The 144179-nt window shown below is 36.4% G+C and overlaps 7 protein-coding genes across 8 annotated transcripts; 2 read left to right on the top strand and 5 right to left on the bottom strand.

The window, feature by feature from the left end:
• Window positions 1-5354: 5354 nt before the first annotated feature.
• On the top strand, window positions 5355-16383 carry LOC134662326 (cytochrome P450 4g15). The gene is made up of 9 exons (XM_063518511.1): window positions 5355-5495; window positions 9688-9914; window positions 10163-10366; window positions 10703-10882; window positions 12489-12685; window positions 12815-13102; window positions 14696-14933; window positions 15522-15707; window positions 16019-16383. The coding sequence occupies exons 2-9, from the start codon at window positions 9704-9706 to the stop codon at window positions 16195-16197; spliced, it is 1683 nt and encodes a 560-aa protein (XP_063374581.1). The 5' UTR covers window positions 5355-5495; window positions 9688-9703; the 3' UTR covers window positions 16198-16383.
• Window positions 16384-16503: 120 nt separating this feature from the next.
• On the bottom strand, window positions 16504-28216 carry LOC134662327 (uncharacterized). The gene is made up of 10 exons (XM_063518512.1): window positions 27982-28216; window positions 27159-27370; window positions 26256-26447; window positions 24563-24630; window positions 21673-21853; window positions 19957-20134; window positions 19127-19322; window positions 18299-18425; window positions 17037-17217; window positions 16504-16698 (listed from the first exon to the last, which is right to left on the bottom strand). Exons 1-10 carry the CDS (start codon window positions 28122-28124, stop codon window positions 16593-16595), a joined length of 1584 nt encoding a protein of 527 aa, XP_063374582.1. The 5' UTR covers window positions 28125-28216; the 3' UTR covers window positions 16504-16592.
• A 30337-nt stretch (window positions 28217-58553) lies between these two features.
• LOC134662634 (odorant receptor 4-like) lies at window positions 58554-69431 on the bottom strand. Its single transcript, XM_063518907.1, has 8 exons — window positions 68817-69431; window positions 67040-67119; window positions 65213-65313; window positions 61985-62081; window positions 60553-60657; window positions 59088-59176; window positions 58717-58783; window positions 58554-58622 (listed from the first exon to the last, which is right to left on the bottom strand). Exons 1-8 carry the CDS (start codon window positions 69427-69429, stop codon window positions 58554-58556), a joined length of 1221 nt encoding a protein of 406 aa, XP_063374977.1. The 5' UTR covers window positions 69430-69431.
• A 29436-nt stretch (window positions 69432-98867) lies between these two features.
• Window positions 98868-137590, bottom strand: LOC134662333 (TWiK family of potassium channels protein 7). 2 transcript variants are annotated; one of them, XM_063518521.1, is made up of 8 exons: window positions 137325-137590; window positions 131649-131866; window positions 121029-121181; window positions 119956-120079; window positions 119495-119653; window positions 118599-118799; window positions 117972-118180; window positions 98868-99065 (listed from the first exon to the last, which is right to left on the bottom strand). In XM_063518521.1, exons 2-8 carry the CDS (start codon window positions 131790-131792, stop codon window positions 98904-98906), a joined length of 1152 nt encoding a protein of 383 aa, XP_063374591.1. In that variant the 5' UTR covers window positions 131793-131866; window positions 137325-137590; the 3' UTR covers window positions 98868-98903. The 2 variants fall into 2 exon arrangements, with proteins under 2 accessions (XP_063374591.1, XP_063374592.1); XM_063518522.1 differs by having other exon boundaries at window positions 137468-137586.
• LOC134662334 (cAMP-dependent protein kinase catalytic subunit gamma-like) lies at window positions 123730-124869 on the bottom strand. Its single transcript, XM_063518524.1, has one exon. The coding sequence runs from the start codon at window positions 124858-124860 to the stop codon at window positions 123781-123783; it is 1080 nt and encodes a 359-aa protein (XP_063374594.1). The 5' UTR covers window positions 124861-124869; the 3' UTR covers window positions 123730-123780.
• On the bottom strand, window positions 127514-128739 carry LOC134662336 (cAMP-dependent protein kinase catalytic subunit 1-like). Its single transcript, XM_063518526.1, has one exon. The coding sequence runs from the start codon at window positions 128619-128621 to the stop codon at window positions 127572-127574; it is 1050 nt and encodes a 349-aa protein (XP_063374596.1). The 5' UTR covers window positions 128622-128739; the 3' UTR covers window positions 127514-127571.
• LOC134662335 (cAMP-dependent protein kinase catalytic subunit beta-like) lies at window positions 129031-130150 on the top strand. The gene has a single exon (XM_063518525.1). It carries the CDS (start codon window positions 129060-129062, stop codon window positions 130137-130139), a length of 1080 nt encoding a protein of 359 aa, XP_063374595.1. The 5' UTR covers window positions 129031-129059; the 3' UTR covers window positions 130140-130150.
• Window positions 137591-144179: the final 6589 nt, after the last annotated feature.

Genomic DNA, 144179 nt, shown 5'->3' with positions numbered 1-144179 from the left:
CAAAGGTTAACTGGAAGAGATCCTTTAAATTGATAAGTTCATTTTTGTGCTAATCATGAGTTTTTTTTCTTGATTTGTTTTCTTTTTTGTACAAGAAAGACGCTAAAGAAGAGACGCTTTCCATATAGATTAACGTACATTGACCAGAGTGTTGCTATCTCTAGTGCAAGCGCATAAGCTCGCACTTTGAATTATTACATCATATACAGAAGAAAATGATAAGACTAGTGGCTTTGTGAGCAGAGTCCAAAATCTTGGAATCAACAAAAAAAAAATACGTATAATTATCGAACGTGCCCACAATTTCTCGTGAATCAGTCGAGGAAATGCGATCTGTAGCAGAAAACAGCCGGAAATATGAAATCATTGCAGGAAATAATATGACGCTTGGTCAATAAATAATAAAATGCAAGGGTTGGCACTCACTCCCCCACCGTGTGGGTAACATTCCGCAAGCTATTGCCACAGCGTACTCTTACCCCGAATGACTCTATTCTATACCTAAGACATGTTAAATATGTACAGTCAAAGAGCTGGCGCAAAATAGAGAATGCTGGAAGATACTCCGCCGACAAGAGAATAACTCTTAAATTTGAAGAAGAAGATGTGCAGTGCCAACCCTTGCATTTTCATTAAAATATCACCATTGATAACGGGGTCTGGTGATTGATGCAGCCTACACAGCAAAAAACATAGTATAACTTTATGCATTATTAGATAAAATTGATTTGATCCTGTATAATTATTTTAATAGTAAATTAATACATTTTCTGTTTTTTTTTTAATTCAAAGTTGCGCAGATATTTATTTTAAATCAGTAAACAATTGTATACGTGACACATAGGTACCTATATTATTTTCGGGCAAAAAGAAAAAAAAAACATGCATTATTATTAAGCGTACGATATTAAGCTACAAAAAATATATGAAGAAACTTTTTGGTCCAACTTGCAGAGCCCGTACCATGAAACCTGACATATACACTATCGAGAACGTAATTTACTTTCTATACATCTCGCTCGCACTAATATGCGAGTACGAGCGAGATGCATTATAGAAAGTAAATTACGTTCTCGATGGCGTTTATGTCAGTGCCAAACTGATGGTACTTAGCCGCATAGGCTGTTTATACACTCGGCACGGAAAAAGAACACTTATTTCAAAATCTATCACTTCAACTTCAAGTATCTATAGGTATCTATACTATACTTACATTGTAATTCAACTTGACAAATAAAAGAAAAAAAAAAGCGGCCAAGTGCGAGTCGGACTCGCCCATGAAGGGTTCCGTATTTAGGGGATTTATGACGTATTAAAAAAAACTACTTACTAGATCTCGTTCAAACCAATTTTCGGTGGAAGTTTACATGGTAATGTACATCATATATTTTTTTTAGTTTTATCATTCTCTTATTTTAGAAGTTACAGGGGGGGGGACACACATTTTACCACTTTGGAAGTGTCTCTCGCGCAAACTATTCAGTTTAGAACAAACTATTCAGTTTAGAAAAAAATGATATTAGAAACCTCAATATCATTTTTGAAGACCTATCCATAGATACCCCACACGTATGGGTTTGATGAAAAAAAAATTTTTGAGTTTCAGTTCGAAGTATGGGGAACCCCAAAAATTTATTGTTTTTTTTCTATTTTTGTGTGAAAATCTTAATGCTGTTCACAGAATACATCTACTTACCAAGTTTCAACAGTATAGTTCTTATAGTTTCGGAGAAAAGTGGCTGTGACATACGGACGGACAGACAGACGGACAGACGGACAGACGGACAGACGGACAGACGGACAGACAGACAGACAGACAGACAGACAGACATGACGAATCTATAAGGGTTCCGTTTTTTGCCATTTGGCTACGGAACCCTAAAAATGCCCAACTGAGTGACGTCATTTTTAGGATAACTTTTAAGTGTTATTTTAAGGCTCAAGATCAACAAACAAACCCCAGACCCGTTTAGTTATTAATAACTGTATATGAATGAGGTCATTTTGTTCTATTTTTAGAATATAACAATTTTCCATGATATTTATTTATACTTAATACTAATTCAGTAAAATAGTACATAATAATATTATGAGATTATTGAACCATAATCTTATTGCCTACTTACCATGCAAAACATAAATCGGCAATAGACTACGTACGTATACATGACTAATTTTCATTTATGGTATCAATCGATCGGGTTTGTTTTTAGGATCAAATGTCTATATGGGACCCATTGCATTAAAGTAACACAAAATTCAGAAATTGTAGTCAAAGGCCAACAGTCGCACTTCACTCGCAAAACGCCCTTAACAAAACGATAAATGAACGTGACGTCAAGGTCTCTGAGAGCCCATCTTGTCGTATGGACAAAACAAGTAAATTGCGTTTTTGTCGGTGAAATATTGCGTTTACGTATATAGTTGCTATACAATATTTTTTGGATAAAATGTAAGGAATCGAATGGTACCCTTACTTTTATCGTTTTTGGAAGGTAAAAAAAAAACTTAAATTTTGAAACTTTCAGGTCTTGTAGTTTTGTAACATTTCCATATTTTATTTTAATATCCACATTATTGTGATAAATTGCTTGTTTGCTATCTATTTTACTAGGTTTTGATATAAAATTCAACATGTGTCATCATCCCTATTCTCTACCTACAGCTATCTAAAGAGGAAGGTGGGGAGGCTTCGAGCTTCGTAGCGTTTTGGTCAGAGACTTGTAAAAAGAAACTACATCATTCTACTTGATCATCTACTTATGTCTGTAATAATTAATAAAAATGAGTAAATACAAATTGGAAAACATACTGATTATTTTTTTTAATAAATCTACATTATAAGAAATCTTTGTGTTATTTATTGACTAATAGGGATCAAAATTAAATCTCAGATAAAAAAATATAATAATTAATTATTGAATCTAGTTTGGAGTAATTTGCACATTATTGCGAGCAATGATGCAAATCTTTCCGATCTCTGGTTATAACGATTTTCCCAAAAAGAGGGAATTGGACGAATGTACCCCACGCGTGGGGTGGCCTCGTACCCATTCGTTTCTTTGCGGGATTCAATATTTTCTCTGCTATGCCACCTTCATTTATGCAGATGCATCATGGCCATGGCTAATGTAAAATAAAAAAAAAACGGGTTGCACTCCGGGAGTGCCGACAGAAGTGAAAACTCAATGACTAGCCCAACATGTCTGCAGCACTATAGCTAGTCAACCAAATCTTGTCAGTAAAAAAAAGGCGCGAAATTCATCTTTTCTATGAGACGATATCCCTTCGCGCCTACATTTTTCAAATTTGCCGCCTTTTTCTACTGTCAAGATCTGGTTGACCAAGTATATGTATAATTTACCCATCCTCCTTTTTATTGAAAAACTTTAGTTCCGAAATTGCTGGCCAGTGAGCTTAAACGTTACGTAACGTTTGTGTAACGTTAATTGTTTAAAATTCGAATAGAAATTGTAAAGTTACCTTGCAGACCTCGCATCTAAATCATGATATGATATGGTCATGATATTTTGAGTTTTATTCACCAGTACTAGAGTTCACTTTTATTAGCGATTTCATCAAGATGTAGCTTTATTGAATTATATTTGAGTGATATAAAGTTAGAATGTAACTGTGAGATCCTCGTATTTCGTATTAATGGCCTCTGGAAATGGTCAGATTATTCTTATCCACTTATCGTGTTAGAACAATGTGTGTTTGTAGTGTGCAAGTGGTGGAAGAATAAAGTAGGGATTGAACAATGAGCAACCGGGCACAACTAAATGGCAGTTGGAACAATGTTGCCAGCATTTAAGAATATTACACGTGATTCGGAATTACGGAGGACATTTTATCTTACCCCTGGTTTCAACTTACCTCAACGCACCTTAGGTACATATTAATATGTGAGTTCTAAGAAACAACCTTAAAGGTATGTAGTATTATAAATATTATAATTCATAGTTGTAGTGAGCATTGTCAGAGACAGTCATACTTCAATGGAATTGCCCAAGTCGTTTGTAAACTACAAAGTATTACAATTAGATGTAGGTATATTTTCGTACATCGATATACCTCAAATGTTTAGGTACAGTCATATTTAGCTCAACAAAAACTAATCTCATCTGCAATCGAAGCAGGATTATGGAATGTAACATAAGAAACACCAAGCGAATCAAATCGTTTGCCTCAAAACAAGACACGGTATTTACTTTCGACTTCGAGATATACTCTAGGATCAACACAGATATTATAAAAACAAACCATTAAAATATAGAACTGTATAGGCCTTTAATTGGTCTACCCATTACCGCAATGGAACTAACCCAAGGTGAATAAAATATCACAATTTGAAGCACGTGGACACAATATGACAATCTTTTTAACTAATTTCAAAAAATAACGAATTTTCATTCATTACGGTCCTAATATTTAATACTTTTATGCAAGTTTCCTGATTTTATGTAGGTAAACTTTTCATTTGGGGTGGAAGTCATGTCGTCAAATCTAATCTGATGATTTGAAGGTGATTTGAAATTGAGGGAATTCTTCAAGTATTTACCATTACTACTTAGATATACTTATAAGTGATTTGGGTAGTGGTTTTATTGGTTTCGAAAAACACCATTTGTGAAGTGGAATCTGCCGGTGAAGTCCAAACCGAAACTTATTAACGACGCATTTTTCAGCGATTCTATTTCTTTATAGATGAAGAGAAGACTTTAATGGACAGGTTTTGCAAACAAAATAATTATAGGCAATGGTGTATTGTGACTTTCGAGATATTTAAATATTTTAAATTCTTAAATAGGTAAGACTAGTTTACTAACACGTGTGAGAACAGTCTGCGTTAGTATTTCGGCGGACGTGCCTTAGGTATAGACATGTATAGACAATCTGTTAGGTTTCAATAAGCAGAAAGTATTAGCCTTTTCTATGTATAAATACATGTAACTATGCCAAATTTACGTCGTTGTTACAAAATAAAATTACTCAAACAAAAACAAAAATAATTTTAACGGTTTAAAAAAAAACAGGCTGTTTATCCAATATACTACACTACTGGAACAGTCAAATCCTTGGTTATACGTAGAGATACTTTTGCTCTACTGGGTTCAGAAAGTTTATCAAATAGAAGAAATCTCCGGAAGACATTTAGCTAACAGCGTTCTATTCGAATAATTAAATTAAATTATTCGTTTTAACGTAACATTGCGTATGTGATGGTATTTGATTGTTGTCATTGTCTAAAACAATATCGAATTACTAATGATTTACGCAAAATCAAACTAAATAATTTACATTTGCGTATTGATTATCTATGTGCGGCCAGAGGGTACGTGATGGTCGGTCGTGACGCCACGGACGTGTATATAGCTCGGTGCGCGGGAGGTTCGTAAATAGTCTCTCTTGAGACATCGAAGGCGTCCTTTGAGGATAACGTGCTTGTGTGATAGTGGCTTCCGAACTAACAAGGGTGTTCACGGAACAATAAGGTAGGAAAGTTTTGTATAATCATTTTAAGTGAACGAGTGAAAGTTTCATCAAAATTTCAGTTACAGAAAATGTTAAGATTATTAAACATGTTTTGTAATATTTAATAAATGTTAAGAAAGTGGTGTAATTAAAAAAAAAGTGTATTTTTTTTATTTATTTTTGAGGTTTGCTAAGCCGTGCGTTCAATAGTATTAAAAAATCAGGAAGATTTAAAAACTCTTTTTCTTAATTAAATTGATCAAAAGTAGAAATCATTCAATGAACGAAGTATTAAACTGCACATTAAATATTATGGCTCGCATATTTTTATTTAAGTGTATACTCCTATTAATTTTGTATAAGTACTTAGTTTTTTTAATGGATTACAATAGAAGTTTTAAATCCCAATTTAAAGAGAAAATGAGTACCGCATTATGAAAGCTTTAATTAGTTTATAATGAAATCCTTCACATGTGGTAACATGAAGACTGTCCTTTCATCAAATAATTAATTAAAAGAACGAAATATTGTAGTTAAGAACTTCAATTAGAACAAATTTTTTGGAACACATGTTAATGATACCATAATTCAAATAAATACTATGGAAGAATCTTACACAAATCAACCCAGTTTCACAGTAACTCAATAAAGTTTAGGTTGTGGGTAATATACGATGATATATATGCTTAAATATATGTATAGAAAACATCCAATACTCAGGGACTAAATATTCATCATAAACACATACATAAGTAAAAAATTAAGTAAGTAATAAAGATTTTATACTTAACACAAAACATGTATTCATAACAATAGGGATGCATTGAACAAAAGGCAAACATATTTCTTACTTAACCGGATAAATGCTCTTACCGGGATCAGAACCAACGACCTACAGATTCGTAGGTCACTATCGACTAGGCAAAGAGGCCGTTAAATCTATAATTCGCGCGCCGTTTATTCTCGCTTTGTTTTAAGGTTAAACGTTACCGATCCCAACAAAGAAATAAACCCCGGCAATTTCGATGACCTGACGAAATTGCAGCTAGTGTGAAAACTCATATTATTTCCAAATCGTGATGTGTTGAACTTTTTGTACTGCTAAATCCAAAATACATATCCACAATTGGGAAAATCATTATGCAGTACCTAGTAAATAATGCTTATCTGAAACTTACCTACACAGATTCTGTCAATTCAAAATAACATATTTCACTTCTTACAAGTTCTACGAAGGTAATTTATGTTTACTGCGAGTACAGCAAAATTACAACTCCCAATTTTATTGTTACGCAACTGTACGCAAAACCTCTAGTTCATACGAAACCATATATGACAGTTATAATATTCAACTCTATTGATATAGCTAATCTAAACAAATAATTTTATATGACGTGCACTATATGTCTCGTATTAATTTCCACCTCCATTAAATGCAGATTGAAATCCATTTTGGGGTTTAGTCATTAAGCACTATCTAACCTTACTTACATTTCCTAGAACACGAAAATTTGAGGAAAACGAATCTTAATACAAGCCAAGTTCCACTTGCATCTCGGCCGAATCAAGGTGATATAACAAGGACCTTGCACACAGACATAAAATAGAAAAATAAATCTTCAGAATGCAAAAACAAATAAGTTTAAATTCCAAATAGGTAATTAAATTATACATCAATATGTTGTTATAGTTCGTTTTTTTAGCATTAGAAAGAACTTGAAAGAAGGTAAGCGATTGTGACATGTCTTTTAATTGAAAAACGCTTTTTAAAAATCAATAAATACCTATTACTTATGAAAGCAGAAGACTATAAAAGATCGTATTAGATTCATAATTGTTACATATTTACCGTAACTTATTTTTAAAATGTGTTTTTCAATTAAAAGACACGTCAAGATTGTTTACCTTATTTCTAATGCTAAAAAAAACGAACTATAGCTGTTATAAACTTTTTTTTGTTTAAGTATTTAGGCATTTCTATTTAAAGTTGTATCTCCAACTTGTATTTAGAATTGGGAATTTTATGTTATTTTTACTTATTGTTAGAATCACAAGTTTTTTTCAACTTTTACAGAGAAATGAATGATCCTAATTTTTTAGTCCATTTGGTTACTTACGTTTTCAATACAAACTTCTATGATCATAACAAAACGGAAAAAAAATCGAGGAAACTTTTTTCTCGAAGTAGGATCGAAAGGGCTCTTGATTCCGAGTGGAAATAATATGTAAATTCCAAAAATATAAAATGCTAGTTGGGGGTAGGTACAACATGAAATAAAAATCTCCATAGTACCTTAATACCCACTACCACGCACATTATGACATTAAATATACAATCTTAAATGTAATACAGGAATAGGATTTAAAAACATCTGCATACGCATAACCTTAGCCGCATTACTAGTTAACCCCGACGACTGAGAAGTGGTTCTTTACTACCTGCCTATACTCGTAATCTTGCACATTTAGCTACGTATAAACATAGTTACAACCCAGAGTCATTTTTGCAATTATGATTTGAAACCTTCTTTTATTCCGTTATATATAGTTCAAAAATCGATTAAATTTTGTCCTTTTCTAGATTTAATTTTGTCCTTTTTTCGATTTAATTTTTTCCTTTTTAGGGTTCCGTAGCCAAATGGCAAAAAACGGAACCCTTATAGATTCGTCATGTCTGTCTGTCTGTCCGTCTGTCCGTCTGTCCGTCTGTCCGTCTGTCTGTCCGTCCGTATGTCACAGCCACTTTTCTCCGAAACTATAAGAACTATACTGTTGAAACTTGGTAAATAGATGTATTCTGTGAACCGCATTAAGATTTTCACACAAAAATAGAAAAAAAACAGTAAATTTTTGGGGTTCCCCATACTTCGAACTGAAACTCAAAAATTTTTTTTTCATCAAACCCATACGTGTGGGGTATCTATGGATAGGTCTTCAAAAATGATATTGAGGTTCCTAATATCATTTTTTTCTAAACTGAATAGTTTGCGCGAGAGACACTTCCAAAGTGGTAAAATGTGTGTCCCCCCCCCCTGTAACTTCTAAAATAAGAGAATGATAAAACTAAAAAATATATATGATGTACATTACCATGTAAACTTCCACCGAAAATTGGTTTGAACGAGATATAGTAAGTAGTTTTTTTTTATACGTCATAAATCGCCTAAATACGGAACCCTTCATGGGCGAGTCCGACTCGCACTTGGCCGCTTTTTCGATTTAAGTTTGTCTTTTTAAAATAACACTTGGACTTAGGAGGATACGGATATGTGGTGAAGAAAATTATATAGATTTTTAGTTTTAGGCACTTTAGCGGTAGGTACAATATTAAGAGGTACCTATAAAACTCCCTTGAGACTTGAACATATTAAAATTGTTTTAAACGGGACACTCACGTATTATTAATGTATGTGAATGAAGTAAGATAGAATAGAAGATTGTATTGGCGACTAAGCCATCGGACAACCCAATCCAATATGTCGTAAAATCGCATATAAAACGTTTAACATTATCAATATTGGTTGTATGACGTACTCCTCGTAATTTTGCAATAATAATAACAAATTTACATACTCGAAACAAGTTCGCATCCATTGACGTCACAAAACCTTACCTAACCTGTTCCAATAACTTTGTATCAAAAAGTTTAAACTTTAAAGCCACTTGAAAGCAAGAATTTTAAGAAACAAGGATTTAATTTATTACGTTTGAACCGGTATAGGAGTTCAAGCACTCATGTGACCATAAGCTTACATCAACAACAAAGAAAACAAACGTATTAGTAAATATGTTTTATCTTTCCTAAAAACACAAATATCAAGTTGACAAGTAGGTACGTATTTAATAACAAACGAATAATATATATTTGAGGACGTTTTTAATAACGGCTTAAGTGTAACTAACCTTAAACCATTTGATAATCCTTTTTAATCATTCGATTCAAACCACAGTTTTCATTGTAGAGATGCATGCGTTCTTGTTTTAAGTACCTATGATAGCAAGTATTTAATCATTAATGGTGGTGTGGTATCGTACACCACGTCCACATTCTTTTAACCAGCAGCGTTCATAATTAATACGTTGGCTGCCACCGCACGTACCTAATCTTCTCTGTGTGGCCATTAGGATCACCGGTGGATCAAAAGCTCACTTAAATTTCTATTGGACGTGGGAGCAATACTGTAGGTGTTAAAGTTTACTCTTTGTTTACAGAGCAAATTCCACCAAAATGAGTTACACAGCAGCGGAAAGCGTTGCCGCGAGCAGCACATGGGCGGCAACCAGCATGTTCTACATGCTCCTCGTGCCTGCGCTCATCCTCTGGTATGCTTACTGGAGAATGTCCAGGAGACACATGTACGAATTAGCCGAGAAAATCAACGGACCCCCTGGCCTACCTCTTCTTGGAAATGCCCTTGAATTCACCGGCGGTTCTGATGGTAAGTAGCGAAAGCGTTAAGCCAACAACAGTTCCATAGCAAAACAATAGTATTGTTGGCTGGAAACTCAAATTATTTTCTTTTTTAACACTATTAAAACCATATCAAATTTAAGGAGACATGAAATACCATGCTGATTGTACCGTATTTCATCCATAGCGTGAAACGTAATTTATTTGAACTACAGCCATACATCGCTATTTAATCTAATAATGAAACTTAACTACATACTCGTTGTATATTCTTAGATATCTTCAAGAACCTCGTCTCGAAGAGCATGGATTACGACAAAGAAGGCATGGTAAAGCTATGGATCGGGCCCAGGCTGCTGGTGTTCCTGTACGACCCCCGGGACGTCGAGCTGATCCTCAGCAGCCACGTGCTCATCGACAAGGCTGACGAATACAGATTCTTCAAGCCCTGGCTTGGAAACGGTCTTCTCATCAGCACTGGTAAACACAACTTTGGGAACAAATCAAATTATTTTTTGTTAAATATTTTGATTTGTGTCTTTTACAGTAGTCACACTACTACCTATATGTATATAAATTATAAACTGAAATAGACTGTCATGTACCTACTGAAGAAAAAGTGACGAAGCTTTTAGGTTCCGCCGTGGCGAGGTGGCCTACGGGTTGTGGCATTATCCGCGACAGCTAAAGACGCTGGTTCGTATCCGGCCTTCACCACTGAGGACTTTGTCACTTTTCTTTAGTTTATAAATTTTATAATATTCAACATAGGTACTTTGAATCTATAGCAGTTATTGAATGAATCTTTTATTTAAGGTCAAAAGTGGCGCTCTCACCGCAAACTGATCGCCCCCACCTTCCACTTGAACGTGCTGAAGAGCTTCATCGACCTGTTCAACGCCAACTCCCGAGCTGTGGTAGAGAAGCTGAAGAAGGAGGCCGCAGACTTCGACTGCCACGACTACATGAGCGAGTGCACCGTCGAAATTCTGCTTGGTAAGTTACTTTGTTAGCCACACACAAAACTCCTTACAAAATAACCCATTCACATTACTTTAGAGTGAGATTAATTAGATCGACATGCAACCTTAATATTCATGAGACATAAATTAGTCTAAAGAAAGGCCAGGCAATCCGTAATAGGTACCGATTAATATTTGTCATTACTCATTACTTTTAAAGAACACATATAGGTAAGCTAACTAACTAATACACAGATGGAAATTTTCAAGTTTAATAATAATAACTTACTTAGTTCTAAAAAAAGTCAGACTATAACGTCTATATCTATTACGAGAATTGTTTACTATAAAGTTCAATCCTGTCTCGATAAGAACTTAAGTTATTAGTGTTATTACCAAATTCACTTAATTGAGTTTGAATAGCATTACGCATTATCATAACAAAGGGTTTAAAATAACGTATCTCATAATACCTATAAAGTGCTAAAGACGTACGTGCCGGTTGTATGTCTGTTTTACAAATTTAATCTCAGTATTTAAATTGTAAATTTGTAGCAACATTAATCATACATGACAAGGAAAAATTTAATTACGGTAGATATAGGTACGGTAGACCTATGTCATACTTGACTTACACGCGAAGTTCGAGATTCAACAATAAAATTAAATCATCAATATTCAAAACTTGCCTACCTACTATTCATCCCCACAATATATTAAAAAATAACGTCATAAAATTCCGTGATTCAAAAAAGTTGCTCTATAAAAATGAAGTGATTTCGATGTTTCGCACGTAGCTAGTGACGCGGTGACAACATAGGCCACCGCCATTGCTAAGCGTGCTTTTGACGCAAATGATCACGTTTGCGAAACCTGCGAACCCAATGTTTATATGATGAGTAATTCGCGAATTCTCATCTATCTCATATATCTAGTACTTAATGTATGTATACTCACCTAACTGATATTTAAAGGTATAAACGCAACAAAGTTGCTTACAGTATAAATTGTACATTGGCAATATTATCTGCAATAATTACCGTGACACGTTTAGCGATGCTGGAGAATCCAGTTTGTGATCAGCTCAGACTGATTTAAATAATTAACTTGTTTATATCCAATGTTGTTACTCGTAGATGAGAATTATATGATTGATAACGTATTTGCTGAATGATTTGCAAAAACACTCGATTAGTTTTCAGAATAATATTAAATGTTAATTTTACTAACTGTATATGCTGAGAACTGGTGAGATAAAACTACCTATGTTAAGTACTTGAATCGCGGTAAATAGAGCATACCGTCCACTACCTTGTTGGTACCTACTACCTACGCAGGTTGTTTACGGCAACAATTACCCAGATTGTACGGAATAACTTCCTTACAATGACACATTCAAGATAGATATAATTGTTTGTATTTATTATTGTATCGGTCTAAGAGGAAATAAGCGTAGAACGTAAACGTAAGCGCCGTGTCAAGTGAGGCGACCCCCCACGGGCTCACGTCGCACCACATAATGGGCAGTTCTCGCCATCGACGGCGTCAACTGTTACTTGTAGCCCCCATTATGACGTTCGTTAAGTAACGTACTGAATCCCTTGAAGGTTAATAGCTCTTTTCACCTTTAATGTTCACAGAAACCGCTATGGGAGTCAGCAAGAGCACACAGGACCAGAGCGGCTTCGAATACGCTATGGCTGTCATGAAGATGTGTGACATCCTACATTTGAGACACACCAAGATCTGGCTGAGACCTGACATGCTTTTCGGCCTCACCCAATACGCCAAGAACCAAACCAAGCTTCTGAGCACCATCCATGGGCTTACCAAAAAGGTATTAATTATTTTTTTAGTAAATACTTGAGTTAAAAATAAATATCGTATACTTGACCTAATAATTAACAGGGGCTAAAGCAATAATTTTATTTGATTTAATATTAATGTTATTTTATACAACCTTTAGGTTATCTCAAGGAAGAAGGAAGAGTTCAAATCTGGCAAGAAGACCACCATCTTGAATGAGTACACTGAGTCCAACTCATCTTCTGCCGAACCTGCCAAGGAGACGTCGGTAGAGGGTCTGTCCTTCGGTCAGGCCGCTGGTCTGAAAGACGACTTGGACGTCGAGGACAATGATGTCGGACAAAAGAAGCGTCTGGCTTTCCTTGACTTGCTCTTGGAGAGCTCGCAAAGCGGAGTCGTTATCTCCGACGAGGAAATCAAGGAGCAAGTCGACACCATCATGTTTGAGGTAAGTTTTAGCCTTTATTTATAAGTAGTAGCTATACGATGGGGAACTTAACCAATTAGAGTCTGGATTAGCCTCTAGCGGCCACCATACAAGGATAAATTGGCAATCGAATTTGAATCAACGGTATTAGAAAATATGGTTGAATTTATTTTGTTTTAAAATCAAACGAAACAAAGTAAAATCAACTGAGTTCCATTTCATTAAGAATTAAATTTCATTGGAGGTAATTTGTACTAGTATCTAGTATTAGGACATTGAACCCCACGAGGTTAAATATTGAAATTTAGACTCCTTTCTTTAATTTATAATTACGCCGGAAAGCAGATTCGCGTTAGTACTAGTATTGAACTCTAATTTAATTTATTTTTCACCTCAGCAGCTCGAACAAGGGTACTTTGCTACTTAAAAACAGTGAGCAAAATCGCATTTTGCTCACTGAGTGAGACAAAATGACATTCAAGTGACCTTAATATTCAAATGTCATTTCAACATGCGGGGTCTAATACAAGTTCGAAATACTTGGATTTTATTATCTCTGTCCCTTTCACGTCGTTAGCAAAAAGAAAGAGACAAAAAAATTTTCAAACGACATTTAACGGTATATATATTGACGGTTTATAATAGACCCCCGAAAACCGTCAGAACGCATCGTTCCAAAACACATACAAGTATGAATTCTTAATATGTAATTAATGAAAATAAAGTTTCAGATTTGATAAAAACTGATAAAAACACTATATTTTACGTAATTTATTGTACGATTAAAATAATGAACTCAAAAAATACACAGTATATCACGTAAAATAAATAATTATACTTTTAAGAATCTCTACAATAGTTTACAAATAGTAAGTATCCGTAATTCGGACCGTATCTTACAATGTTTTTTTTTACAAAAAAAAAGTTGCCGATTCAAATGTCAATCAATTGATGGTCGTTGTTTTCATATATTACCTATTTTACTGAAATTTACTACGTTTGTTTGTTTGTTTTTGTGTTTGATTGCGGTAATTATACTTAATCTTGGAGGATATAATCAAACGGAGACGCCATGTCTGTAATTTTCTGTACAAAACAGTCTGCCGATTTTTGCGGGGGAGGGGAACGTCAAATGTATGCGTAACGTAAAAATAGCCATGTCAGATAAACGTCAGTCCATACATTGTGTATGACCGTTGGCCGCCTATTTTCGACAGAGGGGAAAACCTGTTAATGGCTACTCCGTTTAGTTGTATCCTCCAAGTACTTAATTGTTAGTATATCTTAAGAAACATGACTAAATAGGTAAGTGATGAAGAAGGATTAAATTTTTCGGGTTGTCTAAATGTTCTTACTGCTGAGGTGAAAAGTTTTATGAACTACACGAGATCAAAGTTATTTACATCTCGTGCGCTTTTGAGTCCCTTACTACGCTCAAGATTCTAAATTAGACTAACTATAGAATCTTTCGCTTGCACGGGACTCAAAATAAGCACTCGAAGAAATATCAAACTTTGATCTCTTGTTGTACAAATAACTATTGAATGCAATACCCACTGTGCGGATTCCATTTCCGCCGATATTAAGAAGTAATATAATTTATTTTTATTTTAGGGTCACGACACCACTGCTGCCGGCAGCAGCTTCTTCTTGTCCATGATGGGAGTGCACCAAGACATCCAAGACAAAGTTATCGAGGAGCTCGACCAAATCTTCGGGGACTCCGACCGCCCCGCCACTTTCCAAGACACCCTCGAGATGAAATACCTCGAAAGGTGTCTCATGGAGACCCTCAGGATGTACCCACCAGTACCTATCATCGCTCGACACATCAAGCAAGACATCACTATGCGTAAGTATTTAAATATTAAGTATATATTTAAGTATATAGAAACAGTATAGATTGTCCACAACTCTTGAGTAGCTTTCGTTTCTCTGTACCTAGAAGAATACCGCGTTTTGCTATCAAACCAATGTCTCGCCCTCAGCGCCGAACTGTGTTAGGGTCAAACTCCCCAGTACCACGCTTGAGCAATTTACTCAATAGATATAGTAACAGGTTTGATGTTCACTTTGACTCTCTGACAAAAATTAGAAATTTATTCATTAGTAGTTAGTATATTTAGTTTTAATTCCATATTTAGTTATATACCTACTTAACCAGTCTACATCGTGGTTGCGCTTTGCTCCTTATTCTATAGTAATAAGGTGTTCAAATGTGGCTTTGTTGTTGAATTTGCTTTTTTAATTTTTGCATGTGGTGTTTACCAGTAATTAGTTATACATTCAGCATGTTATTTAAGTTTGTATTGATGTACTTAAGCCTCAATGTAATAACTGTTGGTGAACCTTAAAATAAAATAAAATAAAAATAAAAATATTCGTCAAAAAATACATTTGCATATGATAAGAATGAGTCTAATATTAATTTTACATGCAGCATCCAACGGCAAGAAAATACCCGCTGGCACCACCGTGATCATCACAACATACAAGCTGCACCGCCGTCCCGACGTGTACCCCAACCCCAACAAATTCGACCCTGACAACTTCCTTCCCGAGCGCTCTGCCAACCGCCACTACTACGCGTTCGTACCCTTCTCCGCCGGACCCAGGAGCTGCGTCGGTAAGTGATCACTCTCATTTAAAATACACTGTATACCTACCTAATTACTTACTTACCTACAAATAAAATGTAAATTTATATAAGTACATCTTATAAAACAAAGTCGGCGCCGCGTCTGTACGTTTGTGTGTTTGTTTGTTCGCGATAAACTCAAAAACGATTATAGATTTTCATGCGGTTTCACCTATCAATAGAGTGATTCTTTAGGACGGTTTAGGTGTATAATTTGTAAAGGGTAACCCGTGCGAAGCCGGGGCGGGTCGCTAGTCTTCCACTATGACTATGACATTAACTAATTGTATTGCCAACAGGACGTAAATACGCCATGCTGAAGCTCAAGATCATTCTCTCCACCATCCTGAGAAACTTCCGCGTCCAGTCCGACCTCAAGGAATCTGACTTTAAACTGCAGGCCGACATCATCTTAAAACGCGCAGAAGGTTTTAAAGTGAAGCTGCAGCCCCGCAAGAGGCTCGCGAAGGCTTGCTAACTCACGGGACTTTAACTAAAACGAATTAATACATTTTTGATAGGTACCCTATTAGTAAGTGTTCACATTTTTACGGTTCTTAGAATTAGAACAAAGCTTGTGATACCAGTACTGACTAAATTATTGTTGATTATATTTTTAAGGACGTTGAAAAAATGGTGGTAGCATTCTTCACAGAATAGTAATGATGAAAATTCGGTCCAAGGATGGCTCAGTTACAATTTTGAGCAATTGTGTCCGACTATCTCGTTTGCTCAAACTACTTGGTAATAAAACATTTGTAAATAGCTAATATTATCTTCTTGTGATGGCCCAATAAAAATTGGCATTGAAAAAAGAATTGTATTATTTACCTTATTTACAGCCTGATTTGCCTTAGGCAACCAGTATTTGCTCTATAAAACATTTTCACTTGGCAGTTGCTGATCGCTTTTATTTATCTGTAGAGCGTCCTCTTTAGATTGCATCTCCATTTGTTTCCGTTGAAACTCCAATTTTGTTCTAAATTGATGGTAACGATTAAAATCACATTGTCATGATCTTAAAAATATGTTAACAATACAGAATACAGAACATCCTTATTGAAAATTAAATTGTAGATGGGCCGATTTTTATTGCATTGTCCATTTTTTTTGTAGATTCGTATAAAATTTGGCTGTTTTGAAGATAATAACGATACCAGGATAGTTTTTCATAACGTAACTCAGTGGAAGATTTTTTAGGGCAAATGGTGAAATTGCGTGAATATATTGTACTCTATTATGTAGGTATACACCATAATTATATTATCGAATCTGACAAAAAAACGGGCCGCAATGTCAAACTCGGCCCAGACCTACCTTAACACATCCAGTGGTGTTCGGCGATGCTGTGCGCACGGACAGGGCAAGAAGTTATGGTGTGTTCTCTTCATCCACCAAGCAGCAAGAGACAGCTTCCATTCAATAATCTTCATTTTAGCTATCGTGCACTCCTTGGCTTCCTTTAGCATACCGAAATATGATGCCATCTTCTCTTGACCTTAAAAAGAGTTAGACTTAGAGATAATTACCAGGGATGTTGCGGATGCCGATTTTTTGACATCCGCGGATGCGGATGCGGATGCGGATTTTTAAAGGCTCACATCCGCGGATGCGGATGCGGATGCGGATGCGGATGCGGATGTCAAGATAGTACTATAAAAAACGTCAAATATTACATTTTAGGAATTTTTATTTCAAAAAACCAGCCGAGTGCGAGTCGGACTCGCGTTCCAAGGGTTCCGTACATTAAGTCCGACTCACGCTTGACTGCTCATTTCTAATAGGTTTTTTTTGGTTAATGACTAAATTACCTAGCAGTCAATCACTTACGCCGATGCTAAGACGTTCCTGTACCGACCTGTTCCACATCCGCATCCGCATTAACTCCGCATCGATTATATGCGGATGCGGATGCGGATGCGGATGTTGAAAATAATGCGGAAGTTCCGCGGTTGCGGATGCGGATGCGGATATTCGCAACATCCCTGATAATTACAAGAGAGCATTTTCAAAATACCCTTGCTATTTTAAATCGGACACTGAGCACAGCTACCAAACACCGCGTTGCTACGCCAAAATGGTCTTTGCTATTTACTAGACCATTCCTAACTTTTAATACCCGTTATGTGCATTTATACATTTTGGGATAAATTTATAGCCAGTGGCAAAATATACATTTAAAAAAAAAAAATGGTAATCGATTCCATTTTCTACCCAGGCCCCGTAGACAACATGCCAATCGCTATCGCTCCGTAGCAAAGGAAACGCAACTGTCACTGTCACACTAATATGGAAGAGTGATAGAGAGACACAAAGCGATTCGATAGCGAAGCGATAGCGATTGTCACCATGGCTAGACCGTCAGGATCAATAAAGCTTCTTAGATTTAGCTTCAAGTGCTTGATTAAAAAGTTATGGAAGCTCTTCGAAGATCATTTTGGTGTAGCAGCATGGGATCTGGTAGCTGTTTACAGTGCCCCATTTAAAGAGTCCATCCTGTACACTGACGACGGAGGAAATGTTAGCAATAAAGATTTATTCATATATGTATAAGTAGGTATACAAAATAATGAAAGTACCTGAAGATATCGCCATCATTAATCTTGATTGTTCCGCTTCCTCCTCATAAACCTCTGTTTTGTTTTCAAAAATGATGCCCAACTCACTTCCAATATTACCCATTTCCATCGATGCCTGTGCACCGGGCTACAATAAGGCATTCATTTAAAATAAAGGGGAATAATTTATTTAAGACACACAATTAGGTAAATACACATGGAAAATTAAACAAACTTAAGAATAATTTAAAATTAATAAATAGATAAAATAAATAAATAATTTTAAATAAATAAATATCATAGGACAATTAATCTTAGAATAAACAGTCTAAATAAAAACACAAACTACCTATAGACCAATTATAAAAATAATTAATCGAAGTAGACACAGCAAGCTCAATAAAGAAATATCTGTCACAAATACACAAATACATGTCGTTACCGGATTCGAACCCGGGACCTTCGTAGACTCCGCCTAGGATATGAGGCCGTCAATTTATGATGATGTTTGAAAATGCATTTTTTTAACAAATATGTAAATCAATCTATGCCTACTTTCCAACTTTTCAAGCTGTATCTTTATTGCACTCACGTAAAATGATAAATTTATTAGTCGAATTTAAACTGTTGTGAGACATACTAACATTGAATAATTTTACGGTTTAGACTCACTTGTTTCAAGTCACTCGCGCGACATGTTCCGCGATACACGGCCGTCGTGAACGCTGCTCGCACTGTTAACTAGTGAGAAAGGAGACCTAGGCTCTCCGAAACATGTCGCGCGAGTGACTTAAAACAAGTGAGTCTAAACCGTAAAATTATTCAAATTTATTAGTGTTAAAAACGTACATATTGCCAATTGAATCCCATAAAGCAGGCGAACGCTTCCTTTAAGTGTTGCGTGCCCAGCTCGGGTCGCTCTCGCCTGAGATGCAGCTCGCCGATGAGATGCAACGCGCGGCCGAGCTGCAGCCTGAGGCCATGCTCCATCGCCATACTGCCCATCTCCGTCAACAGCCTGGCTGCCGACTCGTGCTCGCCTAATCTGTTGTAAACATTTAAAAATCTTGTTAAAAATCCTTAGCTAGCAGAGAATAAAGCTATAAACACCAGAGATATGCGAGGATGCGTACTGCCTAGCGAGGGAAGTGTTTGTTATTAAGAACCAATAGAATATTGTCTACTTCCACTACACTAGAGCTGCGTTGAACGAGGGTAGGTAAATGAATTGATTCTATTGAAGAATATGGAATGAATTAATCTAAGTTTACCCGTCAAAGGTAACTTTTTCCTCGCCCAGTCGCTGTCCCGCTTAAGTTCTTAACAAACACAACCCTCGCTACACGTCCTCGCACATCTCAGGTGGAAACGCAGCTTAAGTTGGGATAGGTCGCTTGAGTCGTATTCGTAATTAAAGTGAACAGTAAAGAGTTGCCGCCGTTAACGCAAGCTCCTGATGACACTTCTCGGTACGGAGTGTAACATGTTGAGCGTTTTCGACTTAAATTACGTGAGTGACCCGTTTTTAATACATTTGATTTCATATACAAATTAAAAGTAGGTAAGTATAATATTGTAAAGAGTCTTGAATAAAATGGGCGATTAATACACGGACTTCGGGACCCATCAGTAAGCGGAAATGCATTTTAACTACAATATCCTGAGAATACTTAACATACTTTTGCATAACAGCCGCCATGTGCATCTTACAATCGCATATGCCCTCGATGTTGTTGCTCTCAGTGTGTATCTTGAACGCACGCTCGAACGTCTTCTGGGCGTTGTTCAGGTTGTTGATAGCCAACTGACATATTCCGATTTCGATTATGGCGTCCGCAGTTTTATCCGATTCTTCAGCTGAGTATTTTATTAGCACATAAGGTAAGTACGATACAAGTGCGTGAAGTAGGAAATTCGCAACGAGTTTTACACCGACGCGTGTTGCGAATTATTTATCCGCACGTTTAGCGTAAGTGTAAGGCCTGAGTGGACGCTCGAGTTGGGCGTGCAGCGGGGCGGGGCGTACGGCGTGCATGTTAAACAAATGCAAGCGTATAGGAGCGGCCTTAGTGCACGCTGCTCAAATTACTTGTGAGCCCGACGCCACGCTGCACGCCCCGCCGAACGCTCCGCTTCGAGCGTCCACTCAGGCCTTACACTAAGTATATAACGTTCAACAGTACATATGGCCCTTTAAATTTTCGACAGTCACCGGTACAGTAAAGTAACACCATATGTACTGTAAATACTGCATGTTAACTCGGCTAATCCTAATCAAGCACAATACTATATACTGAAATAGAGTAAACCCGCTTAAATATGAAGGAACCACCACCTGAAAGCACATATTAGCACATAAAGCGTAATAATATGACTTAGTTATGTCACAAATTATTTTCATGAATAAAATAGCTGTCTCAGTAATTAATATTAGTGTGATTATACTAAAAGCAGGTTTAAAGGATTTATAGTACCTATTGAAATTAAATTCGAAGTGTCAATTCGCGCCCGGATATTTTTATTCCTATGTCTGCATGTCAAACCGATGGTTTGTTTCCGTAGGAAAGACAGAGATTATTTTATCAAGAAAAACATTATTATATCCTAACTACTAATCAGTAGCTCTCGCATCGAATGATGATCCCTATAATGACAGTTCATTTTTATATGGAGTAGCTGTCGTGTAAAATGTTTGTAGGCATTTTTTGGAATTGTAACATATTAAGTATGTTTTTAGAAATGTAACATTTAACTAATAAAAATACGGTAAAAACACATTTCTTCGATTATTATTTAAATTAGGTAACCCCAAACAAACGCGACTTGTCATAAGGAGCATCATTCGACGCGAGAGGTCTTATAATCCTTTACCCTGCCTCAACAACAGCTCAACTAAGGAAGCGTACTCAGTATCAATTACGCCTAATTCCACTTTATGACCTAAACTTCAGTTCAGGCGGTCTTAAGTACAATATAGTGTTCCCTTTTCTTATTGAGTTCACAATTCGGTTAGTACTCGTAATGTGAAAAACTCAGTGAAGGAACTATGTAAATCCATTTACAATAAACATTTTTGGCAAAAATTAAATTTTTAGTACAAGCTTTTCTCGCTGACTGTACTTTTCTTACCACAGGCAACTGATACTCATCGAGACAATTCTAAAACCCCAAACACAATTAGGTTGCGTTTTTTCATCATAGAGTTCCTAAATGGCCACCACCTGTTTCCATCATCAGATCAGTTGCATTGTCACTTGACTTACATACTCGTATGTATGCATAGCAGTATAGCTAACTTCCAAGATTTGACCCACACTAACTAACGGCCAGTTAAATAAAAGCTTGTAAAAAGTATGAAATTTTATGGAAATCTATGGACCAACCAATTGACTTACCGTCTACCGCGCGTCTTTCAGCCAAGCGAGATAGCCGTTCTGCCTTGCACGGATCTTGCTTGCGAACTGTTCGTGCTTGGCTGATCAAAACTTTGTACAGTTGCAGTGCTGTTGCTTTGAACAGTGTCACATTCGACTGTTCCTTCTGATCGCCTTCCGCAGGCTCGTAAAGGAGCCATGGCTTGAATTAGACAAAAAATATAAGTAGGTACAATACTACTGACGCGTGACGCACATGAAAATGTTACGCATTTTTTTTGTTCATATGGCTACCTACTTCGAGAACTGGTTCAAAACTTGCTAAGAAGATTGAGCTACACAAACTAACTTATTAAAATGGTCGACACTCCTACAACCAAATTATGCAATGCACGTTTCAAACCATAATAATACGTGTCACGCATTTGTTTTGTGAAACATGATTTTTTTGTTTCATTACTATAGTGTGTGCCGGCAACTTTGTCTGCGTGGAAGATGATGATGATTTATAAAAACTATTCTGTCCTTCCCCAGGTTTCAAACTTACCAAATTTCATCTAAATCAGTTCAGCGGTTTAAGCGTAAAGAGGTAGCAGACGGAGTTACTGTAGTAGAGTATTTATATTATTAGTAGGGATGATTGTGGGGTATGGTTTGTGCAGACCAAATTCAAAGATAAAGTAATGGAGTAGAAATTGTGTGTTTCACCAGACAGATAAATTATAAGACAAGCCTATCTAATGGAACTTCATTAATTGTTTTAGATGTGTAAACTCTTAATAAATTGGTACTTAGACTTTATACATCATACACCGAGTGTGAGTCCGAGGTGCTTAAAAATATCTGGAGACGCACTGTAGAGCCTTGACAATACAGGCTTGTTCAGACATTTGTGAGCGCCTTGGCCACTCCGATATATCTGATAGCGACTGTACGTTAAAACATAACACGTGTACAGTACACATTTTAGGTTTAGAGTGCACTAATTATATTATTATAACATTTATAACGACTGGCACAACCTTACCAAGTTTACCCTATGTCGCGTTTAGATAAGTGTCGCTCATGAATAGTGTAGGAAACATTGGGAAGGACCTTCATTGAATTATAATGAGGTTCCTCGTCCCTTATGGTACGATCGAGATCAAAAACATCTTTACAAGCCAACGTTCCAAAAATATATCTAGGTACACGACCTTATTGTCAGTGTCTCAGAGGCGTGTAAATATAATTATTATATTTTTGGAACGTTTACTTGTAAAGATGTTTGTAAATTCGACTGTACCTACGATGCTTTGACGTTGCGGCTTGACAATTTCGTAAATATTTTGGCATGTATTGTGAACTCTAAAGTACGTATCCTAAGTACCTAGAAGAAAGATTGAGGAAAAGTAAGACGGCTATATCTGGGGGCACGGCAGTGCCCCCGCCAAGTCGAGCAAAACAAAGAGGCACGGCCGTACCATCCTTTTCTCGAAGCGATTCAGGCCATTTTCGACGTTCTGTAATTTTGTGCTGGCTGAAGCTAGAACCCTGAATTTTCAGTGACATATAGGGCTTAACATGCTTTAGATATATTCTCAAAAACATTAAATCTGAACTTGTAGTTTAAGAATTATTGTACGTCAAAGTTCCTTAGTTTCAACACTGACACACTCACTCACGCACTCATTCACTCACCTACGATCATCGTAATTCTAAGGTACTTCTAGCATACCCACAAGCTTCAAATTTTAAACATAGTGGTTTTCAGCTTATCAAGCCACAGAAAACCTAAAAATAGTGCAATATCAGTCACGTTTTAAAGATCTAAGAACTGCATAAATTTTTGTAATCCCATAAAAATATATGCTATTACAAAGTTACTGTTGCAGTTCCTACAAATAGTAGGTAAAATAAAGGTACACTACAATGTACGATGTGAGTATGAATGAATATGTGTTTAGTTATGATATATGTATACATAGTATGGGTATGAGTACCTGAAAAGAAGGACTGCCTACAAAGAGATGAGATCCCATCAAAAACATTACATGTAAAAAGGTGCAAGTCTCGCAACGCTTCTACTACTTACAAAAAAGTTTTGAGATGTAATGTGAAACCAAGTCGGTTATTTTAATCAGTGCTAGGGGGTGTAAAAACCGTTTCAATAAGATATCTCTAATTTGTAATGCATATAATGACTTGGCAATCGCATGTAATGCTTTACTCGTACCGTACTCGTAAATATGTGTAATGCTCAAACTGCAATTAGCGCTAGCGTTATGTTCAATTAGAATTATTTTTAATAGGTGACGATGATCCTTATGTCATTATGCAGCCGTGCGATGGCCAAGTCATTATATGTATTACAAATTAAAGATATCTTATTGAAACGGTTTTTACACCCCCTGGCACTGATTAAAATAACCGACTTGGTTTCACATTACATCTCAAAACTTTTTTGTAAGTAGTAGAAGCGTTGCGAGACTTGCACCTTTTTACATGTAATGTTTTTGATGGGATCCTATGTATCCCAAAATCATCATCTTCCTCGCGTTGTCCCGGCATTTTGCCACGGCTCATAGGAGCCTGGGGTCCGCTTGGCAACTAATCCCAGTAATTGGCGTGGGCACTAGTTTTTACGAAAGCGACTGCCATCTGACCTTCCAACCCAGAGGGTAAACTAGGCCCGTATTGGGATTAGTCCGGTTTCCTCACGATGTTTTCCTTCACCGAAAAGCGACTGGTAAATATCAAATGATATTTCGTACATAAGTTCCGAAAAACTCATTGGTACGAGCCGGGGTTCGAACCCGCGACCTCCGGATTGCAAGTCGCACGCTCTTACCGCTAGGCCACCAGCGCTTGACCCTATGTATCCCAAAATAGTAAAAAAAAATGTTACTTTGAAAAATTGTTAGTAAAATACCTTTCCAATAGCAGAATCCCGAACTTGAGTCAAAATTTGGAAAGGCTCATCTTGATCAACTCCCGGAACTAAAATATAAATAAATAAATATTATAGGACATTATAACACAAATTATAGTTGTAACAATAAAACAATCAAGGTTACTGTTATCAAATAGGCGATTGTAGAAAAGGTGGGAACTCTTAAAAGAATTGTGCCCCCGGTTTGACAGCCGAACTAGATGGCCATGTTTTGTTAACTAATTTATCAAACATCAACTTTTGACAACTGTCGAATTCAACTAATAATATATACATTATACTTTAGGTAGTTTTTAACTAAAATTATTTGAAAAATCGGTCTAGAAAAATGTTATAAATGATTATGTCCAGGGAGATGCTAATCTTTTTATCTACACACATTCGAAAACCGCGAATTACTACCAGCATAAAGATATACTGTTTTGTTACAACAAATTTCGTATCTATGATAATGTTATTATTGCGTAATATCGATCGATATCGATTTAAGAGCCAACAGGAGTGGTCATTTCTCCATACAAACGTACTCGACTGTTTCCACCGTGGGTTTTGAAGCTAGAACAATGATTTTTTCAACACAGATTAATATTGTCAATATCTGTGTCGGACCGTTTTGCTTTTTTTGATATTTTTGTTTTTTAAGGCGCTAGAGCCCTTCAAAAATGGCCAAAATGGCCTAATTGACTATGCCGCAATGAGAGGCGTGCTATTCAAAGCTGACATCAATTAGTCAAAAAAGCAAAACGGTCCGACACAGATAATGTCATTAACATTTAGATTTCCAAATTTGGTTACGATTGGTTAAGTTTTGGAGGAGGAAACAGTCGAGTACGAAACCTCGATTTTTGATATTTTTACGCAGGATTTTTCGCCTTGTCCTTATCGCACTAGTTTTAGGAGCCACTTCCGTTAGCGAGACGGGTATATTTACCTAAAATATTTAAATCTTAGCTCCTGTTGGCTCTTAATAATGACATTCGATTTTCGTACATCTCTGAAAAAAGGATTTGATTTGATGATGAAGGAAACAAAGGATCCTTTTATGAAACTTACTTCGTTCGTTTCATAAACCCACGCTCGTGTTTAAATGCCGTTCATTGTGTACAAACTTATTTAGCAGTCATATAAACTACTATTATGTTAAATGTTAATAAAAGACATGACTTGACGTTCAGTTAATTATACAGTCATTTACAATTAATGGTGGTGTATAGTGATATTATTTCTTTATTAGTAGTAAGTAAATTTCTCAATTTACATGTTGTGGTGTGGTTTATAATAGGTATAATATTATTTGTGTTAATTTTAGACGAGATAGGATCTTTTTAATAAAATCGATATTTTTTCTGTTCATACATTTACAATTGAGTAATACATATGTGTAACTGGTCCAAAACTAATTCATAGTATATATAGACTAAAGCAATACCTATAGTGGCTTGACTACCCGCCCGGCTTCGCACCGGTTAACAAATTATACATAAACCATTCTCTTGAATCACTCTATTTTAAAAACCGCTTCAAAATCCATTGCGTAGTTTTAAAGATCTAAGCATATATAAGGACAGACAGACAGCGGGAAGCGACTTTGTTTTATACTATGTAGTGATAATTCGAATTTTTCACATATCGGATACCTACCTACACCTTACCTTAAAAAAGTCAAACTTACACTTGTCAAGCAAAAATTTCGCGTAATGGTACTTGCAACATCCTTTTTGCCGCCCGCCGTCCACCAAATACTGGCTGGCCACAGCAATAGATGCCATGTAGAATTTCTCAGCCAACCAAAGTATTCCCTTTCCCTTTTCAGCGTAGCACAATGCTAGCCCCAATAAATACAGGGCTTCACTTTTGGTGTTACCTTGAATAAATAATAATCGGGTTGTTGTTAACAGTTATGACGTTGAAACGGTATTTTCCCTTGCCATACGAGCATAACATGACTACTTAATGACAGAGCTCAACCTGAGTTGTAGACTTGTTTACCTATTAATGAATGATGTAGAATTCCGCGAACACTAATGTTATTCAAATGTAAAAGGGTTCGTAAAACGATAATAAATATGAATAGACATGAGGACTTGAGGAACTAATTTCTTCCTTTTGTTATTTACTTGCTAAGTACCAATTAAAGAAACATAAAATTGAAAAATCCAACAACTAAGATACCCAAGCACCTAATACAAATAAATACACTCCTTTTTTGGGCAGTCGAGTAAAAATCTAAAAATACATGAATGCCTTTCAAAATAAAGACAGTTGGAAGCCGTTTGGTCACTGTGTAAAAGGACCATTAAAGTCGTCAAGAACTTTTATCATTTCACTAAACGAGCTAAAATATGGTACATATACAGTTATATTTGTATGTATAATATATTAACAATCAATAATGAGCTTTGGTGGCCGAGTGCGTTAACCTAGGTAAGTACGAATATTGCTCATTGTAGAGCAGATGGCAACCACAGTGCAGTGGGGTTTATAAACTCTCGTAATAACATTACGGAAAAGGGAAGCAAAAATGGGATAGGTATACATATCTACATTACAATTATAATGAAGAAATAGTATCCACCTCTATCTCGTTCTTTTTCAGCTTTCTGCAGCTCGCCACAAATATGCTCCAGATAATCGGGCTTCTTTGTAAGATCGACTATAATCCCGATTTCATCTTCCATGACTAATTGCATGTTGTCGTACAGAAGGTCCTGTATGTAATCGGAAGCCTCGCGATATCCCGCCTCTCTTAGCTCCAATATCAGGCATTCGTGTAGCGGTAACTTACGCCTGTAATATTCATTTTATTTAGGCAAATGGAAAAACTTAAGTGTAACAGCAAAACTAAAAGTCAAAGATAGGCCGCAATTATTTTTATAGAATTATGTTAATATTTCTGCCCAATATGATTACTAAACAACAGTGCGTTAGGTATTAATACTGTCTTAAGACACGTATACCAACAACAAACAATTAAATAAATCTACATTAAGTCAAAGAGGGTATTTTAATATGGGTACAGTCAGCTGCGATATTATAGGAAAGGAAAACGCGCTTAATGTATCTCCCACAAATCCCACAATCCAATAATTTGACAAATAGGAGTAGGCATAAGATATACTTTTCGCTTGTTGTCTTGTCTGATATAATTGCTGGCTGTAGGAATTATGAAATCAAACATTTTATAACCAACTAGCTTCTGCCCGCAACTTCGTCTGCGTGAAAAGATGATGATAATTGATAAAAACTTATCTTTTGTTCTTCCTCGCATCTCAAACTATCTCCATATCAAATTTCATCTTACTCGTTTCAGAAAATTAAGTGCGAAGAGATAACAGAGACAGGGTTGCTTTCGCATTTTTTATATGGATACGCAAGACACTAATTTATTGCCTACTTACCTCCTTACTGCCTTCGAGTCCAGCGCATCCATGGCATAAATCAACTTGTTTCTCATATTTTCTACACTATTTTTAGTCATACATGCCATCAGTTTCGGCAGCTCGCGCTTTTTAGGAAATTGGCTACTCGGATTAGCTGCCATTGTTCTTGCACCACACCGCTTTTAACTATTTCAAATAAACAATACCATATAAAAGTAAAATATTATATTCCATCCATTTGTTACGTAACTGACAATTTTGGCATTTGATTTTTTTTTGCCCGTTCGTCACTGCGGGCATAGAGACTAGAATAGTTAAAAGCCTAATAGCCAAATTTATAGATGGTCAGTGGTCAAGCAGATCTTGTTAGTAGAAAAAGGCGGCAAATTTGAAAAATGTAGGCACGAAGGGATATCGTCCCATAGAAAATTTGAATTTCGCGCCTTTTTTTTACTGACAAGATTTGCTTGACCAGCTTTATATAACCTTATTTTTACGCCATGCCGAAATGCGATTACATTATTTGTAGGCGCTTATTAACAATGTCTATTGAATGCCCAGAAAACCCTTCATAAAGAAAGTTGTGACAAAAAACCGTAGACATCTTATTACTCTTATATGGACCTTGTTAAATTTTATTAGCTCAGGAAATGTTTCAGCGAAATGATATCCCAAGGGGCTTAGTTTTGCGGGTAACAAAGCCGTAACGTTATTATGCGGGAGTGCTCGTATAAAGCAAACCAAACTTTTTGACCTAACAAGAACGCGACAAAACTCCGTGAGTTGTTGAGATGTCCTTGGGGTTTTCGCTTTTCGGCCATCGAGGGTGCTTTCTTTAACATAATAAAGAAATGCCAACACGAAATTAACCGATTCTAAGGGAAATTTGGCCAAGTTGCGGAATCAGGAATGTATTGTTAGTTGTATTAGACGGGCGTGTCGGGTAATTCGTATTCTGGCTGTCGCCGGCGTTCGGTAGTTAGTCGAGACAATATCCAAATTGTTGAGCGTAATTGCAGCGATCTCTTGGTAGTCTCTCGGGGCCCGGATGAAGGACCAATCTACATTTAAAGGCGTCAAGATAAATTAGACTGCCACAACAAGAATCAGCAAATTCAGTCATTCAGTCTTCCGTAATGAGAATAAAATATTATTTACATTAAATAGGTACCTACCACAACTTTTAGATACACAACAAAAATATATTATGTACCTACTTACTAAATGCTAATGCAGTTGAGTAAATACTTAAGTTTGTTTCTTAAACCAGACTAATTAGGTATACTGAAAAGCATACATATTATTCTTTATTTTTTATTTCATTAATAAAATAATATAATAAATTTATTGACAAGATATGTAACAAGATAAAACGAACAGCGTGCAGCGATATGTACATTTACATAATACGCTTAACCTTTCTTTCTTTCTTGGTATTTCTTTAATAAATTTTATGTAGATAAGCAAATTATACGAAGTGAAGCTAAAGTAAAGCGTGTCAGTCAAATAAATAACTTTTGTTGTGTACCTAGAAGTTGTGGAAGGTACCTAATTTTAAACCTAACATATTATACTTGTACCTGTTTTTCTTGGAAAAAATACATATGTATCCTAATATACAGTAGTAAGTACTTAGTTTAGGCTTAGATACTAACCCTTAAGGAAAATTAATGCCGGGTTAAAAGTTTTACAACAACGCTATTGGGGAAATATGTTAAAGGTAAAATGTTGGCCCAACTTCTGTAATAAAACCAAATGACACTCATTTGTCACAGATAAATCAATTTACTCAGTCACAGTAAATTTTACTGCGCTGTAAATTTATCTTTAGTTTATCAGCAATGCTGATTTCCTAAATAAATATAATTATGTACTACTTACTTAATTACTTACTATAAGCAAACATCTACTAACGAGACCACAATATGAATAAATATAGGACAAAGTGATTTTTCCATTTATCCATTATGTATACATTGTAGACGGAAGGTTTCCAAAATTACGAGTAAGAAATTTCCCACATGAAAAACATTTTGGGATCGACTCACATTTTTGTATGAGTAACGGAATTGTTTATTTCTTAATAGAAACTTAATAGGATTCTAAATAATGGTACACGAAAGACACTTTATATCCATTTATTCTTAATAAAAGAACACACGCTGGTGGCGTAAGTACTGTAATGGACACACCGTGACCAATTTCATGTACTTATTGTATTAAATAGAACAGGACCTAAATAATAAAGCGTTACACATATCTACATTTAATTTGAAATAAGCTACCGATTTAAACCCCAGCAAAATTTAATGGTATCGGAGAAATCATCGAAATTTTCAATGTATGGAACCTTGAAAACCAGCAGAACAGTTTGCAGTCAAATCTGGTTTCCTAATACATAATTATGTAATGGATTCTGGTTCTGCTGACCATTAAAGGAATATTTGAATTACATTCATACATATTCAAAAATTAATTAATAAAGTTGCAAAAGATAGGTTAGCATGGCACAATCCACTGAAGCCACGTATCTATCTATCTATCTAATACCTTTAAACGAGCAATTCTTGCTTATGTATTTATTTATATGTTTATTTATATATATATATTTCGGGGATCTCGGAAACGGCTCTAACGATTTCGATGAAATTTACTGGGGGGTTTCGGGGGGCGAAAAATCGATCTAGCTAGGTCTTATCTCTGAATAAACGCCCATTATTGAGTTTTTATATGTTTTCCGAGCAAAGCTCGGTCTCCCAGATATTCACTATAATAATAAACAATAAAAAAAAATATGAACCTGGTTTAAGTAAATTGTTATTACAATGTTTCGCAATGAGTGCCATACATTTTCTGAGTAAGTTTTTTACCACCACTGTTTTTAAATAAATGTACAAAATCGAGAATCTTCGAAACTATTAACTTTCGCTGGACATAATCAAATCCGCAATCCGTACTGAATGCGACATGTCTGTCCTTGTTCCCTCCAAACTACGAAAAGGCTGAATAGATAGTAATTATTGGTAACTTAGGTTACTTAGGTCACTTTCATTCCCAATTACTTAACTAAAACACTGCGCTAGTCGCAACCCCAAAAAAAACGACAACTATAATAATATATATTATGCCTGTGTGTTGCCAACTTAATCCTTACTGGGGCGAGCCTGGCAAGGCGCCAACCCCACCCGTCGTAGCCGCTGCGACGCGATCAATTCTCAAATCCCTGAGTTTCAAGTTCAACCGCCTTCAAGATCTTTCGATAAATACACGACAAATGATGTGGATATCAATCTACGAATGTAAATGCGGCTTTGAAGAGGAATTTTTCGAATGAAACCTCTCATTGTAGAAAATAGTTTTAATCGATTAACGTTAAGTTCCGTGTTGCGTGCTACCTACCTAATAACTACATATGGTAGGTAAGTCAGTAATGTGACATTCATAATTAGCTTGAATAAATGTTTCCATTCCTTAATTTGTTGACTAATTAGTGCGTGCCGTCTTGTGGAATCCGGAATCACATATTTTTTCGATAATTTACCAATAGGTACCTATATAAAAATAGACTTATTGCAAACTTATGTAACTCCCCCCGCCTCCTCCAAATCATCATCTCGTCATCGTGTGTACGCGGATGTCGTCGCCGGTCCGAAAGTCGCATCGAACCGGGTTAGTGTACCTGTAAAGGGTACTGAAGAGCGAGCGGCTCCCAAGGAGAAGCTCCCTGTTGCCAGTGTGGATGAGGAGGATTTCACACTGGTATCAAGAAAGAAGAAGGCGCGCACGGCGCCTCGTAAGACTCAGTGTGGTACCGCTGAACCGGCTAATTCTGGCTTGCGGATTGCTACACCGAGTAAAGCGCTGTACGTATCGCACTTGCATTACACCGCCACGGCTGCTGAAGTGGTGGAGTATGTACACCAGAAGACCGGTTACACGCTGAGGGTGTTCCAGTTTCGATCGCGCCACAACGTGCACTTCAACTCTTTTGTGGTGCGCGTGCCGCGACCGCTGCAGGGGACCATCGAGTGCGCCGACTTCTGGCCGAAGGGTGTCGTATTTTGGAAGTTCCGGGGCAAACTGCCGAATCCCACACAGGAGCAGCCGATGCAACGGAGCCACGCCGTTTTATCGACTAAATAACTAGTGTTTAGTTTTAAGTTTATAAAATACATATGTATGTTAGTCTGTAAGGTATTTGTAATATGGGCCTTGTTGCCTGAATTAAATTTCTAATTAAATAAATAAATAAATAAAATAGCAAGTTTTCGCCGATTAAATACCCGGATTTACGCTATATACCTATTCGGATAAAAAAAATCTCAAATACTTAATAAAGACAGATATATTCTTTTATATAATTGTTATATTTTGTATTGATTCAAGTTACCTTGATAATAAAAAAAATGCAGCATACTATTTCTTGTTGGGCACTTTGTCTTCTTGGCCGGGCTCCACGGACGCAGACTGCCCACCGTTGGGCGTCTGCCCAGCACGCATATCTCGCCTGGACACCACCGGCTTGGCAAGGATCTTGGAGCTGTAGCGAACGATGTCACTAGAAGCGTCTCCGTCGGTCGGCTCGTTTGGTTCTTCGTCCCCTTCTTTTTTCTTCTTTGCGTTCTTAATAGCCGTTAACATTTCTGAATGAGAAGTACTTAGTGATAGGCAAACGGAACAATGTGACTACGAGTAATTATTCTGGTTTGTCTAAAGCGACGCGCTTGTCAAGCGAGGAAAAATACAAGCCTGGCCAGTAGTTAGCCATCCCTTACTTACTTCGCTTTAGTGCAACATGTCTTTTTTATCTATAGGTATGTCTCTGATGTTGCCCGTCATCTCTAAATTCATTTATCCTTTATTTTCGTATCGTCTCGCACACAGTCCATCCACCTTTTTCGTTTTCCTTTTTCATTCCTTATACAATCCCGTCTCATTAAGCCTTGAGTATGCCTCCTAACATTCTCATATCCGTCACATGCAATCTCGTTTCATCCGTCACCCTTAGGGCACAACACTCTGACCCATAGATGACGACAGGTTTTAGAATGGTTTTATAGATTTTACCCTTCAATCTAAGGGTCATCTGGGCATCGCAAATAGTGCCCGTGACCTGTCCCCATGTTATCCGGCCTTTTACAAGATATTTTTAACGGGACCGAAGGAACAAATTGAGTATTTTTTCAAACTTTATTTTACTTATACGAGTTATACGAACCAGACGAACCTGTTTGTGGCAAACTTACCTCGTCGAAAGTTTGCCGAGAGAGGCATTTTATTATTATGCTGATGTTTTTACCACGAAGCGATTTAATTGCATCTTTTCTATTTTGCACAATAAAGGCGGTTTTGACGTTAATACATGGTTTGAAGGTTGAAGTCAAAGAAAGTCATCAATAACTTTTTTCTATAGTGGTGTTGGTCATAGACAAAAACTATCTATCTTTAGGTACCTATGCCACGTATGCGGAGGTTGAATATATTCGCTTAATTCGCTTGACATAAAGGTAATTGAATACATTTTAACCAAGGCCCCAACGTTCTCATTTCTCAGTACAAAATTTATCCGTCAAACCGTAGCCATTTTGGTGGTGGGCAAGCTTTGTATGTGTGCGTTAAATTGTGTATGTGTGAGTTTATTGCACGTTTTTAGGGATGTGGACTTCGATTTTAATCATGTTATATATCGATATTCTCTACACAGCGGAACGAAATAGGGATTAATTGAAGCTTCGATATCTTCACTAAAAATAAACACCCTGGAAATGCTAATGGATAATTAATACATATTTTATAAAATAATAATAAACTTAATTATTGCGAAAAACCATAGATGGTAGCATCCTATAGAAGTGGTCTACGCGTGCCTCCGTGAGGGACAAAACATACGCAATGCGACGCTATGATTGGTCGAATTTATTTGTTATGGTGGGAAACAAACAAATTCGACCAATCATCCATGCTATAGGTGAACTAGGATCTATTGAGGGTGCGCCATGTTGCGGAATTTCACTGGAACTAATTTTTTCATACTACACTGAATTGTCACCCTATACATGAGAATAACAGCGCCCTCTTGACAATTATCATATATTACTGGTCAGGCTATAATTTACGGTGGGGAATAAAAAAAAATGTGAGACTGTGACAAGGACAAACAATAATAGCGCTTTCGCTGCTACTCCTATACTGAATGATACACAAGTCTATCCCGTTCTGTCAGTTATCCCCACCACTCATGCCCAATCCAGTTTAATACTAGATTCATGGCGAAAAACATATTTTATTTGCTTTTAATGTAACTTTTATAGATGTGGCGTTCCATGCATCCTTTAGTTTAGACAATAATTCAAATAATTATAACGGGGTCATAATTAAGAATAACTTAAAAAAACTTCTAAATTAATGTTTACAAGGATAAATTCTATATCTGGTTTAACTTATCGCTCGTTTTGGATTTACACGCTGTATGTGTATATAGAGTTATTTTATTATGGTTATCTGTTCATTTTAGGTAGTTTAAATCCTTTCAAGTAAAATTTAAATTGTAAAAAGGCCGTATAGTTTATCGATATCACTTTATCGTCGTGGCCACATGCCTCTGGTTCCTCATTGTTAAACGTACATAACATTTGTCTGTGTGTGTGAGGCTACGGTGACAGATGGCTTAGACTCTATCTTTAAAAATATTATATCTATGATTTTAACACCTACCTATATTTTGACGCCAAAGCAAAGAGTAGTATAATATATGGTCTCGTCTTGGCGGGGCACGGTCGTGCCCCCAGATACGCCAGTCTGTCGGATGGACCGATTTCGATGCGAGTTTTTTTTACGTGAAAGCAAGTTTTCTCAGCTACGAATATGTATGACAAAAATCGATCCAGCAGTTTGAAGACTATCAGCTCTTTTCCGAAATTATTTAAAGCATTTTTGTCATAAAATGGATTGTACGTTTGGCATAATGCGTAGGCGTTTTTTTTAATGTTTCATTATTAAAAGGTGCAATCTAATTTGCGCAAAATACCTAACACATGTTCACGCACCAGTGCGATTCCTGCGAAATTAATTTGTGCTTAGATCGTAAAGGCATGCTAAGTATCCGCTTATTTATTCGTAAAGAAGGATTTAAACTATGTCAAAATATGAAATTAATTAAAATTGGGTAAAATAATTTAATCAAAAAATCGAGTATAATATTCGTTTAGGCTGTAAAAGGGCTTACACACAAGATAGTTTTTAAGTTTTTTACTAAATATTTGGAGATTTTCAGCTGTCTTTATGTCATCATCTAGTTCGTTAAAAATATTTAATGATACTCGACAAATACTATTTTTAAAATGTGTATAATTTGACGTCGGTAGTGCTAGTTGCATTCTGCGCCTTAATGGGTACCTAATTCATTTCTTGACATGTGAGTTTAAATGAGTCAATATTTTTATACACATAAATACAAATGTGATATATGTACAGGGCTATTACTGTGAGGATTCTATACTCTACAAAAAGGTCTCTATGCGTTTCTGGAAAGTAACCAACGATAAGTCTTAAACTTTTTTTCTGTAGTAATAAAATTTCATTTATCTGTGTGCTATTTCCCCAAACTTCTATGCCGTATCTAACTATGCTTTCAAAGTAGGCGTGATATACTGATTTTAACGCTTGTGAATCGGTAAGTTTTGACAGGGATTTTATTGAAAAGCATGTACTTGCAAGTTTTTTACGCAAAATGTCTATATGGTGATGCCATCTTAAATAGAGGTCTAATTCAATTCCAAGGAATCGTACACTATCAGATTTGGTAATTGGCAGATCAATAATAATCAGGCGTATGTACTGCTCGTCTGAAAGTGATGTAGTTACTTTTGTTTAAGTTTAATTGCAAGCCATTAGCCTCGGCGTGAAGTTAACCGATCGCATCAGAAACGCAATACTACGCTCCAAAACCCAAATAGCTGACGTGGCTGAAACAGCCGCCAAGCTGAAGAGGGACTGGGCAGGACACGTTTGCCGTATGCCAGATGACTTGTGGGCTAAATCAACCACCAATTGGGCCCCACAAAATCGAACTCGAGGTCGCGGCAAACCTCGACGGCGTTGGCGGGATGACCTCGACGCCTTTGAAGGAACTGGTGGGAGATGAGTCAAGACCGGGATATGTGAAAAGGGAGGAGGGAGGCCTTTGCCCAGCAGTGGGACACTCTAGGCTCATATAAAAATAATAAATCTATCTATCTATCTATCTATCTATCTAATACCTTTAAACGAGCAATTCTTGTTTATTTATTTATTTATATGTATATATATTTCGGCGATCTCGGAAACGGCTCTAACGATTTCGATGAAATTTGGTATATGGTGGTTTTCGGGGGCAAAAAATCGATCTTATCTCTGGGAAAACGCTCATTTTTGAGTTTTCATATGTTTACCGAGCAAAGCTCTGTCTCCCAGATATTAAATAAATAAGTCAAATGATATAGTCGAAGAAATGAAAACTTACATATTGGCAGAATTTTAGCTATAGCGCCGGCGGTATACCGACGTCATGTTTTTTGTATGGAATAAAAAAAATACTAGGTAGTAAACGAAAGGGCTTTCTGAGCCGATTCTAAAATATATGACAATAATAAAATAAAATAAAAAACTAACTGTAAGTTACCAACAGTGGAAGAGCGGTATTCTCTTAATACAAGTATTTACAATACTTAAAAAAAGGTACCAGCCCAATTATGAAAAATTGTATGCTAGAGTTAAACCAAAGAAAGTCTGCAGCGCAATAATTTGACAGCGAATTAAAAAACTACATATGGCAATGTTTTTTAGCAGTCAGTAAACGTCATGCACTATGGTATGTATTTGTCAAAATCGTTTAAATATTCGTTGTGTTTTGTGATGAACGGAATAAACATGGTGAAACCTTACAAAGCCGGCGTGCGGGAGTTACTTTTCCGCATGACGAATAATTTTACACTTGTAAAAAGTCAGCACGAGGCGATTCAAGCTGAAAAACGACAATGTTTACAAAATTTGGAGTTGATGACGGGTAAGTGGAATGAAACATCTTAATACTTCACCATATGTACCTACTTAGATAATATAATATTGGTTTAGACTAAGGTTTTACAGCAAATTGAACACAACTAATAGAATACTTATGAACTCACGGCATGGGTACCTACTAGTTAAAGCTAAGATTTATTTTTTGAATATATTTTTATTGTTTTAATGGTTTATTTCGTTTTTCCGAAAACTTTAGTTCGCAAATTGCAATTCTCTGTCAATCTAATTACGCCTTAATGGGAGTAAAAGAGAAAGATGCCCGCATATTGAGAACTTCGGTGTTCGCAGGAGGCCTTCTGTACCTATTTACCGCCGTCGCGGATATTACAAAAGCTTATTAATTTTGATGAAGCCAAATGTCACATTCTCCCAATATTATTTATCAATATTAGTATATGTCTACATATTAATAGTGACATCTATTGTTGGAATGAAATTTATTTTACCATAAAAATTAAGCTGTGCATACAGCTAAATTTTTTCATAGACGGTAAATATGGTAGAAATTTCACAAGTATCAAGACTATTTAATCCATTTTCTGTGGTGTTGTCGCATACTGATTTTTAAAAACTACTTTTAATCTAGCGCTGCAGACATTCTTTGGTCTTACTCTACCAAATAAATAATTTTAATTTTTTAATTTTTTTAATGACATCAAAACTTATTTTTAAGGCGTATCATACGTTGTTATTTTACTTTAAAAAAGTGTTTTTACTTTTTGCTTCCAAATTTCATTCAAAATCTTAATTATTTAACTGATAATTATTGACATACTTACGTAAATAGCTGTTACATATACGAACAGACGGACGGACAGACGGCCATTTTTCCTATGGAACCCTAAATTTATTATAAAATGCTTAAATTACATTTAATATCGAATCAGGAATTAACTACGTTTATTCATTTTTTAAATTGTACAACGGGACTTAATCGCGTATCTAAGTTTTAAGATTTACCTCCGACGTTTCGAGGACGGCGTTGTCCTCGTGGTCTCGTAGTATTTAATAATGTGTAAAAATCGTGAAAGTTTAAATCAGTGTTTATTACTTTGCTTACACAAATAATAACTCCAACGCTACGATTTACATACTTAACATGTATTCTTGGTGCATTACCAGTATTAGCTACGAGTGGCGTGCGACGCAAGGCACGTGGCATGTGCATGTGGCAGGCCATCAGCGTCACCATTAATCTCCGTGCATGCTACACACCACTACTAAGTTCATTCAACGCAACCAGATATTGCAACTATGTACCTTTTTGCACCCTTGCTGTATTCAATTATTCATGAATTGCTTGCTCAATTTTTTTTATATGTACTTTAATGTGTTTTCCTATGTATGTATTTAACAAAAGTTGAAGACAAGACAAAACTATGGAATCATACGCACTCTTAAAGAATGTTTACTTATTAAAAACTTTGTCAGTAAAAATTGTGATTAAAATATTTGATACCTACTAACATTGTTCTTGATTCGTGGTTATTTACTTATAATATATGATATAAGGACGTATGGTTTTATGAGTAATCTACTACACTAGGAAGGAAAATTAGAAACATAAAATCCCGGAGAAAGTTTATTTCAGAATATAAGGAAAACCGGAAGAGATGAGTGTTTTGCTAAGGCACGGACATTATAATATAATTTACGCAACATAGCGTTAGTTCAATAAGTACAAGCGAAATGAACGGTAACTAAATAAATAACATGATTCAAATATTGGCTCTTCTACAAGATGGCGCTGGACCAGCGAGATGGCCATGCGATGGTTGAGAGCACGCACTATGGAATGGGCCACGTGTAGATGCGTACGCACCATCGCTGGCCCACTACCTTTGATGTGCGGACGAAAAACTTACGCCGTGGCCACCCCATCGCCATCCCGCGGCGCGACACCACTGCGCTCTCCACACGCTGGCAGTGCTTAGTGGGTCAGTGTAATGGATATCATTATCAATTGTGCTGAGAGTCTACGTTCTAATTGGCCTGATAGTCCAGTGACTTGCACCCCGACTGAACAAAATTAATGGTTCCGTGGCACGAGATCTCTGTCGCAAGCATGTAGCATAAATAGCATCGTTTTTGCTTTACTTGTAAACATGGTAGGTAATGGAAATTGCTCAAATTCTCTAAATCTTTGCTTTTATACTTAATTAATATACTCGTATATCAATACCTACCTACCTACTTTACTTATATAACGCAATATACAGTAGTAAGTATTGGAAGGCCCCGCTCCGAGTCGTTCCTCGTGCAAAGGCTGTCCCTGGTGATCCAGCGTGGCAATGCTGCGAGCATCATGGGCACCTTTGCGCCGGGAACGACTTGAAGCGTTGTCTTTTTTTTTAATTTATAATTTTAATTTGTAATTTTAGATATAAATATTAAATTTGTTTCGTTACAATAGTTACAATTCATCAAAATAAATGGTGATAATTTATTTTTAGTATTGTAAAGCTTTGTTTTATTTTCCCCTGAACATTGTTTACAGTTTCATTTACTTACGTTGCTAACACTTATTTATCTTGGACACTTACTGTGTGACATGCAATTCCCCTCTTTCTTATTTTGTGCGATTTATGAACGCTTAGCAAGGTCGTTTCGTGCCAAAAAACAGTTCGGTCATAAAAGGGTGAAAGGGCTCCATAAATTAGATTGGATACGCTTAATTTCTTCGCGTGATTACTACTAATGAATCTGTTGTACACGCATCGTGCACGCGTCGTAGGTATTATGTGCGTTGCAGAGCCTAATTTTAGTGCCCATTTTCCATTTGGCACCCTCAAAAGGGGCATACTGCTTATAAGTAAAATGTTATGTAGGCATTTGTTGTATGTCTGGTTCATTGTTTTTAGGTACCTATCTAGGGAATTGGTTAGATACTTACCGAATTTTCAGTAATCTAGTGTTCCAACTAGTAATGTGCTTCTGGAATATTCCCCAATCAAAAACCGTTGAAATTCTGGTTTAGTTGTAGTATTTCCTTGCATGAGGAATATCGTCGGACACGTTCACTTTCTACTTTCACTAAGTAAGTGTGTTCATCACAGACATTTGTTCCTGATTTACGGATGTTTTCGATGTATTTACTATTTATCTATCTAAGAGTCAGACCAAGCTGAAATGGGAGCGATTTTGATAGCATAGACTGTGCAAGTGTTAAATAAACTTTATAATTTCATAGAAGTTTGACGTTTAAAATAACACTATGCACAGCCTGTGCTATCAAAATCGTTGCCAACTTAGCTTGGTCTGACTGTAAATTCTTAGTAATAATGACTCCACGGCCGATTCGGCCACGGCGACTGCTTCAACTCCGTTGCTGTCTCTGGTGTGCTCGCAAGTGCTTCTTAGTACACACAATACAAGCCTCATTGCGATCACTGTGGGACTAGGTATGAAATAGTTATTTGTTTTACAAGGGGGCAAAGTTGTTGTTTAACCGCTCGTGCTAATATTGATACCCGAGCAAGCGAAAGATTCCAAAATTGGATCGGATCGGAAAATGGAATCTTGAGCGTTGCGAGGGTTTCAAAGCACGAGGGTTAAACAAAATTTGCCCCCGAGTGAAACACAAAATTTTTCACCACACCAACCCGAAGCAAATATTAAATGTAAAATATCAAACAAAATCAAACCAAATCAAATCCAAATGAATGTTATTAAATATTTATCACCCAAAATCATCATTTAAAAGTCAATTCTACCAGCAATCATAAGAAAACAACTCAAAATTTGCATTTGATTACTTTGCCTCACATGTGAATAAAATGCAACTTTGCTATAAGTTTTTGAAGTGCAAAGTAAGCCTTTCCGAGCTGGCGTGGTGAAAATATATTTATTATTAAGTTTGTTGTTCCCCTTACTATTAGTACATAGTAGGTATTGTTATAGATGGTCAAGCAAATCTTGTCAGTAGAAAAAGGAGCGAAATTCAAATTTTCTATGAGACGATATCCCTTCGTGCCTACATTTTTCAAATTTGCCGCAGTTTTCTACTGACAAGATATAGTTGACCAAGTGTATATCTATCTGGGGGCACGGTACGGTAGTGCCCCCGCCAAGTCGAGCAAAACAAAGAGGCACGGCCGTACCATCCTTTTCTCGAAGCGATTCAGGCCATTTTCGACGTCCTGTAATTTTGTGCTGTCTGAAGCTAGAACCCTGAATTTTCAGTAATATATATGGTTTAACATGCGTAAGATATATTCTCAAAAACATTCAATTTGAACTTGTAGTTTAAGAATTATTGTACGTCAAAGTTCCTTATTTTCGACACTGACACACTCACTCACTCACTCACTCACCTACGATCATCACAATTCTAAGGTACTTCTAGTATACCCACAAGCTTCAAATTTTAAACATAAGTAGTTTTCAGCTTATCCAGCCATAGAAAACCTAAAAATATTGCAATATCAGTCACGTTTTAAAGATCTAAGAACTGCATAAGTAATTTTGTAATCCCATATAAATATATGCTATTACAAAGTTACTGTTGCAGTTCCTACAAATAGTAGGTAAAGGTACACTACTATGTACGATGTGAGTATGAATGAAGATGTGTTTAGTTATGATATGTGTATTATACATAGTATGGGTATGAGTACCCGAAAAGAAGGACTGCCTACAAAAAGAGATGAGATCCCATCAAAAACATTACCGTAAAACGGGGTGAGTAGGTTTCGCGGGGAGAGGTGGGTTATGAATGGGGAGAGAAGGTTTGAGAGGGAGGTGAGAAGGGATATTAAGTCTACTGCTACAAAAATAATGTATTCCAATTTAAAATGGAGCTATAGTAATACGCATAATAAAAAAAAATCGATCCAACAATCTTCCAAAATCACCTTTGTATGAAAACCCCTCTCACCCCAAATACGAGGCACTATACGGGGTGAGGTGGGTTTTCCTCTTTATCGTCAAAGTTATGAAATGGAACTACCCAAAATAAAATAAAAACTAAAATACAAACGTCCGGAACACTTATTATATACACCATTCAGTTTTCTTATGTAAAAATAAAATGTTATCGAGGTTTGAATTTCAGTTTTGACCCTACTCACCCCATTTTACGGTACATGTAAAAAGGTGCAAGTCTCGCAACGCTTCTACTACAAAAAAGTTTTGAGATGTAATGTGAAACCAAGTCGGTTATTTTAATCAGTGCCAGGGGGTGTTAAAACTGTATCAAATATATATCTTTAATTTGTAATACATATAATGACTTGGCAATCGCACATAATGCTTTACACGTACCGTACTCGTAAATATGTGTAATTCTCAAACTGCAATTAGCGCTAGCGTTATGTTCAATTAGAAATATTTTTAACACGCTTCTATTAGGTCGACCTGTATGTAACTAAATTGTAATGGAATGTTGCAAGTTAAATTTGATCCACTTCCCGGTTTCCGATTGAGCTGAAATTTTGCATACACATGTAAGTCGGGTGACAATGCAATATTATGGTACCATCGAGCTGATCTGATGATGGAGACAGGAGGTGGCCATAGGAACTCGACCTGTATGTAACTAAATTGTAATGGAATCTGGCAAGTTAAATTTGATCCACTTCCCGGTTTCCGATTGAGCTGAAATTTTGCATACACATGTAAGTCGGGTGACAATGCAATATAACAGGAGACAGGAGGTGGCCATATGAAGTCTGTGATGAAACAACGCAACCTAATTGTGTTAGGGGTTTTTAGAATTGTCTCGATGAGTATTAGTTGTCTGTCGTAAGAAAAGTACAGTCAGCGATAAAAGCGTGTAACAAAAATGAAATTTTTGCCAAAAACTTATTAATAGCTGACGGTGATCCTTATGTCATTATGCAGCCGTGCGATGGCCAAGTCATTATACGTATTACAAATTAAAGATATATATTTGATACAGTTTTAACACCCCCTGGCACTGATTAAAATAACCGACTTGGTTTCACATTACATCTCAAAACTTTTTTTGTAGTAGAAGCGTTGCGAGACTTGCACCTTTTTACATGTAATGTTTTTGATAGGATATATTTTGCTCGGTTTAAATTAACACCCGCTGACACTACTTTGGCAGAGGGCCAACAAAATCGATGTGATTTAGGGGAACGGCCTTGAGTCCCTGGAAGCCAAAACAAACCTGATCCGTCAATACTTAATCACAATACAAACAATAACATGTATCAAGTCTTTATTAAATAACTCAATCTAATATACTACGAGTAACTACCGAACCTGCTCAAAAGAAACGGTTGAGAAATGCGACCTGCATAGGAGATCATGCGGACAAAATTATGTTGTATTATGAATTATATGAAGGCATTTTCTCCCAAACTAAAACGTCTACCTACCTTCGCTAACGCTCAGTAAATTACGGGGATAACTTAAAATGACTATAACTTTCAAAGGTACGAAAATTAAGAGCCAACAGGAGTGGTCATTTCTCCATACAAACGTACTCGACTGTTTCCTCCGTGGGTTTTGAAGCTAGAGCAATGATTTTTTCAACACAGATTAATATTGTCAATATCTGTGTCGGACCGTTTTGCTTTTTTTGATATTTTTGTTTTTTAAGGCGCTAGAGCCCTTCAAAAATGGCCAAATTGACTATGCCGCAATGAGAGGCGTGCGTATTCAAAACTGACATCAATTAGTCAAAAAAGCAAAACGGTCCGACACAGATAATCTCATAATCATTTAGATTTCCAAATTTGGTTACGATTGGTTAAGTTTTGGAGGAGGAAACAGTCGAGTACGAAACCTCGATTTTTGATATTTTTACGCAGGATTTTTCGCCTTGTCCTTATCGCACTAGTTTTAGGAGCCGCTTCCGTTAGCGAGACGGGTATATTTACCTAAAATATTTAAATCTTAGCTCCTGTTGGCTCTTAATCATTCACTAAACTGGGAAAGGCTCCTAAATAAAGCAGTCCATTCTCTGCTATCTCATCGATAGGCCAATAAAAATGTCGCACAGTCATAGGCCGAGGACATTAAGAACATTATGATAATGTCGAAGGCTTTGTTCGGATAATGTTATCGCTTTGGTGACTTTGGTACGAGGAATATATTTGATATATACCTAAATCAACGACATAGAGGAGTAAAAATGCTCTTATCTCGGAACCGGTAAAGTTATTACTATTTTGATATTATTTTATTACGGCAATAGATAGACGAGAATAAATAAAAGATAGACAGGCGGGCCGGGCCGTATTGTAAGTTTGCCACTGACGATGATATATATATATAAAAATGTAGGTATGCAGTATATAGGTACAGTAGGCAATTGTACGCTATTCTGCATTAACACCTACCCATGCGCGGATATTAATATTGTTGTATTATCATTCATAGATGTAAGAGAAATAAGAGATAAGTGATATACAATACAAACATACCGATAATTCCAGGGTAAATCTGTATCTTTATAAGATATCTAAACTGTGATCTAGCCAGACAAAAGCACTTTCTAGAACTTTTAACAAAATAAGTACAAAGCAGGGATGTTGCGGATGCGGATGCGGATATTTAAAGGCGGATGTCAAGATTAGGTGCTTAGAAAACGTCAAATATTACATTTTTAGTATTCTTTTATTAAAAAAACGAAACGTTTAGTATTTGAGCAAGAATATAGGTGCGTTATATCTAATAAACAGTAATAACTTCGCCGACTTTTCTGGATCTAGATGATTTCGTTATAGGTAATGACGAAATTACCTAGCACTTACGCCGCCGCTACGACGTTCCTGTACCGAATTGTTCGACATCCGCATCCGCATAAGCTCCGCATCGATTTTATGCGGATGCGGATGCAGATGCGGATGTTGAAAATAATGCGGAAGTTCCGCGGTTGCGGATGCGGATGCGGATGTTCGCAACATCCCTGGTACAAAGTAAGGCGAGACTTGACTCTAGTTCATATAATAAGTTGGCAAGAGCTGCTTTAGGTATAGTAAGGTACCTTCTAAATTAACGCCGAAACTTTTAAAAGCAGCGGAATGAGTTTTTGCAACTTTATATTATATTATTCAGAAGGTTCACCTCCGTACCATCGTTCACACTGTTATTATCAAAGGTAGACCGTATCTACCAGTAGTCAAATGAGAGTATTTATGTTAATAATACTGAATCGAAATCAAAGGCAAGGAAAGGAATTAGGGTTCCGTACCAAAAAGGTACAAAAGGAACCCTTATGGTGCGACTCTCTCCGTCTGACCGTCTGTATGTCATCTCGAGAACTACTTAAGCCATCGATTTGAAATTTGAAATAGTTATGAAGAACGCTAACCCGAAAGTGTGGCTATTCATAAATTACGTCATTTCAAATTGGGGGGGGGGGGGGGGGAATCTGGACATCGGATGATGGTAGCATGACGTAGGATGAAACGGGGTCAAAAATCGTCAAAATAGTTGACGTAATTTATGAACAGCCCCAGTGTAGTTTTTGTACTTAATTAATTTTTCATTACAAAACTATTTCTATTTATTTCGTTATGAAAAAGAATTGACTTGTGAAGGAAAATGTGATTCAATGGCATAAGGTAAACGTACTAGTGCTCGTCATGCTAATGCCCAATAGATGGCACCTCTATCATTGACTTAAGTTTCAAGATGACCTGTATGGGCGTCGAGCACCAGTACGTTTATACCCATAAGGCCAGCGCCATAAGGTTATGGCGCTCTTACACCAATTGAGCATATTTTTAGGTAGCTACTCATTATTTGCTATGGCTCCTTACATCTCATTGGTAGCTTGGTGCGAGCCGGGATTTGAACCCGCAATCTTCGGATTGAAAGGCGCACGCCTCGTGCATGCTCTTACCGCTAGGTTGATTAGGTGTTGATGAAAGAATTATAGTTAGATGTTGTCAAAAAAACTTCTCAATCTTGCTCAAAAAAATCATAAAATAAAAAATTCATTACCAAGACAATTTAATTATTTTTATCTAACAAACCTCAAATGAGAAACTACCAATATAATTGAAATGTTGAAAAATCTTATTGAAATGTTTTATTCATAATACAACAGACATTGCCGACGATTTGCATTTCAAATAGGAATTTCCTTTATTAACCTACTAAATGAATTATTCGTTTTCCATTCCTACTGATTGCCTTAGAATCCAACTTTTTATAACATTAACTTCTTGAGTGCATGTTATTACATTCATACAAACTTAATATACAATACATACCTAGAAACGACAAAACATAATTAAATAACTAACCTACAAAACTTAAAAACGAAATCTAAAAATAAATAAAACTAATCTTAAAATAAATTATTACAAACTATTCCCCTGCGGAATGGTGCCGTAGATGCTGGCAGCATTTCCTCATTGTATACTTATTCTTTGTGCGAGGAAGCTGCCAGATCTACGGTCACCAGTAGCGTCTGCTATCCTTTTGGATAGATCTTTAAATAGCGTAGACGCGTTCGGATCCCACGGGCCAAGGGTCTCGACACCAAAAGGTACGAAATCGTATTCGGGGCCGAGACCCCTATATTTGGTCTTTTTTAATTTTTCGGCCGCTTCTGCCGCCGTGCCGGCTTTTGCAGTAGTGCCGTGGAGATGAGACGGGGCTAGGGTGTCCACACAGGTGGCGTCCCACATCAGCATCCGTCCCATCTTCCACGGAATTAGTGACATTCCGTCCGGTCTCTTACCATCGTCTCTTACAATACCAGGAGGCTCGAGAAGAGCCGGTACGTTGACGCTGTTAAGAGACCGGCGGAGAATATCATTAAGCGCGGCGTGTCTAGAGAAGCGGCCGGCGCTCCTTTGACTGGAGAGCCCGTGGTGGCGCAGTGTTACATTACATTCATTGTCTTATTTAAAATTTATTTATAATATCCTAAATCCTAAGGCCAGAAGCGCGCACTAAGATTTTAATTTCGCGCTGTAAATTGTACCTAAAACATATTTTTTCAGGAATTAATTCGCAGCAAGCTGGAAATTGTCTTAAATACCCATCATTTGGTTCTAAATTAATATAATCCAAGTTTGCTCCATTTCAGGATTTGTAGATTTTTTTTTGCTCTTTTTTCAGTCTTTTGCTTGTAGTTTGAAGACGGTACGCTCTAATAAAAAAAAAATTAACATCTGAGGACCCGAAAGATACCATAATATGAATAATTCGTAGTCAAAGATTGTAAAAAATGATCGCCACTTTGAATTTTTTTTTTGTATACACAATCGTGTTAAAATCCGATTTTTTTTTCACCAGTGATTGATCCACAACAACCTTGCTGGTAGTGACATTATAAATTGATGGTGGGTTCCTTCTAACATCGAGTGATTTTGTCAATCCAAGGTAAAATGTATCTCCCAAGGCTCCCAAAATAATTATATTTACACCTCCTGGGATAGCGCAAACTCAGATTATATACCTACGCATTTAGGATCAAATGAAGGTATAAAAATAATCTCCAGCTTGCTGGGAATTAATTCCTCAAAACGCTTTTATTTTAGATCCAATTTGACTGGACTAACATGTAAGTATTTTACTTTCGTCATATGTATTAATCATTGATATAGTATAAAGAACTGGATACCCAATCAGCCGCCAAAAATGGCCCCACAAAAGTGATGTCAAAACAGATCATGCATTACTTTTTCGTTTAGTCTTGTTTGAAACGCTCAAATGTGAAGTTGTCAACAATTACGAAATGTGCCGTTAAAATATGTAAAAATAACAATGATAAAACAAGGAAAAGGATGGAATGTATTTCTTTCGGTTAGTTCTTTGGATAGCATTACATAATTTATGTAATCTGGTGGTAATTTTATGGATTTGAATAAATTAATTTGTTAGTACCAAAGAAGGGATGTTAAGGAACAAAAATCTAATGAGTCGATGTGAGGTCAATATTTTTTTATATTTTTATATGGAATTCATAAGAAATAATATTATGTTTAAATTCAAGATTTCCAAGAAAACCTATGCGACGTGCAAAGTGGACTGCTATTTAATTATAGCAAGAGATAGGGGTGATGCAGTTTTAAACAAGGCAAAACGGCACTTGTGTGTTCGGCCCATTTCCCTGTTTCCGACATATACACCACCAATAAGGGCTTATATCGACTAACTGTAAATGCTAAACCTGTCGGAACACAGTGACAACCACAGGATTTTTTTTATAAAGTATAGGTAGACTTTATAAAAAAAATCCAATCAGTATCTAAATGTCCCCGTGCACCCGCGCTATGAGTAAATGTAGATCTTAAATACACAGTTATTTAATAAGTAGAATTTATTTCAAGGAAATTAGTATTTAAAGACGTATACTTACGAATTAAAAATTAGATTTGTTTGAATTTGAACCACGAATTAATTTTATTTGAGCTCCCGATTAAATTAAATTTGTTTTATTTATTACTTCAATTGGTTTTCCTGTACAGTAATACATATTAAAGTGTACCAAAGTGACTCCATTCGTTCATTATTCTCGTTTGACGTTGTTTGACGTACATACGTTACGTAGTGCCATCGGACTAAATTTTTTAACAGTGTTGGTACTTATGTTTGCAAATTTGACACTTAATGCTTACGACATTAAGCTCTTTTCTGTACGAAACATTTATCTTGACTCAAATTTTACGTAAGCGTTTTTATCATCAATGCAAATGGTGCGAAACGTCATTGGGATCCACATTTCTTGACGTTTTTGTTCTGCTTTGTGTGTCTATTTCTTTTATATTAAGTCAGTGGTATTAATAGCTCGAGTCTCAATTATTTGGTTAGAAATGAGTGCCTGTCGTCCTTTTATTCTCAAAGGCACATTATTGGTAAAATGTATGCACTTTGCTGGGACCAGAGGTTACTTAGGTCCTGTGAAAAAGGTCAAATAAATAAAATTCATTTATTTCAAGCTATTTGGCAAATGAATGTCTCATTTACACTGTTTTCTTGAAATAATTAAGTAGCTACCTACTCGTAAAAGTGATCGTTTCAGTATCCAAATGAATGTAGATATTAAACGTAGAATTGCACTGAGATAACAGCTGTTACATAATCTAAATAAACAATGAAACTATATGATAGATAATATATAGAATATATACGCACATATTTAGTTACAAATATACGGCTTCCTAGCAGAGCCTAGCTAGTCGGTGCTGCCTACGAAGCAGGAGGACCTGAGTTCGAATCCTGACAAGGACATTTATTTGAGTGTTTATCATGTATTTATATATAACTGTATCGTCGTCTAGTACCCACGACACAATTTTTATTAAACTTACTGTGGAACTAGGTCGATCTGTGTAAAATCATCCTATAATATTTATTTCTACAAGCTGCATAGCATATACAGTGTTAACAAAATGAGATGTCTGAAATTAAATGTGTATCTGTATTTATTTACCAGCTGATTAAATATAAGCACACATATAAATTATACGAATCTCATTTCCCCTGGTTCCGCTTCGCTCCGCGTCCGAAAACAAATACGGGTAATAATAAACAGTCATATTTTACGTCAGCTTATAATATTACATCTCCTTGACACGTTTTCTATAAATGCCTGTGACTATTGGATAGTAACGATAGTCAACGGCGGATATCAGATTCGGATATAAGTATTCTGTTCAGTATCATCTGTTAATGTAAACAGCGATGCTTGAAATGTAATGTAAACATTAGAATTTACGTAGGTATCTTAGAAATTTGTAATAGAAGCTATATTGATGCTACATTGCAACCTACAAATGTAGAACAGTACCGATACAATCGATGTGCTTGTTTATACAATATAAATATAACGTCTAGGTGCAGCCTGTGTAGCGACTATTGAACCCTTCAGCCGATGTGGGAGCTGCGTTTCCTTCCACCAGGGATGTGCGAGGATATTTTGCGAGGGATGTGTTTGTTATGAGTTCATTCTTCACTGACCTGTCCACGCTCAGCGCAGGGCTAATGGACGATTATTCTATCTATTGGTTCTTCGTTTGATAGGTCTGGGGTTCTTAACAAACACATCCCTCGCTACGCATTCTTAGTTAGGTATAATTTGTCTGATAACGTACCTAATAATTTATATTTTTACTGCAGCTTGTAACGTACCTACTCTGTTACGCTTTTAGTCCCTCCATAATGCACTTCCCCCTCGTTCAGAATGCATTGCTGCCACCTCCACGTAAATGCTACTCCATTCCTCCGAGGCTGACAAATTTTGATTCTCAGTATACAAGAGGTATTATTTACTCGTCACGTATAAACCACAGACTTGTCATTTTCGCGCTCGCGCTTGACAGACAACTGAAGTGTGCGAAAGGGAAGCCATCACGTATATGAACATACCATGAGTGCGAAAGAGTCAGACTACCAATGAGAAAACGTGACCACTTTTGACTTTGACGACGGCCGCGAACGGCCAAGAGCGTATCACAGTAATTTTCAAATTGAAAAATATACACGGATTAGGACGAAAAGTATTAAATAAAGTAATTCAGTGAAGATTGTGTCTTGTAGTGTGCCGGATTTCAGTGTTACAGTGCCAAATAATCCAAGCAAACACTAATTTCAGAGGATTTATGATATTCCTAGCGAAATTTTCATAACGATATTTTGTCAAATTAACAGCGTAAAAAGTGTAAGAAGCCGGTTTATAAAGTTCATTATAAGTTTTTCTTCCTTTGTGTGCTAATATTTTATCATATTAGTCTATAATTTAAAATATTTTGTGTAAAAACATAACCTGTTACTTTACGATAGGGCTTGACAAAATGTTCATATGACAGTATCGATAACGATATTAATAGCTATGTAATTATTTCTTCACAAGACATCATTAAGATATTAGCTTTTATAACCGACTTCAAATAATAACGATTGTTATACCTTTTTGAAGGTGCTCATGTTTAGCGGTAAATTTAAACTTCACTTTCCAACACAGTAAGAGTTACATTAAGATAAGTCTGCAACGATTTTGATAGTACACGCAGTGCAAGTGTTATTTATACGTCATAATGTCGTAGAATTTTAACGTTTAAAATAACACATTTGAAAAAGTAGTCGATAAAGCAATCAAACATCGACAGATTATTAATATGTTGTAACATGACATCACTATTTTCGATCTCACATAGACAATTTACGCACACACTTGCATTTCATTTTTGGTCGCACTTTTGAAGATTGACAGTTGTTCTAGTCATAGAGACAAACCAAAGAAAGTCTGCAGCGCTAGATTAAAAGTAGTTTTTAAAAATCAGTATGCGACAACACCACAGAAAATGGATTAAATAGTCTTGATACTTGTGAAATTTCTACCATATTTACCGTCTATGAAAAAATTAAGCTGTATGCACAGTTTAATTTTTATGGTAAAATAAATTTCATTAGACAATAGATAGATAGACATATACTAATATTGATCTGGGGGCACGGTAGTGCCCCCGCCAAGACGAGCAAAGCGAAGCGCAAGGGCACTACCTACCTTTTCTCGAAGCGCTTCGTCGTTTTTTTGAACCCTCTTAACTTGGGTTTGGATTATACCAGATAAACAAAACTCTCGGGATATGATGTCAATAGTGGACTTATTAAGCATAAACAATTTCAATTGCATAGCTCTTATACTTAAGATTTTATTAATGTCTAAAAAACCCCGATTTCGTCACTGACTCACTCACTCACTGTTGATCATCAAAACCTCTAGGGTACTTCCTGAAGTCCTAGGAAGCTGAAATTTGGTATGTGAGATAGTATTAGTCCACAAACAACAAAGAAATTCAAAAACTTTAAATTATTAGCCTTTAAGGGGGTGAAAAGGGGGGGTGGAATTTTGTATGGGAAATCAATAACCGCGGAACCGATTTAGTTGAAATTTGGTATGTAGATAGTTATTGTTATGGAGAAGGAAATAAAATAGTTTCAACCCCAAAATCACCCCGTAAGAGTGAAAAGGGGTGGAAAAAGGCGTTAGGGGAAAAAGGGGGTTGAAGTTTGTATGGGGAATCAGTAAAAGGCAGATTGTATATAAAATATGCCCCCAGGTACGTATTTCAGGTTTTTAATAGTAAATCACCCGGAACCCTTTAAATCAGAAGATTGTCATAAGCAACTTACAAAAAGATGTGAAATCCCACCAAAAACATTTCATGTAAAATGTTGCCAAGACGAAATCATAAGGCTCGCACTGACAATAAGTTATCAGATCTCTTGTAGAGCCAAGCTTCTAACTCTACAGGCCCTTTCACAGACTCTACACCTTAGTCAAAATATGTGGCTTGGCCGTTTCATTATTACAAGAACTATTTTATAATAAAAAATAATGAATAGTGAATACATTTTTCACCTGACGCCCATGTGACGAAACGGTCAAGCCACATATTTGGACTAAGGTGTAGAGTCTGTGAAAGGGCCTGTAGAGTTAGAAGCTTGGCTCTACAAGAGATCTGATAACTTTTTGTCAGTGCGAGCCTTATGATTTCGTCTTGGCAACATTTTACATGAAAATGTTTTTGGTGGGATAAATAATATTGGGAGAATGTGACATTTGGCTTCATCAAAATTAATAAGCTTTTGTAATATCCGCGACGGCGGTAAATAGGTACAGAGGGCCTACCGCGAACACCGAAGTTCTCAATATGCGAGCATCTTTCTCTTTTACTCCCATTAAGGCGTAATTAGATTGACAGAGAAATTGCCCGCAATTTGCGAACTAGTTTTCGGAAAAACGAAATAAACCATTAAAACAATAAACATATATTAAAAATTAATTTTAGCTTTAACTAGTAGGTACCCATGCCGTGAGCATAAGCATGGAGGTTGTGGGTTCGAGCTCAAAACCCGGCTAGTACCAATGAGTTTCTCGAAATGTTAGAGGAAGTTCATAAGTATGCCTATACCTATTAGGTGTGTTCAATTTGCTGTGAAACCTTAGTCTAAACCAATATTATATTATCTAAGTAGGTACATATGGTGAAGTATTAAGATGTTTCATTCCACTTACCCGTCATCAAATCCAAATTTTGTAAACATTGTCGTTTTTCAGCTTGAATCGCCTCGTGCTGACTTTTTACAAGTGTAAAATTATTCGTCATGCGGAAAAGTAACTCCCGCACGCCGGTTTTGTAAGGTTTCACCATGTTTATTCCGTTCATCACAAAACACAATGAATATTTAAACGATTTTGACAAACACATACATAGTGCATGACGTTTACTGACTGCTTAAAAAACATTGCCATATGTAGTTTTTTAATTCGATGTCAAATTATTGCGCTGCAGACTTTCTTTGGTTTGTCTCTATTAATTCTATGGTATAAACTGAAAATCGTAATTAGATTCCAAAAAAAGTAAGACAATGTTGCCACTTTTTACTAGCGCGTCTTGTATTTATGTATAAATAAGTAAAGGTAAACCAGAACTTTGGGAGTATTGTCAAGAGGGCGCTCGTTTTGAATTTTATATAGCAACAATTTGTATAGTGGGGACAATGGAAATTGGCAGATGATTTTTGTTTTATTCCGACAACTTTAATAAGTGCGAAGTTTGATGTTTGGATATTTCTTCGGTTTTTACGCTTAAATAGCTGACTCGATTTAGATAAAATGAATAGCGTAAAGTCAATAAGTAACGCAAGAGTTAGGTATAAGTAAGAATTTATATAGATAATTTTACAAATAAAATTATTTAACGTACCAAATATGTTCTAATCAGCATAGTTGAAATCGGGATCTAAATATTCTTCAGTCAGTTGACGACCGGTCTGGCCTAGTGGATAGTGACCCTGCCTGTGAAGCCGCGGTCCTGGGTTCGAATCCCAGTAAGGGCATTTATTTGTGCGATGAGCACAGATATTTGTTCCTGAGTCATGGTTGTTTTCTATGTATTTAAGTATTTGTATATTATATATATCGTTGTCTGAGTACCCACAACACAAGCTTTCTTGAGCTTACCGTGGGGCTTAGTCAATTTGTGTAATAATGTCCTATAATATTTATTTATTTATTTATTTATTTATAGTCATCAAGGAGTTTGACTCGTTCTCAACATTATACTCAAAATCGGGATCTAAATATTCTTCAGTCATTAAGACATCAACCAAATCGTGACGACCTGACTATAGTGACATTTGTCTATAAGTTTGAAACTTACCCGTCAATTCAGATGCTAATTTCGTTATGTTTTCTAATGGAAGAAATTTCTCTCCCGCATGTTTTTTTTTCAATAAATAACTATATACACTATTTACAACGTTTTTCTCTGTAAAATCTAAAACTTTCGGCACGATTATTGCAGTCTAATAATAATTCACACGAAACTAGACAAAGCAATGTTTACATTGTCAATATTGACAACTATCATAGAGGGTAGATGTTGTCTATTATTAAAATTGTTGCCATTGCTAGAAATTAGTACCAACAAATTTCCGTAACATGGCGCACCCTCAATAGATCCTGGTTCACCTATAAATAAAACTACTTTTTTAAATCGTAGGAGTAAAATTACCAATGAATAAATTATCTTAGCGTGTTTATTTATAAAAATGAATTTACTATTTTACTAAACAAATTATTGCAGTGGCAAGATTTTTTGGACGACTCGGAGTATAGGTACGGAATATTTATTTAGTTTTCCACTTGACTTGACCAACATAATTTATATTGGATGACTGTAAATAATTAAAGCTAACCCAAGGGTCCAGTGGTGCTACGACCGGCTATAAGATTTTAACGATTTCGCCGTGGGACGATAAGAATAGTAAAATGACGTCACTACTACACGTACACCCTACGTTACGTTCCCAAGTTAAGAGTTCGGTGCTAAAAAGGAACGTATAATAACTTACCTATTATTTTCTTCATGTAGCACTTTTTTATTTTATATAAAAGGTAATTAAATGTTACATATAGTGTTTTCTTGTAACACGGGCATTACATTTAACTCTGCTAATTATTTAGTAGGTAGGTAATTATGTAGTTATAATAAGTTTATACGATTGTGAAGCAGGGTATCAAAAATGTGAATTCACCCTATTTTCAGCAGGGAACCCTACAGGTGAACGGTATTGTAACTTGTAACCAACACATGTTTCGATTACACCAATTTAGACACACCCCTTAATTATGCCACGCCTTGTTTCACAGACACGTAGTTTTTGGTAATTACTAGAACGTTAAACACATTGCTTTTCAGTAGAATCAGATACGGGACAATACTTGCTGAATGGTTTGGAAACTGTCTAAAATAACTAGTAATAATTGTAAATGTTTACTGTATTGTTGGGAAGGCCACTGACTGTCGTGGTCACTTATTTGTAAAAATAGAATAGAATAGAAAAGCAATAATTTAAATATTCGTAAGCACAAACACAGAATAGAAAATTATAACTACAATACAGAAAAAGCATAGGAAGGAGAACGTGCCCCGAAATGGTCTCGTCTTATGATGCTGGCGACTTCCAGCGCTGACAAACTGAAGGTTTTGATGGCATTTCTTGTTATTTGGCAGGAGTAGGTACAGTCAAAGAATATATCCAACCCACTTCTTACCTCGTCAAAGTACAAAATGGGTTGGAAATTAAATTATTTAACTGTACATGAATTTTAACAAATAACAAACCCAAAATGCGAAACTAAAATGGTACAAAAAAAACAATTTACCTGTCTTGTCTTTGAATCGTCTTCCATTAAAATAGACAGTCGTGTTTCGAACGCTCTATTATTTTATCTAATATTTTTATTTATAACATTCGTCCAACATCTGTTTGATATGGTGAATTTGAAAGGAATCGCAATTTTATGAGCGGCGATAGTCATTTGGTTTATTTTATTGTAGTCTCAACTCAACCGTCTGAGCCCCGCGGCTGTAACGGGCTTGTTGGGAATGCCAAGGAATGTCGACATTTCCCGATGGAACATCATAATTTAGTCGAGTAAGTATTTGTCTACCATGAAAGCCTTTACCTTTGCCCTGGGGGTTATTAAATGTCGCCAACCATCAAACATTCAAGAGTAAAATGGGGCTGTGTTAGTAAATAGTAATCAAACCTCGACATAATAAATATGCTAGAAGTCCCTCTTTAGGGTTCCGTAGTATTGCTCCATAACGAGGAGCTTCTTTAACGAGAGCCCGCGTTGGCGGACCGACGCGGACAGACTGCGGGATGCAGCTATCCGCGACCGATCGCTCCAACGGGCTAACATATAAGTATGTCGAGCAAGTGTCCAATTAAGTATAATATCTGAGTGACCCCGTTTCAATATATTTGTTCAAAATCTGCTATAACACATTTATTTAATTGTAATGAAACTAAGCAAAATGTATAATTACAACTATTACAAGCTAATGGTTTAACAGAGCTACTGAAATCAATGCTACAAACTACACATTCACCGTATTATGATACATTTATGAACCACACATAAAAGTATGTGTAGTTTCTTTTTTAAAGTACTGCATCGCGAGCGGCTCTACTAAGTTGCACCCTAGGGTGCAACAAGAACGATAGAGTCTGGCTAGCCAAAAATTGTTGACAGATATTTCGTTGTTGTATCACCAATTGTCTATGATTAAAAAAAAAGCTAAAAGTCAGTTGTCAATTTATGTCATTCATTCAAATTGTTTGCGGTTTATAAGGGGTTTATTTTAAATAATTTAATAATATCTATACTGAGTGAGGTCCGCAAACTATTTAAGCTCGTAAATAATTACGACAATGTGCGAAGTCGATGTGTAGCGTTGTAAAGGGTGTCCCAAAAAGGACGCAAGATTTCAATTTGCCGCCATTTTTGTATTTTAGTGCTGGCAACCCTAAAAAAAAACTATTTGACAGCTGAATGTTTAGGGTTTGTAAAAATGGCGGGTTATACGAAAGATCAACGCGTTTTTATTACTGAACAATATTTCAAAAGTAATGAAAGTTTGGCGGGTATTACGGTTCAAAAATTCCGTGCAAAATATGGTCGGAATATTGACTTGACTTCATCAACTGTGAGCAGAGTGCTTGGAAAATTCAGGGAGAGTGGATCAATTCATGATGTTCATTCCACTGGTCGTCCAATAACAAGCCGTTCAAATGGCAATATCGAATCAGTGCGTCAGAATGTCCGTGAACATCCAGGAACATCCATTAAGCATCGTGGACAAGAATTGCAAATTTCGAGAAGCTCTCTCCAGCGTATACTCACTAAAGATCTGCATCTCCATGCTTACAAAGTTCAAATAACACAAGAACTGAAGCCTCATGATCACGGACAGCGAAGAGAGTTCGTTGAATGGATTATCGACCGCCAAAACAGGGATGCAGATTTTTCAAACAAAATTATCTTTAGCGACGAAGCACATTTTCGTCTCGATGGCTTTGTTAATCGTCAGAATTGCCGCATTTGGGGCTCAGAGAACCCACATGTGATTGTTCAAAAACAAATGCATCCACAACGGGTCACTGTTTGGTGCGGATTTTGGGCTGGAGGCATTATTGGACCATATTTTTTTCAAAATGAGGCCGGTCAAGCAGTTACTGTTAATGGAGCTCGATATCGCAACATGATAACAAGGTTTTTTTCTAGCCGAATTAGAGGATATCGATATGGAAGCAATGTCGTTTCAACAAGACGGGGCCACTTGCCACACAGCCAGAGAAACGATGCAATTACTGCTTGAAACATTTCCTTATCGTGTGATCTCTCGATTCGGTGATCAGAATTGGCCCCCGAGATCTTGCGATTTAACGCCTTTAGACTTTTTTTTATGGGGTTATTTAAAGTCTAAAGTCTATGCCAATAAGCCTACAATTACTCATGCTTTAAAAGAGGAAATCCGACGCTGCATTGAAGAAATTCAGCCGCATTTATGCAAAATGGTCATAGAAAATTTTGACAAATGAGTGCGTATGTGCCAGCAAAGCCTAGGAGGACATTTACCTGACGTATTATTCCACAAATAACCCTATTATGTATTTCAAGATTTTATATACAAATATATTATAACGAAAAATAATGTGTTTTTCATCAATTTCAAATCTTGCGTCCTTTTTGGGACATCCTTTATTAACGAAAAATTGCAATGTTTACAAGTCCTAAACAAATGTAAACAAATTAGGAGATTGGTGCTCTATAAATATTAAGATACTTTAGCATTTAGCATATTTGGCATAGTACTTATGTAATTTTTTGGTGATGGATTAATATTACGGTATTATCGAGCTTGGTCTTATTTACACTACATTTCATTTTTCGCCTTGTCACAATGGTATATGGTAAGAAAGTGTAAACATATGTGTTTATCGTTGACTGTACTTTACATAGTGGTAGAAATTACCTTACGTGTGCACAGAAAATCAAAAATATTTTCTAGTATCATAACTATAATTCCTACTACACAAAGTGTGACCAGCCCAAGATTTCTTGAATTTCCCGCCAAACATTTGTGTAATATTTCAGTAGCCAGGCTCTACGTCCGTACATAATACGAGCGAAATGCACGATAACTGAATTATATCATTTAGATGTCAGATGTCAGTGTACGTTCGAATTGGCCTGAATGAGTGATGTGCACCAGCTGTTGTCTTATACGCTCCAGTGATCAATGTTCACCGCCTCTATTATACACCGACTTCAACAAGGCAAAGTAAGACCAAGATGTGCTTAGTATCTGTAACAAAAATTATAACATATTTAATTATTGTACCTATTTATGAGTATATCAACCTCGCAAAATAAGCCTCAATATTAGGATACGGAAATACCCGTGTAAAAGCTCCCAGATTCATTTCAGCAAACATATAAGCAGTCAGCTTGCAAGATTTTTGTGACCTGAAAGCAGATATTTAGTAAATATTTATATATTTATATTTTTTTATAATATTTATGTTTGTAACATAGTTAATCGTGTTTCACTGTTAATGTATTTTATTTTTTAATTAATTAGCAGCACATTAATTAGGGCACCGCGTTACAGGAAAACAAGTTTTCTATTTTGTTCCCGAACGTTACGGATATAGCCTTTTATTGATTGCCTTTGTTTATGCGTTGGTTTGGTTTGTACCTAAGTATATAAAAGACAACTGATCTAGAATCGAAATTTTTGTATGACCCATCCCATAAGTAACTACCTTACCTGATTAGAATAACGAGTAAATTTTTCGCTGTTTTTACATCAACGGTATACCACAGAGTGTTATAGACAGCACTACTCACATCCATGCTCTGAAATATTAAAGTATTAGTAGATAGGTACCTACTTACTGCACTGTCATAAATTTTTAGCTTGTAATATTTTTATTATTATATGTATGTTAGTTTTTAAGGTATGTATTTATGGGCCTTAGTTGCCTGATAATAAATGATATTTGATTTGATTTGATTACAGATTTGCCAAAAGTATCCTACTATTAGAATACTTTTACAAATAGAAAAATATTTCTACAGTTTGTGTTCAAAATTATCCGGCACAGACGGCACAGTCTAATTATTCTAAATATCCCATTTTGTTAAGCATTAGATAATGAATATTATAATGATAGGTTTGATGGTGACTGTACACAACACATTTATGTTTTGAAACGTAACTAAATAACTATCAAACGCATACAATTATAGTAGTTTTTCTACTCCCGTGCTTTTATTTGTCATTTAAAGGGTCGTGCACACACCTTTAAAACCCTACCTTATTGGGTAGGGTTTTAAAGGTTACCCTCCATTTTTGCTACTTCTTGAATGAAAAATATTTGAAAATATTCAATTTTATTTCAAAGTAGGTAAGTGCTTGGTCGTAGAAAAAGTATTGTATGCAACGTTGTTTAACTGAGTCAAAAAATACTCGTGGCGTCTTTATTAACTTTACTCAAACCACTCGCCTTTTTTGACCTCTCTTAAACAATGGTTGCATTAAATACTATTATGTGACTTCTATTATAATGAAAGGCATTAAAATACAAGTGTGGGCTTATGAAACGAGCTTACAGCAATTTTCATAAAAACATCACACGAGTGTTTTAGTACCTAATTATGTACAGTCACATACACTGCTTTATCTACACTACACACAATGTGGTCACAATGGTTTGAGTAAAGTTAATAAAGACGCCACGAGTATTTTTTGACTCAGTTAAACAACGTTGCATACAATACTTTTCATATCTCTACAACATATCTCTATAATGTGTTCAGGAACCGTATGTTAAGACCGCCATTACGGCATTTGATCAATCGTCAAATCAAATCCCTTAGTTATTCAGAAATGTTCGAAATTTGAATGCCATTATTAAGAGGAAAGGGAACGACCAGTTCTTCATACAGACTACCTCTATATATAGGATATTGACATTATGGAATGTATTTAGGTACTATGTCGACTCATATAGTTATGAATGAAGTGTGGGTTATTTTTTTACAAAGATGTTGGAAAAATTAGTTCATCTTCGAATTCATTACTTATAACTCTTCATTGCATTCAACACTAGGTACATCAGTCTATGTCAAATATGTAAACATATAAAATGTTTGGGTTTTTCTCCTTTGAAATAAGACGAAAAATGTTTACTTATCTTTGACGTCGACTGCACTAAACTACCTATACTCACAGCTCGAGGAATATTATCGCCGTAATCGCATATCAGGTATATTTGCAGCATACATAGGAACAGGAAACTGAGAAAATTACCAAACATAGCCAAGTCCTTATAAGCCTGAAAAAAGCGGGTAATAGCAATAACTTTTACTCTGTACAATTTTAGCAAAGCTTCTTATGTAAATGAAACGTGCTAGGTTTGAATAAACTTGGTCAGAGAGCTTCGGGGAATCATTTCATTTTAGGAATTTGGTTTGAGGCAGACAGTGATTCAGTCAAAATGAAATCGGAAATCGTTTATAGGATGACTCACGTTAGACCGGGCCGGGCTTCCGGAGCTTCGTTTTCTATGGGAAGCATCACATGATCACCTGTCATCTGTCATAGAAAAGTAAGCGCCGGAAGCTCCGGCCCGGACACGGCCCGGTCTAACGTGAGTGATCCTTATTGCACATGGTACAGTCACGCTCCGTGATTGTTGGACATTCCATAGCGTAAGTATGGAACAACCAATTCAGCTAGGACCCTAAATGGCCTAACAATGACGGAGCGTGACTGTACATAGTTTGTTACAATAAAAACATAGAATCACATGGCACCCTATAAAGGGTATGGCAAGTATTCTTATAGCTAGGTAGGACTAAATTTTATATTAAAGGAAAAAAAATGGAAAAAGTTACGCTTCCGGCAGGACATGAACCCGCATCCTCCATCAATTGGTTAAGAGCAACGCACGGATTGCGGAGGATGCGGGTTCAAGTCCTACCGGAAGCGTAACTTTTTCCATTTTTTCCTTTAATATAAAATTTGGAATATCGCTCGCAGGCGAAACTGCTTGTTAAAAAATTAATTTAGGTAGTACTAATTTTAACAAGCTTTTATTAGGTCGACCTGTATGTAACTATGTAATGGAATCTAAGGTTATTTATCATCAATATGGCGCCAAAATATATGTACTGCGTCACGAAGTTATAGAAATGACGTTGTTTTCCTTACATATGTACGAGTAAGTAAGTACGTATAGTCAGCATCAAAAGTAAAATGAAAGCAATAAATAAACTGATTACTGACATCACATATCTTTTTAACAAGCTTTTATTAGGTCGACCTGTATGTAACTATGTAATGGAATCTAAGGTAACTAATTTAACCATCTTCCAAGGTCGTAGCGTCATGAAAATTGGCAATGTAGTTCTGATGACAATACAATACTCGTACTGTCGAACTGATCTGATGATGGAGACAGGAGGTGGCCATAGGAACTCTGTGATGAAACAACGCAACCTAATTGTGTTAGGGGTTTTTAGAATTGTCTCGATGAGTTTTAGTTGTCTGTCATAAGAAACGTACAGTCAGCGATAAAAGCTTGTACCAAAAATGAATTTTTTGCCAAAAACTTATTTATAGTAACATTATCTGCTAGAATAACGTGACAATGACATTACCGTGATATTGAACCCGGCCAGGCAGAGCAGCAGGCTGCTTGACATGAAGTTGAACAGGCACGACTTGGAATACAATGTTTCAATTAAATTGCAGCATCTGTAATGAAATTGAAACATTGTATTCCAAGTCGTGCCTGTTCAACTTCATGTCAAGCAGCCTGCTGCTCTGCCTGGCCGGGTTCAATATCACGGTAATGTCATTGTCACGTTATTCTAGCAGATAATGTTACTATAAATAAGTTTTAGGCAAAAAATTCATTTTTGGTACAAGCTTTTATCGCTGACTGTACGTTTCTTATGACAGACAACTAAAACTCATCGAGACAATTCTAAAAACCCCTAACACAATTAGGTTGCGTTGTTTCATCACAGAGTTCCTATGGCCACCTCCTGTCTCCATCATCAGATCAGTTCGTCTAATTATTCTAAATATCCCATTTTGTTAAGCATTAGATAATGAATATTATAATGATAGGTTTGATGGTGACTGTACACAACACATTTATGTTTTGAAACGTAACTAAATAACTATCAAACGCATACAATTATAGTAGTTTTTCTACTCCCGTGCTTTTATTTGTCATTTAAAGGGTCGTGCACACACCTTTAAAACCCTACCTTATTGGGTAGGGTTTTAAAGGTTACCCTCCATTTTTGCTACTTCTTGAATGAAAAATATTTGAAAATATTCAATTTTATTTCAAAGTAGGTAAGTGCTTGGTCGTAGAAAAAGTATTGTATGCAACGTTGTTTAACTGAGTCAAAAAATACTCGTGGCGTCTTTATTAACTTTACTCAAACCACTCGCCTTTTTTGACCTCTCTTAAACAATGGTTGCATTAAATACTATTATGTGACTTCTATTATAATGAAAGGCATTAAAATACAAGTGTGGGCTTATGAAACGAGCTTACAGCAATTTTCATAAAAACATCACACGAGTGTTTTAGTACCTAATTATGTACAGTCACATACACTGCTTTATCTACACTACACACAATGTGGTCACAATGGTTTGAGTAAAGTTAATAAAGACGCCACGAGTATTTTTTGACTCAGTTAAATAGGTATACCTACATTTTATGGTAATCATAGTGGTTTATTTAGTCTAGGTATCATAGTGGTTTTCCGGGTCAAGGTCTAAGTTGGGGTCCGAGTCTGAGTCTGGGTCCGAGTCCGGGTCCGGGTCCAGGACCAGGTCCAGGTCGAGTTCCTGGTTCAGGTCCAAATAAGGGCCGTCTCCGGGTTCTAGTCCAGGTCCGAGTCCGAACCGGGTCCGGGTCCGGGTCCGAGTTCAGGTCCAGCCGGAGTCCGGGCCCCAGTCCAAGTCAAAATCGAAATTAAAAATCACAAAACGTACTAAGTATTTATGCGTCGTTGAAACGTCGAAATCATCATCAGCAGTTCCACTTCATCAAATAGGTACTACAGATTTTAATGTAAATATTGTTTTTGATACCAATAATTATATACTAAAGGCTATTCGGTGGCGAATGCCCTAGTCCCAAAACGCACTATTAGTCAATACACTCTAATTTCGAAAGCCCCTCTTCTCATAAGAAACTATGCCCAAAATACCATATTTCCAAAAAGGCTCATTTTCGATTTACACGAGAACCATTGAGAACTAGTCCCAAAATACACCTTTCCCAAAATACCCCAAATTGTGTTCACCTGTGCGTGGCGTAATACTTTATTCCCATAATGCATAGGTCTCAAAACACTCTAGTTCCAAAATACCCTATTTTTTGGAATGTCTCCTTGTGATTGCTTTCAGCCGTAACCATTACCCGTTTGATGCCAAAAATATTTTTTGCAAAAATAGGATTTATTTAATTATTATTTTGAGCTATACAGGGTGTAATCGTTAAGTGTTGCTCGGCGATAGTTCCGTAAACATAGCAGATATCAGAAAATTTCAAATTGATATCGAAAGTGCATAAAGTGAAAGTGAAGGGCAATATACACACGAGTGTTGTAATGCCTAATTATGATAGTTCCATACACTGCTTTATCCACACAGGCATTAAAACACTCGTGTGATGTTATTATAAAACTCGGCTGACGCCTCGTTTCATAAACCCACGCTCGACTTTTAATGCCTTTCATCATATACAGATACATAATAGAAGTTTATGCCACAGTGATATAATAGCAAAAAGGAGTATCTTCGCAGCAATTACGACTCATATATGCCCTTTTTCTAAGAGAATATGACTTTTTGCAAAAAACACGAAAATGGCTTCCGAATCGATAATTTCCGAAAATATCCACTTTTGTATGGCAGGAAGAGATTTTTTTTTTCACTTTTTATTTTACTAAGTTACAGCTTTATAGTATTAAATTAACGATCGGACGGACGAACTGACGGACAGACAGACACGGCGAAACTATAAGGGTGCCTAGTTGACAACGGAACCCTAAAAACGTCCTTTGTCATTGCCATTGGTGAACTTAAAAAACACTAATAGGTATTGACGGCACTGACGTCCTTTTACGGAAATAATAGGGTATCTTTACTATCTATTTTGGTAAATACGCATCCTCAAAAGCATCAAAATAATGCATATTTTGAAAGCAATCACAAAGAGACATTCCAAAAAAATAGGGTATTTTGGAACTAGAGTGTTTTGAGACCTATGCATTATGGGAATAAAGTATTACGCCACGCACAGGTGAACACAATTTGGGGTATTTTGGGAAAGGTGTATTTTGGGACTAGTTCTCAATGGTTCTGGTGTAAATCGAAAATGAGCCTTTTTGGAAATATGGTATTTTGGGCCTAGTTTCTTATGAGAAGAGGGGCTTTCGAAATTAGAGTGTATTGACTAATAGTGCGTTTTGGGACTAGGGCATTCGCCACCGAATAGACTAAGCATACCCTTTAGATTTGAGGAGTTCCCTCGATTCCTCATGGATCCCATGTTCAGAACTTGAGATTGACATAAATGTGCCTAAAAACCTAACTTGCTTAACAAATAATATCTTAGAGACCGAGCTTTGCTTAGAAAACATATAATAACTCAAAAATATTGAGGATTTCGGAAACGGCTCTAACGATTTCGATGAAATTTGCTAGGTAGGTCTTATCTCTGGGAAAACGCAGATTTTTGAGTTATTTATGTTTTCCGAGCAAAGCTCGGCCTCCCAGATATTATACATATTAAACTACATACTTATTAACTACTAGTATAAATTAAATATAAATAGTAAATTAATATTTCCAACCTTATAAGTTTTTTGTGTCGACTAATGCAAGCTCGAAACTTCTCGTGGAATTTGTCATATCCATTTTGGTTCCATATTCTCGCATTCGGTGTTACAATTGTCTCAAAATCATGGTAACCACTCACATGATTCCGATTTTAACAAAAGGTGCCCTGAACTGCTCTGCCATTTCGCAGATACGACGGCACAGTGTCATGATATTTTCAAAAATCGATAACTTTACTTCTGCTAAAGCATTTTCAACGATTCTTTTGGTTTTTTAATGTTAAAGAAACAAAGAATTTATTTTACTACTATAGCATTGTGCTGTTATACTAAAAATAATTATTAAAAATTCACAAAGTTTACCCAATGAAATAATGTCCGCGTTATAGTAGAAAACTATTTTTAATTAAAAATCTAAATCGATAACGTATCTTTTTTTTGTATTCAATTTAAAGAAGACTTAATAAGCTTTTAATTGGTACTAAACACCTTGATAGCTCACCTATGAAATTGCAAAGTAAAACTAATTCAAATTCCGATAAGAAACTTTCGAATTGCTCAATCTGCTGTGAAACTATATATTATGTTCATGATTTTTTTGTGGCTAATTTAGACACTGAAGTACTAAAATATAGTAAAAAACAGTTTAAGACACTAATAATCTTGAAATAAAATGCATAACTTATGCAATTATGACGATGATAGTAGCTATATAACTTAAAATAACAAAAGAGTATATACGTACCTACTAAATTTTGGTGTTTTTATAATTTCCGATCACCAACAACCGAACTAACTTATAACTACACTAACACGTTTAATACATCCACCATAACACACACTTCACAACATATTAAGCACAATAAACCAATAATAACTATTAACACATAAAAGTATACTGATTACAAACGTAAATAAGCCGGTAAACTGACTTCTTCCATCTCAAAAATAAAGATGGCTACCCATTTAGGGTGGAGACACAACAGCGCGTGGTGCAGATGTTCAACAGAAATAGGAACTTTAAAATTGTAATACCTAATTAATTATTTATTTAATCGTATAATTATTTAGTTTATTCAATGTAAATAGCAAAGAAATATTAGTAAATACAAATTATAAGTAAGTAGTAAAAAAAATCCCAAAACGCGTATGCAACGCGTCTAGTACACCACATGCCTTACGATATGCAGAAATGCTTTAAGCAACCACAGTTGCCGGGTTTGTACTTACAATTTACCGTCACATGTTTTGATCGCTAATCCTGTGTAATACACAGTGATTTAATACATTATATGGTTTATTAATGTAACTTAATAATCGAACTATTTAATGGCTATTGGTTGCTCAAGATATATTTAGTAATCTTAGAAATGTAGGGCATTCAAATAAGAAACACGTCAAAAATCTACAGAACTATTGTTTTGAAGTGATATTATTTGGTCGTCAATATTAAGTAGGTCTAAAATATAGTTTTAAACTAATAGACCAATAAACGCGGAGTAGTTTAATATACATTACTAATAGAAATATCTAAATTTGAATACTTGAGGCATTTTAAAACACGCAGCAACTTTTTACACATCGCACTTCCTGAACAACTTGCAAAGTAAAATAGATAAGAAATACTGTGGTTATGTCTATATGGTTGAAACATTTTTTAAATATTGTCACGTTGGTAGTCTGTGTTTTAAAAATTGTTTATGCCGTATCTGTGCAGCCCTTCACAGATAATAAATAAAAAACCGCATACACTCCGTTTTGCAACTCGAGTTGCGACGATCATTTTAGAGGTGCGCAATCTTGAAACTCTAGTTGCTGGAATCATGTGAGTGGGTAAAGTAAACGGAACTGAACTTGTACAAAAGTGCAAAAAGTATAGTACAAGCAATCCGGGCCGACCACGGTCAAGAGACCAAACAAGCCTAAAAACACCGTCATATCAAGTATGAGAGTATGACACAAGAACTATGAATTTAGGTACATTATTTTCTCCATCGTACGCCACACATCTAGTGAATACATCTGATTAAGATGAAGTCAATGAGATATCTGAATTCAACACATGTTCAACACAACCAATTATGAACTTAGGTAATACTCGCCAGATGCATTTTTCAACCGGAAATTTAAAATATTTTAGACAAAGATTATCTATCGCCTCTAAATATGATCTACATAATTTTTAAGAAAAAAAAACCGACTTCTATGCGGCCCGGTGAAAGATTATTGTAGATGGTGCGCTATGTAGAAAAGGAGGTAAAACCACCCACTTTTCTAGTAGCATTTCGTTTCTGTAAGGCTCGCAGTTCTAACCTAACCTAACCCACTTTTGTTCGGTTCTGTGAGGATAGCAGTTCTAACCTAACCTAACCCACTTAACGGCGCATGCGGTGCGGTGTACGGGGGTTTGAGCGGGAGGGGTTTGGCCTCATCATACTTTATACCTACATTTTATGGTAGGTAATCATAGTGGTTTATTTAGTTTAGGTATCATAGTGGTTTTCCGGGTCAAGGTCGGGGTCTGTGTCCGAGTCCGGGTCTAGTCCAGGTCCGAGTCCGAGTCCGAGTCCGAACCGGGTCCGGGTCCGAACATGTTCAGAACTTGAGCTTGACATAAATATGGCTTAAAAACCTAACTTGCTTAACAAACATAACGAAGAGGAAAAATCGCCAAACGCGAGCTATGCGTCGTTAAAAGAGTTTCGTTCTGGTCATCATCAGCAGTTACACTTCCTCAAATGTTACTTTTTTGAATGTATATGCTTGATTTGTTGATAAAAACACAACAATCAATATATGTATGCCTTTAAAATTTGAGGAGTTCCCTCGATTCCTTATGGATCCCATCATCAGAACTCGAGCTTGACAGAAATGTGGCTTAAAAACTAAGCTTGCTTAACCAACATAACGAAGAGGACAAATCGCCAAACGTGAACTATGGGTCGTTGAAGAGTTCTGTTCTGATCATCATCAGCAGTTCCACTTCATCAAATGCGACAGTTTTTAATAAAAATGCTTGATTTTCTGATGAAAATACAAAAATCTCTATATGCATGCCTTTAAGATTTGAGGAGTTCCCTCGATTCCTCATGGATTCCATCATCAGAACTCGAGCTTGACAAAAATGTGGCTTAAAAACTTGCTTAACAAACATAACGAAGAGGACAAATCGTCAAACGTGTACCTACTATGCGTCGTTGAAGAGTTCCGTTCTGATCATCATCAGCAGTTCCACTTCATCAAATGCCACGTTTTTGAATGTATATGCTTGATTTGTTGATAAAAACACAAAAATCACTATATGTATGCCTTTAAGATTTGAGGAGTTCCCTCGATTCCTCATGGATCCCATCATCAGAACTGGGTTTTGACAAAAACGGGACCAATCTGTATGCATATACATACAATCAAAAAAAGAATTTTCAAAATCGGTCCAGTAATGACGGAGATATGGAGTAACAAACATAAAAAAAAAAAAAACATACAACCGAATTGATAACCTCCTTCTTTGAGATTTGGAAGTCGGTTAAAAATAATAAATTAACTAATCGTAAGTAGTAGGAAAAATAAACATTTTAAAACTATAAGTACTCGTAATTTGCAATAAGTATCTACTCACCAGTGATCACATGACGAATATATATGAAAGGATAAACCCTCAGATCGAACTCGTTGAATGGGTACATAACTAGAAATGGAAGTCTCAACTCTACTTTTCCTGACATATAGTATGTAAATGCCATTATAATAAGAGGGCTAATCAAGAACACAACCAGTCCAGTTACGCTTACGACGGTTGAAATGTTAATAGACAGTTGGAGTTTGCGGACCATATCACGTATTTCTCCGAAAGCCGTGGAACTTCTTTGAGCACTGGACTTAAATTGAGTCGACTGCAATTTACGCAGTGAATTAATAAAGTCATTTATATGGTGGCCGTACTTTATTCTGTAGTAAGTTTTGGCGCTACCCAGGAAGCAAAGAGTAGCGCAAGGCGCGGAATTGGTGGCTTCGAGGAACTTTCGTTCCATGATGCTATTGATCATCCAGGCTACTTCTCCTATTAGTTCACAATATAACATACAATTGAAAAAACAATAAAATTTCCGGCTCCATAGTCTCTCCATGAAGGTCTGGTTACTTTCTTTGTCATCAGTCTGCAATCCTATCATTCGTAAAATTTTATTTGTTTTTTGTAAACTCATTTCAAACGCAACTGATTCAAATGACATCATTATAACCACTCACATGATTCCAGCAACTAGAGTTTCAAGATTGCGCACCTCTAAAATGATCGTCGCAACTCGAGTTGCAAAAGGAGTGTATGCGGTTTTTTATTTATTATCTGTGAAGGGCTGCACAGATACGGTATAAACAATTTTTAAAACACAGACTACCAACGTGACAATATTTAAAAAATGTTTCAACCATATAGACACAACCACAGTATTTCTTATCTATTTTACTTTGCAAGTTGTTCAGGAAGTGCGATGTGTAAAAAGTTGCTGCGTGTTTTAAAATGCCTCAAGTATTCAAATTTAGATATTTCTATTAGTAATGTATATTAAACTACTCCGCGTTTATTGGTCTATTAGTTTAAAACTATATTTTAGACCTACTTAATATTGATGACCAAATAATATCACTTCAAAACAATAGTTCTGTAGATTCTTGACGTGTTTCTTATTTGAATGCCCTACATTTCTAAGATTACTAAATATATCTTGAGCAACCAATAGACATTAAATAGTTCGATTATTAAGTTACATTAATAAACCATAGAATGTATTAAATCACTGTGTATTACACAGGATTAGCGATCAAAACATGTGACGGTAAATTGTAAGTACAAACCCGGCAACTGTGGTTGCTTAAAGCATTTCTGCATATCGTAAGGCATGTGGTGTACTAGACGCGTTGCATACGCGTTTTGGGATTTTTTTTACTACTTACTTATAATTTGTATTTACTAATATTTCTTTGCTATTTACATTGAATAAACTAAATAATTATACGATTAAATAAATAATTAATTAGGTGTTACAATTTTAAAGTTCCTATTTCTGTTGAACATCTGCACCGCGCGCTGTTGTGTCTCCACCCTAAATGGGTAGCCATCTTTATTTTTGAGATGGGAGAAGTCAGTTTACCGGCTTATTTACGTTTGTAATCAGTATAATTTTATGTGTTAATAGTTATTATTGGTTTATTGTGCTTAATATGTTGTGAAGTGTGTGTTATGGTGGATGTATTAAACGTGTTAGTGTAGTTATAAGTTAGTTCGGTTGTTGGTGATCGGCAATTATAAAAACACCAAAATTTAGTAGGTACGTAGATACTCTTTTGTTATTTTAAGTTATATAGCTACTATCATCGTTATAATTGCATAAGTTATGCATTTTATTTCAAGATTATTAGTGTCTTAAACTGTTTTTTACTATATTTTAGTACTTCAGTGTCTAAATTAGCCACAAAAAAATCATGAACATAATATATAGTTTCACAGCAGATTGAGCAATTCGAAAGTTTCTTATCGGAATTTGAATTAGTTTTACTCGGCAATTTCATAGGTGAGCTATCAAGATGTTTAGTACCAATTAAAAGCTTATTAAGTCTTCTTTAAATTGAATACAAAAAAAGATACGTTATCGATTTAGATTTTTAATTAAAAATAGTTTTCTACTATAACGCGGACATTATTTCATTGGGTCAACTTTGTGAATTTTTAATAATTATTTTTATTATAACAGCACAATGCTATAGTAGTAAAATAAATTCTTTGTTTCTTTATCATTAAAAAACCAAAAGAATCGTTGCAAATGCTTTAGCAGAAGTAAAGTTATCGATTTTTGAAAATATCATGACACTGTGCCGTCGTATCTGCGAAATGGCAGAGCAGTTCAGGGCACCTTTTGTTAAAATCGGAATCATGTGAGTGGATAAGTAAGGTGTCATATTCGTACTCTTGCTATGAAAGTTATATTTTAACTGAGTATTCTTATGAAAATGTGTCTCTCGTAAGTAATGGTTCAGATATGATAATTAAGCAATTAGACCTAATACTACATATGTACAGTCCTTATTGATTACATTAACATTTAATAAAACTGAGTAAAAGTAGTTAGTAAATAAAGCAGTTATGATTTAATAACACTGTTCGATAATACCGTGTAATTATACTGTAAATAGGTACTCCTACGCATAGAGTAATACCAAAGAAAGTCTGCAGCGCTAGATTAAAAGTAGTTTTTAAAAATCAGTATGCGACAACACCACAGAAAATGGATTAAATAGTCTTGATACTTGTGAAATTTCTACCATATTTACCGTTTATGAAAAAATTAAGCTGTATGCACAGCTTAATTTTTATGGTAATATTAATTTCATTCCAACAACAGATGTCACTATTAATATGTAGACATAAATATACTAATATTGATAAATAATATTGGGAGAATGTGACATTTGGCTTCATCAAAATTAATAAGCTTTTGTAATATCCGCGACGGCGGTAAATAGGTACAGAGGGCCTACCGCGAACACCGAAGTTCTCAATATGCGGACATCTTTCTCTTTTACGCCCATTAAGGCGTAATTAGATTGACAGAGAAATTGCCCGCAATTTGCGAACTAAAGTTTTCGGAAAAACGAAATAAACCATTAAAACAATAAACATATATTAAAAATAAATTTTAGCTTTAACTAGTAGGTACCCATGCCGTGAGCATAAGCATCCATGGAGGTTGTGGGTTCGAGCTCAAAACCCGGCTAGTACCAATGAGTTTCTCGAATTGTTAGAGGAAGTTCATAAGTATGCCTATACCTATTAGGTGTGTTCAATTTGCTGTGAAACCTTAGTCTAAACCAATATTATATTATCTAAGTAGGTACATATGGTGAAGTATTAAGATGTTTCATTCCACTTACCCGTCATCAACTCCAAATTTTGTAAACATTGTCGTTTTTCAGCTTGAATCGCCTCGTGCTGACTTTTTACAAGTGTAAAATTATTCGTCATGCGGAAAAGTAACTCCCGCACGCCGATTTTGTAAGGTTTCACCATGTTTATTCCGTTCATCACAAAACACAGCGAATATTTAAACGAATTTGACAAACACATACCATAGTGCATGACGTTTACTGACTGCTAAAAAACATTGCCATATATGGTTTTTTAATTCGCTGTCAAATTATTGCGCTGCAGACTTTCTTTGGTTTGACTCTAGTGATTATATTTTCTTTGGTCCTACGCCCGTACCTAAATAATACTAGTAGTTCGCCCCGAACTGACAACTCGCTATTTCAGTCAGTCTCGGTACAAAAGGTACTGAGAGGTTGACTGAAGCAGCATGAGAAATACAAAAGTTTTCGAGAAAATACGAAGGGAAAAAAATGATTATGCACTACATATGTACTTTCTTTTGCTTGTTTGTTATCATAGAAGGTAGGATCCTATAGAAGTGGTATACGCGTGCCTTCGTGAGGGACAAAACATATTAGGCATATTAGGCAATATTACACCAGAAGACCGGCTATACGCTGAGGGTGTTCCAGCTTCGATCGCGCCACTACGTGCACTTCAACTCGTTTGTGGTGCGCGTGCCGCGACCGCTGCAGGGGACCATCGAGTGCGCCGATTTCTGGCGGAAGGGTGTCGTGTTTCGGAGGTTCCGGGGCAAACTGCCGAATCCGACACAAGACCAGACGATTCAACGGCGCCACGCCGTATTGTCGCCTAAATAGTGTTTAGTTTTTTTTTTAAGTTTATATAAAATGCATATATATGTTAGTCTGTAAGGTATTTGTAATATGGGCCTTGCTGCCTGATTTAAAATGTTAAATAAAATAAAATAATAATTATGCGACACTATGTTTGGTCGAATTTATTTGTTGCCCACCATAATACATACTAAATTAACGGTGGGGAAAAAAAGTGAGACTGTGACAAGGACAAACAATAATAGTGCTTTCGCTGCTACACCTACTGAAAGATACATAAGACTATCTCGTTCGGTCATTTCCCCCTACCCCTCATCCCTAATCCAGTTAAAATACTAGATTCATGTTTGTTATGTACATGCTACCCACTAATATACATATACGTCACGTTCAAGGCAGCCTACCTCTATTGTGACGGGTGCTCAATGTAGGGTCCCGTAGTACTAGTAAGTACTACGGAACCCTACATTGAGCATAGCCCAATATGCTCTTGGCCGGTTTTATTATTAACACCTTCACTGTCCCAATCTGGATTTGTAATAGAGGCTTGCCGTGTCCCATATACGGGGCACGGACAGTGCACGTGTTAACTACAAATCCAGTACTCATTTTAGTTTTATCTGGTAAGTCTCAGTGACCTCCATAATTCCTATACCTTATCATACGATGTACGGCAGGATGAAAAGAAAAGAAAAGAAAAGAAAAGAAAATATTTATTAGTAACATCGTTACAAGTCAGGTTTATAAATTTACATTTAAAGCATTATATAGTTATAACACTTATAACTAACATATCGTTATTAGTGTATAAATAACATCAACATTAATTTAGATATTACATTTTGTACATATATTTCATACATTTATTTATTGTTTAATAATTCATTTACATCATAAAATTGCGCCTGTAGGAGCCATTTTTTAAGTTTGCTTTTAAATACATGTGAGGAAGGTGCATCCCTGATACTGTCCGGTATCTTGCTGTATATTAGAGGGCCGAGGACATAGACTGACCGTTTGGATTTCGCGAGCTTGTGGGGCACGGGGGCAAGCTGGCCCGCGTTTTTATTGCTACGCAGACTATATTTTGTGTTTGCTGATTTAGTTGCAAACTCTTTGCTATTATTGTACGTAAATATTGCCACATTTTGGATTAGTAAAGATGGAAGTGTTAGTATGCTAAACTGTCGAAAGTACTCGCGAGCAGAGACATCGTCAGGGACACCTGCTATCGCCCGAACGGCTCGCTTTTGGAGTACAAATACCCTATGCCAGTCTGCTGCTGTAGCCCAAAGTTCGGTACCGTACGTGATATACGCGATGCCGAGGTGCCCGTTTATCTAAATCAAATCCGAGATCAGAAGGCAGGTTGTTATGGCGCGCGGCGAGGGATAATCTTACCTTATATTTTATGGAGCTTTAAATAGTTTATTTTAATTTATATTCATATTTAAGTAGGTACACATTGCACTAGATACAAATTTTCAATGAGTATTTGTCTCCGAGTTATTGATGAGTTAAAACATGTAGATTATGTACGCAATTATATCCATTAAAAAAGCATAATGACGTCCTTTTTTTAAAGAGGGGAAATGCTTTACGCATACCACCCGGCGCGGGGACGGGCCGGGATGGTTATATGTGGGACTCCCTGTTGTGGGCTAATGGGACCCATGGTTTACCCACTAAAACCCCTCTGTTGCCGCCTCGCTGCTATACGGCGAGGTCCCAGGAACGCCGAAGTACTCTTCCGCAACCTCGCCAGCGGCCGTCCGGACTCGGACCCGACTCTTGGGGTAATCACCCCTACCTGCACCTCAGTGGGCGCGTTGGCTACACATCGCGCCCGCCAAGTATAACGACGTCCTAGTGCAACACAGATTTACCTATTTGTATTTATTTATTATACTATTATTGTTTTTTGTATAACCTACATTGCGAATGAAAGGGTTAAACGGTTAAGGTGGTTAAATTCACATCATTCTCTTAATAAAAAAAGGAAAAATGTGTTGAGATATTTTTAACACCTGGCCCGTTTAGCTACTTCTGGTTCTTACTGTAGGTACTTACTTACCTGTGAAACATTTGTTTAGCAAAGCACGTGCGATCAATCTTGCTTTGTTATTGTTCTCGCAGCGATTGTGTTGATGGTTTGTTTGAACTTCACTAAAATCGCTTTTCGTGTTTTTGTAACGAAGTACTGCAAGATTTATTTGATTTACCTTTTACAGGGACATTGAAAAACGTGCAGAGTCCGCGAATTATTTATATTATGAGTAATGCTTGTGGATGTAACTATTTTCATATTACTTACAATAAGACTTTTATTTACTTACATTCTTCTACAGGCTTATCCTTTCTACAGATCACAGGGGAAATTAACGGTAGGTATATTTATCATCAATATGGCGCCAAAATATATGTGTCGGAGGCAGATCGTAAAATCGGCCATATCGAGATATTCCTAGGCATACCATGAAACGCCGCCATTTCATGATCTGACTAGCGACTACCAGCCATATCGTTCAAACATCAACGTTTGACGATTTGCCTAGCGACGTTTAGGCATATCAAATAGTAGGGTGTGACATTCCTAGGCATATGAAATGTCGGCATTTCATGATCGGCCTAGCGCGACCATCAGCCATATCGTGCAAACTCAAGGGGTGATATTCCTAGGCAGATCATGAAACGCCGGCATTTCATGATCTGCCTAGCGACCACCAGCCATATCGTGCAAACCTCAATGGGTGATATTCCTAGGCAGATCATGAAACGCCGGCATTTCATGATCTGCCTAGCGACGACCAGCCATATCGTGCAAACCTCAAGGGGTGATATTCCTAGGCAGATCATGGAACGCCGGCATTTCATGATCTGCCTAGCGACGACCAGCCATATCGTGCAAACCTCAAGGGGTGATATGCCTAGGCAGATCATGAAACGCCGGCATTTCATGATCTGCCTAGCGACGACCAGCCATATCGTGCAAACCTCAAGGGGTGATATTCCTAGGCAGATCATGAAACGCCGGCATTTCATGATCTGCCTAGCGCGACCACCAGCCATATCGTGCAAACCTCAAGGGGTGATATTCCTAGGCAGATCATGAAACGCCGGCATTTCATGATCTGCCTAGCGCGACCATCAGCCATATCGTGCAAACTCAAGGGGTGATATTCCTAGGCCGATCATGAAACGCCGGCATTTCATGATCTGCCTAGCGACCACCAGCCATATCGTGCAAACCTCAATGGGTGATATTCCTAGGCAGATCATGAAACGCCAGCATTTCATGATCTGCCTAGCGACGACCAGCCATATCGTGCAAACCTCAAGGGATGATATTCCTAGGCAGATCATGAAACGCCGGCATTTCATGATCTGCCTAGCGCGACCACCAGCCATATCGCGCAAACCTCAATGGGTAATATTCCTAGGCAGATCATGAAACGCCGGCATTTCATGATCTGCCTAGCGACGACCAGCCATATCGTGCAAAACTCAGGGTGATATTCCTAGGCAGATCATGAAACGCCGGCATTTCATGATCTGCCTAGCGACGACCAGCCATATCGTGCAAACCTCAAGGGGTGATATTCCTAGGCAGATCATGAAACGCCGGCATTTCATGATCTGCCTAGCGCGACCATCAGCCATATCGTGCAAACCTCAATGGGTGATATTCCTAGGCAGATCATGAAAAGCCGGCATTTCATGATCTGCCTAGCGACCACCAGCCATATCGAGCAAACCTCAAGGCCCAAAAGGAACGTAAACTTGTATTAAAAGTTACGATCTGGCAACACTGGACTCGGACGCAGCGCCACCAGTGGCAAAAAATGCAATTATTTTACGATGCGATCCGTATGAATGAAGCTAGAAATTCGACGAATACATTGCTCCCGTCGATCTGCCGAATCTTTTATAAGACAGATCGTGATATGCCTGAGTTAATTTTAGTCAGATCATGAAATGGCGGCGTTTCACGATATGCCTAGGAATATCTCATCAAGTATTTGACGATGCGCCCGGTATGAAGCTAGGAATATCAACGAATACATTGGTCTGACCGATCTGCCGCCTCTTTTATAAGGCAGATCGTGATACGCCTGGGTTAATCCTAGTCAGATCATGAAATGGCGGCGTTTCATGATATGCCTAGGAATATCTTGTCAATGCCCGATTTTACGATCTGCCGCCGACATATGTACTGCGTCACGAAGTTATAGAAATGACGTTGTTTTCCTTACATATGTACGAGTAAGTAAGTACGTATAGTCAGTATGAAAAGTAAAATGAAAGCAATAAATATACTGATTACTGACATCACATATCTTTTAAACAAGCTTTTATTAGGTCGACCTGTATGTAACTATGTAATGGAATCTTGCAAGTTAAATTTGATCCACTTCCCGGTTTCTGATTGAGCTGAAATTTTGCAAACACATGTAAGTCGGGTGACAATGTAATATTATGGTACTGTCGAACTGATCTGATGATGGAGACAGGAGGTGGCCATAGGAACTCTGTGATGAAACAACGCAACCTAATTGTGTTAGGGGTTTTTAGAATTGTCTCGATGAGTATTAGTTATCTGTCGTAAGAAAAGTATAGTCAGCGATAAAAGCTTGTACCAAAAATTAAATTTTTGCCAAAAACTTATTGTTCAGGTATTTAGAGGTTGGTACCTACCTATTGCTGACTAGACACTATACCATGTAACATTGCACTGGCGATTAACTTTCTTTAGAAGATTTCATCGGGACTAGGCCATACTCATTATTACATGTTCTATTATTATAGATTAAAATATTACAACAATATATAAAACGATTCTTTAATTCCATTCTAATTTCAGATGAGGACATAAACTGTTATTACTGTTATTAGGTAAGTATTTCATGCGCACTAATAAGTGCGAGCGAGATGCCTACATTGCCTACCTAATGAGAATGACATGGATTTATGGATAGTTTCGTTCATAACAATCAGCGTGTGCGATCATCGAGGTCGTATCAAAACAAGATCAAGATTAAGAGGGGGCTATCAAAAAATTTTAGTTTTATATTGAACTGTTACTTTTATAATCACGGGAAGATTTATGTCATAAAAAAACGTACTACGTCAAAGTCTGCTCCATATATTAAAATCACTGAAACCCTTCGATCAACACGGGCTTCCGACAGGTCGGAAGGGATAAGCCCAAGCGATATCTTGACATTCAAATCATTCTGCCATTTTTCGCGGGGGGGAACGTGCACACAGTCGCACTTCTCACACACTTGCATACAAAATCCAATCTGTAATGACGACACAAATACATAAAAAATGACACCCTACACAGACAAATCTTGCACACCTCGATCTGTTTTTGTGTACGGACGAGTCACAAGTGTCACAACACGCACACTAACACATTTTCGTCAAGAGATGAGAAGTCGGATTTATTGCTCGACCGATCCGCAATTTGTACTGGGCGAGAAAAATCGATAAATCCAGCAATTACATGAGACTAAAATATAATAATTGTGTTTAAATATAATTAAACGTATGACATGTAAAAAAAAATATTACGTGTGAAATATAACACCTTCTTTTTGTAAATTTGATGTCCCCGACCTCTTTTTACAACAAAAAACCGAGCAATTAGGCATTTTTTCTGCTGCTGTGTTCACTCGCGCGTCTGGACTCGGTCTAGTTAAAAATCCGAGCGCAACTAGTTTTATTACCCGCGCTAGATCAGTTGATCTTGTACCTAGGCAGACGGGAAATAGTGCGAATGCCGCATCCCTTCCGTGTTGATCGAAGCTGAAACCCGTCTAATTTTCGTAAATAGTTGTACTACTTGTACATATCTTAACCATGCAGTAAAATTGTTGTGTAAAATAGCTAAAGTCAGACCGAGAGAAAAGTCTGCAACGATTTTGATAGGCCACGCAGTGCAAGTGTAATTTTAAACGTCAAACGTGATGAATGAATTTATGACGTGTGAATAACATTTGCACTGCGTGGGTGCGTGGGCCATCAAAATCGCTGCAGACTTTTCTTGGTCTAACTCTAGTGATATATATCGATTGTGCTATCAAAATTACAACACATAAACAAGTAATTTTTCAGAGTTTTTTTCTAATACTATAACTAAGAACAGCTGTAAAAAAGTAATGAAATAAATGCATTTGTATTTGTATTTTTTGTATTTCAGTAATTGAGGTAAAATTTGTATTCCGCGCGATGTATCTATCTTGCGTCACATGTTTCGCGCGGAGCGTCATATCATTGGGTACCTTATAACAAACAGTTACATCAGAATCGGCTTTCTTACGCCGTAACCCGTACCCCATGCCATGACACACTTATGACGCTCGCTACGAATTGGGTCGAAAGCCTGCCGAATTGCGTGGGGAGTGCCGCTGTCTGTCGCATTAAACCTGAACTGAATGCCTCTGTCGCTTTGACAAATTGTCACCCTCCAGTCACCCTCCCACAAAACTTATTTTCACTCACAATCGTGATATCCATTTGGAGCATTTGTGGTTCTTTTGACACTGCTAAAAATGATAAATTGGTTGATGTTGACTACGGCGTACTGATTAGATCTTTGCCTTTGCAAGCACATGAATAATGCACTGACACGTGAATATTACATGCCCCGAACGTACGATAGCTTGAATTTACAATCTTTTGACTTCATCGAGTAAAGTGGCTGTTCTGTTATCTATATTGCAGGCTTTAGCTTAAAGTACAGCTTGCGTTGTACCGATAGGTATGCAGGTAAGCGCCAAAGTTCGTGACTCCGCAGAGTTAGTTTATACTGTGGTAGTTGTGTTTATGAACCCACCCGGGGATAGTGCAAGTCATGCGTGGGCACGTCCTACGTTATCTTGCCCCTTGCCCCTTCTATTCAGCTGATCAAATTGGGTGGATTATTTTGATGATGGGGCAAATTTAATAGAATATTATTTATAGGTGATGAAATCGAGGTATAATTATTTAATTTTTTGGCAGCATAAAATAAAATTATATAAAAAGTTTACAATACTCATCTTATCGGTATTTTGGTTATGAACGTTGCCTTGACCGGAACCTCGAAAAGGAAATGACTCACATAGAGTACCTACATCTCAACTGTCTGTTCGATCAAAATAGAACTGAAGCATAGGTACAGCACGCTGTGTAAGGTGTACAAACAGTTTTGTCAGTGCAACATCAACCCAGCTGAAAATGTTTACTCCTTTCAGTCCAAACTTCGACAGGTCGTAATAACCAAACCCGTCGACGGGGGCAATTCTGATTTAACGTTAAATAGTGCAAGCAAATTAAAGCTTTTTAAGTCGATATCGTTAAACTTCGACATATCATACCGTCGTTAATGGGCCAAAAAGAATACTGTGTTCACGTCTTTCCTGTAGACCAGTGGTTCCTAACCTGGGGGTAATTACCCGTGGGGGTGAAACTGGTATTTTACGGGGGTAATAAGCTAACCTAATATAACAATACAACAAACGTACACGTTTTATTTTTTTATTACCATTGGGAGGAGGGGTAAAATCAGGTTCCCTAGTTAGTCATAGGGGTGACTGGACTGAAAAGGTTAGGAACCACTGCTGTAGACATACACAAGAGTTAAGAGCTATAAAGGTTAATTTTCTTATTTAATCCTTATCCACGTGAAAAGGTTCTCCTTTTATTTAGAGAACTATGATAAAATCATTACTTACATGCCCACAGGCTGTTAACTATTGCCCACAGGAGAGAACTCGTACCGTACTTGTAAATATATGTAATGCTCGAACTGCAATTAGCGCTAGCGTTATGTTCAATTAGAAATATTTTTAATAGGTGACGATGATCCTTATGTCATTATGCAGCCGTGCGATGGCCAAGTCATTGTACGTATTACAAATTAAAGATATATATTTGATACAGTTTTAACACCCCCTGGCACTGATTAAAATAACCGACTTGGTTGCACATTACATCTCAAAACTTTTTTGTAGTAGAAGCGTTGCGAGACTTGCACCGTTTTACATGTAATGTTTTTGATGGGATTAATATTTCATGTAAGTATGTAATTTAAAATTTTTGTTAAAGCGAATTGAATCAATGACAAGTGTTGTTTTTTTATTTATTTATAATTAATCATGCCACTTACAGACTATTCTAACACGTGATATACTTACATAAAGAAACGCCACATTAACAATTAACAAATTATAGTTTCAATAAGAATAAATGAACAAAAACCGGCCAAGTGCGAGTCAGATAGAGCAAAAGAATTGTGTTTGTTGTGTGGGAGCCCCCCTTAAATATTTATTTTATTTTATTTTTATTATTCGTTGTTATAGCGGCAACAGAGATACATCATTTGTGAAAATTTCAACTGTCTAGCTATCGCGGTTCATGAGATACAGCCAGGTGACAGACGGACGGACGAACGGACGGACGGACGGACAGCGAACTCTTAGTAATAGGGTCTCGTTTTTTACCCTTTGGGTACGGAACCCTAAAAAGGTTTGCAAGTAGGTAGGTAATGAAAAAGCTGACGCTTTTAGTTGGCTTTTAGTTAATAACGTTTGGTTCTAGGAGGAGTCACATTTGGTACTATAATTTAGAAATTGATATCGATATCATATCGATATCGATAACACTCGAGTCGAAGTTTAATAATCTATCCGGTGGCGAATGCACTAGTCCCAAAACGCACTATTAGTCAATACACTCTAATTTCGAAAGCCCCTCTTCTCATAAGAAACTAGGCCCAAAATACCATATTTCCAAAAAGGCTCATTCTCGATTTACACGAGAACCATTGAGAACTAGTCCCAAAATACACCTTTCCCAAAATACCCCAAATTGTGTTCACCTGTGCGTGGCGTAATACTTTATTCTCATAATGCGTAGGTCTCAAAACACTCTAGTTCCAAAATACCCTATTTTTTTGGAATGTCTCTTTGTGACTGCTTTCAGCCGTAATCATTACCCGTTTGATGCCTAAAATTTTTTTTTCAAAAATAGGATTTATTTAATTATTATTTTGAGCTATACAGGGTGTAATCGTTAAGTGTTGCTCGGCGATAGTTCCGTAAATATAGCAGATATCAGAAAATTTCAAATTGATATCGAAAGTGCATATAGTGAAAGTGAAGGGCAATATACACACGAGTGTTTTAATGCCTGTGTTGATAAAGCAGTGTATGGAACTATCATAATTAGGTGGGCGAGAAACTACCCTCATTTATGGCATTAAATAATTAAATAATGCCATAAATGAGGGTAGTTTCTCGCCCACCTAATTATGATAGTTCCATACACTGCTTTATCAACACAGGCATTAAAACACTCGTGTGTATATTGCCCTTCACTTTCACTATATGCACTTTCGATATCAATTTGAAATTTTCTGATATCTGCTATATTTACGGAACTATCGCCGAGCAACACTTAACGATTACACCCTGTATAGCTCAAAATAATAATTAAATACGTAAATCCTATTTTTGAAAAAAATATTTTAGGCATCAAACGGGTAATGATTACGGCTGAAAGCAGTCACAAAGAGACATTCCAAAAAAATAGGGTATTTTGGAACTAGAGTGTTTTGAGACCTACGCATTATGAGAATAAAGTATTACGCCACGCACAGGTGAACACAATTTGGGGTATTTTGGGAAAGGTGTATTTTGGGACTAGTTCTCAATGGTTCTCGTGTAAATCGAGAATGAGCCTTTTTGGAAATATGGTATTTTGGGCCTAGTTTCTTATGAGAAGAGGGGCTTTCGAAATTAGAGTGTATTGACTAATAGTGCGTTTTGGGACTAGTGCATTCGCCACCGGATAGTTAATAATTAGTCATTAGCACTGGTGCATTTTTGCCTCCGACAAACTTAGGTACATTAATAAGACAGTCACGTTCAGTACCTAATCACATATATTTTAAAAGGGTAAGTAATTTCTTGGTTTTGTGCGTCCTCAGAACCGAGAATATCATTTTTTTTGAATTTTAATTCGATGTAAGTTTTAACAAAAAAAGCACCTTTAACCGATTAGTTGCTTCAAAAATAAATTTGTACTCTTTGAGCCATTTTCATATTTTTGCTTTTGTGCATAAGTAATTGTATTTTTTTTTATAGTTCGTATTAAGTATTAGACCTATGTATGCTGGCGATTCTTTTCCTTCGAGCGCAAATCGCATAATTAGGATTCCAATCGATGACGTCACTAGAGAAAATCCTCACAGCTAATTAAATTTTTGGCAACCGTAATTGTGATCTCATAAGCAGTAGGTATACGGTTTTTCAAAAACTACGGTCTCTGACCCTACTGCACATATAATACATTATTATTATTCGAATTTAAACTGTTGTGAGACATGCTAACATTGAATAATTTTACGGTTTAGACTCACTTGTTTTAAGTCACTCGCGCGACATGTTTCGGAGAGCCTAGGTCTCCTTTCTCAAGCACTAACAGTGCGAGCAGCGTTCACGACGGCCGTGTATCGCGTACTGCGGCACGCCGCGTCGCACGCTGCGCGCGCGCCGAGAAAACCGGTTGGGGGAGGTCTTCCGCTGTCATTGTAGGCGGGCATAGTGGTGTCTTTGGGCTTTGGTCACCTAACACTTGTAGCGATACGCAGCACGAACTCACTATGTCCACTACACACTTAAAACAAGTAAGTCTAAACCGTAAAATTATTCAATTATTATTATTAGTTATTTGTTTGCTAGATGTTGTATTCAGAAGAGGTCTGAGCTCCGCTTGCATAAGCGAAACGTATTATAATCGATTATAACAGCTAAAAAGGCTTGGAAATGTAACTTTATAACACCACTATGTAAAACCCTTTTTATGTGCAAATAAATGATTATGATTATGATTTGTGTTATTTATCGGTTATAGGATGTCATTTGCCCAAAACAAAGGTATATACTTATGACTAAAACTTGACATTACCTGGCAATTTTTCTCGCTGGGTTTGCACGCTGAACGACGCGACGCGAGTTAACGCGAGTCAGTCAAGAGCCACTGCCACTGGAACATAGGCAGAGAAAATCCTACTGTATTTTTCTTACACATACTTATGTATATGTAGGTACAGTATTACTTTCGACGCTACTAACAAACTATAAAACTAGTTTTCCAGACTATAATAGAAAAATTGTGCTTACAATCGTTAAGCCGTCAACATTAACACCTATTTAGTGACGTAAGTAAATTAATATTAACAAGCCCATTAATAGTTTCCTTTCGTGTGTTTGTACAGCCGCCATCAGAGATATCGGAGCGGCCAAAGCGCTCTCAAATACTGAGGGCCTACCGCGAACCACGTTCGACGTGTTGCCTCCCTGTCACACTTACGTACGAATTTACAAGTGCGACAGAGAGCCAACACGTCGTACGTGTTTCGGGGTAGCCCCTCTGGAACGCGCCTCTTTTGTCAAGGCGTTAGAGTGCTTGTTCCGATATTTTTGAGCACCTCGGCCATTCCAACATATTTGATGGCGATTGTACGCGTCAGTTCTGCACTCAAGCGCACGCCGCCGGCTGCTAGCGTTTACACGATAAATTATAATATTACAGAAACATCGAGGTATATTTTATTGCTCCATAAAATCAAAATACAGGGAACCGTGAGAAGCATTACCACAATATGTTCTCTTGGAAAGCAGCAAAATAAACCAATACAATCATTTAAAGGCCCTGGCCAAGATTCTATATTATAATTGACTATTATTTTATTTGTTATATTGTTTTTTTATTGATACGCGCAAGAAATACGAGGATCTAATTTAATCCCGCGGGAGATGCCGATACGATAGTTCCCCTGCTCAGGCAAGCAACTCACCCAAGAAATTATAAGGGGACCAAAGATATGGAACACCGCGCGAAAAGAAATGGCGACGAAATGGCCATCGTGCGAGTTTTTCCTTTTATCTCATTTACTTCTACCTACTCTATTTTACAAGCTTTTATTTAACTTGCTTTGTCTACTACTTAACACTTTCGCAACCAGAATGTGTTAACACATTCGACACCGCGTACCCGACTCTCGGGCACTCGTAAACTTTACTCAGATGCCGGCATACCCGCTAGTCGTGCAAGAGCTATAAACCTACACGCGACGCCGAAGTGCCCGACAGGCGGGCAAGCATTGCATCTTCACTACCTCAGGGCTGCCACTGCCACTAACAGAAAAAATTGTAAGTCTTCTGATTATTATGTGGTCGAAAAGTTGGTACAGTTGATTATTATACTTCACTTTGTATTTTTATTTACTTTACCTAATGCCATTACAAAATAAAAATTCTTATTAGTTGGTTACGTGAAATTGCATACACGGGTATGTATCAATAGGAGTTAGAATTTATTATTAAATATATATTATTATATTATAGGACATTATTACACAAACTGACTAAGCCCCACGGTAAGCTCAAGAAAGCTTGTGTTGTGGGTACTCAGGCAACGATATATGTAATATACAAATACTTAAATACATATAAAACAACCATGACTCAGGAACAAATATCTGTGCACATCACACAAATAAATGCCCTTACTGGGATTCGAACCCAGGACCGCGGCTTCACAGCTTTTTTCTTCATTATTATATTTAATTTATTAATTTTATCCACGTACTTATACGAAAGTTACTTGGCACAGCCCTGAGCGTCCGCCGCTTGCCCGACTAGCGGGTTCGCGGCGTGCGGCATTGAGTTGCACGTCGTTGCCCGACTAGCGAGTACTGTCGGTTTCTGGGGTATTGTTTGAAATTTTGCCTGGTTGCGAAAGTGTTAACTTATGTATGTTAGTGTGGGTCAAATCTTGGAAGCTAAATTTGACCCACTTCCCGATTTCCAATTGAACTGAAATTTTGCATAAGTACCGTAAAACGGGATGAGTAGGTTTCGCGGGGAGAGGTGGGTTATGAATGGCGAGAGAAGGTTTGAGAGGGGGGTGAGAAGGGATTTTAAGGCTATTGCTACAAAAATAATGTATTCCAATTTAAAATGGAGGTAAAAAAAAAATCGATCCAACAATCTTCCAAAATCACCTTTGTATGAATACTCCTCTCTACTCTTTGTATTTTCCTCTTTATCGTCAAAGTTATGAAATGGAACTACCCAAAATAAAATAAAAACTAAAATAAATACAAACGTCCGGAACACTTATTATATATGTCGGCGGCAGATCGTAAAATCGGGCATATCGAGATATTCCTAGGCATATCATGAAACGCCGCCATTTCATGATCTGACTAAGATTAACCCAGGCGTATCACGATCTGCCTTATAAAAGAGGCGGCAGATCGGTCAGACCAATGTATTCGTTGATATTCCTAGCTTCATACCGGGCGCATCGTAAAATAATTGATGAGATATTCCTAGGCATATCATGAAACGCCGCCATTTCATGATCTGACTAAAATTAACTCAGGCATATCACGATCTGTCTTATAAAAGATTCGGCAGATCGATGGGAGCAATGTATTCGTTGAATTCCTAGCTTCATTCATACCGATCGCATCGTAAAATAATTGCATTTTTTGCCACTGGTGGCGCTGCATTCTATATGGCGCTGCGTCCGAGTCCAGCCCTAGTAGCACGGTCGCATTTTTATCGTTTATCACCATGCCTGTCACGTTCTAACAAGTATGTAAGTGCGAAAGTGACGGGCATAGTGATAGTCGATAAAATTGGAACCGTGCTGAGCCCGGTTGCCAGATCGTACCTTTTAATACAAGTTTACGTTCCTTTTGAGCCTTGAGGTTTGCTCGACATGGCTGGTGGTCGCTAGGCAGATCATGAAATGCCGGCGTTTCATGATCTGCCTAGGAATATCACCCCTTGAGGTTTGCACGATATGGCTGGTCGTCGCTAGGCAGATCATGAAATGCCGGCGTTTCATGATCTGCCTAGGTATATCACCCATTGATGTTTTCACGATATGGCTGGTGGTCGCGCTAGGCAGATCATGAAATGCCGGCGTTTCATGATCTGCCTAGGAATATCATCCCTTGAGGTTTGCACGATATGGCTGGTCGTCGCTAGGCAGATCATGAAATGCCGGCGTTTCATGATCTACCTAGGAATATCACCCCTTGAGGTTTGCACGATATGGCTGGTCGTCGCTAGGCAGATCATGAAATGCCGGCGTTTCATGATCTGCCTAGGAATATCACCGATTAAGGTTTGCACGATATGGCTGGTGGTCGCTAGGCAGATCATGAAATGCCGGCGTTTCATGACCTGCCTAGGAATATCACCCCTTGAGGTTTGCACGATATGGCTGGTTGTCGCTAGGCAGATCATGAAATGCCGGCGTTTCATGATCTGCCTAGGAATATCACCCCTTGAGGTTTGCACGATATGGCTGGTCGTCGCTAGGCAGATCATGAAATGCCGGCGTTTCATGATCTGCCTAGGAATATCACCCCTTGAGTTTCCACGATATGGCTGATGGTCGCGCTAGGCAGATCATGAAATGCCGGCGTTTCATGATATGCCTAGGAATATCACACCCTACTATTTGATGTGCCTAAACGTCGCTAGGCAAATCGTCAAACGTTGATGTTTGAACGATATGGCTGGTAGTCGCTAGTCAGATCATGAAATGGCGGCGTTTCATGATAAACCTAGGAATATCTCGATATGGCCGATTTTACGATCTGCCTCCGACATATACACCATTCAGTTTTCATATGTAAAAATAAGATGTTATCGAGGTTTAAATTTCAGTTTTGACCCTACTCACCCCATTTTACGGTACATAATGTAAATCGGATGACAATGCAATATTATGATCTGATGATGGAGACAGGTGGGCATGGGAACTCTGTGGTAAAACAACGCAAACTAGTTGCGTTGGGGGTTGTTACAATGTTATTGTCTCGATCAGCATTAGTTGCCTATGGAAAAAAAAGTACCTATTTACACTCAGCGATAAAGGTTTGTACCAACAATCGACACAGACCAAGTGCCAAAAATATGTAGGTACACACTAAACTAAACCACAGAATAAGTAATAGTATTATCATACAGAACGGACACGCACCGCCCCGCCCCGACTCGGATTACCTCGCCCCGCGACCGGCCGCGACATGAATGTGTGCGTAAGTCGCTCTACTGAAGAGCATGCCAGAAGTCCGTCAGATACACAATGACGCGTGTGAGCGTTTTCCAAAAAAAGTGTACATTTCATTCATGTCTTCAAAATATTGACTTCTTGGGCTCATTTTACTCAGAATCATTTGTACATTCACGCCTCATACATGAAAAAATGTGTCCCAAAATTTTGTATGAAAAAAAAATTCCAGTGCGTCACGTTCATACAAATAAAAAAAAAATTCATACAAGAATGTGACGATCTGGAAAGGAATTTTTTGGACACATTTTTTTATGTATGAGGCGTGAATGTACAAATGATTCTGAGTAAAATGAGCCCAAGAAGTCAATATTTTGAAGACATGAATGAAATGTACACTTTTTTTGGAAAACGCTCGTGTACAGACGTGCCGCGCACACATATAAACGCAAATCATTTTTTATGTAAACTCTCCGTCATTAGAACTTGCAAACTATGTAAACAAACCGCCATATTGAAATTGTCTCTGAATGATGAATTTACTAGTGATGGGCAAGACTCTAACTTACTACTTTACTAATGTCAAACCATATCGAATAATAAAATACCAAAATTAAAAAAACAAGTAGTTACTTATTTTTAATTTGTTTAATCACGATCAGAAGACAAATTGGTACTTATGAATGATGTATTGATGTATTTTACAACCGCGGCGGTAGGTACAGAGCGTGAGTTGGGTAGTGTGTAGCGGGTTTATATCACAAACTTTAGTCACAACACTACCCATCATAGACAATTGTAGAATTTAAAAGAAACAAAAACGTCATTCCATTAGGTCCTAATAACCTAACTTATGAAACCATTTTAAACTTTTAATTAAATATCCTAGATACAGTTATATATTTATGTATTTTACGGAACGGACCGTTTCAATAGTGTATATGTGTATAGTTTGAATTGTGTTTGATGGGGTAGTGTGAAAATTCAAGGAAAAACAGTGACAAAACAAAGTTACATTGTTTGCATAGTTTGCAAGTTCTAATGACGGCGAGTTTATGGCGTGTCCGCCCCATAGAATTAGAATAGACAAGAACAACTGTCAATCTTCAAAAGTGTGACCAAAAATGAAATGCAAGTGTGTGCGTAAATTGTCTATGTGAGATCAAAAATAGTGATGTCATGTTATAACATATTAATAATCTGTCGGTGTTTGATTGCTTTATCGATTACTTTTTCAAATGTGTTATTTTAAACGTTAAAATTCTACGACATTATGATGTATAAAATAACACCAGCGGGCTCAGCACGGTTCCATTTTTTATCCACTATCACTAAGCCCGTCACTTTCGCACTTACATACTTGTTAGAACGTGACAGGCATGGTGATAAATGATAAAAATGCGACCGTGCTACTAGGGCTGCACTGCGTGTGCTATCAAAATCGTTACAGCCTTATCTTAGTCTAACTCTGTGTTGGAAAGTGAAGTTTAAATTTACTGCTAAACATCTGCACCTTCAAAAAGGTATAGCAATCATTATTTGAAGTCGGTTATAAAGGTTAATATCTTAATTGGGAGAATCAACTTTTTCTTGTCACTCGTTGCCATGGTTACGTTCCCCTGGGTCACTCTTTAAAACCTGATTTTTAGGCATTTAAATTCTCCAAACACGCTTTATTGTGAAACTTATAAACCCTTTCCATTGAGGGTCGTCTACCAAGCGTGTCAGAAGAAGGTGGTGGACAATGTCTTCTAATCTAACAAACTATGCTACTATTGTCTCTTGGGTGACCGGACAGAATAACAACAAGAAATAGTTGATCCACCCAATTATGTCTTGTGAAGAAATGATTACATAGGTAGCTATTAATATACCGACAAGTTATCGATACTGTCATCTGAACATTTTGTCAAGCCCTAGCGTAAAGTAACAGTTTATGTTTTTACAGAAAATATTTTAAATTATTGAGTAATATGATAAAATATTAGCACACAAAGGAAGAAAAACTTATAATCAACTGTATAAACCGGCTTCTTACACTTTTTATTTTATTTAATTTGACAAAATATCGTTAAGAAAATTTCGTTAGGAATATCATTATTCCTCTGAAATGAATATTTGCTAGGTTTATTTGGCCCCGTGACACTGAAATCCGGTACACTACAAGACACTATCTTCATTGTATTAGTTTATCAAATAGTTTTCTTCCGAATTTGTGTATATTTTTCAAATTGAAAATTACGGTGATACGCTCTTGGCCGTCCGCGGCCGTCGTCAAACTCAAAAATGGTCACGTTTTCTCATTTGTAGTCTGACTCTTTCGCACTCATGCGATATTCATATACGTGATGGCTTCCCTTTCGCACACTTCAGCTGTCTGTCAAGCGCGAGCGCGACAATGACAGGTCTGTGGTCCGCCCTGTGACTAAGGTAGGGACGCTATATAAGCACGAATAATTTCGTACATTGGCCCACAGCACTTCCCACCGATGATGCAGACGACGGTCAATGTCACTGTGCGAGCGGGTCATTTGTTAGGTACCTTAACCTTTTGGACGCCAATGACCGATATATACGCACCGCAGGTCCAACGCCAAAGACGGATTAATCGGTCATAGACCACAGAGCAACATAGACCTAGGTGCATATGCATAAAGCTCAATTTCAGTTTTGACACTTCGGTGACGTGGCGTCTGAGTGACAGCTTTGGTGTTTGACACGGCGTCGAAAAGGTTAATAAATCGGGAAGTGACAAATTTAATATTTTTTCTACTCCAGCACTTAAATGTGTCAATTAAATGACTGACAGTGATATCTAAAGCAATGTCATTTGAATGCTTTGTCTATAGGCTCATAAGATGACTGCTAGCAGTCATCTTATGAGTATAATACAACTGCTTTATTTTTTTTAAAGATACAAGTTCCGATCATCTTGATTGAAAGAGGTATGTTTTCATTTACAATAATAACTCTTTTTTTTTTTAAATAATAACTCATTTTTTTTAATAATATCTTTTTTTTTCTAATAATAACTCTTTTTTTTTTTTTTTTTTTTTTTTTTTTTTTTTTTTTTTTTTTTTGCTGCAGCTGTCATAGAAAAAGTAATGTATGCAACAGCTCATAATTGGTTCTTAAAATTCTCGGGTCTTTTTTTACAAAACTCGACTACGTCTCGTTTTGTAACTTCGACCCTTGAATTTTAAGAACCCTTATTATATCACTGTTGCATAAACTACTATAATCCGCATTGTGATAACGTTGTAATATAATTCATACTCTTGATTTGTATATTAACAACTGGTATGTTTGCCAAGTACCTAAACCTCCAGGGCTTAATATTCGAGGAAGTACTTAATCGCCACGAGCTCCGAACTCCGATAATCCAGGATGGAACGAGATGAGATCAAACGTAAACAATATAAAGATTCTGCGTGTCTATTTACTAGATGATTTCTACAGGTATTTGGCAGGAGATGAATTGGATTAAATTCTATATTTACATACCTATGGATATTTGTAAAAGTGTGTGCAGTACGGATATGATGGTCGTTCTTGTCTACGTGACAGCGTGATAAAACGGTGTCCGTCACTTTCTTTCCCACGGTGTTAAACAGTGACAGTTATTTTATCACGTGGATAAAGATGGATAAAGCTATCCATAATAGGCTGGCTGGTATGATAAAATATCAACTAAATAAACGAAATTTTTGTTTAAAAATATAAACTAGTCTGACATGAGTATTAGAATTATTAAATTGTACAACGGGACTTAATCGCGTATCTAAGCTTTAGGATTTACCTCCGACGTTTCGAGGACGGCGTTGTCCCCGTGGCCTCGGAGAAAACTGCCTTAAGTTGACATCAGCATTTTCTAACCGCGCGAGTTTTTTGAACTATCCGCACTTGGTCTAGCTTGTTTATCAGCTTGAACGTTTTGCGCACTAGGTATGTCACTCTGTCGACACACGACACTAACTGTCGATCGTTTACGCTTACATTTACTAATGACTCGATTCCATGTGTATGAGATCTTGAAACCCTCGTCCCGATTGAAATTACTATGTTTTTTGATTTCAATGGCTTCCCGTACTTTCCTACTGTAGAAATGACTATCCGTGGACAGGATTTTAGGGTTATGCAGCTCAATCCAGTGGTTTGGTCCTGACTCCAGTAAATGCTTAGCCACGGCAGACTTGTTCACCTGACGATTCAAACCACTGGATTGAGCTGCATAACCCTAAAATCCTGTCCACGGCTTTTCGTCTGTCATTCGTCTGCACGTTTGCCTCCTATAACATAAAAAATTATCTATTAAAACTAAGGGAAAACGTCAATATGCCCAAACGTGTGCATATTGGAAATTAGTCCAAATTCTAACACACCTATAAATAATAAATGCTAGTGCCTAGTGCTATTATATAAATAACACAAGCTAATGTGAGCTACCTACTTACATATAATAAATATTATACTACGAGCATACTCGTTTCTTCCAGTCATAACGTTCTCGTTCAAAATGTCAAAGAAAATAATAAACATATCATGTCCACGACACTCTGTTTTGCATTTAACTTTTACACGCTCGTTATCAATTGAAATCTGTGTCTGTGTTCCAAATGCTACTTTATAGTATGTATAATAAGGTTACTTTCTGCTTTTAAAATTATTCGCAGCTGTTTTGGCACGTTATCACGAACGAAAGAAAGTTACGTTCCGTTGTACGGTAGTCAGTTTTATTAGTCATGCTTGAAAATGCTCAGTGAACATGATTTTCTAAAGTTTATAACGGTGGAGGTCACAGTATCGTGGGTTAATAGCGTTTTCCTGTGTCTCCATGGTGGCCCCTACAATATAAAAGGTTTATGAGTTGGTTTATAAGTAAAACATACAATTTGTATGCGAAAGTAACTCTGTCTACATAATCTATCTGCTACCTATCGTAGAACCGATTTAGATGAACATTTGGTTTGGCGTGGAGATACATTCGATTTCTGAAACCATTGATGACGAGGTGCAAAAATGTATGTTGTTGATGAATAATCATAACTAATACCTTGAGGCCTGGATCCCCGCTCCGGGTCATTCCTGGTGCAGAGGTTGTCCATCGCGATTCAGCGCGGTAATGCGGCGAGCGTTTTGGGCACCTTTGCGCCTGGGATGACGCGGGGTGGGATTTTTGACTAATTGCTGACTGCTTTGTTTTTGACTTGTGTTTTAAAAAAAAAAAAATCATAAAAAAATACCTTGACTATAAGTACATTCTTACTTATCTTCTGAAATGAGGATTAAATTCGTTCATGAATTATAATCTACCTAATTTTGTGTGTTAAAATTTTACGTAAAGAAAACAACTGTAACATTTGAAGATATTTATTAACGGTAGAAGAATTCGCAAGTAGGTATATGTACAAAATATTACAGAAATATTAAATCCTCACATAAAGATTTACCTACGAGGGCTCTCAGGTCAATTCAAACATACACTGACTAATACCTTTAAACGAGCAATTCTTGTATATTGATTTATATTTATTAGGGGATCTCTGAAACGGCTCTAACGATTTCGATGAAATTTACTATATGGGGGTTTTGAGGGGCGAAAAATCGGTCTAGCTAGGTCTTATCTCTGGAAAAACGCCCCTTTTTGAGTTTTTTATATGTTTTCCGAGCAAAGCTCGGTCTCCCAGATATTTTAATTAGAATCACGTCGAATTAGGGAGAGGGGGGATCTGACGCCCGCGCAGGTTCGTGTTCGTAAGTACCTGGTGCAAAGGTTGTCCATCGCCATTCAACGTGGTAACGCGACTATAAGTAATATTGTATAGTGTTATGAGTACAACGCACTTTTTGACTAAAGTGTCATTCAATAGAGCTTGCTAACTATGTAATATTGACATTGAATGTCAAATTACTAGTAACTTTTGTTTACATAGTTAGCAAGTTCTATTGAATGACACTTTATTAGGCTTAAGCTACTCTTAAGTTGTTATTGATTTTATATTTGTATTTTTATTTTGACTTTTATTCAATAAATTTTAAATATTTGAATCATATTATTTAGGTATAGTGCGTCTCGCCCGCGCCAGTATATATGTACAGTATATCGGATATATCGGATATATCGGAGCGGCTAAGGTGTCCATGCATTTCGCTCGTACTCTCACGCACGTACACTCTAACGCACTGACAAATGAGGCGTGTTTAGATATTTGTGAGCGCCTTAGCCGCTCATATATCTGATGGCGTTTGTACGATTGTAACTCTAACTAAAGTCTATTTTTTTATTCGGTAGACTGAAATGACAGTTAATAGTATGAAATGACATTTCATGTTCATACTAATAGCTGTCATTTCAGTCTACCGAATAAAAAAATAGACTTTACGTTATACAAGTACGAGCGAAATGAATGATTCGAATATCATTCTGATGTCAGTGTACGTTCGAATAATTGACCTGTCTGTTCCAATATAAACATACTTACTCAAGCAGTACGCAAGCAATTGTTTGCGCTAAGCTCAAACTTGTAGAACTGACGGCACTAAATAGTACGGCTAGTTATAATAAATATTCAATTATAAACTCTATATATTCACGCATGACAGTGACTGACATAGTGAAGTTCGCAGCGCGAACTTTGCGCTTCAAACACAATGATCTTTTATACAAGATGAGCCATACCCTAATATAACAACCGTAAAGAATGCTTCCAACGTGACGTTGCAGCATTACTTACAATTTGTTTACAACTTCATACGCAAAACCCGTAAAAGAGACGGCTAGTGTTTGTCACTTGCGCGTTGAATTCTAAATGAATGACGCTTCTTCGGTAATCGGCGCGAAACGTAAAACTTATTAAGAAAAATAAATCATAGAATAAGATTTTTGACAGAAGGTGCAGATCATTTTAGTGCAGTTCTTGTAGTACTTAATGTACCTACTTGCTACCGAAGTTAAGAGTTTTCACATTTAGTTATGTAAATTAAAGTTAAGTTTGTTTTTCTGAATAATAAACCTACCTATAAAACCTATAAAATAATTATTGTACAATGTATTGTGGAATGGAATAGGTTAATTGACAGATTTGTCTCCCCCCACACCCCCGGCCCGCGCGGTCCTCTAATTAGTTGACACCTACAGACAGACGAAATCCTCTGGGCCCATAACCCAGAGGTCCGTGGATCGAAACCACGCTCTGCTACCAAAATGTTTGAGAACGGGACAAGTAGGTACACAATTTTGGGATAAATAATTATTTGTCAGTTTGTCCAGACAGCACTAACCTTTCTCCAGGGCTTGTGATCCGCACAGAGGACTCGGCCAGGGCACAGGATTCTTCCAGGTATCCGAAATTCACAATGTTCGCGGAGCACCACACAGGCGTTTAGCTGCATGTCTTATTTCGTCTGTCTGTAGGTGTCAACTAATTAGAGGACCGCGCGGGCCGGGGGTGTGGGGGGAGACAAATCTGCATGTATAGACACATGTATAGGTAGTATTTTGAACAGTACACATTGAGACTATTTTCTTATTTGACTCGACCTGGGCAATAATATGGCCAATAATAATCTCTAATTTGCCAATTGTTGTACTAATAACAAGAAAATATTTGTTCAAGTAAAAGTTGAAATTTATTATTATTTCTATTTATCTTATTTGTACGACAAGCATCAAACTCTGAATGCAACTTACCATGACATGTCTGATATGGTAATCTATGTATGCGCAGTTGGTGCGTCCTTGTCGCTCTTGATGATAAGAACATAATCTTGTCTCTTTCTTTCAGACGGCCGAAAATGGCGTACGGTTTATTTAATAAACCGAAGTAAAACGGATTATTTTAGCATTTAATTACGAGTGATATGTGACGTCGTCATTTTTTTACGCTTTTGTGGATAATTTGAACATTTTAACATAATGCAGGTCGGCATTTTGGTGCATAGTTCACGTTATTTGTGGAAAAGTATTAGCCAGTGTACAGTTGTACATGTACACCTCTCGCTTGCGTCAGGCAGACTGAGACAAAGTGTCCAATTTGTCACAAGGTGAGTGCTTCAATTTTCGAACGTGTATGACGTATCTTGGTATAAAAGATCATTGTTCAAACATAACAAAAATAAAAACCAGTCCAACACTTGTTCTAATTGCGTCATTTTAAGTAGCTGGTTGTCTATAGTTTCTCCGTTGTATAAAATAATACTGATATGCCCGAATTTTATTTGCCCGAATTTCATTTGCCCTAATTGTTTGTTTACCATAAAAATGATGTGACATACTCTTTGTTTACCCGATTATTAGATTCCAGAAAGTACGAGTGCCATACGTGTTGTTGTCCATATTATTAATTGTAATAATACTATTTAATAGAATATTTATACGCCATACTAAATAATGGTTTTTCCCCGAATCTATCTAGTCACTATAATTCTGGCATACGATTACGATTACGCAGTTCGCCCTAAGAGCCGGAGCAAGGCGCGCAAAAAAAAGACCTAACATCGAAGTCTAAGACTTCTGAACCTAACCTATCCGAGTCGGAGTGCCCAGGAAAGTCTTGCTCGCTCGCTTCGCTCGCTCGCTTGTTCGCAGTTCTAACCTAATCTAACCTACTTTCTGGTAGCCGTTTTATTTTGTAGGAGGTCACAGTTCTAACCTAACCTAACCTACTTTCTGGGAAGCAATTTGAATGGCAAATTGTATTATGGCTAGTGATAATTATGACTTACAATGATGATGACAAATGATATTATTGAAATTGATTTTATGGGAAACAAAGTTTCTGGCACGTTACTATAATATAGTAAACAATAAGTATTGCATATGTAATTATGGGAAACAATATAATGGCTGTTGACTATTATGGCAGATGAAATTATGGCAAATGAAATTCTGGCAAGGGGGTGTATACCTAAGTGGCTGACAGTTTTTATTGTATGGGTGTCTGTCAAATATGAAACCAAGTTCCGATGACAATTGCCAAACATCGAGTTACCTACAATGAAATGTATTTTAATAATAAATAGAGAATACGCTAGCCCAACAGCGCATGTAAACTCGTAAAATAAAAACTCGAACGAATCTGTTAGCGTGTTTTAACACTTCAACCACGCTGTTGTAGAACAGCACAGGATACTATTTTTCACCACACCAGCTCGAAAAGGCTCTCTAAGGTTCGTAGATTTAGACCAAGAAAAGTCTGCAGCGATTTTGATAGCCCACGCAGTGCAACTGTTATTTACACGTCATAAATTCATAGAAGTTTGACGTTTAAAATGACTTGCACTGCGCGGGCTATCAAAATCGCTGCAGACTTTTCTCGGTCTGACTCTACTTCAAAAACTGATACAAAAGTTGCATTTTATCCACACGTGAGGCAAAGTAATCTGATGCTAATTTTGAGTTGTTTGCTGATACAATTTGCTGACTTTTAAGCAATCATTTTGAATGATAAATGTTTAATAACGTTCATTTGAATTATTATTTGTAGTGTTTTACAGTTAATTATTGTGTATTATCCTCCTGTTGGCGTGGTGAACAATTTTGTGTATCACTCGGGAGCAAAGATTGTTTAACACTCGTGTCTTGAAACTCGCTACGCTCGTGGTTTAATTTTGGACTCCTTCGCCTGCTCGGATATCAATATTAGCACGAGCGGATTATAAACAACTTTGCCCCCTTGATAAACAATAGTTATTTGTTTTACAAGGGGGCAAAGTTGTTGAGCGTTGCGAGGGTTTCAAAGCACGAGGGTTAAACAAAATTTGCCCCCGAGTGAAACACAAAATTTTCACCACACCAACCCGAAACAAAAATTAAATGTAAAATATCAAACAAAATCAAATTCAAATGAATGTTATTAAATATTAATCATCCAAAATATTAAATATTATAGGACATTTTTACACAAATTGACTAAGACCCACGGTAAGCTCAAGAAGGCTTATGTTTTTGGTACTCAGACACCGATATAAATAATATACAAATACTTAAATACATAGAAAACAACCATGACTCAGGAACAAATATCTGTGCTCATCACACAAATTAAATGCCCTTACCGGGATTCGAACCCAGGATCATCGGCTTCACAGGCAGGGTCACTACCCACTAGGCCAGACCGGTCGTCAAAATCATCATTTAAAAGTCAATTCTACCAGCAAACATAAGAAAACAACTCAAAATTTGCATTTGATTACATGTGAATTACTGATAGCAAAGTGCAACTTGTGCAACAAGTGCAACTTTGCTATCCGTTTTTGAAGTGCAAAGTAAGCCTTTCCGAGCTGGTGTGGTGAAAACAACTATTTCCGTTTCTCTGCAGCCAATATGAAAAATTCCACAGTCAGCATCAAATAGATGACGGACAAAGTGGCCAAATATATCGTAACGCACCTTCACTACATAGTATGAAACAAAGTCGCTTCCCGCTGTCTGTCTGTCTGTCTGTATGCTTAGATCTTTAAAACTACGCAACGGATTTTTATGCGGTTTTTTTCAATAGATACATGTATAATTTGTTAACCCGTGCGAAGCCGGGGCGAGTCGCTAGTATAGAAATAAAGTCGATATTATTTGGCCGTCACTTTCTATTTGATGCTGTTTGTACATTACAAAATAATGCATATTGATTAATGTTGCACTTATGTAGATTGCATGTCTGATATTTAGGAGTTTTAGGACTATTTGTACTTGTGTATAAGTCTCCATTGGACGCCCAAGTTGGAAATAATTTTGCTACCATGTACACAATCATCACCTACGAGGAAATTAATATGTTCCAAAATATTACTTAAGTTAAGAAAAGTGCCACTTTGATCCCTCCTAGCAGGAAAAAATCCGAATAAGTAGGTGATGTGAAGGGTTAACATTCCGCCTCATGGTCAAATAATTGAGTAAACCGAACTAAACAGAGGACTCATATATGACGATCTGAACAATTGGGGACTTCTTCTGATGGGTCATCGGCGCGGTGATGTCCCTGATGACGGCCTCGACCGCCGCCTCCCACTCCAGCTGCCGCTTGTCCGAGAGCCCCTCCTTGCCGTTGAACCGAGGCATCGTTACCTGTAACAAGTGATTACATGAACAAGTGTTATTTGAATAAATAAAATTTTTATTTCAGGCAACTAGTTGCCCATACATAAATTAGCAGACATATTATAAAAATATAAACTAAACACTAAAAATCACATTATGATTGCGATGCAATACGCAACCCCGCAAATTACCTATACTCCCGGTATTTGTTTTAACGAGGGGGCAAAGTTGTTGTTTAACCGCCCGTGCTAATATTGATACCCAAGCAAGCGAATTATTCCAAAATTGAACCACTAGGGTAGCGAGTGGTTTTAAAAATGGAATCTTGAGCGTTGCGAGGATTTCAGGGTATGAGGGTTAAACAAACTTTGCCACTGAGTAAAACAAAATGCTTCACCACACCAACGAGAGTATAATAAAATAATAGTAATAAATAATGCTTTGTATCTGCAATTAAATATGTATGTATCATTCATACATTATACACAATATTATATTATACAGGGTGGAAAGATAATTCGGGCCCTGGAGGGAAACTACCTTAAATCCTTAAGCTGGCTCATTTTACTTAAAGGAGACATTCCTTTATTTTTAAAAAGAAACAAAACTGCATTCAAAGTATTTTTCTTTTTTTCTTCAATTTGGCTTGTCTAAAAAAATCTTGAGTACTAAATATTAGATTTTATGGATATTTTGTACGATAGACGAGTGTAAGACCTAATGTTTCTTGGAGAAATGTTATCATTAACATTAATTGTATCGACTAGTAGAATAAAATTGCGAGTTTTTATTTTTTGGAATTTTTAGTCGGTTCGAGTCCCGGGCGAGGCAAGCGAGTTTTAGAAAATCTTTGAATGCAGTTTTGTTTCTTTTTAAAAATAAAGGAATGTCTCCTTTAAGTAAAATGAGCCAGTTTAAGGATTTAAGGTAGTTTCCCTCCAGGGCCCGACTTATCTTTCCACCCTGTATATTGATTTGGATTTTATTTGTTTACAGTTAATATTATCCAAATTACTTTTCACTCTTGTGGATGAAATGTAACTTTCTCATCGGATTTTGAACAATAAAGACAGCCGTTATGAGCTGGACTGGTGAAAAATATATTAGTTTGCCTTATTATTGTGTAAAGCCAGCAGATAAGTAACTTACTAAGCCTTAGTAATCTACATTAAGAGAAATAGCAGCCGCACGGCTAGCCTGCCAATAGTGGAGCTTCTTTGTTTTCATTTCCGCTTCCGGCAAATAAAAAGGCATTCAAAAGTCACGCGTAGCATTGTGGTATTTACGCAAAAAGTCAATAGGCAGGTCTATGCTGAAATTAAAGCTGAATTATAGCCATAAGAAATGCCACGAATTTTGGCAAAAGGTAGGTATTTTTCATTTAGTTGGGCGCTTACTTTTTATGATATACTTAGGAGGCAAGTTGATCTGACGAATCGCCTGATGGTAAGCGATTACCGTCACCCATGGACACCCGCAACATTCACATTTGTCCTTCGTGTTGTATTACCTTCTTTGTACATCCTGGAAATTGCTACCTTCGTCAGAAACAATATCGATGTGTTTGAATTCAGCGAAAGTGCACGTAGAAAAGATAAAATTGTCCCTCCGGAACCAGTCCTAGACATATACAAAAAAGGTCCATATTACCAAGCCATACAAATTTACAACAAATTACCCTCCGATATGAAAAACATAGAAAGCAAAAACGTATTCATAACTAAACTCAAGACACATTTGATAAAGAAAACCTATTATACTGTTAAAGAGTTTATGGAAGACACAATTAATTAATTTTTTACAGAGTAGCCTCTGTTTGTTTTTCGATTCACAAATAAAAGTACCTACCTAGCGCTTTCATTATGAAAGTAGTTAAGTTTAATTTGTATTTATAATTATGTGTAAACTAGTGCTTGCTAAATTGCTACACCCCACCGGGGTCCATGTGCAACTTAACATAATTTGTAACATCTATGTACATACCATGGTTTGCAATAATTATTGCAATAAAGTTTTACTTACTTACTTACTTATTACATATGATGTGTCGTGACGTGACACATCAGAACGGCACGACAACGACACGACAGACAAATGTGAATCCGGCTTTAAGAACCAACAGAATCACTTCATTTACCTGTCCTCACTCAGCGCAGCAGTCGGCAATTTTCTATTGGTTCTTAACAAACACATCCCTCGCTACGCATCCTCTCACATCCCTGGTGGAAAACTGGAAACGCAGCCAAAACGAATTCACGTGGGGAAAAATATCTAGGCATTGTTACCCGTAGTAGTAGTTTGTCGCAACGAAAAACGTGATCGAATCAAAAACGTGAGTCTAGGGCTTCTGAACAACTTTGGAAGTAGGTACTCAGTTGAGGTACTCCTAGTTTATTTATTTTACTGTTTTATACTACGTTGGTGACAAACAACCATACAACCCGCCTGATGGTGAGCGGTCACTGTAACCCTGTGGACGCCTGCAACTTCGGAAATGTTACATGCGCGTTGCCGACCCTAAAATCTGAAATTGTGTGATGAATGTTAAGTTTCTGATCTTAAGTGTAATTATGATATGACTGTACTATAATATACTCGTATTATGTATTTAGGTGTTTTGTTCTTACCTTACCCAACATTTTTGTGAGCCAAACTATTTACTTAAATATTATCTATATATATAAATGCAAGTGTCCTGACTGACTGACTGACTGACTGACTGATTCATCAACGCAGAGCCGAAACTACAAAAGCTAGAAGGTTGAAATTTGCACACTAGGTTGAATTTATAAAGTGTACAAGAGATAAGAAGCGATTTTGAAAAATTCAACCCCTAAGGGGGTTAAAAAGGGGATGAAAGGTTGTATGGGGTGCAAGTTTTATTTCAAGCGAGGAATTTGAAACTTTGTAAAAATGTACTATATTAAAAAACAAGAAAATTAATTTCTGCGTTTTCGAAAATTCATCCCCCAAGGTGGTGAAAAAGGGGTTGAAAGTTTGTATGGAGATCAAATATTTTTGTGAGTGTTGGACTTGAAACTTTGTATATGGGGATATTATTATAAGACGGGAAAAGTAATTTCAGCGTTTTTGAAAATTCATCCCCTAACAGGGTTAAAAAGGGGTTGAAAGTTTGAATCCATTACAAATGCTTTGAAACTTCTTAGAAAGGCATAATAGCCGATGACAAAAAAAAGTAATTGCGACGTTTTAGGTAATTCAACCTCTAAGGGGGTAAAAAAAGGGATGAAACTTTGTCCTGGGGTGCAAATTTTATTTTAAGCTAGGACCTTGAAACTTCGTAAAAATGTACTATATTAAAAAACAAGAAAATTAATTTCTGCGTTTTCGAAAATTCATCCCCCAAGGTGGTGAAAAAGGGGTTGAAAGTTTGCATGGAGATCAAATATTTTTGTGAGTGTTGGACTTGAAACTTTGTATATGGGGATATTATTATAAGACGGGAAAAGTAATTTCAGCGTTTTTGAAAATTCATCCCCTAACAGGGTTAAAAAGGGGTTGAAAGTTTGAATCCATTACAAATGCTTTGAAACTTCTTAGAAAGGCATAATAGCCGATGACAAAAAAAGTAATTGCGACGTTTTAGGTAATTCAACCTCTAAGGGGGTAAAAAAGGGGATGAAACTTTGTCCTGGGGTGCAAATTTTATTTTAAGCTAGGACCTTGAAACTTCGTAAAAATGTACTATATTAAAAAACAAGAAAATTAATTTCTGCGTTTTCGAAAATTCATCCCCCAAGGTGGTGAAAAAGGGGTTGAAAGTTTGTATGGAGATCAAATATTTTTGTGAGTGTTGGACTTGAAACTTTGTATATGGGGATATTATTATAAGACGGGAAAAGTAATTTCAGCGTTTTTGAAAATTCATCCCCTAACAGGGTTAAAAAGGGGTTGAAAGTTTGAATCCATTACAAATGCTTTGAAACTTCTTAGAAAGGCATAATAGCCGATGACAAAAAAAAGTAATTGCGACGTTTTAGGTAATTCAACCTCTACGGGGGTAAAAAAGGGGATGAAACTTTGTCCTGGGGTGCAAATTTTATTTGAAGCTAGGACCTTGAAACTTCGTAAAAAGGTATTAAATTAAAAAACAAGAAAACTAATTTCAACGTTTTTAAAAATTCATCCCCCAAGGTGGTAAAAAAGGGGTTGAAAATTTTTACGGAGATTTTTGAGAGTACGGGACTTGAATCTTTGTATTTGGGGATATTATTAAAATACAGGAAAAGTAATTTCAGCGTTTTGTAAAATTCATCCCCTAACAGGGTTAAACAGGGGTTGAAAGTTTGAATCCATTACAAATGCTTTGAAACTTCTTAGAAAGGCATAATAGCCGATGACAAAAAAAAGTAATTGCAACGTTTTTGGAAATTAAACCCCTAAGGGGGTTAAAAAGGGGATGAAAGTTCGTCTTAGGGTGCAAATTATATTTTAAGCTAGGTACTTGAAACTTTGCAGAAAGGTATTGAATTAAGATACAAGAAAACAAATTTCAGCGTTTTTAAAAATTGATCCCCCAAGGTGATAAAACATGGGGTTGAAAATTTGTACGGATATCAAATATTTTTGAGAGTGCGGGACTTGAATCTTTGTATTTGAGAATATTATTAGAAAAAAGGAAAAGTTATTTCAGCGTCTGGTAAAATTCATCCCCTAACAGGGTTAAAAAGGGGTTGAAAATTTGTATGGCGTTCAAATTTTATTTTAAGCTAGGAACTTGAAACTTCAAAAAAATATGTTATTAAAATACAAGAAAACTAATTTCAGCGTTTTTGAATATTCATCCCCTAAAGTGGTGAAAAAGGGGTTGAAAGTTTGTATGGATATCAAACATTTTTTCGAACGCGGGACTTGAATCTTTGTATTTCGGGATATTATTAAAATACAGGAAAAGTAATTTCAGCGTTTTGTAAAATTCATCCCCTAACAGGGTTAAACAGGGGTTGAAAGTTTGAATCCATTACAAATGCTTTGAAACTTCTTAGAAAGGCATAATAGCCGATTACAAAAAAAAGTAATTGCAACGTGTTTGGAAATTCAACCCCTAAGGGGGTTAAAAAGGGGATGAAAGTTCGTCTTACGGTGCAAATTTTATTTTAAGCTAGGAACTTGAAACTTTGCAAAAAGGTATTGAATTAAGATACAAGAAAACAAATTTCAGCGTTTTTAAAAATTCATCCTCCAAGGTGGTAAAACATGGGGTTGAAAATTTGTACGGATATCGAATATTTTTGAGAGTGTGGGACTGGAATCTTTGTATTTTGGGATATTATTAGAAGACAGGGAAAGTTATTTCAGCGTTTTGTAAAATTCATTTCCTAACAGGGTTAAAAAGGGGTTGAAAGTTTGTATGGAGTTCAAATTTTATTTTAAGCTAGGAACTAGAAACTTTGTAAAAATATATGTTATTAAAATACAAGAAAAGTAATTTCAGCGTTTTCTAATATTCATCCCCTAAAGTGGTGAAAAAGGGGTTGAAAGTTTGTATGGATATCAAACATTTTTTCGAACGCGGGACTTGAATCTTTGTATTTCGGGATATTAAAATACAGGAAAAGTAATTTCAGCGTTTTGTATAATTCATCCCCTAACAGGGTTAAACAGGGGTTGAAAGTTTGAATCCATTACAAATCCTTTGAAACTTCTTAGAAAGGCATAATAGCCGATTACAAAAAAAAGTAATTGCAACGCTTTTGGAAATTCAACCCCTAAGGGGGTTAAAAAGGCGATGAAAGTTCGTTTTAAGGTACAAATTTTATTTTAAGTTAGGAACTTGAAACTTTGCAAAAAGGTATTGAATTAAGATACAAGAAAACAAATTTCAGCGTTTTTAAAAATTCATCCCCCAAGGTGGTAAAACATGGGGTTGAAAATTTGTACGGATATCAAATATTTTTGAGAGTGCGGGACTTGAATCTTTGTATTTGGGGATATTATTAGAAGACAGGAAAAGTTATTTCAGCGTTTTGTAAATCCCCTAACAGGGTTAAAAAGGGGTTGAAATTTTGTATGGAGTTCAAATTTTATTTTAAGCTAGGAACTTGAAACTTCGTAAATATATATGGTATTAAAATACAAGATAACTAATTTCAACGTTATTGAATATTCATCCCCTAAAGTGGTGAAAAAGGGGTTGAAAGTTTGTATGGATATCAAACATTTTTTCGAACGCGGGACTTGAATCTTTGTATTTCGGGATATTATTAAAATACAGGAAGGTAATTTCAGCGTTTTGTATAATTCATCCCCTAACAGGGTTAAACAGGGGTTGAATGTTTGAATCCATTACAAATGCTTTGAAATTTCTTAGAAAGGCATAATAGCCGATTACAAAAAAAGTAATTGCAACGTTTTTGGAAATTCAACCCCTAAGGGGGTTCCCTTAGGGGTTGAATTTCCAAAAACGTTGCAATTACTTTTTTTGTAATCGGCTATTATGCCTTTCTAAGAAATTTCAAAGCATTTGTAAAAAGGGGATGAAAGTTCGTCTTAGGGTGCAAATTGTATTTAAAGCTAGGAACTTGAAACTTCGTAAATAGGTAGTTAGGTAGTAGGTTTTATTAAATAGAGGACATGAAAATCTTCTAAGGGGGTTTAGAGGGATTATATCGAGGACAATTTTATTCAGTTAGGGGCTTGAAACTTAGTAGGTTGTGAAAGACAAGTCTCATGCATTGTATAATATTAATAATTAAGAAATGATTAACCGTCCTACCGCAATCTCTTGCTGCATAATGTTCTAAGCTAATGTAGAATATATAACCACCAATATACAAATCCACGCGTACGAAGTCGCGGGCAACAGCTAGTTTATTATAAATTAATAATGACATGCGCGTGTCATCAGTCGTCGATACAGTTAGTATTAAGGTGCAATGGGTTCAGCCAGCAAATAAATGTCCACATTTTTTATTCCAGAAAATTGCACACGTGACGAGCCTCAGACAGAACGCGGCTTTATAAATCCGTTACACGCGGCAGCTTGAATCAGCATTTCCCTCACCTACAACCTACAAGTAATCCTTCGTCACTTTTATAAGAACAATAAATCCAGAGTGGCACATTCCGTTACCAATAATCAACAATAAACAAAAAGCAATGTAAAATGTACCATATCACCAAACATACCTATTACTCATTATTAAATTGTACAACGGGACTTAATCGCGTAACTAAGTTTTAAGATTTACCTCCGACGTTTCGAGGACGGCGTTGTCCCTGTGGTCTCGGAGAAGACTCACGACACCACGACCACGACCACGACCAGGTGGTCTTCTCTGAGACCACGGGGACAACGCCGTCCTCGAAACGTCGGAGGTAAATCTTAAAACTTAGATACGCGATTAAGTCCCGTTGTACCTACAATTTAATAATGTGTAAAAATCGTGAAAGTTTAAATCAGTGTTATACTTACCTATTACTAACATAAATATTAGCAGAGCTTGGTAAATTCAAAAGCTGACAACCCCCATACAAAATATTATTATTAAATATTATTATTTTTAGGGTTCCGTACCCAAAGGGTAAAAACGGGACCCTATTACTAAGACTCCGCTGTCCGTCCGTCCGCCCGTCTGTCACCAGGCTGTATCTCACGAACCGTGATAGCTAGACAGTTGAAATTTTCACACATGATGTATTTCTGTTGCCGCTATAACAAAAAATACTAAAAACAGAATAAGATAAAGATTTAAGTGGGGCTCCCATACAACAAACGTGATTTTTGACCGAAGTTAAGCAACGTCGGGCGGGGTCAGTACTCGGATGGGTGACCGTTTTTTTGCTTGTTTTGCTCTATTTTTTGTTGATGGTGCGGAACCCTCCGTGCGCTAGTCCGACTCGCACTTGGCCGGTTTTTCACACTTGTATCGTAATGTACTATTAATTGTACTTTTCTGCGTATGAGAGCGGGCAGGAAAATCGGATTTTACATTGGTGATGGTTATAGTGATGACGGTGGAGGTTATCCGTCTTGAATATTTACTTGTATCTGCTATTAGCTAATGAAAAACGTCCACTGTAGATATTGTTGAAGTAAAAATATCACTTGCATTCTGTGTTACTTGCCGTGTTTATTTTAGTCGGCATGAGTATGAGGTAAATTCCGACAATTCTAAATATATTTAGGTCGAACGACCTTATTATACGCAGCTAAAACAAAGTAAAATATATTATATTACTGTAATTTAAGTAAAAGTATTAATTACAGATATAATGAGGTCGGGAGCAAGTTTTATTGCAAAGTGATGAATCGTAGATGACAGTAGCAATATTTTGCCACCTAATTCATGTTTTGCGTGATACTTCTCCTGTCACTTTTCTACCGAAGCTCTTGCTGCTAATAAGCAATTACCTACCTAATTATTCCTACGTGAATGGTCGTTTCCAGAATTGAAATCCTGTCAAAAACCTATTCACGGAATTGTGCTAAATCATCTTTTTCAACGTGCTAAAGTAGTTGAGGATTTGAGTTTTTTATTAAAAAAGTATTTCTATAAAAGATACCTACGGCATCGAAGGAAATAAACCGACGTTCCTGTTAATATATTAAAGACATTAAAAACACATTGACCCAGCTCGTGAGCGGCATCGAGTTGCTTTATATTGCAAATTGCATTCGGGTACGATAATACTGCATTTTAATAGTTTTATGTTTCTAGAGCGATATTATAGATATTACAGGTAGTAATATAATTACTAGTAAGTATAACAAGAACTGACTTATTATTATAACTACGTCTCAATAAGTAATTAGGTACTCGTAGGTATGTCTAACGTTTGAAAATTACTTTTCCAACATGTTTCAAAAAGTACAACATAAGTACATAAGTACGTTTATTTAAAAATGGTTCAAGGGTCTGTGTATGCTATATATAGATATATGACGTGCATACACGGTGGGATACTTATCTCGAATGTTCTCCAGTCAATAGCTACGAAGGCCACGGAGTTGCGTATGTCTTTCATGTGAGATAAGTTTTATGACTCTCTCGGAAGCATTATAAAAATACACTATAATCGTATAAAATATCGACTGTAAAACGTCCATCTATTTTTACTGGCTTAAACCACTAGTAAATTACGCGAGTGCGAATGGAAATAAAATGACCTGACGTAAATCAAAAGAGTATTATTCAGCTCTACTTTATACACGGAAATAGGACACACGCTGGAACCTGCACCAATAAATGGAGTAACTTTTGTGTTTGTGCAGCTAAAATACCTCTTTCCCCAATGCAGTTTTATTTTTCCTTTCACGATGTTCACAATCTTACGGTGACATATATACCTAGGTATAATATATTTACCCATAAGTACATCAGCGTGAAGGTATATATTCGCAATTGCTAACACAGTGCCGTGAATACTGAATAATGTTTCTAAAGATTTCTAATGATGTTGTTATTTTGCGACCATATTTACGTAAATATGTTATGTAGTTGTTTAGTATGTTTAGTTGTATGAAGCTTTAAGCAGGTTCACATTTATTTTATCCTTCCGATTACCTACATCTTACACCCAATGTGAGCCTGGTAAATAACGAGTGGATACTTAGTGCGCCTAATGTTTCCTAAAATTTCCCTTGGACTTTCCAATTAAAGCATATTAGGGCATCAATGTTAAGCATTGGCAAATAAAGTTAACTTTACCGACGCGCTCCACGAATTTTATTAGGCAGTAAAACTAAAAGGGTGCCATTGCGACATTGAACAAACTGCGACCTCGATCGGGTCCGACACACGAGTATGAGTACAGCGCAGCCGATCGTGTGAGAACCTACAATAATCAAGCCAACGCCAGTTTTACAAAGCTTGGTTTGCCGCATTGCTACGCTAAACTCAAATCTGCAGTAGGTCATAACATTTATGTACCTACCTATTTACGTTGTCGACCGCCCCAAAACCGCCTTTCCATTCAAACGTAATAGTCCCCATTTTTCTCGCTGGATATTAACATTATTGAAAATATCGTCACAATTTGATGTATATCAACCACGGCTATGCCGAGGCTGTACTAGACCAAGCAACAAGAAGGTATATAGAGGGAAACGCTTGGAACACGCAAATTACACCATTAGGTACCTTTTATAATAATAATAATAACCAAAAAATATAAAAGAGAATTACTAGCGTGAAAACAGCACAGCACATTCTCGTATTAACGATCTACAGAAATGTTATAACAAGTACTTACTTACTCTGAATACAAATATGTATGTATGCATACTTAGATCCGCAAAATATTGGTACGTTATGTTACAATCCCCATAAAGAATATCTATGAACTGATGAACACCTCCGCAAAATAGGTACCTACTAGAGAAATAAGTAAGACAAGAGTGCTCACTCCATACATCAGTTCAGACTATTAATTTCAGTGTCTACATCTAGCATCGAGTAGCGGAACTCTCAGTACTGCTACTTGACAATAGATGTAGCACCGACCGGAAAGTCTTATCTCAACAGCATAAGACTTTCCGGTCGGTGCTACATCTATTGTCAAGTAGCAGTACTGATAGTTCCGCTACTCGATGCTAGATGCTAATCGTCTTTTTGGTACTAAAACTGATGTATGGAGTGAGCACTCTATGTATTTTTTTCTCTATGCTGCTAGCTACTTACTCAACAGTAGGTAAGCGAAATTACGAGACTGTTTCACCGTTATACTCTTTATTTTTACTACCTGTAATCGACAATATTCGACGACTTCTAACTAGGGGAATTGAGGGACCTAACTTGAAGATTTTCGACAAATCAACATTTTTTTTTTCGAAAAGAAAATCACCTTCATCTGCGACCACGACATTATTGGGCCACAAGCTGACGTGATTGTAGCCTACTTTATCATAAGGAAAACGGATACAAACAAGAAAATTGTCACGTAGTTGGCTAAATTATTTACCCCGGGGTCGGCCAAATGACTTTGTAAATACTAACACAAACTACACTCAAACTCAATAAAAGCGAATAACTTTACAGATAATCCCGTACAGTCGCCACCAAATATATCGGAGTGGCCGAGGTGTTCACAAATATCTGAACAAAGCTTCTATTATCAACACATTAAAGTGCATGTTCAGATATTGTTGACAACCTTGTCCGCTCCGATTTGATTGCGACTGCACAAAGCGACCCACTTCATCTTCAGTCTTAAAATGTATCTCTTGAATACACTATAGGGGAATGTGTTGCCCTATAGAGTATTCATGACATTACCTAGTATTATAACTCCCAATGTAAGCCTATTACTTATAACATAAATTTATTTAAGTATAGAATAATGCGACTCCACAGTCAAACAAATGTAGTTTTGTGGAGCTTTGTCATTAACAAAAAAGTTGTAACTATTGTGTAATAAATAACTAAAATAAATAAATAAATAAATACATCGCTCGTGAGTGGAGAAATTGGTCACTGTAGTAATTATATAGGGGACTTAAGTCTGCTATTTAATAATAGATACGTATAAGTTATGCGGTGATTTTATTTCAATTTTCAGCACAGCAATGAAGCTAGAAATTGTACTTGAAGTAACTCATCATTACTTCTTAAGGGCCTACTGCAGCCGCGTCTGGCGCTTCGTAAACCACGCCCGCTAGTTCTTCCCTCCCCGCTAACACGCACACATGGAAACGCTTCGCGCCGCACGTGAAGTTTGTGTGACCTTTTAGCACCATCTAACGTTACAGAAGTTAACTACCATTATACGTGGTCGCTGCGGTCGGCCAGAAACTTAAATTCGGAAAAAATTGAAACAGATGGCGTTGTTACTTGTTCATAATAGCAAACAATAAAATAATTAATTCATAAACCTGCATATTTATTGTTGTTTTGGAAGATGTTAACATCATAGAAGCAGCAGCGTATATAGCATATAAGTTAAGAGTATTGATAATAAGAAAATAGCACAAGAACAGAAAAGAGATTATTTTTGATAAAATATGATGAAAACAGATTTACTTGATTACGCTCACCTGACTTTGCGGTCACTAAATGCAAATTTCAACCTTATTGTTATGGGGTTACAATAACCCTGGGGTTGCAGGCGTCCATGGTCGTTATTATTATAAATGCTTTGGTTGAAATGCTTTTTAACCCTCGAATTTTTCATAGGTACAGTCACCTGCAATAATATGTTACTCTTCGACGGCCGCAAAAATATGTGACACGCTCTTATGGCTCTACAAATAAGATCTAACATGATCTACCGCAAAACGGCCTTCGGTGTGTAACATATTATTGCAGCTGACTGTACTCGTATTCATTGTTGTATAGGTAGGTATTAATATCTTTTATCCGATCGATTTGCATTTATTTGAAATAAATCACAGTGTTTAGTAATTATATGTTTTATTGAATAAGAGATTATTTAGGTATGTAAGGAATACAGGGTGCCTTTTTGAAACAGTCATTTTTAGGGTTCCGTAGCCAAATGGCAAAAAACGGAACCCTTATAGATTCGTCATGTCTGTCTGTCCGTCCGTATGTCACAGTCACTTTTTTCCGAAACTATAAGAACTATACTGTTGAAACTTGGTAAGTAGATGTATTCTGTGAACCGCATTATATTTTCACACAAAAATAGAAAAAAAAATTTTTTTTTTGGGGGTTTCCCATACTTAGAACAACTGAAACTCAAGAGACACTTCCAAAGTGGTAAAATGTGTGTGTCCCCCCCCTGTAACTTCTAAAATAAGAGAATGATAAAACTAAAAAAAATATATGATGTACATTACCATGCAAACTTCCACCGAAAATTGGTTTGAACAAGATCTAGTAAGTAGTTTTTTTTTAATACGTCATAAATCCCCTAAATACGGAACCCTTCATGGGCGAGTCCGACTCGCACTTGGCCGCTTTTTCTGGATAATTTTGAATTTCAATTGTCAGGGGTGTCTACATTATATTTTAATACATTTTACAACGACAACAAACAAAAGTTCAAATTCGCCGTATTTTTATTACCCGGGTCGATCGCAACAAAATAGAAAATCATGTTTTTCAAATCTAAGCGTTATTGTAATTTATCTCAAATAACCAAAAAGTCAATCTGACTAGAACTTAAAAACGAACTGAATTATTTTAATATGTCGATTTTTCTTGGTGACCCAGGAGAATTTTTTTTTATCCCATACAAAAAGAGCGTATCCCAATCGCGTATCGGTTTTGGTTTTTACTTATAAGTGTGAAAAATATATTCTACCATATACGAAGGATGTGTTTTTTTTTCATGTTTTATGTGTCTTTTTGTACAATAAAGTGTTTTACTGCTACTAATATATCATATTCACGATTAACTAAAAAGGTATTTACATCTAATTTAACTGGTAAATTATTAAAGTCCGCTAAAATTAATATACATATATTCAAAAAAATATTTGTTAATATGTCCCAAAATCATGGCTCATTTTTTAAGTCTCCTGACTTACCAAACATATCGCAACGAAGGCAAGGGTACAACGCGGCATCGTGAACCTAATAACGTAACGTTTCAGTTACTTTTTTAGTCGCCGACCATTTTATCCGGGGTACGAAAAGAGGTATTAGATCTATCCTGGGTCTAATATGTTATAAAAACATAGTTTTTTGAAAAATGTTCGTAGGTAGTACACAAAATTTACATTTTCTTTTAAATGTGATTTGGGTCATCGTTCTCCCTGGTGACTTTTCTGGTGACCCAAGAGACATCAATTTTATTATGACTCAGGAGACTTTTTTTCTATGCACTTTGATTTTTTTGATGCGCTAATTTTGTGATATAAAAAATAACTTTAAACTGCTGATATACTTATATCACTTTGCTGATGAGTGGAAGTGGAATTTAAACTTAATTTATTGTTCTCTCCCTTGACATTTTGGCATACATTTAACATGCTGCAGTGCACTCCTAACGTTAATAAAGACATAATTTTTAGAAAAAGCTTTAGAAAAACTCACTCTTGAGCTTAAAACGATTAAGTCCTTATCATATTATGTTAGATTTTTAGTACAGACCCCAAATCAGTGAAAATGTGTCTTAGCCAACTAAATTTGTCTCTGGGAAAAGTACGATATCCCTAAAAATTGTACGTACATTTCGCATTTTTCTGAAGGAACGGAATTCATAAATTGGGTTATTATTATTTTTTCAGATTATTTGATTGCATTGACATATCACCAAGATAGATAGAACATTTAAGTTACCAGAAGAAAAGCATTTGTGTTCTTTTATACAGTGTGGAAAAAGTAGGTTCGATTCCCAGGCGCGACTAAGCGAATTTAAAAAAAAACAACGTGTTGCATTCCGGGAGTGCCGACAGAAGTGAAAACTCAATGACTAGTCCAAAATGTCTGCAGCACTATGTATAATTGACCCATCCTCCTTTCTATTGAAAACTTTTGGTTCCGAAATTGCTGGTCAGTGAGCTTGTTTAAAATTCGAAATTCAAATTTATAGCGTTAATTGTTTAAAATTCGAATAGAAATTGTAAAGTTACCTTGCAAACCTCGCGTCTAAATATATTTGGTCATGATATTTTGAGTTTTATTCACCAGTACTAGAGTTCACTTTTATTAGCGATTTCATCAAGATGTAGCTTTATTGAATTATATTTGAGTGATATAAAGTTATAATACTGTGAGATCCTCGTATTTCAGCCCGTACAAGATTATAACCTTTTTCATGTAATGTCATTGAGTTTTTCTTTATTGATTTAAATGCCATCTAAACCTTACGGTCACATGATCGCCTTACGCTGTCTCGAGTTTATCATTTTTTCCCCACCTCATAAAGTGCCTAGCGCCGCTAAAGAAGTTTTCACTTCAAAAATCTTTGAATGCAGTTGTTTCTTTAAAAAACAATAATGTTTCATTTAAGTAAAATGAGCAAACTTAAGGTTTTAAGGCACTTTCCCTCCAGGGCCCATAATTTTTTTCCACCCGGTAGTAGACAACAATTTTTTTCGACTAAATGAAGTTTTATTAGATAAATCGTTGATCACATGGTTCGTTTCACACATCACATCAAATCGTTTGTCATCACAATCAAAATTTGTCAAAAGTAATGAAATTTATGCCAAAAAAACATAAATAAAACATATAAATTCAACACATTTTTTTAATAAAAATCTTTCTCGATGATATAAAAAAGAACATCGACAAATTATGTTCAAAGAATTAATATCAAAACAGATGTCATAATTAGGATTGGCTACTTTAAGAAAGGGACACTGAGATTTAATCCTCTCGCTCTGCACGTTTTTCTCATTCCTCCTTGTCAAGCCAAAATAAACTATAAAATGATAGTAACACAGTACATTGTAATATTCACTTTTCCCACGGTATCACATGTCATTGTAAATTACTTATGTGAAATTGTAGTGGCGTGCGACTTTCAAACCGGAGGTCACGGGTTCGAACCCCGGCCCGTGCAAGTGAGTTTTTGTAAGTAGAGACCTTTTTTAGTGGTACTTAAATATAATAACTTTTCGTATTATTGAAATAAAATATTTTATTCAAACAAACTTAATAATATAATAATTAAAACGAATAATATCAATTAGTTTTTAATATTTATTCAATTATTTTAAATTATTTGAGCATGAAACATACTAGATTTATTTTTATCATTACAATAGAAAAAAAGCAAAAAATATATTCTTATAGATATTTTATTTTCAAACAAAAATAAAGCAAAAAGTTACGGTTAGATTCTGATGGCTAAATACCAAACAGCTACCGATACATTTCAATATCTGTCGAAATTTCCTAACCCGTTGTAACTGACAAAGAGTATAGATTTCGACGTAGCATGACGTAGCTAAGCAAACACGCACACATGCGTAACGTATAGGCCTGTAAGAAGGCACCATCATAGGTTTACCTCCGATTCCGTTACTACTCAATGGAGTTACGACTCAACGTTTATTGGATATTAAAATTTTACGTAATTCGGAGCGCTGCGCGAAGTGACATAGGTCTTACCTCTTTGAGGCACGACGGCCATCTAACATTACTGGCATAAAGGATGCATTTATGACTTTGACGCATGACAGAAAGAGAAACCGAACTGCGTAAAATGGGCGTTTGCTGTTGAATTCATAAAATCAAAAATCGATAATAAATCCATCGGTAAAGGATAATAAGTTAATATTTAGTTCTTTGAAAGTTAAGACGAGATGAAAACCTTTGCTGTAAGGTGGATTGTGCTGGATATGGATGTGTTTTCTAGTTGCACGAAGCTAAAACCGAAAAATGAACACGTAAGTTTGGATTTATTTTCTATCGAGAAAATTTTAAGCATTCGTGTTTCGACTACTACGAAATGTCTTATCATATAGTCAAGAAACATATATCCGAAAATCACTACTGTTTGTTTCCGGGGCTAGCCACTGCCACCTTTCTAAGATCCTGTTATTTTTCGATGCACGGCCTTAAGTCAGACAAAACATAAAAGCTCAGTCACTAACTCGAAATTTGATAATGTCCTAAATAAATAGTACATTACATAGCTAGGGAGGTGAATTCGTGAATGCTCCAGATCGCAGGTGTTTGTGGCCCGAACCGAAGGTGAGGGCCATAAATATGCGATCTGGGACTTTACGAATTACCGCCCGTGGTTTTTCTAACGTCTTGCCTTGGACAGGAAGGCTCAGGAAGTGAGATTTCTCCTCGCGTAGCCGGGAGAAAATCCCACTTACGGGCCTAGGGTGACGTAAAATAAGTAACGCTTGTCTTTAAACATCTGACTTGTGGGTTAACACAGTCACAAATATGTGGCATTATCTATGAAAACGGACCTTATTGTCGATAGCGCTTACGCCGCACAGCATCGCGCGGCATTGTATTTATATCGGAGCATCGTTAATAATGGCGTAAGCGCCATCGACAATAAGGTCCCTTTTCATAGATAACGTCACATATGTATACACTGTTGTACCTTATGCCATGGTAATAAAGTGAAAGTTAAGATACATATTTATAGCCGGGACAGTACTATAATAATACAATAATGTCAATTGTTTACAGCAACACTGTGTTCGTTCGGACGGGTCCATTGATCACGTTGGATGGTCCGGACGCGCGGAGATCAGTCGACAGCTCCAGACAGCTGTTTATTGACGGAAGCGTTTGCCAACAGATCTGACGACGCGTCGGTCGACAAGTGCTTTTAAATTTTATGCGATCGTTTTTATAACTTAGTTGATTTGAAACAATGTTTTTCTTTAATCTTGGCTGGTTGAAATTAAGATAACAGGAAATTTAACTGTCAAGTCTACTAGATATTCTAAGCGGTGTCTAATAAGCGCTAACTACCTGTCATAGTAACTTCAGCAATTATGCAAAATTGATATAATTTCATTTTTAATAGGCATAATTATTGTAAAATGTAAAGCGATTAAAGGCAGCCAGATTCATTGAGATTTTTCTGTAGGTGAACCATAATCCAGCTATACTTACTGGAATCATGTTGCAGAGTCTACTTCAGTAAAAAACATAACTCAATAATGCACTTAATGTACTTTGCATAATACTTATATGCTACTGCATAAAAATATGCGGCTTCTTAATAATAATAATAAGTTATTATTATAAATAAAAGGCTGAAAGCTTGGCGTAAATATTATAAGATTGTTTGGGATTGTTTATATTAGCGGACGACATAATAGTACTTACTGCTGTCTTAACAGCTGTACCATTTTCTGACTTCTGTTGAAAAAAAAAAGTTGTGAGTAACAAGGGAACATATCCATTTATTTAACTTTTTAACTTTCAGTAGCATGGGTTTGGCTGAGATTAATGCCCAACCCGACTAACTGGATTAAAAACCTTACAAATAAGATCGCTCGGTTTATGTGCGTATTTAATTAAACTGGATACGCTGAGAATATATGTAATTTATTTTCTTTTTTAGGATTATGTACCTATGTCAAATGTACCTAAAATCTAAATAAAGTCGAGTGCTTGAAAATACATAACATTATTTTATTTGGTTTGTATTTTTTTTAAGTATGTATGTAGGAACTTATACTTAGATAACCTCAAAACGTCAAGCTAATGTAGTACAATATGATTTAGGTAGTTTTAATAAAAAGATAATTCTAAGTTTCATTAGATCGGGAACTCGTTATTCCTAATTGATATAAGTAATTAACACTGAGTATAAAATAGAGATGATGATTGATGACACATGTTTCATGTTAACATTCTATTTATAATTATTATCACAAAACCAGATTCATGTTAACATTCTATTCATAATTATTTTAATTTTTTACATAAGTATATTATTAATTTTACGTAAGAGTATTATTTTTATTATTATCTGTAAGCACAGAACTCTTGGTAGACATGTAGAATCTCATAACAAAATGTAGTTAAATACTTAAAAAATGAGAAATTTGTCACAGTAAATTGAACACTAAAAATATATATATTATGGAAATGATTAAATATACAAGATAAACTTTAAATTTTTTTTAATTCCAAAAAGGGAACAAAAATGGTACCATTCGATTGCTTACATTTTATTAAATTGATATATTGTAAGTAAAGCAAATATTAAACTCAATATTTCACCGTCAAAATCGTAATTTTCTTGTTTTCCTTACTTCAAGACGACTTCTCAGCGAGTATTTAGGTAGGTAGGTACAGTACGATTGTCGGACTTTTAAGATAAGATAAGATAAAAAATATTTTGTTGCACAGAAAAAATACAATGGACTTTGATTAAATATTCTTTCTGTTGACTATGTTTTTGTATTATTGCAATGGGTCCCGTATAGAAATTTCATCCTCAAAACAAACCTGATCGATCGATTAATAAAAACACAAGTTTTTATGACAACATCTAGACTAGGTATTTAAAAAAATGTTACCTACAAAAGTTTTAAACTAAAACTCAAGAAGCCAGGAGCAAAATATTAAAACTTACCACCGTGAGCACCTTCTGCAGCGCCGACACATCAACTCCCCGGCCAGCGTCGCCGAGCCTGCGGAGCGTGTCCGCCAGCGGGCCGGACAGCGCGCGCAGCTGCTGCCAGGAGCGCGCGTACTGCCGCCGCACCAGCTCGATGATAGTCGACGTCAGCGCCAGCCCGATCAAGATGTACAGCGTACACAGCAACATGTACTTCGGCTTGTCTGAAATCGTGAGAATCGTGCCAGTTCAAATGAGCTGACGTAGGCTTAAAAAAGCTCACCGATTAATCGCACGTGTTGTGGCATATGAACGCATCTGTCTTATTTTGGAAAACGATCTTACAGTGTAATGCTTTTCACGCCGGCTTTTCCTGGTTCACAATTCAATAAAATATATGATTAATAGTATACGAGATGATCTAGTTTTTTAATTACTAAACGCGTTAAAAACAATCGCTAGTTGCATATAAACTTCCGGTACAAAAAACTAAGTTATTATTTTATTGCATTACAAAATATTTGAGCTATTTGGAGTTAGTCAGGTGTTAAGTACCTACATATTTTAGGTTGACTGAGCAATGTTTTAAGATTTTCCTTGTAGACTACAATTGTAGGCAAGTTATGATCGATGAGGCCTTACTTGGTACAAGATCACCGAAGCCGATCGTGGTCATTGTTATAAAGCAGAAGTAAAAGCCGTCGTAGAAAGTCCAGTCGTCTTCCCACATCTTGAAGAGGCCAGCTCCCGCCGACAAGTATACGAACAAAAAGCCCACCGCCCAGAAAGCATACAGCGATCTCTGGCTTGCTGTGTTGGCTTCAGATACTTTATTGCAGCATCCTGAGAAGCAAGGACAATATGTATTTAACATGGTGCTTTGTAAAACATTTTACAAGCTTTTATTCAACTTGCCGTATAGTTAACATTGTGTGAGCCAAATCTCGGAGACTAAATTTAGAATCACTCCTCACAATCTAATATTATGATGATGTCTATGCCCGTGATAAGAGTCTGTTCGGAAAGATAAGAGTCGTGGGATGTAGGTATGGGGCCCAATACATTCCACGACTCTTCTCTTTCCGCACTCTAGAGACGAAAGAGGCGGAGAAAAAGCACGAAATAGCCAGGTTTTGAAAGAGCCACTTGCATTATTTCGGTAGTATCGAAACGAAGATTGAACAAGCCTTTAATTTAAGTTTGTCACCCACAAATATTTGACTTTGAAAATACATTTTAAATTTTGATTAAATAAATGTAAATGTAATAAGTGTGTAATTGCCATACGATAAATAAATAAATAATGGACTCATACAATATTCGCTCTGAAACTACCCAAAAAAAAAGCAAGTGGCTCTTTGAAAACCTGTATCCTTCATGTCACTTCTCCCCTAAGTGGTAAAACAACACACTCTCGATAAATTGAGTTTTTAAAATCATCTTGAAGTGGTGACTGTTGAAAAAAAAGTGTCACAGACAGCGATAAAAGCTTGTAGGTATCGAAAGTGAAATTAAGGAAAATATTATTTGTAACTTACTTGGCATGGCAGGCAACTGCTTGGCAATAACAGAAACAACGGTAGCAAATACTCTGCCCAAGTCTGCGATAACCGTCAATGTCAGGGGTATTCCAATAAGTGCATAAAATATGCAGAATAATCGTCCCCAAAATGTCACAGGAACTATATTGCCGTACCCTATAAAAAATATTTTCGGACCTATTTAGTGTAATGGGTCTATTGCCTAAATAAAGAAACATTCAATTCAATTCATAATACCTAATGAAAATGTATTACATTCATACAAATTAGTCACATACCTATAGTTTGGCAAGCCATTTCCGTCAGCAGAAACTTGCGGCACATTTAAAAAAAAAAAATTTGCGAAGGGTTGTCCTTCCATAGAAAACTTTAATTTCGCGCCTTTTTCTACTGACAAAGTGGGTTTGCCAGAGTGTATACTTGAGAGCTTGCCAGTATGCTTACATGTTCGTACACACCTATAGTGGTGAGCACGGTGGACGAGAAGAACACGGCCTGCAGAATACTCCACTTCTCCTCGGCGGCTGGGAAATTATTCTCTTTATCTATTTTCAAACCATTTGAAGCTGCTTTTTCTAGAACCTAAAATTGTTTTGACTTTACTTACTTATGCATTTATTTACGTGGCATTTACTTATAAAATGCACAAAAAACATATTCTCTCTGTCTCACTATTAAAAGGAGCTGTTTATAATTTAGCAGACCTAGCTCCGAAATAAATTTTAAACGGTGTAAACAAATCAATTTATCTTTAGTACCTACTACAATTATACCTACACGTTTTAAGAATAATACAATGATTAAATTTTACATCCGAACTTTATATCCTCATGTATTTTAGTTATAAGTTATAACTATTAAATAATAATAAAAAAACACCCTACGCTATATGCCAACAAAAACAATTTTAATTCCAAAAATGCCTTATTATTTTGGAAAAGAGCTGTTGCTGTTTAAATTGCTAGATTGATTTTTATTAATCATAACTAAGAACCACTACAAGAAAACTCGCTTTTACGTACAGAAAATCGCATCGAAATCGGCCCAACCGTTGGAGAGCTACTATGCCACAGACAGACAGACAGACATTGTATTGGCGTCAAACATATACATAATAAGTGTGATTAATAGTATTATTAATAACACCCCTCTTTTTGCGTCGAGGGTTAAAACTAGATATTTTATACCTAATTATTCAACTTTCATTAAAAATTGACTTTGTGAAAATTGTGGACTATGGTTGTATGTCAAATACTAGGCAATTATATTTGCTAACCTTACCGGAAAGTATTTACATATAAACAATTGAATCATTTTGTATATCGGTAACATATTGATATTGCCCACTTAAGCCAGTAGTGAGTGCCACAACCACACGCAAATGCAAGCTCACACAAAATAAAGTAAAAACCAAATTAATTAATTACTTTTACCGACTGGACTGTATAATCCGACAGTGAGTATTTATGGCCCATGAATACATTAATTCAATTCGACTACTACAACTACAGGAGTTAGAATAGGTACTTACTCTTTCGTAAAGTGCTAGCTGAAAACTTATTTCCGTCCCATTTCTCCCAGGGTCTGACACGAACTGTATGAGCGCGTCTCGCGCCTGATCGACCCACATTCTGTGAGACTCCAGCTTGGCTATCTCTGCGGGACGCTCTAATGCTTGGAACACCTGCAATAACAGGGTTGGGTAAAACATCAACTCATATCAATATTAGTTTCCCTATAAGTACCTACACGAATACGAGTATATTACTGTTGTCCTGTTTAAACCTCCTGAGACCCAAAAACAATTGTTTTGTTTATGAATTTGGAACCCTTAAGCGTTGTTCCCACTTGTCGGATGTCGGGTCCGGATTTTAATTGGAGGTCCCGGTCGCAGACAAATCTGTGCCGGGCAACTGTGAATATAAATTCATACAAAATATTCTGCCACTGGGACATCCGATTAAAATCCGGATCCGACATCCGACAAGTCGGAACGGGCTCTAAGTTATTCCATAAAAGTTCAGAATAAGTATATTAGGTACGAGGGTCTCAGCACTCTCAGGAGGTTAAATGTCTTACAGGTTTACATATAACGGGTACTTATTTGTGTTATTTCGGATTTGCCAACTACTTTAAAAACAACGAATTGTCCAGCTTTACTTATTTGAGTCAATATTTTTATACAATTATGAGTATTAACATCTTTCCTGTGGACATCATACATATTCACGTAATAAATGGAACTTAAAGCCTTAATAATCTACAGGGTGACACTTAAGACGTAATACAAAATATGTTTTTCGAACTCATTTTCCTGGTGTTATAAGCCCCTGCTAGGTCTCCTGTTGTTAAAGTAATCATTAACATTAACATCATTGATTTAATTGTATTTCAAATTTTTAGGCTCAGTATGGTTACCCTACCTACTTAAAATGGAAAAAAGTTTGTAACCACTTTCGTAGTAAACACTCACCTGTTTTGATTATCTCGACCGATAATTTATGAATAAAATGCAATTTGACACATTATTGACATCGCTTGTCATAGTTGTCATAACAAATTTTGGTTAGCTCCTGTCATTGTAGCGAACTCGTGTTATTAAATAAATAATGCCTCCTCCATATCCATTTACAAAAACCAGCGAGTTGTCATGGCAGAAATGTACCTACTTTTTACATCGCGGAGTACGGTGCGGACTAGGGATTGCTCCCGGTACTGAGTTTGTATGGCGAGAACCGGGAATTCCCGGGAACGAACGGTGCAGAGTGCCCAATTCCAACACGGCAATTGATCAATTCCTACATACTCGTACAAAATCTGAGATACCATGGGCAATTTACAGTCCCAGTTCATGCCCAACGTAGACGGCGACGCCCAAGATACTCGGAGGCGTGCGAGCACAGGTGCTTAGGTATTTTATCCGACACCCAGAAGCCACAGAATCTGTATTTTCAACAAGATGGGGCTCCAGCACATTTTTCTTTGCGGGTACGAAATTACCTTGACCAAACTTTTCCCGAGCGTTGGATAGGAAGTTCTGAATGCCAACCAGTTTGTACTTGGTAGAATCAGTCAGGAGGAATCTTCGACGTCGTGCAGAATAATGTGAAGCGCAAGTTAGTGGTCACTTCGAACATTTGTTGAAATACGTCTAAACTTTGGATTTGTCTGATTTAGCAATAAAACCTTTTAAACAAGTACCTACTTATCGCTAATTATTACATTATTAGACATAATGTACAAAAGAATGGTACTGCACTCAAGAGCAACAAAAACGGTCTCCTTCTATGAGAATCACCATAAAAAGTTACCCAATTTCATTGCTTTCGAGTGTACATCATATGAGTGTAGTTTTATGTTTTAAATGTCAGATTTAGTTAACATGACAAATAGGTGCCACACGACAGTGTGTCCACACTTCGAGATTTTAATTAATTATTTTGTTAGAAAATTACTAAAAATAATTTTGATTCACTTTAATAACTGAGTTATTGCATCGTGTTCTCGATCTTCAATTAAGTCAGAATTACTTATTTTGTATTACGTCTTGGGTGTCACCCTGTATATTCAACTCTTTTACTCATTAAAATCTGTTATGGGGCCCATTGATTGCCAGTCCGCCGGACGATATCGGCTTGTCAGTTAAACGCAAAAGTTGACAGTTCCGAACAACTGACAGGCCGATAACGTCCGGCGGACTGGTAATCAGTGGGACCCCTTTAGATTAAAGCATTAGCAAAATGTATCCAAATATTAACTATTATTTTGTTTACGTTTACAGGAAAGACACACATTTTTTGGAACGTTTTTGAACAATTTACCTACATCATGCAAAATGAATACTTTGTATACGTCAAATATACGAGTTTATTATGATTATTTAACTATCTTGTACCCTACATCTTACATCAAAGCTACGATCGATGAATAAAGATTAAATGTACTATTGAGTTAAATGGTTTTTTTATAAAATAAATCAATTAATTACTTACTTAATTGGAATTGCCAAAATCATCAAATATTTGAAAACATTAATTACTATCAACTGTATCATTTAATGACTTAGTATAAAATAGAGTTAGACAGTAGTTGCTAAAACCTTATCCCTAGAGTACCTACTTATGCCGTTATTTTACACAAGTATTTATCCATTTACATATTTGAATATCTATATGTTATTTTTTCGAACCAATGCATTAATTATAAAAACATCACTGATATTATTTTGCAATAAAGGCGGCCGAAAAAACTTTTTTTTGACGCTGTAGTCGAGCATAAATATGCTAGAAATCTTGAAATTCTTCTTCGAACAGATTAACGGGAGAATGTTTTAGCTTGGTGCCCATTAAGTTGTCGCACCCGTCGATAACGTCGTTAAGTATTGGAATAAAGGGCGGCTTCAGTTGCTGGTTCAGCAACATGTTCCATTCCAACCCCTGGAACCACTCGTGACTCTTTATGTCATATACTCCCGCTTTTAGAAACCCAATTCGTTTACTAGGATCTACCTCTAGTAACTGCTTTACTAGCAATTTGCACTGAGGAGTCATTGTTGGTGGAGCCTTGAACGACCCTGACAGTATTTTCTCATATAGTACCATCGTGTCTGTACTGTAAAATGGAGGGTACCCAACGTTCAACTCGAATACAAGCACCCCTAATGCCCACCAATCAACAGAGTATGAATATCCTTTAGATTTTATAATTTCTGGTGCTAAATATTCTGGTGTTCCACATAAAGTCCAAGCTCTGTTCTTTAATATTCTACAAAAACCGAAATCTCCCAACTTGAGGTATCCCGTCTTTGTGATTAGGATATTCTCTGGTTTAACATCTCTGTGTATTACGTCGCAGTGGTGCAGGTATTCCAAAGCCAATACTACTTGCGCACTATAAAATTGAGCTAAAGGCTCTGATAACACCCCTAATTTCTTTAGTAATGAGAATAATTCGCCACCTTCTGCGTAAGGCACTAATAAATAAACATAAACATTATCCTTGCAACAAAAGTCCAAAGTTAATACGAAGATGAATTTGCAGCTTTGTAAAATTTTCTTTTCTTGAACCAACTGCTTTAGGGCTTTCGTCTTCACTGCAACTTCCTTCTCGATGGACTTCATGGCATGATACAGAAACGTCGTTTTGTCCCGTACCAAGACCACGGTTCCATATGAGCCAGTTCCTACATTTTGTATGAAATCAAAATCATCAATACTTTTTGTGTAAACGGGGGGATTTGCGTAAATTTTCTTGAACTCTTGTTTTAATTCATCCAAGTATCGTGCGTGGTTCTGTTGCTGCGAATGCGAATAAATATTCATGCTCTTACGAGGTCCAGACCGTGAACCCAGAGCAATCGACATGTTTTGGTAAAGGTATAACTATAAAATTCACAAATACGATACGATACGATAAAGATAAACTAATAATAATAATGTGTGATAATATATCATATGAACAATAATGTTTGTCAATGTGACATTTATAGTGATTGAACAATGATTTATAAATTATAATTGTTCTCTTTGGTGAAAAAATATAATAGAGTCTGTGCGGAAAGAGAAGAGTCGTGGCAGAAACGGGAACTAACATTTTCAATTTTATATGGCAATCAAACCTATGACACCTATCTTGTAAAAAGTAAACAAACTTCTGTCATTGTATATTTTTATTAACAAAAACCGCAAGTTTTATGTATAAAATATTTTCAAAACACGATAAAACCGTATATAAAGCCACAAAGAAAATTATATTTAACATTGTTCGGTTTTGTCAGCGAGAAGAATCGGCTAAAAGCCGACTATCGACTTACAAAAATTCGCGGAACGTGTTTCCGCTATTCACGGGTATTGATGTTGTATTTAATATTCAATAATTACCTATTTAATAAGCCGCCTAAGTAACTTGTCTCCGGTACATAATCAGTAAGTATATTCATTGAAAATATATTCATTTTTATAAATATGCAGGTCATTCATGATTTTTAAAATAACTGGCAAATAGTCTTGATACTTGCCATTTTATGCATATTTATATGTAATTTTTTTTTCAGGATTGAGTAAAAGTACCTACGGTATCTCGAATAAAAGACCGAAGCTAGCTCAAACATAAGTGACATTTTAATTCAGACTTCGATTACAAAGAATAAAACGTTTTGTAATAAAATATTTCTTTATTTGTAAGTTCGTTTACTAGGTTCCGTTAGTTACGAAAGTTTGTGGTTACGAAATTATATTTCATATTTAGCAGTGACTTTTCGGCGAAGTAAAATATCGTGAGATGAGAGAACCGGACATACCCCAATAAGGCCTACCTACCTACTTATGCTCTATTTTTATATCCCAGATAGTAAAATTACAGTTCTATTGCCCAATTTCTACCCGATCTACCCGGTTTTGTATTAAAATAACTGTTGGACTGCACAGATTAGGCAGTACATAAATGAGACTCTATCTTGTTTGGTACTAAAATGACAGTTGTATTGGGCAGATTCTTAACTAGTTTTAGCAGTTTTGGCAATCGCACTGTCACTTTTTAGTATCAGAGACATAAAAACAAGAGTGTGTTTTAAAACGAAAACTAGTGCCTGCGCTAAATTAGAGGATTGAGTTGACGAGCCGACACAACCACAAGGCTCCGTTTAGAAAGCCGTGGCAAAAAACCGGAACAAAAGGGATTCAAGTATCATGACCTCTAGTGTCGTACTATAATCACGTGACCAGTGTTGTCAGCATAGCAAAAACCATAAAATAGCACTGGCGCGCCCTCAAATCCCACGACTCTTCTCTTTCCGCACAGACTCTATCAAAGAGAATTTGACACACTCTATACAATACCTATTTGTTTTTTTTTTTGTTGATATTAATGAATGAGATAAGAATATGTTGTTTACAAATCCATATTTATACTGGGTCAACCAAATCTTGTCAGTAAATAGGAACAAAAAAACTATACTCATCCTTTTCTTTTGGGTGCTAGTACTAATGTAAGACAAAGATAGTATGATTCTTTCTATCTATGTTTGAAATCAAACAGAACTTTGACACACTATATATGAAGGTATAGAATTAAAACGAATTAAAAACTAAAAATCTATATCTAAAAATACCCTGGGGCATAGTGCCAAAGATACTGGCAGCATTTCCTCGCTGAATCTCAGCACTTATTCGTTGAGTGAGGAACAAATCTGGCGCGATAGGGAATGCTGAAAGGTACTCCACCGACAAGAGAATAACTCTTTTAAGTTAATGATGATGATGAGGAACATGGTGAGGAAGCTGCCATCAGCTCTTTTATCAATCGGTCTGCGCTTGGCTGGCAAGACAAACCATGACGGTCCTGAGTGACGTTTTAAGCCGGATTTACACTTGTAAGTTTTACTTACGTAAGTAGGGACACAGCTATACCACAGAATGAGCGATGAATATCGTTATCTCATTCTAACAAATAGCTTTATCCCTACTTACGTAAGTAAAACTTACAGGTGTAAAGGCGGCCAACCGAAAATCGATTGCAACCAAAAATTGCAACCTACACGAAGCATTTTTGCTGCATTCGAATATGCGCGTAAGCACCACATATTATAAGATAAACAAATAAGAGAAATAAGAAACAAAAAAAGAATTGAATTCGGGCAAAATACAAAATGTGGTGTGTGCGGTAGCGGTGTGTACTCGTAGCTTGGAAATTCATGTTACCAAGTTGAAAGTGCAAAATAAAATAATCCTAACTATTACACATTAACACATTATTTCAGATTTCAGTAGGCAGTATTCATGACATTTCAGATCATTGCGTTTTTTCGGCACTTTTTCACTCGTTTTGAATAGGTATAATATTTTATAGATACAGTCAAGTCCATAATATATTATAATAATTAAAGGACTAATCTTTCGACTCAACTTGAAATCTCGTTAAGTCGTCGTTAAGAAACGTCTATAGCGGAATTTCCTCAAAATGATTACTTATTGGTACGAACAATCATTGATTGATATTAATTATTGAAGTATATTATATTAAAAATATTGATACATATTTTACATTAGAAAGCATTTAACATAGAATATTATCAAATTTAAAAGTCCATAAATTCTTTTTCATATAAACATTCTTCTCCCGACAGTAATTTATGTTCTGGGACGTCAGGAAAATTGCAGGTGTCGCCAGGCGACGAAGTGACGGGCTTAAAGGGCGGCTCCAACTCCTGGTGCAGTAGCTTACTCCACTCAGTGTCGCGGAACCAACGGTGACTTTTTATACCAAATACTCCTGATTGAAGAGATCCTAATCGTTTCGAGGGATCTAATTGAAGCAGACTTTTTACCAAGTTCTTACAGTCTCCATTAAATATATCAGGGCATTTGTACTGATTATTAAGTATCTTATCGTATAGTTTACTTGGATCGGTATCAAAAAATGGAGGGAATCCAGCATTCATCTCATATATTAAGACACCCAAAGCCCACCAATCGACTGGGTACGAGTAGCCTTTTGATAGTATCACCTCCGGAGCCAAGTACTCTGGAGTACCGCATAATGTCCACGTTTTCTTTTGTATCACTTTACAAAACCCATAGTCAACGAGCTTCAAGAAGCCATTTCCTGCGACTAATATGTTTTCTGGTTTTATATCTCTGTGAATGATATGGCAATGGTGTAAATATTCCAATGCCAGTACAACTTGAGCCGCGTAAAATTTAGACAACTCATCACAGAAGTTACCATATTTCTGCAAGTAAAAGAACAGCTCTCCCCCTGCTATAAAGGGCAATATAAAATATAGATATATATTATCCTTGAACGAGCAATCTAAATTAATCAAGAAAGGGAATTTTATACTTTCAAGAATTTTCTTTTCGATTAATAAATGCTTGACATGTTTTCTCTCTACCACGACTTTTTTCTCAACGACTTTCATGGCGTGATATGAAAATGAACTTTTATCTCTTACTAAATAAACTTCTCCGTAAGCCCCGTTACCAATCGCTTTAATCGTGTCGAAATCCGCACGCGACTTTTTGAGATCGGGGCGCTGTTCAAATTTTTTCTCAAAATCCTCTTTCAAGATATCCAGATATCGACTATGATCTTGATGCTGCTGCAATGTGTATAAAGATTTTGCCATGCCCTGACTGTAAAATTAAATAATCCATTTGAAAACCTAAACTGGAAAATCATATTTTGTCATTACAATGACATTGTTATGACAATCTTTGCGTTCAGTTTCTGCTATTGCAAATATTAGGTACGTAATCTTTATTTTATTTATAGATTATTACGTTCTTGTATAACATATAAACATATAAAAATCTTTAGGCAATTTTATATTTTACATATCTCATTTTATTTTACATAAGTTTGTATTAGAAATAAAGACGTTGATAAAAATCTTAAAAACAAAAACAAAAGAACTAGATTTTGTACGATTTTTATCAGACAGTTTCATTTCTATACGTCATATTCACAGGCTAGTAATCTATCGTGCTAAAATTACTTCTTTTACGATAAGTACAAACATAAATGTATGCGTATAAGGCATTATTAGTCAATAAATTGAACCATAATGTCAGCAGAGCAGGAACAACCGGCTGCGAGCCGGTCATCGGGCTACAGCATGGCCAGGCAGCAACAGTACTCGCGCTATCTTCGCCAGCTGCGCCAGGATTTTATTGAGTATTGGAAGGAAAAAACGCCGAGTAACGGCTCACCGGCCGATTTCGAAAAAGGTAGAATTCTAGGTACTGGTGCTTTTGGTATAGTCTTTCTTGTAAAACATATTGTAACAGGAAAATATTATGCGATGAAAATGCTGGAAAAAGAGAAAGTTGTAAAACAAAAACAAGTTGAGCATAGCTACTACGAGAAAAAAATATTATGCGGTTTAAATTTTCCCTTTATGGTCTATATGAAATATTTCTTTAAGGACAACGTGTACCTATATTTTGTGCTCCCGTATATAGCCGGGGGAGAAATGTTTTCTCACTTGCGCAAGATGGGTAAATTTGACGAAAATACTGCAAAGTTTTATGGTGCTCAAGTAGTTTTAGCTTTAGAGTATCTGCATGCTTGTGATTTAGTGTATCGTGATTTGAAGCCGGAGAATATATTGATTGATAAAACTGGTTACATTAAAATAGTTGATTTCGGATTTTGTAAGTTCTTACAAGACAGGACCTGGACGCTTTGCGGCACTCCGGAGTACTTAGCTCCAGAAATTATACTGAGCAAGGGCTACGGCAAAGCCGTGGACTGGTGGTCGTTCGGAATCTTGTTATATGAAATGAACGCGGGACATCCTCCTTTCTACTCGTCTGACCCCATGAGGATCTACGAGAAAATCGTCATCGGAAAATATAAATGCCCTGATCACTTTTCTCCCAGCTTAATAGATTTAGCAGCTCAGGTTCTCCAAGTGGATTGCACTAAGCGTTACGGGAATCTGAAAGATGGTGTATATGACATTAAAAATCACAAATGGCTTCAAGAAATCGACTGGGATAGCCTTGTGAACTGTCGAACGGCTGCTCCGTTTAAACCTAAAATCCGATCTGCTTGGGACTCCACCAATTTTGATACATATGAAGATATAAAGCTTAAAGAAAGTCCTGTATGCCTATATGAAAATGATTTCAAGGACTTTTAAGCGTCGTTGTATTACTTAAAATTATTGAATTTGAATTACTTAAAATAGAATATTGTTTAGTTTAGACTTTAAGAAATGATTTAGTTTTATTTTCCTTGAGTGATATCAGATATGATACGTTTTAAATGTTTAAAATTGATATAGTAAGCAGTTATATTAAATTATTTACCAGCTTTCAGTGCTTTCACACTCATGCCTAATACGAAAAATACATTTGTTTTCTTGACCCTTTTTTAATTTTTAGAGACCTGAAAAGTATCCCTCCAGTACCATCGGTCCATTTGTTTTCAATTTTTTCTACTGTGGCTGTACTTACGTCTTTTTTCTATGAAGGGGAGACTTTTTGCGATAACTCAAAAACGGCTAAACTGATCATTTTCGCTCTAGTTTTCATTTAATGTCTTTTTTAAGCTCTATCTCTACGATTTTTTTCATAATTTTTTGACCTTTGTTCAAAGGTTAGAGGACACAATTTTTATTTTTCCTTTCGGTGCGATTTTTCCGAAATATTCGCTTTATCAAAAAAAAAAATGTTGAAGACCCCTATTCGTTTTGAAAGACCTATCCAACGATATCCCACACTGTAGGGTTGAAGCGAAAAAAATGTACACCCCTACTTTACGTGTAGGGGAGGTACCCTAAAGAAACTATTTTTGATTTTATTGTACGACTTTGTCGGTTTATTGATTTATATATTCATCCCAAATTGCAGCCTTCTAGCACTAAGGATCACGGAGCAAAGCCTCGGACAGACGGACAGACAGACGGACATGGCGAAACTATAAGGGTTCCTAGTTGACTTTGGAACCCTAAAAAAGTGCATCGGAAGTTCGGCATTTGGTGACACATACCTACTTTTTAACATTTAGGTATTTTGAGACTTGGACGATATGAATAAAATTCATTACGACATTCGGTCATTTCAAGTAGGAATAATTTGATATTACGTACGCATTTTGGGACTAAGTTGTTTTGAAATTTAGGACATGTAAATACAATGCCATTATTATATTTAGGTGCAATGTAACCCGGTCTCGCAAGAAGCGTGTAAATACAGGTCTTACCAAGCCCCCACCGGCGGTGTACAGCATGAGCGCCACCAGCAGCCACACTTTTACCCCCCCCCCCCCCCCCCTTTTATACCTCTCCAAGGTAACGCAACTAGCGGCCCTATACAACGCGTATTCTAGGTGTTCTTTCAGAACGCGATAATTTCGTGATTATTATTATTTTTCCGCAAATGCTTTATTCATGTTTAAAGCTTATTAATTTTGCTTTTAAATGATATTAATATTGATAGGGTATTATAATACATATGATAAGAGCTATATTCGCTTGACACAAAAATCTGTGGGTGTGCGATTTCCCTGACGCCGAGTGTATTATCTTATTTTTCATAGTTCCGTAATTACGGAATTGTTCCTTTTAGTTACGTAATTATTAAAAGATCAATAATAATCCGGAATTACGTTATTACGGAATGGAAGCCCTAGTAAATACAGGTCTTACCAAGCCCCCACCGGCGGTATACAGCATAAGCGCCACCAGCAGCCCGATATGGGCCAGCGCCGCGCGCGGGCATAAGCCGCCCCATGCCGAAGGCTTCGGGACGCCCATGAGCGACTCCGTCTCCCATGCCACGCCTTTGCACATGGCGTCACGTGATCTTCACTATCCGTAGCATTGTTTATTTGCACTGACTTCGAGTGTGCAGTCGCGTTTGCATACTGGAACAATAAATATACAAATAACGTTCTTTATTGCTAAGTTTCTTGTGTCTTTTTATAGTAAGCACAATGAATATTCCAGTACTTTTAGTGAAGTGAGTGGGAAGCCTGTTTGACGTTATGAGATCAGTAAACCGAACCTAGCCGCCGCGCCGGCGCTGCCATACAATCCATGTTACGCTCTCATTTTAAAAAGTTATTCTGAAATAACATGAAATTTGACATTGAACATTCAAGTAACATATGTACTATATGACTCATCGCCTTGGGAAGACTGGCAATTGTATACATGTGGTTGGAAGTAAGATTTACAATAATATTCCATGTGACATTAAAAACATGAACACCATTTCGGGTTTTAACTCGCGCTTAAAATGTTTATTGATTCGGAAGGCCTATTACTCCGTAAATGAGTTTATTAATGAGAACAATGAGACAAAAATATGAACATTCCATCACAATGCAAATTTAAATTTTTATTTATTTCTAATTTCTATGCCTTATAATATTGTCCTAAGCTCACTAAGTGAATTGTAAATAATAAATGACAATGTATGACTATTACTGAATAAATGATATGATATGATATGATATGATATACTTATGTCTATATTATCATGTCTGGTACTAGGATTCGTTGCTAGAAGTTGTAAGTGATACAAAGAAATTAGAGCGAGTAGAAGATTTACATACAAACATTGCATTCTATGTACACACGTAATACAGTCACCACACGGGATTGTTACGTCATTTAGGGTCCTAACTAAATTGGTTGTTCTATACCTACCTACTTACGCTATGGAATGTCCAATTTAGTTAGAACTCTAAATGGCGTAACAATCACGGAGCGTGACTGTCTGTACCTACTAGCTCTTTTTTCATGAGGTATACAATTTTTATTAACGAAATTTACCTACACCAGACATAGATAATGTTTCTTAAATTGAACATGCCAAGCTTCATGTCGTTTTAAGAGCGTAAAAAAATGTACATTTCATTCATGTCTTCAAAATATTGACTTCTTGGGCTCATTTTACTCAGAATCATTTGTACATTCACGCCCCATACATGAAAAAATGTGTCCCAAGATTTCCTTTCCAGATCGTCACATTTTTGTATGAATAATTTTTTTATTTGTATGAACGTGACGCACTGGAAAAATATTTGTTTAAATAAATTTTGGGACACTTTTTTTCATGTATGAGGCGTGAATGTACAAATGATTCTGAGTAAAATGAGCCCAAGAAGTCAATATTTTGAAGACATGAATGAAATGTAAATTTTTTTTTGGAAAACGCTTTTAAAATAAGAGCCCAACTTCGATTGAATGGGGCGGATGTTCCATTTGTGTTGTTTATTTATATAAGGTATTGTTTGTTTAATTAACTTGTACCCTACACATTGTTCTTCGTTTCTTTCTTTAATAATAGTAGTTTATGTGACTGCTACATAATGAGAGGCATTAAAATACGAGTGTGGGTTTAAGAAACGAACGTTAGTGAGTTTCTTAATAGGATCACACGAGTGTTTTAATGCCTAATTATGTACAGTCACATACACTACTTTATCTAAACCAAACACATACTTAAAACTAATTAAAAGATAAACTGTACGTCAAATGGCGGTGAATGAAAACTTTTTTCACGCATGTCACGCATCCGTAGTTTTTTTTATTCCTAAAGTCTATTTTTTTATTCCGTAGACTGAAATGACAGTTAATAGTATGAACATGAAATGTCATTTCATACTATTAACTGTCATTTCAGTCTACCGAATAAAAAAATAGACTTTAGAAAAACGAATGAAGACAATGAAGTCCCTATTCTCATGTCACTCGCGATCAAATATCGTGCGGTTTATATTAAAAAAACATATCGACGTTTCGTATCGATAACTGTTTTAATACGATGGATACTAGAATAGAGACCCACTTGACTTTTGACTGCTGTTCCAAACTCATAACGTTACAAAAAATCTGTAACGTTATAACTACTTACACCTACAGTTTCTGAACGCATTATAGAGCACTATTAATGACATGTGTGTAGATAAATCAATATAATGATGTACACTTGTACTTACTCGTAACTTATTCTGCTCATTCCCATTGCATATGCGTAGATAATACCTATCACTACCTACATAGTATAAAACAAAGTAGCTTCCCGCTGTCTGTCTGTCCCTAATGTCCCTATGTATGCTTAGAACTTTAAAACTACGCAACGGATTTTTATGCGTTTTTTTTTAAATAGAGTGATTCAAGAGAAAGGTTTATGTATAATTTGTTAACCCGTGCGAAGCGGGGCGGGTCGCTAGTATCTACATATTTAACGAATCAGAAACAACATCCCGACCTATTCAAAGAATTTCAAATTGAAATTTTGATTCTGATTCTGAAATGTTCAATATAAGTAACCTATATACACCTATGTAAAAATATATGTATGTATGATTGATTACATATGTATATGCATGGAACACATGGAATGATGAATGGATAATGATTGATAAAAACTCCGACCTATACCTAGGTACAATTAGTAAGAAGTACAAAGGCGAACTTATCCCTTTGAGGGATCTCTTCCAGTAATATTATTATTAGGGATTGTGTCCTTGTGTATAACGTTACTCTACAGTTTTTATTAAGCAAATTAAGAAGGGTTAATTACAAATAAAGTTAGCATATACCTGAGCGTGGCGTGGAATACAGAATGAAACCCGTAAATTTTGACTTTCGGCATAGTTTGAATAAAACCTAATTATACATAATATTCATATGGACCTTGTCGCCACCGCATCAATGAAATGATAAAGTGTCACCAACGCCACGTCAAAACTTGTACGTATACAAACCTAGTGTTGGTAAGAACTCGAGTCCTTTGAGTCCGAATTTGAAGAACACACCTTGTTTTTACGAGACTCAGCGCTTAAAAAAATTTCAGTAGGTACCTAGGTATTTTAAGTCCCGAGTCGAGTTCCTTATTGAGTCTTTTTTAAGAACAACTCAAAAGGACTCAAGCCTCCGAATAAAGACTCAGTGAACAATTTTATAGGTTTTTCCTAAATAACAGTAAATAAAATAGGCGTTATTGTATGATTTGTGTACCTAATCCACAAATTTTACGTTCTCTGAAAAGGTCTCAAGTCTCTACAAAAGACTCGGGTCTCTATTAGAGACCCGTCTCTAACAAGTTGAAAAGAACTCGAGTTTAGACTTAATTATAAGAGTGAAAAACTGAGTCGAGTCTTGAAGCAGAGGACTCAAAGGACTTGAGTCCTACCAACACTAGGTATACAACCCTGACCAAAACCACGACTTGATATGAAGTCATGGCGTGTGGGGCACGAAATATACCTACTGACTTTATATCAAGTCACTGGCGGCGTAAAGGTTAAACCGAATTTATTCTAATGTATTTTAACGTTTAAGACAAACCAAAATAAATTACGTACTGAATATTTTCAAGTTTACCCTACTTTACTTCTGGGTGCTTCTGGTAAATTGTATTTAAAATTGTTTGTGAAAACTTCCAAAATCTGTTTAGTTTCGAACACTGAAAATGACTTAGCACTGGCGTTATTTTAAAGGCCATGAATCCAATTGAACCCTGGCATGTTCGCAGTAAATGATTTTATCGAACAGTGGCGTATGTTTGCGGCTAAGGCGTGCGTGCTGCCGGCGCGGCGGCCCACTCTGGGCCCACTCTAGTCTTGGTATAAACTCGAGCCTGCTCCTTATATTTAGAACTCTAAACTCAGACTCGGACTCAGACTCAGTATTAACCCAACTAAGGAAACAATTAAATTTTAGTCGTCTATCATGTTGTAGATATATTGTAAATTAATTAAGAGGAAAAGGGACGACCGTTTCTCCATACCCCCGTAGGTACCCATACCCAGTATGACCTATAAAGTCACCACTACGCAAGGTATGTATGGTGGTTAAAATTTCACCCTAGTTTCATGTTCAAACATATCTTAAATAAATTAAAAATTTCAATATGAAATTAACTCGAAGTTATAAAGTATGTTTCCTCTTCAGTTCTTCTGTTCATCGTGTTTTTAAATATTTCTCAAATCTGCAAACTTGTGTCACTGATTTCATTAAATAGGTAGTAAGTATGAATAAACGAAATCTATGTCTGCCTATTTTAGCATAGAGTGACCTAATTTCGACAAATTAAGCTGTAGGTATGCGGCAGGCTATGTAAAAAGGCTGCAATGGCGGAGAATTACATAACAAAAAATGAAAATTCTTTGTTCTCTAGACTTAAATTACTGTTATTCCCGCTAGTAAAGAAGTAAATATAAGATAAGTTTATTAAATTAAAAATATATAAATATTTACCCCAAAAGAATAAAATAATGTAAACATACTTAGGTACATAAAGACTATATTTGACTAATAACTGATCACAATTTAATGCAAAAGGAACACTTTCGAAATCAATAAAAACCAAGCTGGCTGATCGCAGAGCGTGCCAAAGAAATTATATAGGTAGGTATGTACCGTCGCCCACACTGTTAACAGACAGTTCGTAAACCTTATTACAAAAGGCATAAGGCCCACCGACGGACAGCTAAGAGTGTTGCCGTTTGTACAACACCAAATCACATAGAGTAAGTAAATATATATGTGCGGAAAGAGAAGAGTCGTGGGATGTATGGGGCCCCCAAGGGTCACTCGCATATGACATCTATTTCAGTTTACAATTTATATAGCAGTGTTTCTATACTTAAAATAACACAAATTATTTATTTATATTTCCACTGAAATAATTTGTGTCCTCATACTTAGTTACCAATACCAAAACATACAATATACATAATATCCAATATACAAAACACATACGCGTGAAAACATTACCCTGCTGTCCTCATTAGTCGGGTAACAATGTATTATAATTACCACTAAGACCAGCATAATACCTAAGATTAATAAGTTAATTGATGTTGATAAAAATAAATACTTGACTGTTTGTCTTTGGGAATCATTAATCAGAATCACTGATAGTCACTGAACTATTTAATTGTTCAGCCTGTAACCATGAACTCTTCCCATATTCACAGAAACTAACAAGATGCTATAAAGTAAAGTTTGGGTGTTTTCTATGTATATAAGTATGTATTTATCTATACAAGTATGTATGTCGTCGCCTAGCACCCATAGTACAATTTTTGCTTAATTGGAGGCTAGGTTGATCTGTGTAAGATGTCCCCCAATATTTATTTATTATTTATTTAAAGTTTAATTATTGGGACCAATTACTGGGATTAGTTGCCAAGCGGACCCCAGGCTCCATGAGCCGTGGCAAAATGCCGGGACAACGCAAGGAAGAAGATGAGATTTAAAGTTCAATTATTCTAGGACCATTCAATGGATGCGGATTAAGAAAAAGTTACGACGAATCAGTCAGTTTCGAATTTAATTCGAAATTTTATTTAAAGTCAAACCCACCTTGCGTCATTTCATCTTACACCGATTATTTGCAATTTTCTCCACTTCCGCAGACTTAATCACTGTGCTAAAATAAAGCGTTTTCTTAACCGTCTGCTTCCACGAAATTTTCAGTCCGGGTACAAAATAAAAGCACTAATTACCATTTAACACATTATGCAGAGACATGACAAACATTTAAAATGCTACTTTAGTTAATGCACGAGCAATGGCACGTTCTGAAAGTTTGCGCGGTGGCAGCGCGAGGCACATGCTGTCAGCGCCGTGGTTCGCTAACAACTGAAACCTGACTGAAACTGATTACGAGCTTTTGCTGAAAAGATAGTTTTCGCGTGATTCAGCTGCACGCACTCGTAGTACTAGTGAATACTCGCTGCAACATTCTAAAACGGTAGTGACGACTGTTGAAAGTAATATTTTATTACCCGAATAAGGAATAAACCTATTCATTATATGTATTAATAACTAGGAATGCAAAAAAGGGTTAAATTATAGTATTTTATGCAACCGTTGTTAAAGAGAGGTCAAAAAAGGCGAGTGGCGTGAGTAACAATTTGAGGCGAAGCCGAAAATTGTTAATAAAGACGCCACGAGTATTTTTTGACTCGGTTAAACAACGTTGCATACAATACTTTTTCTACGACCAAGCACTTACTTTGAAATAAAATTGTAAATTTAACAAATATTTTTCAGTCAAGAAGTAGCAAAAATGGACGGTACGGGCGGAAAAAGAATGAATGAAATTAAAAAAAACATGTCTATGGTTCACTTATTTGTCAGAGATGGCATTTAAATTAAGTTTGGCAACAATGTATTTTCATTCAATATTTTTTAAGTGGTGATTGGTGGTGAGTGGTGACACGAAGTATCGTAAAAGTGCCAAAAAGATTTTGTGTATGCACAAATACTTTTTCGGGGAATAGACTAAAGACTTGTCTTGACCACTATAAGATAGGGGTTTAAAGGTGTGTGCACGACCCTTTAAATGACAAATAAAAGCACGGGAGTAGAAAAAATACTCGATTAGTAGTGATTAATAGTGATTGTGATTAGTAGTTAAGCACCTAAACTAATTTCAAAAATGGTAATTATATACATTTTTTTGCGTTCCTCTAAATTAGTTTCATAAGTAGGTACTAATAACTATTTTTTAAGTGTTTTTCAATAAAAGGACACGTCAGAATGCTTCACTTTTTATCTAAAACAGACAAGATATTCTCTCAATTCCCGCAACTAAATAAAACGTACGTCATTCGAAGTGATCTTCTATTACCCGGTTTGCCGATGCTGAAAATTAAGACCCGCTTCATTCCATTGACAGAAACGATATCCATTTGAGCCAAACCACTTGCTGTCACTTTGATATGAGATTTATTATTCACTAGCTTCTGCTCGCGACTTCGTCTGTGTGGAATAATGATGATGATTGATTTAGAATAGAATAGAATAGAATAAGATTTATTCAGGACGCTTAATACAACAAAATTTTACAAAAACATGTCACAAAAACGGTTTAAAACGTCACTGAAAAGTTTTCCATTTCCACTCAGCTTGGTGTCAAGGTATCTTATGAATACCGTAAAGACTAAAGTAAGTATTATATTATAGGTAAAGTTTCGGAATAAATAAAAATAAATAAATAAAGTAAGCAAATATATACCGTAAAATGGGGCTAATTGAGAACCACGGGTTATTTGGGAAAAAATAAATTATAAGTTTTGAATCCATATATTTTCTTTCATGGCCCTGGTAGAAACACTAGAAACGTGGATCTTCGTCTGACAATAGTCAATCTAATGTAGTGTTGGTTAGTGGCCACAATGACGCCGAGGAATTCACACACGCGCTGAAAAAAAAAATTGTGTGTATTGTTGGAAAATCAGTGCGATATAACCTCGTCCTACTTCTATTCAGATCTTTAAATGTACCTACCTAATAGTACACATTCTTGGGATTCTTTTAAGCTATATGGCATAATTTTAGGCCTTTATTTTGCATTCAATTTTATCGATTTTATGAAGTGGGGCTTTTTAAGACGATTTTTGGGGTTAATTAGTTTCAAGTACCAAATACCCACCTTGTAAACATTTCTATGAAAGTACGTTGTCCATGCTTTATTTTTAATGGGATAATGCTGCAAAATGAAGATATACTATATCATAGATGCCCTAGGACAAAAATCTACCCTACATGTCATGTACTTAAGAGGCATTAGTTATGTTTTATATGTTTTTTGTAGACTGTAACAAAAAGTAAATTTGCGAACGATAGGACTATTTTCGACACTGCTATTCATGCCTGTTATTATTTAAGAACCATATAGATTTACCAAATACACTTTGGTAACTTTTCATAAAGATTTAGAGACAGGCAAAGAAAAATATTCCATCTTGAATTGACTAAAATACATATTCAGATATTATTTCATTTATTTCATTTATTTCATTTATTTCATTTATTTCATTTATTTCATTTATTTCATTTATTTCATATTGTATTGTCATGTACATTAGATGTTACATTGTATATGGTCAGATCATGACACCCTGTTAGGGCACACAATAGTATTATTATTCTATTCTATTCTAAGCTAGTCTATAAGGCAGCATAATAACATTAATACCATTTACTTATTAGTAATAAATTAAATTAAAAATTAAAAAATAAATGACGTCAAAGCTTAAAACTAAGTCTAAGTAAATAGCGTCCACAATATATTGCCAAATGGTTATTTGTACTAATTTGTCAATTTATTATTAATAGCTATTATTTTAATTCATTGAGGTCGTTTTTTATTGTGTAGGTTGTAATAATAGGCTAATGGTAAAAAATTGACAACTTGCAATTTAAGATCCTGATTTCATCAATGTTATAAAGCTAAAATATAAATATAATGAATAAATTCATTGTAAATGGAAATTATTATGTGTAGGGCCACAATGCTGTGAATAGAGGCAGACCGACGTTATTTTGTCATTTTTCTTCGGTATCATCAATAAATTGTTGAAGGCTATAGTAGTTCTTATTTAATAGAAATTGTTTAAGTTTATGTATAAATTTATTTTCAGATGTTTCGTTTTTTATTTTATCTGGGAGCTTGTTATATATCTTTATAGCCATCATGTTTGGACTTGCTTGGTACAATTTTAAATTAGTATTTGTTGTAATTGCCAAATTATTTTTGTATCTCGCGGGGTATCGTCGTGGTTGTTCATCGACTTTTGTGAAAAATTGAGGGTATTTCCGAACAAATTTACATATTTCTAAGATATAGATTGATGTTAAGGTCAGTAGATTGTGTTTTACAAAGAGCGGCTTACAACTCTCTGGGCTTTTGATGTTGGCAAGAATACGTACGCATTTTTTTTGAAGGATGAACTAGGATGAAGGATTATCTCCTTTTATTCTTTTTTTAAAATTGATTTACTGCTGTCAAAAACGTTAGTTTTATATAATTTTAGAGGCACATATTTTAGGTACATCATTGGCCTTAGCGTCTAATGCAGACGATTTATGGCGTAAAACCGGAGAAATATCCTATTACACCGCCTGGGACGAAATTAAGGAAACGCAGGGATGCCCAGCACCTGCATTACCCTCTCGGCTTCACTGTCTTAACCCACAGGAAAGGCGAGCCAATACGTGTGGAGACAGGTCAGCTGCAGGAATCTGCCGCTTATTTCAGGTTGGACCCTACTCGCGCCTTACGGAAACTCCAGTCCGGGTTTTATTTTGGAGTATCCTTCTCCTAGATAGATTGCAAACCAATGCTAAGAGGACGACCATCTCCCCTGTAACGAAATACCTTCTTGCTTCGTTTGTGGACTTAGTCGCCTCGTACGACACCCTTATCCTATGTGAGGGTTGGCGCTATTCTAAAGCCGGCCACCACACGGCTACATATACATGTGAATATAGTTAAATAAAAGGCATTTTATAGCAAAAAATCGATTTTCGGAAATCTTGTTTAGTGTGCATAACTTTGTGATTTTTTTTGTCCCGAAATTTATTAGAAAATTGTGGTTACCCTGTTTTTATTTCCTTAGGCGATCGTTTCTAAAGCGTCTCAAATAGACACAGTCACGTTTAAAACAACACAAGCTTAAAAATTCAGTAAAAACCAGTGAGAGACCCATCGATTTCCATATAGCCCCAACCATGAAATATTTGGGAACACCTCTTTAAATAATCATTACTCGTTCTGTGTTAACAATTCAAACATGTGTAGTACATACAATGATGGAGAAAGATGCGTTTGATCCGTTAAAAATATATAAAAAAATATTTATGAAATAAAAGATGGAGTGTGTGATTGATGTTTTACTCCAAAAATTGTACCGAATAGCCCCAGTTTACGGTAACTGAAATAAGCCGCGAGACAGATATACATCCATTACCTCCTGCCAATAAACAAACCTACAGGCCAATTCTAACGTACACTGATATAATAATGACATCTGAACGATGTCATTCAGAAATCGTACGTTTCGTTCGTACTTTTCCGTACATGTATTAGTGTGAGTGAGACGCACGACAACTAAATTTCATTATACATATATCATTCTGATGTCATTGTAAGTTCAAATTGGCCTGTGTCTCTGCAATGAATTATCTGATAAGATCGAAACTCATTCAGATGCTTCCTGGATTAAATATGTCCAAATAAAACGATGTATGTAAGTAGGTAAATAATAATGTAGGTAAGTATCCAAAATTATAATGGGTAATTTATATGGGCTTACCTACTCGTAAGCGCTGACTCTTAAAAAGCGCCGTATGATTACAGATATTGTAAGGAAGAAGGAAGTTCAATTAATTATCATTGTTGCGGTATTCTGAGTTTTTTTCCACACAGTAGCGTAGAGCGCAATTCAAACATTAAAAATATAATCTCGATTTTAAGATTTCGGTCGTCATATGCCTATTATACTAACTTTACTCTTTATATGCACTCAGCCACTACCCACTACCGCTTTTTCAATCCGGAGTTCACGTGTTCAATTCCTGGATCGTACTAATGAGTTTTTGGGAGCTCATGTACGAAATATCATTATATATATACCACGGGTGAGTACGTATGTACGTCCGTGCGTCACACCAAAGAGAGCCAACCCTCCGAAGGCTAAGAGGTTCTGAGCCGTCAGTAAGTCCGGGATCACCGACAATACGACCGCCCGCCATTGGATAGAGTCAAGAGGAAGGAGCTGGTATATATTGTGGAGCACCAGACCAGAGATGAGAACAGTACTCCATATGGGGTCGAACCTGCGCTTTATATCACAAAAGTCCCCGCGGTGTGAAGTACTGTTTGGCTCTGTTAAGCACCCCGAGCTTCTAGGAGGCCACTTTGACGTTGTGTTCCAGGTGATTTTGAAACTGGACTTCGTTCGTAATGTCAACACCAAGTATCCCGATAGGTACTCTTAGCGATGTTAAGGGCCTACTGCAGCCGCGTCTGGCGCTTCGTAAACCACGCCCGCTAGTTCTTCCCTCCCCGCTAACACGCACACATGGAAACGCTTCGCGCCCCACGTGAAGTTTGTGTGACCTTTTAGCACCATCTAACGTTACAGAAGTTAACTACCATTATACGCGGTCGCTGCGGTCGGCCAGAAACTTAAATTCGGAAAAAATTGAAACAGATGGCGTTGTTACTTGTTCATAATAGCAAACAATAAAATAATTAATTCATAAACCTGCATATTTATTGTTGTTTTGGAAGACGTTAACAGCATAGAAGCAGCAGCGTATATAGCATATAAGTTAAGAGTATTGATAATAAGAAAATAGCACAAGAACAGAAAAGAGATTATTTTTGATAAAATATGATGAAAACAGATTTACTTGATTACGCTCACCTGACTTTGCGGTCACTAAATGCAAATTTCAACCTTATTGTTATGGGGTTACAATACCCCTGGGGTTGCAGGCGTCCATAGTCGTTATTATTATAAATGCTTTGGTTGAAATACTTTTTAACCCTCGAATTTTTCATAGGTACAGTCACCTGCAATAATATGTTACTCTTCGACGGCCGCAAAAATATGTGACACGCTCTTATGGCTCTACAAATAAGATCTAACATGATCTACCGCAAAACGGCCTTCGGTGTGTAACATATTATTGCAGCTGACTGTACTCGTATTCATTGTTGTATAGGTAGGTATTAATATCTTTTATCCGATCGATTTGCATTTATTTGAAATAAATCACAGTGTTTAGTAATTATATGTTTTATTGAATAAGAGATTATTTAGTTATGTAAGGAATACAGGGTGCCTTTTTGAAACACTCATTTTTAGGGTTCCGTAGCCAAATGGCAAAATACGGAACCCTTATAGATTCGTCATGTCTGTCTGTCTGTCTGTCCGTCTGTCCGTCCGTATGTCACAGCCACTTTTTTCCGAAACTATAAGAACTATACTGTTGAAACTTGGTAAGTAGATGTATTCTGTGAACCGCATTATATTTTCACACAAAAATAGAAAAAAAAAATTTTTTTTGGGGTTCCCCATACTTAGAACAACTGAAACTCAAAAAATTTTTTTTCATCAAACCCATACGTGTGGGGTATCTATGGATAGGTCTTCAAAAATGATATTGAGGTTTCTAACATATTTTTTTTCTAAACTGAATAGTTTGCGCGAGAGACACTTCCAAAGTGGTAAAATGTGTGTCCCCCCCCCCTGTAACTTCTAAAATAAGAGAATGATAAAACTAAAAAAAATATATGATGTACATTACCATGCAAACTTCCACCGAAAATTGGTTTGAACAAGATCTAGTAAGTAGTTTTTTTTTTAATACGTCATAAATCCCCTAAATACGGAACCCTTCATGGGCGAGTCCGACTCG

Source organism: Cydia amplana, chromosome 3 (assembly GCF_948474715.1).
Source record: "Cydia amplana chromosome 3, ilCydAmpl1.1, whole genome shotgun sequence".
Taxonomy (NCBI): domain Eukaryota; kingdom Metazoa; phylum Arthropoda; class Insecta; order Lepidoptera; family Tortricidae; genus Cydia; species Cydia amplana.
Note: the sequence above shows the minus strand (reverse complement) of the source record. Positions and strands in the feature narration are given on the sequence as shown.

Excerpts from the sequence above, each read along its gene's own strand:
- LOC134662326 (XM_063518511.1), top strand. The coding sequence starts at position 9,704 with ATGAGTTACACAGCAGCGGAAAGCGTTGCCGCGAGCAGCACATGGGCG. Across the intron at positions 10,883-12,488 it reads CACCGTCGAAATTCTGCTTG|AAACCGCTATGGGAGTCAGC; the intron begins GTAAGTTACTTT and ends TAATGTTCACAG. Across the intron at positions 13,103-14,695 it reads TCGACACCATCATGTTTGAG|GGTCACGACACCACTGCTGC; the intron begins GTAAGTTTTAGC and ends TTTTTATTTTAG.
- LOC134662327 (XM_063518512.1), bottom strand. The coding sequence starts at position 28,124 with ATGGCAGCTAATCCGAGTAGCCAATTTCCTAAAAAGCGCGAGCTGCCG. Across the intron at positions 26,448-27,158 it reads TGAAAAAGAACGAGATAGAG|GTAACACCAAAAGTGAAGCC; the intron begins GTGGATACTATT and ends TATTTATTCAAG. Across the intron at positions 16,699-17,036 it reads ACACCACTGGATGTGTTAAG|AACAAAATTGGAGTTTCAAC; the intron begins GTAGGTCTGGGC and ends CCATCAATTTAG.
- LOC134662634 (XM_063518907.1), bottom strand. The coding sequence starts at position 69,429 with ATGTCATTTGAATCAGTTGCGTTTGAAATGAGTTTACAAAAAACAAAT. Across the intron at positions 65,314-67,039 it reads TTGTACAAGTTCAGTTCCGT|ACAATTGTAACACCGAATGC; the intron begins TTACTTTACCCA and ends CATGATTTTGAG. Across the intron at positions 58,623-58,716 it reads ATCTGGGAGCTTTTACACGG|ATACTAAGCACATCTTGGTC; the intron begins GTATTTCCGTAT and ends TTTTTGTTACAG.
- LOC134662334 (XM_063518524.1), bottom strand. The coding sequence starts at position 124,860 with ATGTCGATTGCTCTGGGTTCACGGTCTGGACCTCGTAAGAGCATGAAT.
- LOC134662336 (XM_063518526.1), bottom strand. The coding sequence starts at position 128,621 with ATGGCAAAATCTTTATACACATTGCAGCAGCATCAAGATCATAGTCGA.
- LOC134662335 (XM_063518525.1), top strand. The coding sequence starts at position 129,060 with ATGTCAGCAGAGCAGGAACAACCGGCTGCGAGCCGGTCATCGGGCTAC.
- LOC134662333 (XM_063518521.1), bottom strand. The coding sequence starts at position 131,792 with ATGTGCAAAGGCGTGGCATGGGAGACGGAGTCGCTCATGGGCGTCCCG. Across the intron at positions 119,654-119,955 it reads CACCGTGCTCACCACTATAG|GGTACGGCAATATAGTTCCT; the intron begins GTGTGTACGAAC and ends TATTTTTTATAG. Across the intron at positions 99,066-117,971 it reads TGCAGAAGGTGCTCACGGTG|GTAACGATGCCTCGGTTCAA; the intron begins GTAAGTTTTAAT and ends CACTTGTTACAG.